The sequence below is a fragment of the Cyclopterus lumpus genome, chromosome 1 (genome assembly GCF_009769545.1).
Source record: "Cyclopterus lumpus isolate fCycLum1 chromosome 1, fCycLum1.pri, whole genome shotgun sequence".
Lineage (NCBI taxonomy): Eukaryota > Metazoa > Chordata > Actinopteri > Perciformes > Cyclopteridae > Cyclopterus > Cyclopterus lumpus.
Window position 1 is genome coordinate 1713742 of NC_046966.1, and position 144179 is coordinate 1857920.

Sequence of the window (144179 nt, forward strand, 5' to 3'; positions counted from 1 at the left end):
ATGAGAATAAACCCACATACTTGTGATCAACACACAAACACACACTCACAAACACATTCTGCATTGTATTGTACTCTGTATCTTCGTTAGGACACTCATTGACATAATACATCCCCTAGCTTCTTAACTAAATGCCTGACCCCAACCTAAACGTAATTCTAACCTGAACGTTAAATCCAAGTCTGAAATCTCAAACAGGCCTTTGAATATCTGTCCCATACAAATCTCCTCACTCTGCAGGCCTAAAACTCAAATTGGTCCTCAAAAATATCGCCACACACATTTGAAATCCTGCCACCACGAAATCACACACGGATTTGAATTGTGACTCACCATGTGTGTGTGCATACATGTGTGTGTGCGTGTGTGCATGTGAGTGTGTGTGTGTTTGTGTGTGTGTGAGTGTGTGAGTTAAAGCTCCTTGGCAGTTGGCAAGTCCACGAAGCTCTTAAACTAAAGGGGCAGTCATGGCATGAAAAAAACAAAGGCTGTTTTTGTGATGACCCATTTCCTATAGGGGGTCGGACAAAGACAAACTGTTTTTCAATGTTTGCCTCCATGTGAAGCAGAATGGTTGAATGTTAAAGGATAGGTCATGTCTATCTTATGGTAATACAATACTCACCTGTTCATATACATGGTAAGAGTATCCAGAGGTCAAAAGGTTCATGAGGAAGCAGCTGAATACCTTCGGAGTACCTTCAATGGTCTTTATTTGAACCAAAGAAAGACAAATACATCTCACTCCACATAGAAGGGGACTGACAGACATCTTTTAAATTGATGGTTCAATTTGCATCTGAAATGTTCGCACTTGGACAGATGCACTGCACTTAAAACGTTTCTGTCAATTGTGTTAATACTGTCTGTGAATTTCATTTCATTGAGGTGATATGTGAACCATTTCTATGTTGTCTCACCAGTGTGGATCTATGCTCAGCCTTGAAATGTTTCATGAATGTGGCCCTCGATCATTAGATTGGATAAGAAGTCCAGCAGGAGCCTGGTGGAATGCAGCGGCAGGAGCCTAGCTCCAATCTCCTCAGCCTCCAGGTAATATCAGATCAAATCAACTTTTATTATCACACATGTACACAGTCTAGCACATACAGTGAGCCTCAGCACGTAACCCATCCTAAAAACCCTGTTACCTGGTGTAGGAGTCATGTTTTCTAATGTATATGTTCAGTTAGCGACTAGAACATTTTGACCACTAGATGGCAGTATGTACATAATCTATGACTGATTTGCTCATGCTTGTCAGGCGTTTTCAGGTTACAGGTGAACAGGAATAAATCTATATGTGTACAGATGAACAGCGTTACAGAGTTACATAAACACATTCAATGAATATTACAGAAATTATGAATAACTAGTAGTAGGCTTGGACCACGATCCAGAGTTCCACAATCCATGAAACAGAAGGAGGTAGAGAGAAAGGGGTGGGGGGGGGGGCATCAGCAGGGCCATGGCAGGAGGCATCGCGAAAGAGGCCAGACCAATGAGGTTGGCCTTTGAGGCAGGAGGCACAAAGAAGGAGGCCTTTTCCAGGCCAGGGGCTGGATGCAGGAATCAGGGGACAGTAGACAGGACCCAGGACCAGCTTCAGACACAGCCAGGTCCAAAGAACCCTATGAGACGTGAAGGCACAAAGACTCCGGAGAGGAAGTAGAGTTAGTAATTATATCCACCGCTACAAAATTCTATTATTGTTACAGCTGTTGTGCTGTTGCTGTTGCTGGGTCTCAACCCAACAGGTTAAAACAGATCTGGCTGCCCTCCCAGAGCCCGGTTCTGGTTCCTACCCGTTAAAGGGGAGTTTTTCTCTTGCCCCAGTCCACCCAGTGCTTGCTCATGGGGGAGTGTTGGGTCTCTGTAAAACATAGAATACAGACTAGCACTTTATGAAAAGAGTCTCAAGATAACAATTTATGAATAAATTGATGGAAATTGATTTACACTGTAATAACATCAGACATCATGTGCTGACAAAAAGCTGGGTTATCATCCATAGTGATATTGCTTAAGTCTAGTGTGAAGGGGTTCTCTGTGCTTTAGTGTTGCCTGTAATGTTCTGGGACACACCGGCAGGGGTGTTTGTAGGTTTCCAAGAAAGGGGGGGCTAAGCCCCAAGGGGAGTGTCACCCTTGTGAAATTTTTCTTGGCGCCCCTGATTTTCATTGTTTCCGACAGTTTATAGATTGGTTTAATCAGAAAGAGTGTGCTTTTGCTCTGTAGTTTTGCTTGCATTCAGTATATGATAACACAAGAGAGAGAATTTCAGGGTCATATTGATATTTTATGCTCATTTGGACACTATCACTGAGATAAAGATGAACTAGTTCAGTGTCAAATATACCATTCAATGGAAAAACATATAATAATAATCTATATTAATGCAAAGAATAGAGAGATGTCGATAGTTATTTCTTGTATTTCGAATTTGCTCGTACACACTCACGCTCAATGGAGGCAGTTTCTAACTTCCTTTTCGTTTGCCTCAAGTAAACCTGAATGTAAGCAGGTAACACTCGTTAACATCTACCAATAGCCACATTCTGTAACTACCTGGATTTACAGGTAAACCTGAATGTAAGCAGGTAACACTCGTTAACAACTACCGACAGCCACATTCTGTAACTACCTGGATTTACAGGTTCACTCTGTGCATCATTTACTTTGAGGTACCACATTGGCTGTAATCCTGGATGTCATTGATGAGAGACGTTACTTGGCAGAGTGAGAGTCAGCGCAGCAGCCTCCCCAAGGTCCTAGTGCCCAGGGATTATATCCTTAAGTATGATAATGGGCTATTGGATTATAATTTGAAGGGGGAGAAAACACACAAACCAGAACGCACGCACATATGTAGCATGTTAGAGTCCATGATAAAAGCCAATAATGCCAAATTAAAGCTAAAGCCCTCCCTAAAATAGGCCTAACGACGCCCCTGCACACCAGTCATTCCTTTCCCCACCTGTAAGAGATAGTTTGGTGTACTCAATATTAGTGGAATTACTGTGGCAGGTTAGTTGCAACTGCTTCTAGCTGCCTCTGGTATAAAAAATGTTTTTGTACAGAAATTACATGTCAAACATATTCATCCACACAGAAAACAGCAAAGTCGCTCAAAAAGAAGGACTCTTCACGTCCTCTTTTTGCTCTTTACAGCCTGCTTACTTTTGAACGCGATGGGTGTATCCCAACAGAGACATGGATCAGGTCGGACACGGTGGTTGCTGTCTATTTTGTGAGGTCATTGTCTCTGCATCCTGTGCTGAGCACCGCTCAAGATGATTGGGATTGGTTTAAAGAAATACAAACAAGCCAGCGTGTTTTATTCTCCTCATAGCAGAATGATAGTGAAGATACCTGAGACGAGGTGCATATACACTTTTTATTTTACACTAATATAGATTTACACACACACACATAAGTAACACATACATTAGGAATAGCGTGGTCTCCATCACAATTGTGGCTTCATCCAGCTTGATATCATCCAAGACAAAATGGCTGCTTATAACAAACCAAACCACAATGCAGCTCCATTACCCAGAGTACATCAGAGAAAGGAACCACAAGAGAATTAATAAAGAAGACCAAGCGAGTGAATTAATTCATGCCAGCGGTCTTTATTCCTGTTTTATTTTCACAAAGCCCTTCATATGGTAGGTGTGGTGCATTACAGTAATTCCAATGCAAGTTGCAAACTAAGCAAAGAATGCCCAAATCTGAAATCTTTCTCAGTTTAAATTCCTTTTTTAAAGGTGCAACATACGACATTCGGAACATTTCGATTGCCTCTCAACGGCCCTCAAAATGGTGACGCCTTAGTTGATGGCGTGGAGCTAACAATACAAAGTACGCCAACAGTGCGGACGGAGCTAACAGTGTTTACCTGAGGGTGAATGCTAAGCTTCCATATTAAACGCTGTCGGTTGGGCCGGCATTATCAACTGTGTTGTATGAGATCAGTGCAGAGCGGCGGATGTGGGCTAATCAGTGGGGCACGCGCACATGCACTCACATGCACTCACATGCACACACATGCACGCACGGTACCGGCTATGAGAAAAAGCAATGTGAAGCTCTGACAACAACACACACATTACATGTCATTTAGCTGAAGCTTTTATCCAAAGCGACTTACAATAAGTGCATTAAACCATGAGTCCAAACTCAAAACAACAAGAATCAAGAAAGTACAATTTCTTCACTAAAGTTAAACTACAAAGTGCTATCAGTAAGAGACATTTAAGTGCTACCAAAGTGCTACTACGGCGCTACATTCCCTATTCAAGGTATAGTCGAAAAAGATGTGTTTTTAGTTTGCGACGGAAGATGTAGAGACATTCTGCTGTCCTGATGTCAATGGGGAGCTCGTTCCACCAATGAGGAGCCAGCACAGCAAACAGTCGTGACTTTGTTGAGTGTTTAGCTCGTAGTGACGGAGCTACAAGCCGATTGGCAGAAGCCGAGCGAAGGGAACGAGCTGAGTGGTACGGTTTGGGAGAGAGACTTCCTTCTCTGCTCAAAAGCTTTAGAGACTTCTTTCTATGCTCATGTAGACACCACTCCTCAATAGCTTTACATATACATAGTTGTCTGATGAATGTTATATCAGGCTCCTTGAAACACAAACTGCTTTTTATCCTGCTCAGAAAATCCTGAGCCAATGGCACATGCCAAAAGTGTCACCATGCAAAGACACTTTTGTTTTTAAGTGAATTGAAACATTTAAGAATAACTTTGCAACAATGAAAGGTTCTTCACATATTTTTTGATGTTGACAATGTAAAGGTTTTTTGAATGTATAAAAATGTATGAAGTTTAAAAACATTAACATTTTGAGAGAAACCAACTCTATGTCTGTCTTTCTCAGTCCACTGCTCCCTGCTCCTGTCCATTTAGCTGTAATGTTCAATAGAAAATGCTCCGGAGTCACTGGACCGCATGATGGTCTCGCTATGTCTGAGTGATAGCTGGGAGTGGTACAACCCATTGCTTTGGTAATCCAGTGGGCTGTCCGACACCTACAGTATATGAGAGAGAGAGAGACATGTTGCTCTTTAGTTTGTCACCACACATATTGCCATATGTTCACATTGTTATATGCAAATGATCCAACCAGATTTGTGTCCAGACATAAAGAAACCTGAATGGGTTTCTGCGGTAACAACGTAGGTTTCAATAACTATGTCGCTAAACTGGTAAAAAGGCTTTCTGATGAGAAAGCATTGGCCATCTAAACAATGCGTCGTCAAATTGCTGGTGTGCATTGGTACAGGCTTATTCCAGCTTCTGTCCATGTACTGTGTTGTTCTCCTCAGTTGTCCTCCATAGCTATCTGCTTCTAGCAACATGGATTCTGCTCAGCACTTTCAAATCCGAGTTCAATTCAGTTTATTTTATATAGCCCAATATCACAAATTACAAATTTGCCTCAGAGGGCTTTACAATCTGTACACATATGATATCCCTGTCCCAGGAAACTCACATCGGATCAGGAAAAACTCCCAAATAATAGAAAAAACCCTTTCAGGGGGAAAAAAGGGAAGAAACCTTCAGGAGAGCAACAGAGGAGGATCCCTCTCCCCGGATGGACAGAAGCAATAGATGTCATGTGTACAGATGAACAGAGTTGAGCAGCCAGAACGGCCGGACTAAGACGCATCTGCAGTCCAACCACTTTTAAACGTCACATTTCATTTTTTTTTTTTAGGTCCAGACTTTCAAAAGTCAATCTGGATACAATGTAGAAATGCCCAAAACTGATTTGAGCTGGCCATCTGAACAAGGCTGTTTTAACGGTTCCAGCCTTGTCTCGGCCTCAGACAATGAGGACTCAGGATTTTATTTAAACAAAAATATCTAGTTTGCTAAATTAACGAATGTATCAAAACTGAATCTAAATAAAGATGATTCTTCTTTTTACTTGTTGTGTGTGCCCTCTCTTTCACACTAGGTCAAATAATATGCTGTCATTTCCTCTATTTTCACAAGTTTGGTGGTCCCTCCCTGTGAAAAAGCTCTGAAAGTCTTCTGTACACTTCCTGCTCAGCACCAAACTGCAGATGGACACAGTTGGAGACTATCTGGTGCTCATAGTGGAGCCCAAAACAGAAGTAGAAGAGGAGTGAATATTGGACTTATGTAACAACTTTAAAGATCGAGATTTCAGCTTGTTGCACTGCCTCTAAATAAATAAATAATGCAGCTTTAATAAAATATGCTTCACATATTTGTGATAACCAACACTAATAAAAAAGAGCAGGTATTTTACCTCTTCAAATTTCTTGGCCTTGTACTGCTCCGCTCCTTTCAGGAAGTTCAGCAGTATGATATCACACAACACGGTGCCCTAAATGAAAATGATAAGAATAATCACCTTAATTTATAAAGCATTCAACAAAGCAAGAGTAGAGATGAGATTCAACCCATGTAATATGGGTTGAATCAACTTGTCATGAGATAATACTCAAAAACATAGGTAAAAGAAGAATGTTTGTCTCCATATCAATTCTGAGTGAAAACACAAAGCTCTGAAATTAATGAGCTGTTTTACGTACAACTCACCACTCCCACTGACGTGAAGGCTGCCACCATGTTGATGAGTGTAGGGATCATGTTGAACTTCCCGGCCTACAGAGTAAGAATAGTAGTTAATCTCAGCAGGCTTCAATCCCTTGATGACTAGAACGTTATCCTTGTAGTACAAAGAAATAACTTCTGTTCATCTCCTAAGTCCCTAAATTTACCTTGTGATTAATGACAAGTGTAAATGGACTGTACTTGAATATCTCTTTTCTAGTCTTCCACTCAAAGCACTTTAATTCTACATGTCATCATCATTCATCCATTCATACCCTGATCACAGGGGATGACTAATGACCTGACCATCAGGACTAATTTATCATTCATACAGTATGCGGGAGCAACTTGGGTTTAGGTGTCTTGCCAAGGACATCGACATGGCGTATCGACGCAGCCGGGGATCAAACAGCCGGGGATCAAACAGCCGATCATCTCTTTGAAGGACGACCCTGCTCATCCACTGAGCCACAGTTGCTCTATGTAATGGACCATGTGGAGACTTTCCAAACCAAAGACCGCAGGCCCTATTATTGAAAGGTTGACGACTTCTGATAATTTCATTTCATTGAACATAGCTACTTTATGACTTGAGATTATGATGGAGATATGGGCCTTATCTAAACGATCTATAGTGTATGGTCTAAAAGTGACACTGCAGTGCATTTAGAGCGTGTCCAAGTCCACTTATGATACTTAAATGATCTCGGCCAGAGCAAAGAGCAAGTGGCAAAGGGCTTGTATTGTTTTACCCATACTCCTTCAGTCCCACCCGCCCTGAACTATTGCAAGTGTGTTACATGCTCAATGAGGGTCAAACGCCAAGGGGCACAAACCAAGCAGCGTTATTGGGAGTGAGGACGGGTTGCATGTCCCGTGTCCAATTATTCTGCTATTCTGTAATGCTAAATAAGATATTTGTAACAGGCCTTCCCAAGAGGTTTAAAAGGATGTGGAAGTATTGTGCACGAAAAAACCAAAGCAACTGGTGCCAGAAGATGTATTTGTGTGCATTACAAAGAGGAAAAGGCCATGTTGAAATGTTAAAACAACTACATTCATATCCATATCTCTTTATTCATTATTAATTAAATAAATTATACACACGTTGTTACACATTAATATATACTCACATTTCCATTGACCAGAACATCAAACCTAATAGCATAGGCTTTGACCAAAGTGCGGTAGTCCGTCCCATTCTCCATCTTATAGTATTTGGCAAACCTGTCCAGACAGACAAATCCCACAAGTCTAATATTAAAGAAAAAAATATTTAAGCCTATGGATCAGTGTGCAACTGAAACACATTTTTTTAGGTGTAGAAATAAAGTAAATGATTATTTGTATGTCACATTTGAAATCATAGTAGCACTTTTCAAAGGGTCAAAAGAGCAAATAACCACCATGGTGAAAGTTCTAACAGCCTGATACAACATGTAAACAAATAGTGAACAAATTCAATAAATGAAGCTGTTGAACATAAGGGTGATAGTCGCCTCTGTAACTGAATGGTTTAGTAGTTTCCCAGCGGAGTCAAAGACACGTATGAAAAACTAGAAGATGTTGCTGATGTTGGATTACAGATGCAAAGGTCTCATATTGTCCTTACATCAAAGCTCAGATCTGGAATAGCCATTCTTGCCATAATCTTTGCAGATATGGCCGCGTGTTGATCTCATCTTGTCGATACAGTTATTTTAACACGGGAGGAAAGCTCAAAGACTGTCCAACATGGTCAGGGTTCCTCCAGTGCAGAATAATCTGACAGCAGAAAACAGACACTGGTGGTAGTCATCCATAATTAACCCCAGCTGTGTATATTAATTGGGAAATTGCCAGACAGGGGTGTTGCCTGAAATGTCCACATGGCAATATTACAAGGTTGCAGGTTCATTTATTGTCATTGTTGCACAACGAAACGCAGTATGTATTCCCATTTTGCAACATAAGAAAAGCACATATGAGAACATAATGAAACTCTATGATTTGTGGAAGGTACGGGGTGAGTTTACAAGTCTCACAGTCTGAGGAAGGAAGCTATGAAGTCTGGTGGTACAGAAGCTGATATTTATGTGTCTCTTGCCAGACAGCAGCAGGGTAAACAGGCTGTGTATGGTGGGGTATTGTCTTGTAATATGGGCTTTTGTAGGCACAAATATACTGAGCAAATATAACAAAACAAGGTTTCTAATATACATTACTGTGTAGCTAAATACCTGAAATTGTATCCCGGTGAGACAGCGTTCTTCTGTGACATGGCATCCAGTCGGGTGAATGAGTACGAGGGGTTACACTGGTCATCTGACTTGTCCAGATCACATATCCAGCCGATCTTTATTCCAATCACTCCCCCCTGACAGAAGTTTCAAAACACGAGAGCTGCTACTATTATTGGTTTTATGCAGCTAATATATGGTAATTTTGTGTAAAACAATATATAAATGAGGTTGTCAACTGCCAGAACGCCAGGGGTTACTGACCAGTAACTCAGTGTGTTGTCTGATGTATTAATAACTCAGTTGTTTATACTTGATAATTGACTTTAGACTTAAGAGACCCGACTTTTGACTTTGACTTGCCACTCAAAGTCTCAGATTTGACTCTCTGATGTCCTCAATGCCCCAGAACAATAACAAATAAGGCCGCGTCATGCAGAGCAGTATATACCCAGACTGTTTCTGTAGTTATTAGGCCCATGTGCAGGATTTATACTCGATTTCAACGATATAAAAAACATTGTTGACACAGCTTTGAAGGATAACTGCTGTGTCATTGTAGTGATCAGGACTTAGAGACCAGAGAACCATCGGCCTGGACTCAGACTCCTGACTCTACCTTGTCTGCCAGCTTGGTGAAGTTCTGCTGTGCGTAGCGGACCACGTCTCCCACTCTGAAGATGGGGCAGTAGGTGTTGTTGACCATGTCAAAGTTACAATGCTTTATGTAATCGTTAGTGATGGTAGTCAGGAAGTTCCCTCTGCACACATACAGACATACCATAAAATCAACATGTCAGACTTTAGTGTCTTCGTCATTACCATCATCGCATTTACAATCATCGCATTTACAATCATAGTTGTCATACTTAGTGTAGTTGAAGGTTGGAAAGCGGATGCTATTCTTAATAAAAATTGTAAAATTCTGCACCTCCATCATTGGCTTACTGAAAGAGAGACAAATGGAGGAACATAGAAGAAGAGAAAAGACAGATAGACATTGTGCAAACAATTTTTTCTTTGATTATCAACGTATTCAGGCTCAGTTACTACCAATGGACACTTTTCAAAGGGCTCTCTATCACGTGCACAGCATGGTCTTACGTCTTGATGGTGTCGATCTCGGCAGGACACCATCCTTGTATCTCACACATCTTGATGGTGGTGTTGAACGGAACACATTTCCCTGTCATGATTCCTGAGCAGGAAAAGAAAAGCTTTGTTGCTAACTGCATAAACACTGATTACATACTGATTCTAATGTAGTAATTCAACACATATGCATATACGTAATAATAACAACAATATCTATCAAATTGCTGTCATCAATTATGTTCAAAAGCTTGATCAAATATGATGAGAAAAGAAACAGAAAGAAGTACTCACCATAACTACCTGGCTTCCTTTTGCATTGACTGTCCTGCGTACAATTATACTTATTCTCACTCTGGATGCACACACACACACAAAGACACACACATACACACACATACATTATAGCTGAATCATTAATTATTTGGCATTAACAGTGGATTAAATGACTGTGTAATGTGAGAGCCGTCGCTAGTAACCTTTGCCTGTCATCCATTTCACCAATGGTGGTAGAAGTATTAATATTTGTGATGAACGAATACTAGTTATTAATAGTATTGCAGTAACAGTGGTGACAGTAACTGACCTCAGGACAGTAACCTTGGACTTGGTTCTCTGTGGTTATGATTTTGGTGATGATGCAGAAGACTGAAGCTCCCTGTGGAAAACACATATAGCACTACTGTCAATCATCTGTCCATCCATCCATCCATCCCCCATCCATCCATCCATCCTCATCCATCCGTCCATCCCCTATTCATCCATCCCCCATCCATCCATCCATCCATGACATCCATCCATCCACCCATCCGTCCATCATACCTGTGTAGGAATGACATAGTCTGCAACATCCATGACCTTGTTATTGTAGATTCCAAAACCTTTGACCTTGGTCATCACTGAGGATTCAATAGCTGTGTCTCTCACCTGGTAGGCCTTCTCATTGACAAACACCCACCTGAAGCATGCACACAAAAATAAAACAAAATGTGATATTGAGCTAAAACTGAAAAGATATGCGTGTTTAGTAAATGGCAAGATGGCTCCCAAAAGGATGTGTCCTCATCGGGGGGGTGTACACCTACATACTGTAGGACAGCGGTCCCCAATCTTTTTTGAGCCACGGACCGGTTTCGTGTCAGACGATATTTTCACGGACCGGCCTTCACAGTGTGGGCGATAAATATGACGTAATAAATATGACGTAATAAATATGACGTAATAAATATGACGTAATAAATATGACGTAATAAAATGATGCGACCGGCATAAAGTGCATAAAAATACAACTCACCATGACACCGAATTAGTGGGAGCCCTGAGCTTGTTTATCTGTAACGATCCGGTGCCATCTCGGGGTGACGGGAGACAACGACCCCCGAAGTGTTTGTTATGTCCAGTCTGCTCCGTAACTCAGTTTTCGTCGCTGTCATTGCAGAAAACCGCTTTACAAAGAAGCTCTCCAAAGACGTCTGTTTTTTTTAACTAATTTTCTCTCGCTTTTGGGTTTGCTATAGCTCGCTAGCTTTTCTCGAGAGGTTAAGTATTAGTAATACGTGACCTCTTGAGATGTGTGACGTATATCGTGACCTCGTGAGAGGCTCAGATGGACAAGCTTGACAATTACATGCCAAGTTTAGGCAGCCAGGAAAAATGACAGGTTGTTTTTTACACTGTCGAAGTGCTTCAAACCCACATTTTCAGGAAGAGCGCAACTGTTAGCAAATGAACGGCCTTCTCCAAGGAGAGTTTCCTCTGCCATGAGGTCTGTCAACAAAATTGAGCCGAATTGAAAAATTTCCCATAATTCTAATTGATACATTTAAACATTACATACAGTGTAATTCATTTGATATCACATAATCCATACAGAGTTATTTATTTGTCTTAACCTTCCAACTTGTAAACTCATTGTAATACATAACCGCAATCGCTAGGAGTGCCATTAAACCTAGTGTTCTCACACAACCAGCTAAAACACCGTCACTGGACCTTCACAAACAGGCACATGGTAGCCAGCAGCAACGCAGATGCTTCAGGTTTGGATCTCACAAGAACTTAGCTAATAATGAAACACTGTCCAGCTGCAACAACATTACTGTGGGAAAAAGGGACATTTCGTCAAGGAATGCAAATCAGCAGTGAGTGAAATGGGAGAAATTGTGTTCCCAGAGCTAGTTCTGCTCTGTGTCGATGATGTCAAGCATGTGGCTGCAGCTTCTGATTCAAAAATAAACAAAAAAATGTCAACACTGAAGCGCCAAAAGGAAATTCCCAGGTACTTGAGCTAATATACTGGAGCTTCTGCATCTAGCCTGCCAGAGAACATTTACAGGCAACATATTGCACATTGCCAACTCACAGAACCTAAAAGGAAACTAGTCACTTGTCCTAGCCATGACTTGTGTGTCGTTAGCTGGCGACCAGCAGCAGCTGCTGTATCAGATCAAGCCAACACAGCTACACCCTCCTTCCTTATAGTTCAAGATGGATCCCCTCTGCTGATGAAAGCGCTCAATATCAGCATCATTGATGGCAACATGATCTAGAGCAATAAATAATGGCAACTCAAAAATCCAGGTGTAACCCTTTGGTTCTGCTCCAGCTCACTGCCTTGGACGTGTGAAAGGCTTCATGGTGCAAGTGACCACAGCAAGCTGTGTGCCAAAAGCTGAGACGCCTACCACTGATGCCCTGGACTGCTTTGCTTCTATTTCAGCGTCCATGTTATCGTGTCAGAACAGCCACAGCCTGAGTTTTCTGTGTGCGGTTCGTGGCATAAACAGTGAAAATCTGATCTGATGAAGGTCGTAATGACTTCATACCAGCAACAATACACCTTTCACTTCAGTTTCAATGTCTATATCCATAGAATATTTTACAGGCATGAAGAAAATATTAATATCAATTTAAAGCTCAACTATTTCTGTGTCCTTTTCAAATTAAAAGCCCTTGAGTGTTTCTGTTAAAAGAACCCATTAATTTATAACTTTGTGGGAAAATGTAAAAAGTACAGTAAGAGCAGATTTGTCTGTGGCAAGTTTGTTACACTTTTACATATCTATAAAATAGGATCATTTTAATGCATATATGCCAAACTGAACTTCAATTTAGTCAAATGAATGCTTACTAGTGATTATTATTTTTGATTAAAAAATCCCACTTTGGGTTACATTTACGCTACATAAAAACAAATAATATGCGTCTAGCGCTTCTAAACTGTAAACTTGTAGAATGTGTCCTCCTCAGTCAGTAACAGGACAGCTGAATCTTTTTGTTAGTGATTAAAGAACAAGTTAAATATTAACATTTTGAATTGATATACTGTATACAGTATTGGAATAGTTCACAGTGATGTAATAATACTCATGATGAGTGATATGACAATTCATGGCTACTCCATTGCAATGCATATGAATGTGTTATAAATATAGATTTCTGTAAGTGACAGCTAGTCTTGTGTGATCCAACCAAGCCAAATGAAATACTGCATGAACCTAAAATACACCAGAATGAAGTGAAATACTTACCCGATGAAGTAAGTGATGATGAGGAGTTGGACGGCACGGTTGATGATGCCGATGGTCCAGCTCTTCACTACCACTGACTTTGTGGTTTCATAGGTGAAGAAGTCTTTTATACAAGACCACATCTTAGCCGTATGTGTGTGAGTATACACAAAATAAGCTTGTGTGTGTGTATTTTCTGTATGTGGTATGGTTAAAGAAATATAAAGCAATTTACAGAAATATGAAGAAAATGCCGCTGTGTATGGATTATGGATGTAAAGCCTGAAACTGAACTCCAATTGAAGCGGCTGTTGGTGTGTGTGCTGTACAGCAATTACAGATGTCGGTCTCCAAACATGGCTGACGTCTTCATTCTTCTTTTGTGTTGGAAAAAGAAAGTACATTCATATTTCAGGTCCAACACTGAGAGCTGTATCCAGATATCCACAAGCTGTACCTCTTCTTCTGTTAGTGCTCTCTTCCTGTGACTTCATGTATGATGTTGACTAACTGGTCAACAAGTAAACAGCTTTCTCTCTCTGTCCGCTTCTGTCTTCCGTCATCTCTCTCTCTCCCTCTCTTGTTTAGCTCTGACCCCCCCCCCCCCCCCCCCCCCCCCCCCCCCCCCCCACCCACACCCCCACCCACACACACACAGTCAGAGCTAAACCACTCCTCAAAGTCCCCCTCCCTCCTCCCTCAGCTCAGCGCACCTTGGATGTCCACGGTTAAGGTTTTTGGTGCACAGCATTCAGAGTTTTTAGATTAAAGGAAAGACAAGAGCTGTGTGATAAGTCTAAAATCATCTTTCAGAGGTATTAAAAAGAGATTTCTTTGTGATATGTTTAGGCTGCCAACTAGAGCACTTATCTTTCAAATAAAGAGAAGAGAAAGTCAAAAAGGGACCCAAGGAGGCATATTCCCTACCCTGGCCCTATTGGACTGAATCATTTAGACCCACTACACAATTCTGTGGTCTGTCAGTTTTTCTCAGAACGTCAGGATAATAATATTCATGGTGAATTTAGCTGCATGGCTCAAACTGTTAACTGGATGTTTCCCACGTCGCTAACTTACCTAACTTTGAAACAAAATGACGATATCATTTAAGAACAACCACTTTAGTGTAGCAGATCAATCCTCAGAATGCATTTTATCGCTCATGTTCAAGGTTGAGCAACGTGAGAGGAGCAGAACTCCTTTTGTGTAAAAGGCTGATATCGGTCCCATCCATCAGTCTCTATATCCCAATACACACCACAAATCATATCCAGGAGATAACATTACACTCCAATTCAATCACAGCTGTCTTCAGTCTATTCTACCACTCTCTGAATACCTCCATTAAACGGCAGTCACATGATAAGTCGATAATGGACTGCCATTGGATGAGAACCAGGAAGTGGTCAAATATCAGTTTAAGTTGGTTGCAAACTGCAACCTTATTGCTCGATGCCACCAAATCCTTCACACTGCACCTTTAAGAGAGGTTTTGTTCTACCATATGAAATACATAAATGCCCCTCTGTTGAATTTAGAAGCTTTTATGTGTCTTAAAAAGGGCGCTAACTGATGAGAGTTTAAATGAAGCAACTAAACGTCCTCACTACACTAGTCCTCCTTTATCTTAGTGGTAGAGTCCTGAAGCCATGTGACCGTGCTGTATAGTCCTCTATAGCTTTCTCTGGATATCGGTGTCGAGACAAAGAGAAAGTGGTATTTCTCTTAACACACAACACACACACATACCTTCGATTAGATTATACAGTAAGTGGATCTATGTGGATGGAGAGATAAGGGAGACGTAGAGAGGGAAATGCAGAGGAAGACGGCTGTAGAACTCGTCAAAAAGATTTGTATTGATTTTTATATTGATGACCTGAGAGAAGGGCTACTTTTGTCCTCTGCCTTCCTGTCACCCATAACCATCATTATCAACATAATTCTCATTGTAAGGATTACGTCTGTTGAGACACAAAGATCATGGCAGTACACTTGTATTTGGACCCTGCGACCACTTTGTAGAAGCTAAAAGGAAACCAAATTAAGACTAAAGTAGACTAAATGTCTTCCTGTGGTGTGTTCAGCCATCTCCATGGATAGATTAAGAAAAATACATATTTTTACAATTAAACACAACTGCTATTATTGTGCTTATACATTTTTCCAGCCTTCAGAAAGTTTGTAAAGACTTCCTGTGAAGCTTTAATAGCACAACATAATATGCCATTACTATCTCCACCAGAAGATTAACTGTATGTGCAATTCAGGCATCTGCTGTCAATGACGGTATAGAGAAATCAATCAAATTGGTCTTTCAAACTGGGTGAATCACCGCAACCACAAGAGGTCCTTCAGCATACAGTAATAAATGAGCACAAACAATTGTATTTTTAATATGTATTTTTCTTAATTTATCCATGGAGATGGCTGAACTCTTTTCCACACCACAGGAAGACATTTAGTCTACTTTAGTCTTAATTTGGTTTCCTTTTAGCTTCTACAAAGTGGTCGCAGGGCCCAAATACAAGTATACTGGCATGATCTTTGTGTCTCAACAGACGTAATCCTTACAATGAGAATTATGTTGATAATGATGGTTATGATGATGGGTGACAGGAAGGCAGAGGACAAAAGTAGCCCTTCTCTCAGGTCATCAATATAAAAATCAATACAAATCTTTTTGATGAGTTCTACAGCTGTCTTCCTCTGCATTTCCCTTTCTACGTCTCCCTTATCCCTCCATCCACATAGATCCACCTACTGTATAATCTAATTGAAGGTGTGTGTGTGTGTGTGTGTGTGTGTGTGTGTGTGTGTTAAGAGAAATACCACTTTCTCTTTGTCTCGACACCGATATCCAGAGAAAGCTATAGAGGACTATACAGCACGGTCACATGACTTCAGGACTCTACCACTAAGATAAAGGAGGACTAGTGTAGTGAGGACGTTTAGTTGCTTCATTTAGACTCTCATTAGTTAGCACCCTTATTAAGACACATAAAAGCTTCTAAATTCAACAGAGGGGCATTTATGTATTTCATATGGTAGAACAAAACTGTGGTGGCTGGGGCGTGGTTAGGCTCAGCTGCGGAGAGGTGTAGGGGAGTGGTTCAGGGAACAGGTGTCGGGAATTGGCCTCAGCTGCGGGGAATCAAGGCCTGAGTGGCTCTGCCCTATATGTAGGGCATACAGTTGGAGGCACGAGAGAGGGGAGAGCAGAGGGACAGTCTCCAACTAAATAAAGGATATTGCAAAATATACCCTAAGTGTGCTCATTCCTTGGTGCTGGGGGGGGGGAAACCTGCATGTGACAGCCACGAGCTTGTTACAAAAACCTCTCTTAAAGGTGCAGTGTGAAGGATTTGGTCGCATCGAGCAATAAGGTTGCAATTTGCAACCAACTTAAACTGATATTTGACCACTTCCTGGTTCTCATCCAATGGCAGTCCATTATCGACTTATCATGTGATTGCCGTTTAATGGAGGTATTCAGAGAGTGGTAGAATAGACAGCTGTGATTGAATTGGAGTGTAATGTTACCTCCTGGATATGATTTGTGGTGTGTATTGGGATATAGAGACTGATGGATGGGACTGATAGCAGCCTTTTACACAAGAGGAGTTCTGCTCCTCTCACTGTGTCATTGATCTGCTACACTAAAGTGGTTGTTCTTAAATTATATCGTCATTTTCTTTCAAAGTTAGGTAACTTAGCGACGTGGGAAACATCCAGTTAACAGTTTGAGCCATGCAGCTAAATTCACCATGAATATTATTATCCTGACGTTCTGAGAAAAACTGACAGACCACAGAAGTGTCTAGTGGGCCTAAATGATTCAGTCCAATAGGGCCAGGGTAGGGAATATGCCTCCTTGAGCTGAGGGAGGAGGGATGGGGACTTTGAGGAGTGGTTTAGCTCTGACTGTGTGTGTGTGGGTGGGTGGGGGGGTAGTCAGAGCTAAACAAGAGAGGGAGAGAGAGAGATGACGGAAGACAGAAGCGGACAGAGAGAGAAAGCTGTTTACTTGTTGACCAGTTAGTCAACATCATACATGAAGTCACAGGAAGAGAGCACTAACAGAAGAAGAGGTACAGCTTGTGGATATCTGGATACAGCTCTCAGTGTTGGACCTGAAATATGAATGCATTTTCTTTTTCCAACACAAAAGAAGAATGAAGACGTCAGCCATGTTTGGAGACCGACATCTGTAATTGCTGTACAGCACACACACCAACAGCCGCTTCAATTGGAGTTCAGTTTCAGGCTTTACATCCATAATCCATACACAGCGGCATTTTCTTCATATTTTTGTAAATTGCTTTATTTTTCTTTAACCATACCACATACAGAAAATACACACACACAAGCTTATTTTGTGTATACTCACACACATACGGCTAAGATGTGGTCTTGTATAAAAGACTTCTTCACCTATGAAACCACAAAGTCAGTGGTAGTGAAGAGCTGGACCATCGGCATCATCAACCGTGCCGTCCAACTCCTCATCATCACTTACTTCATCGGGTAAGTATTTCACTTCATTCTGGTGTATTTTAGGTTCATGCAGTATTTCATTTGGCTTGGTTGGATCACACAAGACTAGCTGTCACTTACAGAAATCTATATTTATAACACATTCATATGCATTGCAATGGAGTAGCCATGAATTGTCATATCACTCATCATGAGTATTATTACATCACTGTGAACTATTCCAATACTGTATACAGTATATCAATTCAAAATGTTAATATTTAAATATGTATATTGTTCTTTAATCACTAACAAAAAGATTCAGCTGTCCTGTTACTGACTGAGGAGGACACATTCTACAAGTTTACAGTTTAGAAGCGCTAGACGCATATTATTTGTTTTTATGTAGCGTAAATGTAACCCAAAGTGGGATTTTTTAATCAAAAATAATAATCACTAGTAAGCATTCATTTGACTAAATTGAAGTTCAGTTTGACATATATGCATTAAAATGATCCTATTTTATAGATATGTAAAAGTGTAACAAACTTGCCACAGACAAATGCTCTTACTTTACTTTTTACATTTTTCAACAAAGTTATAAATTAATGGATTCTTTTAACAGAAACACTCAAGGGCTTTTAATTTGAAAAGGACACAGAAATAGTTGAGCTTTAAATTGATATTAATATTTTCTTCATGCCTGTAAAATATTCTATGGATATAGACATTGAAACTGAAGTGAAAGGTGTATTGTTGCTGGTATGAAGTCATTACGACCTTCATCAGATCAGATTTTCACTGTTTATGCCACGAACCGCACACAGAAAACTCAGGCTGTGGCTGTTCTGACACGATAACATGGAGGCTGAAATAGAAGCAAAGCGGTCCAGGGCATCAGTGGTAGGCGGCTGTGGTCACTTGCACTTTTCACACGTCCAAGGCAGTGAGCTGGAGCAGAACCAAAGGGTTACACCTGGATTCTTGAGTTGATGATTAATGGAGATTGGGCCCTCAACTCCTTAACGGTAAGACACATGCAAATTAGCCACTGCGTAATAATTGGCTTGACACAGTCAGGAATTAAGTTAAAAAGACAAAATTGGGATAAACCTGGATCCAGGTAATTTGAATAAATAAATAAATAAATAAAACAGTGATAAGGGACAGAGTAAAGAGAGAGAGATACGATTAAAGGAAAGGATCATATGACTGAGCAGCAGAATCTGGATAAATAAACGCGGGCTGTAAAACCTGGACCAACACCGTATGGTCAGTTTAATACCTGGAGATTGTAGAAGAAAAGGTCTATTGACTGTTCCCACTCTGACATTTGTTGACGAACATTGTCTGATGCAGCATCTCATCGACTAATTACATCTCAGAAGGTAGCATAAATTTGATGAGAATAAGAAAGAAAGAAAAGGGAGCGGCAAAAAGCATGCTATATGAATGAGTGGTATAAATGAGTTGTTTCTTTTTGGGAACAAAAGTACGAAGTGCTGTTTTTGTTTTTTGAGTTTTGTGAAAATGTGTGTGCGCTGGTTGCCCTGGGTGTGTGTGTGAAGCGCGATCACTGATGTGTTCCAGCTGTGTGTGACAAACTGCAGGAAGAGCTATTGAATAGAGGTTGTGGTTGAGAACAGAACATTTAATAACTTGTAAGGACAGATATTTTGTTCTATTTTGAGAGGACGTAATACAACAAATGAGTTATTAAATATACAATGAGCTTCTTTTGAGAGGACGTAATATAATAAATGAGTTATTAAATAAACAATGAGATTCTTTTGAGAGGACGTAATATAACAAATAAGTTACTAAATACACAATGAGCTTCTTTTAAAAAGACTAATAAAACATGAGCCCTTCTTTTTTCTTTTATAAGGGACGTAATGACACTATGAGTCTCCTATTGGAGAACTAAGACCCCTTCCTCAAACTGTCTCTGTTTATGTTCAGTACATTTTAACTTGCTTTCATTTATAAGCTTATAAGAATATTGATCTGTTTACATACACATGAAAGACTACATACTGTAGTTAGTTAAAATAAAAATAAATAAATGAATAGAGGGCTTGGCAACTGACTGACCAGTTAATGCATTTAATTCATTGATGGCATATGATTGTTTGGTCTAAACTCTGCTGACAATTGCGGATGTCAGCTTTATTGTTTGTGCGTGATTTAGTCTGATTTGTGCTGTGTTGGAAATTCAATATTGTGACTGATTGACGATTTGAGCGGAATATTGGGTGTTAATCAGGCGATTGTCTTACAGTGATTAAGACCACATTTTGTGAGTCAGTCACTTGTGGGAGTGCGTGATCTTTTTGTCAAATATTATAAGCAGACTTTGGGTTGTGCTATTGCATTAATGAGCTCTTGATCCTTTTGGCGTTGACAAATCAATTTCATTTTTGACTAGGGTGAATTTGTGGTTTTAATACATGAATGACTGAATGAATTGATTAATTTGTTGGTTGGTTGAGTGATTGAGTGTTTGTTGATTTGTTAAGTGGCTGATTGATTGATTGTTTGATTTGTTGGTTTGCTAATTGGTTAATTGGTTAATTGATTAAAATAAATAAAAAAACGGGAAAGAAGTAATCTAAATAGCTTTAAGTAGTTTTAATCTTAGCAATTACTTCTTAATTTACAATAACGGAACATAAGGAAGCCGTTATTATGGGGGAAAAGGACACTAAAAATCCAAAAGTAATCACTCCTGTTTATGTAGTACAGAAGAATAATCCTTTAGTTAGAGACATCGCAAACATTGCAAAGATATCGAAAAAATGGCATAAACGCTGGCCTGAAATTGACCAACCATGGCCAGCGGAGGGGACTCTTGTATCCACATACAAGGCGGCGCAAAAGAAGGGAAAAAGGGGGAAAAACACAAAGAAAAGAGGCAAGTGGAGCTTGGCATTCTCCAGTTGTTTGGAGATGAGGGACAGAAACAAATCAAAGCTGCAAACGCTAAGAGAGATAAAGACGCAGAAGAAATGTGGGGCGACTATGGGTCAGTGGTTAGCATGCCCGTCTTTCAATCAAGGGGTTGGCAGTTCAAGCCCCGCTCTAGTTGATGTGTCCTTGAGCCAGACACTTAACCCTGCATTGCTACGTTGTATAATGTAGTGTCTTTGAGTATCTTGAAAAGCACTATATACATTTTTATTATTAAATGAGACAGAATACAAAACAAACAGAAAAACTGTTGGCAGACACCAATTCATTTTTCTCACATATGAACCCAGTGAAGAGACCGCCACCTTATGAGATAGGGACGAAGTCTAAGGAAATCTATCCTCAGCTCCCAATGATCAGTCAGGAGGGTAACTATCATATCACAGACAAGGAGGACAAAATAATAGAAACAGGACTAGCGGAAACAACTATAACGATGTATTCAATTTCCAAAAGTTGTAAGGAAGCAAGTTTGGGAACTAGGATGCAAGGGGTGGATTATAGAGACGATAGTGACCAAAGTGATCTGGAAGGGGCCATGGGAGGATATGACCCTGAAGTCAGTTGGATGCTGGCCAGAGCAGAAACGAGAGGAGATGATACCACAAATGACAGTGAGAATGGAGACAGCATCGAAGAGGACTCACGGAGGACTTTAAGAAAGGTTGAAATAACCATAGACCAATGCCTCTGTGACTAGAGTAAATCTGGTAGTCCAGAAAAACAAAGATCACTAGAGAACCAGTTAGAGGAGTTGCAGATACGGAAGGAGGAGCTACAGAAAGAAGGCTCCAATCTATCGGGTATGAAAAATAAATTGCGCTCTAAAATACAGTCGACACCCAAGAGCATGTATCCAGTGGTCATCCAAGGACAGAGTTTGGAGTATAAGCCTTGGCAGAGTACAGATATGTCAAACATACTTGAAAAGTTACCTACTCTTCAAGATGGAGCACATCCTTGGATTTCGAAGTTGGAAGAGATTATGGTGGGAGAACAACCGGCCATTGGAAATATTAAGAGACTCTTGGCTAATCTCATTGGAGTTCATGCTATGGGAGAGATTCTACAGAAAGCTGGACTTAATCGATATGTGGGAACTGCTGTGAATGATTCAGAGCTGTTTTCTGCAAGTAGAGGTTGAGTGTGCAGAGCGCTGAAAGATACATTTCCAACAAATGTACATCCTGACAATATTTTTATTGAACCACTAGGACAGGAAGAAAACCCGAGAGCCTATGTGTCGAGAGCTCATCAAGTGTGGAGAAATGTCACAGGAAATGACCCGGAGTTTAATCAAATGGAGCAGTCAATTTTGCGAGCCAGAGTACAGAAGGGGTTGCCCCTACCAGTGAGGAGCAAACTGGCAGAGGTGGTTGGTCTTGGAAGCATGGCAAAGGGTGTTTATAGGGATCATATAGCCCACCAAGTGGAGCTACATAGGAAAAAGGAACATGATCAGAAAGAACAGGACCAAGAGACCCTCAGGAAACTTAATCAAATACAACTGGTGGATAATAAGAGGATGGAGAAGAAGCAGGCTCTGGTTATACATGATCAGGCTCCACTAAATCGACTATACCAGAAACACTATATGTCAAAGTTCTGCACTATCATGGCTGTTGTATCAGCAGCAGTCAGCAAGAGATGCAATAATGGCTTGGGCAGTACATCTGTTTAGGCCTAGATTTACTTGTTCTTGGTTGAAGGGATTATCATATGTAAATTTACTTGATCAGCATGAAAATATCAGAACGGCGGTCCCTGATATAATGGAAGTGACATCAGTGGGAGCTAACAGCTGTTTTTGTTCAAATACAACTTATGATGGGCCGGGAATGTTTATGGGGATATCAGATTATGATAAATATATGATGGACTTGGGTAAACATGAACATAAGACTAGTAATGATTTGTATGAAGTAACTTTTTATGTACCACATCACAAAAAGAATAAAACTTTAAGGGTGCAGAACTAAAGTTTGCCTGGGAATGTGACTATAGGGAATTTCAAGGTTATTTGGTGGGTTTGTGACGATAAGGCATACATATTTCTACCGTATGGGTGGACAGGATGCTGTTATATGGCAACGTTGAAACTTACATATGAGGTTCTTACTATCCAGAAGGGAAAAGGGCCAGATGGGGTCCAATCTAATGTCGCTTCAAGAAGTAGGAAGAAACGTGAGATGGCACAGTTTAACAATTTGGAATCTTACCATTGGAGACTAAGTATAGCAGAGAAGTGGGTAATAGGATTATTTCCATGGTATGTGGTGACATTCTTGGCAGATCACATTGATAACATTACCTACACTTTACAGGGTTTTGCGAACGAAACCATAAGAGGTTTTGAAATTTTGTCAAACACTCAGAAGCCTCAGACTGACGTTGCTAAAACATGACATGGCTCTTGACTATATTTTGGCCAAACAAGGTGGCCTTTGTGTGACTTTGAATTTAACTGGGAAGGCTTGCTATACTTTGATTCCGGATAGTTCTGATAATATGACTAGTGTCGTAGATGCATTGATATGGGGTCAGATCAGTCTCAATAATTGCAAATGCACACAGAAAAACTTACAAATGCAAACACAAAGATTTACAAATACGCACAAAACAATTTACAAATATGTTTGATTTACAAATGCACACAGAAGGATTTACAAATAAATTAGACTCACACAAATGCATGCAGAACGACGTGTCTGTGTTTATTTATTTGTCCATCGCACTGCATTTGTTTGTGGATTCTTCACATGTATGTGTGGATTTATGAGACTCCCCTGCCGTGGCTAGATCCTTTTTCAACATAGACCTATCTGTAGCCAATCAGATGTCGCCCTCATTTTCAGCCAATCACATGAGCGCATCTCCCCCTCCCCACGGGGAGCAGTTGCGCAATTTGCAGAGGGATACACAATTAATGTACACCCCCACCCCCATTGTTGTAAGTCATTGAAAGTTCAGTATAATCTTGTAAATCTTGGTGCGGCACGAATGACGCGAATAGAGCGAAGCGAAAAGTTCGCCCGCAGTCATTTAGACGTTGTCGGTGAAAGTCACCGAGCTGTGATGATATATAGATATATATATATATATATATATATATATATATATATATATATATATATTGTAGTGTCACGGGTTGTCGCTAGGACAGGCTAGCCTGGGGCGGTGCAAAGAGAGAGATGAACACAGGCACGTCCAAGGGTATTTAACAAAAAGTCCAGGTTTATTTCCCATCCCACCAGCAAGGTAACATCCAAAAACAACAAAGTATCAAAAAAAAGGTCTAGTTAGGTAACACAAAACATCCCGGAGGAGAAAGTGGTTAATTAACCAAACAAAAACTCAATCCTGGTGAATCCAGGCTACGAGGTCCTCGCCCTTGTTGTCCTCTTCCAGGTGCTCGTGGGTTCACCTTCCGCTCTCCTTTCTCCTTCCCAGGTGCTCTCCCTTAAGTCTCCCAGCCCTGCCTCAATCAGGTGCCTTAAGCAGCTGCAGCTGGGTGAGCGGTGAGGCAGGCTGGGAGATGTAGTTTTTGCACTGGTGGCAAAAGGGGCGCTACAGAGTGCTGTAGCGTCCCTCCACTACCTGTCCCCTTGTGATGCCACATATCCCTCTCCCCGGGCCTGACGTCCTCGGCAGGGTGAATGAGCACCAGAAGGCATCACGGCGGGACAGGGCATCTGCGTTGCCATGGCGTCGCCCTGGCCTGTGAATGACAGAGAAGTTAAACGGCTGGAGGCTTAAAAACCACCTAGTTACCCTGCTGTTTGTTTCCTTATTTTTTGCCATCCATTGCAAAGGTGAATGATCTGTTACCAGAGTGAACCTCCTTCCAAGCAGGTAATATTTGAGGGTTTCCAGGGCCCATTTCAACGCTAGGCACTCTTTCTCCACTGTGGCATAGTTCTTCTCCCTTGGCAGCAACTTCCGGCTCAAATACAGAACGGGGTGTTCCTCACCTTCCTTCATCTGGGCTAAGACAGCACCCAGGCCCATCTCAGAAGCATCTGCCTGGACCACGAACTCCTTGCTAAAGTCGGGGGCCATCAGGACTGGTTTCGAACACAAGGCCCTCTTCAGGTCGTTAAAGGCCTCTTCTGCGGCCGGGCACCATGTGGGAATGTTTCTTGGTCGTCAGTTCGGTGAGAGGGGCCGCTATCACAGAGAAATCCGGGATAAAACGTCTGTAATAATTGGCCAGGCCCAAGAAGGAGTTTCGCATCCTGGGGTTTCACAAGGCCCCGCCCGATGGTGTACCCCAAGTAGTTGGTCTCCCCAAACGGCAGCCTACACTTTTTGGGGTTGGCGGTCAAGCCTGCCTGTCGGAGGGAGTCGAGGACCTTCTGAACCCGTGGTAGGTGGCTCTCCCAGTCTGGGCTCTGAATTACCACATCATCCAGATAGGCCGCTGCATATTCTCGATGGGGTTTCAGTACTTGGTCCATCAGGTGCTGGAAGGTGGCGGGGGCTCCAAACAGGCCAAAAGGCATCATCCGGTACTGCCAGAGGCCTCCCGGGGTGGCAAAGGCTGTCTTCTCCTTCGACCCTGGAGACAATGGAACCTGCCAATAACCTTTGGTGAGATCCAGGGTGGTTAGGAAACGTGCCTGGCCCAGGCTTTCAATTAGCTCATCGACACGAGGCATGGGATATGCATCAAATTCAGAAATGTCATTTACTTTTCTGAAATCATTACAGAACCGGGCTGTTCCGTCCGGTTTGTCAGCCAGGACGATGGGGCTTGACCAGGCACTCTTGGATTCCTCAATCACGTTCAACGCCAGCATCTTCCTTACCTCCTCGTTAATCAGCTTCTTGCGGGCCTCCGGCACCCGATATGGCTTTTGGTTCACCGTTTTTCGCGGCTGGGTGCGTACCTCATGTTCCACCAGGTGGGTGTAGCCTGGGAGGGATGAAAATACTTCCTGATTTCCTTCTACCAGCTCCTTTGCCTGCTGCCGCTGGTGCGGAGAGAGGTCCGGGCCTAACTGCACCTCGTCCCGGGCGGGTTCTCTCGACTCTCTGGGGGAAAGGCCATTGAACAACACCTCTCGCTCATGCCATTTCTTTAGGAGGTTAATATGGTAGATTTGCTCACCTTTCCTCTTCCCTGTTTGTCGTACTTTGTAATTGACTTCCCCAACCTTTTCAATTACTTCAAAGGGCCCCTGCCAAGTAGCCAAGAACTTACATTCCACAGTGGGGACAAGAATTCAAGGTTGAATTCCCTGGGTTGTGCTGCTCGGTTATAGGCGGCCCTTTGATCCCTCTGAGCCTTCTCCATGTGTTCCTTCACAATGGGGAACACAGCTGCCATCCGGTCCCGCATCGCCCCCACGTGTTCAATCATGGTACGATGGGGACAGGGTTGCTCCTCCCACGTCTCCTTGGCGATGTCCAGAAGGCCCCTGGGTTTGTGAGAATACAACAGGTCAAAGGGTGAGAAGCCAGTGGAAGCCTGAGGCACCTCTCTTACCGCAAACAGAAGGTAGGGTAATAGCTGGTCCCAGTTTCTTCCGTCTTTGTCGATGGCCTTCCTCAGCATGGCTTTCAGGGTCTTGTTGAACCTCTCCACTAGCCCATCTGTCTGGGGGTGGTAGACCGAGGTTCTCACCTGTTTCACGTGTAACAGCGCACACAACTCCTTGGTGACCCTCGACACAAAGGGGGTCCCCTGGTCGGTAAGAATCTCCTTTGGAATCCCCACGCGGCTGCTGAAGAGGAACAGTTCTTTTGCTATTTGTTTAGCATTGGCCTTTCTTAAAGGGACGGCTTCCGGATAACGGGTGGCGTAGTCCACTATGACCAAGATGTCCTGGTGCCCTCGGACACTTTTGGGCAGGGGACCCACAATATCCATGCCTACTCGTTCAAAGGGGGTTTCTATAATAGGCAAAGGGATAAGGGGGTTCCGGTACGTCGGTTTCGGAGCGGTGACCTGACAATCTGGGCAGCTGCGGCAGTAGTTCTCTATCTCCTTGTGGACTCCGGGCCAAAAAAACCTCTGTAACACCCTCTCTTTAGTCTTCTCTACGCCCAAGTGCGCTCCCAGCAAGTGAGTGTGGGCCAACTGCAGAACTGTGGAGCGGTGAGGCCGGGGCACAAGTAGTTGCTCAACGATTTGGTCCTTACTTCTTGTTACCTGATACAAGAGGCCATTTTTCACTGAAAAATGAGGGTAGGAAGGGGTCAACCGGGTTCCCACCAACGTTCCCTCTAGGACCTGGACGTTTCTTAAGGCATTACCCAGAGTCAGGTCCTGCAACTGTGCAGTTCCATACTGACCTTTAAGGGGCAGTGTTTCTCGAGGGCCATCAGTGTCCTCCTCACTTGGCCCAGGTTGGGGCTCAGCGTCATCAGACTCAGCTCCACTAGAAGCTTCTGCCAAGGCTTGGACTGACACTAGAGGGGACAAGCATGGTTTGGCAACGTTAATCCAGGTTTCACTCAATTGTGGAGGGTTCGACTTACGTTTGCGGGGCTCTCGACTAAGCTTCTTTAGGGCTTCCCTCCACAGCATCCGAAAAGCTGGGAAGTCACGCCCGATCAGGACTGGGACCGGGAGGTCCCGGATTACTCCCACCTCGACATTAAACGTGCCCTTAGTTGTGGTCAGTTTCACTACGGTGGTCGGATACTCTCGGGTATCTCCGTGGACACAAACCACCGGGACGGGATCGCCTTGAGCCGGGGACGTTGCCTCCAAAACTGCCTCCTGGACTAGGGTCCGAGCACTTCCTGAATCGAGCAAGGCTTCTAGGTCCCGTCGATTCACCTTTACGGGGCACGTTGGTCGCCGGTCCCTACTTTCGCCCAGGAGGGCAGCAAAGTGGACATGGGGGCCGCTGGCGGATTCCGCTGTGGGCATGGGCTCGTCTAGCCTTTCACACTGCCAGGAGATGTGGCCGAATTTGCCACAGCGATAGCACTGGCGGGGCTCTGGGTTCCGGAACGCTCGTGGCTGTCCAGGTGAACTACCGCCTCTGCTGGGTGGGTCCGAGTGAGGGTTGGCCAGGGCCGGACCTCTTTGGCGACGCACACTTGGCCGGGCCGGGACAGAAGCCACCGGCGCTTCACAGGGTGATTGGAGCATGTCCGAGGCCGCCTGGAACTGTTCTACGGCTTCTACCAACCCTGTGGCCGTTGTTAACTTTTGGTGGCCAATTATTTTTTTTGCCTCGTACGGTAGACCCCGTAGATACTTGTCCATAACCAGGGTTTCTATCATGTCCGCCGGGCTGTGTTTGTCCAGTTCCAACCACCTTTTCGCCACTCGTATCAACTCGTGCATTTGGGACCGGGGCGTCTCTCCGCTTAGGAAAGTCCAGTTATGAAACCGTTGGGCCATGCTAAATTTGGTGAGCCCCTGGCGACTCAAAATCTCCCCCTTTAACTGGTCGTAGTCGTGGGCAATATCAGCCTCTACATCTCGAAATGCTTTAAGGGCCTCACCGGATAGGAACGGCGCCAGAAGTCCAACCCACTGTCTCTTTGGCCACCCTTCTCGAGTCGCCGTAGCTTCAAAGGCATGAAGGTAAGCTTCCACATCGTCGGTCACGCCAAGTTTAGGGATGTAATCAGCAGCCCTGGGCTTCGACTCTGGCCTCTGCCTGAGCTCCTGCTCCTTCAGTTCATTAGCCCTGATTTGCTGTGCCAACAGGGCACCGCTGATTTCCTGCTGCGCCCTCTGGCTCTCCAACAGCATCTGCATCAGTGGCTCCATTTTGGATTGGTGGCCTGGGGTTTGAAGTTCTGAAAAAAAGTTGGGACAAGTCGTCAATATCTCCTCTCTCAATCATCCGCACTTTGGCCCCAGTGCCCACATTCTCCACCACCTGTAGTGTCACGGGCTGTCGCTAGGACAGGCTAGCCTGGGGCGGTGCAAAGAGAGAGATGAACACAGGCACGTCCAAGGGTATTTAACAAAAAGTCCAGGTTTATTTCCCATCCCACCAGCAAGGTAACATCCAAAAACAACAAAGTATCAAAAAAAAGGTCCAGTTAGGTAACACAAAACATCCCGGAGGAGAAAGTGGTTAATTAACCAAACAAAAACTCAATCCTGGTGAATCCAGGCTACGAGGTCCTCGCCCTTGTTGTCCTCTTCCAGGTGCTCATGGGTTCACCTTCCGCTCTCCTTTCTCCTTCCCAGGTGCTCTCCCTTAAGTCTCCCAGCCCTGCCTCAATCAGGTGCCTTAAGCAGCTGCAGCTGGGTGAGCGGTGAGGCAGGCTGGGAGATGTAGTTTTTGCACTGGTGGCCACTCTGTAGCGTCCCTCCACTACCTGTCCCCTTGTGATGCCACAATATATATATATATATATATGATATTAATTTTATGAACCCAAACACGAGGGCGTTAGATGTTCCGACATTTATGGGATGTCCACAACAAGTATAAAGCAGAAATAGTGGATGACGGGAGTTATAACTGTTTCCACGGAGTAAAGCCACGGAGATAAGCCACGCCCCTCTAAGGTGCAAATAAAGCGAATGACGCTCATGTGATTGGTTGAAAATGAGGGCTACAGATAGGTCTGTTTAAAAAAAAAAATATTTGCGAATCTAGCCACGGCAGGCGAGTCTCATAAATCACAAACAAATGCAGTGCGATTGACAAATAAATAAACACAGACACGTCGTTCTGCGTGCATTTGTGAGTTTAATTTATTTGTAAATCCTTCTGTGTGCATTTGTAAATCAAACATATTTGTAAATTGTTCTGTGCGCATTTGTAAATCTTTGTGTTTGCATTTGTAAGTCTCTCTGTGTGCATTTGCAATTATTGAGACTGATCTGGCCCCATACATTGAAGCTTATAAGAGATGCGTTTGGCCCGTCGGAAAACGCTGGATGGTCTGCAAATGCTTGGTTGCAGGATAAATTAGGGCCATTAAGAGCAGTATTAGTACAGATTTTGGCAGCGCTCGTTCTGTCATTGTGTGTGATGTTTTGTTTTTGTACGCTGTTGTTGACCTTTGCAAAGGTTATGATAATGAGATTCAAGACGTCGTTGATGCTACGACTGAGAGTCAAGGCTGCTGAGAAACTGCAGTGTTATACATTCTTATGTCTTATCTTATACGTTACATTAGTAATATTAAAAATGAATTTTCTTCTTCATGTGTTAATTGTTTGGGAAATGATGTTTTCTGTTATTGGGTAAATATAATGGGACCTCGGATGAAAAGGTCTATTGGAAGGTGCGATGGGTCGACCAGCCTGACTTTGGACATGTTTTGTTTTGATTTGCTGAGAGTTCCATATGTATTTGCTTAAGTAATTTCCTTACCCCAGGCAACCCCAGGGTTCTCTTTAGCACTGTAGCCAGGCTGACAGAGAGTCACAGCTCTGTGGAGCCGTGTATTCCTATAGACCTCAGTAGTAATGACTTCATGAACTTCTTCAATGAAAAGATTTTAACTATTAGAGGCAAGATTGATGCTCTCTTGCCCTTAACTACTACCGATCTGTCATCAAGAGGAGTGGCCTTGGAAACGGCTGTATGCCCTGGTGTATATTTGGATAGCTTTTCTTCCATTAACCTAGACCAATTGTCCTCAATGGTTTCTACTTCTAAACCGTCTACCTGTCTCTTAGACCCCATCCCAACGAGGCTGCTTAAAGACGTGTTGCCTTTAATTGGCACCTCTCTGCTGGATATTGTTAATGTGTCTTTGCTAACAGGCCATGTAACACATTCCTTCAAAGTAGCTGTAATTAAACCTCTCCTGAAAAAGCCCACTCTTAATCCAGAGGTGTTGGCTAACTACAGACCAATCTCTAACCTTCCCTTCCTCTCTAAGATCCTTGAGAAAGTAGTCGCAAATCAGTTGTGCGACTTCCTACATCAGAATAGTTTATTTGAGGAGTTTCAGTCAGGATTTAGAAAACACCACAGCACAGAGACAGCACTGGTGAAAATTACAAATGACCTCCTAATTGCATCAGATAAAGGACTCATCTCCGTACTGGTATTATTAGACCTTAGTGCTGCGTTCGACACCATTGATCATGACATCCTATTACAGAGACTGGATCAGTCGATTGGCATTTCAGGTACCGCACTAAGTTGGTTTAAATCCTATTTATCAGATCGATCTCAATTTGTATTTGTAAACGATGAAGCCTCAATGACCACCAACGTTAATCACGGAGTTCCACAAGGGTCTGTGCTTGGACCAATTTTATTTACCTTATATATGCTTCCTTTGGGCAATATTATCAGGAAACACTGCATAAACTTTCATTGCTATGCAGACGATACTCAATTATATCTATCGATCAAACCAGAGGAGACCAACCAGCTCGCTAAAATTCAAGAATGTCTTAAAGACATAAAAACATGGATGACCTGCAACTTCCTGATGTTAAACTCAGACAAAACTGAAGTTATTTTACTGGGCCCTGAACACCTCAGAGATCAATTATCTGGTGATGTGGTTTCTGTAGATGGCATTTCCCTCGCATCCAACACCACTGTAAAGAATCTCGGCGTTATCTTTGACCGAGACTTGTCCTTTAACTCCCACGTTAAGCAAATCTCAAGGATTGCATTTTTTCATCTACGTAACATTTCAAAAATCAGGCACATCTTGTCTCAAAAAGATGCAGAAAAGCTGGTTCACGCGTTTGTTACTTCCAGACTAGATTACTGCAACTCCTTATTATCAGGCTGCCCTAATAAGTCTCTTAAATCCCTCCAGTTGATCCAGAATGCTGCAGCTTGTGTACTTACAAAAACTAAGAAAAGAGATCACATTACTCCTGTATTAGCTGCGCTGCACTGGCTCCCTGTAAAATCAAGAATCACATTTAAAATTCTTCTCCTCACCTACAAAGCCTTGATTGGTGATGCACCATCATATCTTAAGGAACTTGTAGTACCATATTGCCCCACTAGAGAGCTGCTCTAACTAAATGCGGGGCTACTTGTGGTTCCTAGAGTCCTAAAAAGTAGGATGGGAGCAAGAGCCTTCAGTTATCAAGCTCCTCTTTTATGGAACCAGCTTCCACTTTCAGTCCGGGAGGCAGACACAGTCACCTCATTCAAGAATAGACTTAAGACGTTCCTGTTTGATAGTGCTTATAGTTAGGGCTGAATCAGGTTTTCCCTGGTCGAGCCCCTTGATATGCTGCTATAGGCTTATAGGCTGCTGGGGGATGTTTTAGGATACACTGAGCACCTCTCTCCTCTTCTCTCTCTCCTTATGGATACATTTACATCTCTCCATTGCACCTTATTAACTCTGCTTCCTCCCCGGAGTCGTTGTGACTTCACGTCTCATAGGGTCCATTAGACCTGGAGGTGTCTGATGCCTGGTGAGCCGGCCTCCCACCTTGGCCCTGCTGATGCCCCGCCCCCTCCTCTCTACTTCCTTCTGTTTCATGGATTGGAGTTCCATTCATACATTGTCATATTCATGTAATGTGTTTATGTAACTTTGTAAATGCTGTTCATTCTGTACACATGACATCTATTGCTTCTGTCCATCCGGGGAGAGGGATCCTCCTCTGTTGCTCTCCTGAAGGTTTCTTCCCTTTTTTCCCTGTGAAAGGTTATTTTTGGGGAGTTTTTCCTGATTCGATGTGAGGTCCTGGGACAGGGATGTCGTATGTGTACAGATTGTAAAGCCCTCTGAGGCAAATTTGTAATTTGTGATATTGGGCTATACAAAATAAACTGAATTGAATTGAATTGAACTTAAACAATTTGCTAAAATTCCACATTTCAGTGGTAATTTTCCTGTCTACATTGTTTAATGGATATTTCAAGAAAGATAGCTGCCTGACAGGTTTTTCACTTTCACTTTTATACTCCATACAATTGTTTTATTGTTAAAATTATGCTGTAGGACGGGTTGTTATTTTTGTCATGATTACATGCAGTGGCGGATTTAGCAAATTGGGGGCCCAAGGTGAAGGTATGTATGGGGCCCCCCCATACATACTTTAAAAGAGAACGCAAAAAAATTTGTACAGACTGAATGGTGGATAGGCAGGTAAAGATAATCTACAGGGAAGTAAAGGTTGGAGAGGAAACCCTGCATACACTTCTTTACTCCAAAATGAAGATGGAAAGCAGAGAACACACAAAGTGTACCACTACACAAAGTCACGATGGAACCGAACAGAACTCCTCCTATGAATCGCCACCTTAACATGGTGGAGGAGTTTGAGTGGCTCAGTGATTCTGGGAGCTATGTTGTCCGGGGCATCAGCCCCTGGTAGGGTCTCCCAAGGCAAACAGGTCTCGAGGGAGAGCCCAGACTAAGAGCGGTTCAATAAACCCTGATGAATAGCAGCCCACGGACTGAAGCTACCTTGCCCGGACAAGGGAAACCGGGGCACCCTCCCGGAGCCAGACCCAGGAGGGGAGCTCGTCGGCGAGCGTCTGGTGGCCGGGCTTTCGCCCATGGAGCCCGGTCGCGCTCAGCCCGAAAAAACACCATGGAGCAGCAGTCACCCTGTGGACCCACCATTATCGGGGTCGGGTGCTATGTAGACCGGGCGGCGGGCCAGGCGGGAGACCTGGCCGGGCCGATCGCCGACGGGATAGACTAGCTCTAGGGATGTGGAACGTCACCTCACTAGCGGGGAAAGAGCCGGAGCTGGTGCAGGAGGTGGAGCGGTACCAGCTAGATATAGTTGGGCTCACTTCCACGCACAGCATGGGCTCTGGAACCAAGCTCCTGGAGAAGGGTTGGACTTTGTCCTTTTCTGGAGTTGCCCAGGGTGAGAGGTGCCGGGCGGGAGTGGGGATACTCACGAGCCCCCGGCTGAGCGCCGCTGTGTTGGAGTTTTCCCCGGGGAACGAGAGGGTCGCCTCCCTGCGCCAGTTTGTCCATAACGAACACCATGTTCGAACATATGGTAGCTCATAAGTGTACCTGGTACCAGAACACCTTAGGCCGGAGATCAATGATCGACTTTGTAATCGTATCATCTGATCTGCAGCCGTATGTCTTGGACACTCGGGTGAAGAGAGGAGCAGAGCTGTCAACTGATCACCACCTGGTGGTGAGTTGGATCAGATGGCGGGGGAGTCGGCTGGAAAGACCTGGCAAGCCCAAACGTGTAGTGAGGGTGAACTGGGAACGTCTGGCAGAGGATCCTGTCCGGGAGGTCTTCAACTCTCACCTCCGGAAAAGAACTTCTCACAAATCCCGAGGGAGGCTGGGGACATAGAATCCGAGTGGACCTTGTTCAAAGCCTCTATTGTGGACGCGGCTGCTCGGGGCTGTGGCCGGAAGGTCATCGGTGCCTGTCGTGGCGGCAACCCGAGAACCCGGTGGTGGACACCGGGGGTGAGGGAAGCCGTCAAACTGAAGAAGGAGGCCTTTCGGGCCTGGCTGGCCCAGGGGTCTCCTGAAGCAGCTGACGGGTACCGGCGGGCCAGAAGGGCTGCAGCTGCGATGGTCGCGGAGGCTAAAACTAGGGCATGGGAGGAGTTCGGGGAGGCCATGGAGAAGGACTTTCGGTTGGCCTCAAGGAAGTTCTGGCAAACCATCCGACAGCTCAGGAAGGGAAAGAAGGGTCTACCCCAGGCTGTTCTCAGCAGGGGGGGGAAACTGCTGACCCGGACTGGGGACATTGTCGGGCGGTGGAAAGAGCACGTTGAGGAACTCCTAAACCCGGCCAACATGTCCCCCGGAGAGGGGGCAGCGCCGGAAGACTTTGGGGTGGTTTCACCCATATCCCTGGCAGAGGTCGCTAAGGTAGTCAAAAAGCTCCATGGTGGCAAGGCGCCAGGGGTGGATGAGATCCGCCCTGAGAGGCTGAAAGCGCTGGACATTGTTGGGCTGTCTTGGTTGACACGCCTTTTCAGTGTCGCATGGGGGTCGGGAACAGTGCCCATGGACTGGCAGACCGGGGTGGTGGTTCCCATCTTCAAGAAGGGGGACCGGAGAGTGTGCTTGAACTATCGTGGTATCACACTGCTCAGCCTCCCGGGAAAAGCTTATGCCAGGGTGCTGGAGAGGAGGCTCCGACCGATTGTCGAACCTCGAATTCAAGACGAACAGTGCGGATTCCGTCCCGGTCGTGAAACAGTGGACCAGCTCTTTACCCTCGCAAGATTACTGGAGGGGTCCTGGGAGTTTGCCCAACCAGTTTACATGTGCTTTGTAGACCTGGAGGCTTTCGACCGGGTCCCTCAGGGTTTTTTTGTGGGGGGTGCTGCGGGAGTATGGGGGCCAGGGGGCGGAGAGGATCCGGTTCGGGAGTCTCGGGATCGCCTCTCTGCTGTTTGCGGATGATGTGGTCCTGTTTGCCTCCTCGGACCGTGACCTCCAGCATTCACTGGGGCGTTTTGCAGCCGAGTGCGAAGCGGCAGGGATGAGAGTTATCACCTCCAAATCTGAGGCCATGGTGCTCTGCCGGAAACCGGCGGATTGCTCCCTCCAGGTGGGGGCAAACTGCCTACCCCAAGCGAAGGAGTTCAAGTATCTCGGGGTATCCCCGGATAAGCGAGTGATAATGGATAAATGGATGGATGGAACCGAACAGAGAATAAAGTTTCAGATAACACCTGTCTTTGCCAAAATGCCAGGAAAACCAGCACTGTTTAATGTGTGTGTGTGTGTGTGTGTGTGTGTGAGAGAGTGAGAGAGTGAGTGAGTGAGTGAGTGAGTGAGTGAGTGAGAGAGAGAGAGAGATTGTTCTCCACATCACACGCTTCTGACACAGAGTCCATTTTCTTACAGGTCCTCACACCAACATGATGCGCAGATGTAGGAGCTGTACCTGTAAAATAATAATGATAGTAATAATAAAAAACATTGTCACCAACTAACAATATGGTCTATGAACAAAATTAGCTTCTTTCTTCTATTGTGAACTGAGAGGATAACAAAAAACAACAGCAGTCCATTATTGGGATTAAGAAATGTGATTTTTTGTATTGTTAAATGATTACCTTCTCTCTTTTGTGTCTGTCTCTTCCTTTCTCTCCCTCATGTTTCTCTTCCTCCGTATGCCTGTTTTTACTCTCTCTCCCTTGTCTTTCTTTCTCTTCCTCTCCTCCTTTTTCTGCTTTTCTCCTGTTCTTCTGTATGACTATGTTAGAGTGCTGAGTGTTCCATCTGCTTTTGTCTCTGTCCCTTACTCTCGTCCTCCCTCTCTTCCTCCTCATGCATTTGTTTTGTCTTTCTCATCATGTTCACACCAATCTTACTCTAGTTCTGCTAATAGCATGAACTGGACACTTCAACGTTTCAAAGTATTTCTTAAGAATATGAATACAATTGACCATGCTTTTGAAGCGTTCATGATGATAAGGGGCTTTTTCTTTTCTTTTTTTCTTTTTGAGGTTGGTTGGCAGCCGCCTTAAGACCGCCTATGACTACTGCTACTGATAATAGCAGCAGTGGATAGAAAAAAACGTGTCCCTTGCGTAAGCCCCGCCCCCCACTGCTACTCCATCATGCGGTCGGAGATACATTACCATGGTAACACGCTGTCACTAACTGCTGCTGCTTCATGTACATGAAATCTGCTATCTTTTGCCGGGTCATGATTTATGGTAAGAGACATTGCTGTTGAGTTTTTCAAGTTTATATTTTTTATCTCTTTAGTATTTGTTATTTTTGTGAACTGTCCCTTTAATGTCCCACTCACATCACTAGCACTCTCCAGTAAGATTACACGTAGCTAATGCATTGTGGGGCAATTCAATACGTTCCTATACGATTTGAAACAAAGCCGCGAGCCTGTGAATGGATTGGTTTAAAGGCCCTCTAGTGGCTCACCGACGCCCTGTGACTCATGGAGGAGGACCGACAGGCGGCAGCAAAGAGGCCCACCGGTCTGGAGTCTACCGGAGAGACAAAAGAAGACCACGTCGTCTGTTTGGCTGCAGCCTGAATGAAGATCACCACAATTGAGCAGCGAGAGCCGTCTGTAGGAGCCGGTAGTGTTTCAACAACGAGGTAAATGCAGTAGTGTGAGAGAGGAAACCCGTGTACTTATTATTATAGCGTTACAGCATATGCTATAATCATAAACGGCAGATAAGAGGCTCCGATGAAGCGTCTGGTTGTTTCCGGCTGCGTTCAATGTCCATTACTCGACGTTGGACTTCTCTGTTTATATTCCGCTTAGCCGTCTCAAATGTCACCGAGTACCGTTGCTGATGTAATGCTGTAATAACCGGTCGATGCGTTGGACTCTGATTCAGTGGGGGACCCGGACTCTGTTCATGAGGGTCAGTGGGGGACCCGGACTCTGTTCATGAGGGTCAGTGGGGGACCCGGACTCTGTTCACGAGGGTCAGTGGGGGAAACTGACTCTGTTAATGAGCACGACTGCCGACGGGAAGAAGCTGTTTGTGTGGCGTGAGGTCTTGGTCCTGATGGACCTCAGCCTCCTGCCAGATGGAAGGGACACGAACAGTTTGTGTCCAGGGTGAGAGGGGTCGGCTACAATCTTCAATCTGGGGCGACTGTAGAGGTGACCGTTTTCTCATTTCTCATTTAAATAATACGTTATTTATAAGAATATTTAGCTAGGTGCGTACTTTTTATTTTAAAAGTTAAAACTGGATGTACGCAAAGTAAAGCCTTTGCCCGGACATGTTCAACTGAAGTGGCCCACTGAATTTGATCAAACATGAGCTACAGAGTGCACGCCAAATATAACATTACAAGTCGACAAATTACAAAGGGCCAGTAATAAGAAAACCAACATCAAATGTATCCCATAGGGATGAAGTGGTATGAGAGCAGTGCTTGTCCCTCAACCCAACAACTGGCAACAGGGTGCATTGTACACCGCACAAGAAGACCCAGTGCAGTGCAGATAAGAAAAACAGAACAGTAAGACATTATACTAATACAACCACTTCCAGGCCCATAAAGGCATAAGCTACTGGCTTACGGTCTAAAAAAGTAAACATCTGGAACATGGAGTCTCCTGAAGCTGAGAATTCTGTAACTGGCAAAAATGAGTGTGAAAGTGTGAGTGTGAGAGAGAGTGTGTGTGTGTGTGTGTGTGTGTGTGTGTGTGTGTGTGTGTAGATATACCACAGTGTAGCCGGTCGAGTCCCACCTGTCCGCAAGCTTATTTTTACCCCTTTCCTTCCTGTTGGCCATATGCACCCTGTCACCGATCTTGATATTGAATCCCTTTACTCTCTTGTTGTACAGCTGAGCATGTCGATTCTGTAGCATAGACCTGAGCAATAACCATTGCTTCTTTCAGATCGTTGGTGAGACTCGCCACGTACTTCTCATAGTCATGAAGGACAGTACGAAAGAGGACATCAACAGGTAAGCGGGGGATCAGGCCAAACATGAGGTAGAAGGGGAATAAACTCATGGGCCGTGCAGTTGTACATGAAGGCCAGAGTGCAAGCGTCGTGACCAGTCAGCCTTCTTTTCAGGGGGCAGTGCTTAAATCATGCCACCCAGGGTCCGATTGAAGCGTTCCACTCTCCCATTCCCTATTGTGTATAAGCCCTCAAGAGTTAGGTCGGCAGCTTTGTTCTGTCTTATCCAGTAGTCAAGTGGGTTTTCTCTGTGCTTAGGCAAAGTAGCATAGAAGCCTGCGAGAGGGAGACATGAGGGAGCGACACTGAAGTAGTGGAGGAGAACATTGTATATCAGTTCAGGTTTCTGTTTGACATCAAGTGATGGATCACTATGCAAGGCAATCTTCACAACATCTCTGGCCTTGCCACACCTTCTACTGCTTGGTCACACACAGGAATCTCTCGTTTTCTGAGATGTGTTTTAGTCATGGGGTACAATCTGGGTTCTGACAAATCACTGTATACTTTTTAGGCAAAATTCACCAGACTATAAACAGCAAAGTGGAAGAGTAAAGAGTATTTCTGTATGTGTGTTCTAGTTCAGTCACCATGACAACCAAGCGTGGATTGATAACTGATTCCTTCAAGGTGGTGAAGAAAGCGAGGAATGGAGTGAAACGAGAGAAGAGGCCTCCTACTCCTCCGCCGCAGAAAGGTGAACATCAGCACGGTGTTTGTGGTATATTTTGTGTTGTAGCTAATTTCCCCTGAGCGAAACCCAGATCTCAATCACCATCTGTGGATCTTAAAAAAGACAACACAAATAGATTTTTTGCATTTCAGTAGAATATTACTAATGTTAGAGCAGTGTTGTGATACTGTAGCATGGACTTGAATTATCTCTGGATCTTTTCATTGGAGCAGAGCCTGAAAGTGAAATGGCCCACGAGGAGGAGCTGCAGAGACTCAGGCAGTTTGATCTGGATTGGAGATTTGGGCCGTGCACAGGTCGGTAACATCCCTACACATGTACGCTCTGCAGAATACCTGGCATTTGGAAGGAGATAAAGTGTAGAATACGCATTGTAGAATTCAATTCAGTTTATTTTGTATAGCCCAATATCACAAATTACAAATTTGCCTCAGAGGGCTTTACAATCTGTACACATATGACATCCCTGACCTTTGGCCTCACATCGGATCAGAAAAAAAAAGGGAAGAAACCTTCAGGAGAGCAACAGAGGAGGATCCCTCTCCCCGGATGGACAGAAGCAATAGATGTCATGTGTACAGATGAACAGTGTTACAGAGTTACAACACATTCAATAAATATGACAGAAATTTATGAATAATTAGTAGGCATGGACCATGATCCAGACCTCCACAATCCATGAAACAGAAGGAGGTAGAGAAGGGGGGCGGGGGCATCAGCAGGGCAACGGAGGCAGGAAGCATCGCGAAAGAGGCCGGACCAATGAGGCCAGGCCCTTGAGGCAGGATGCACAAAGAAGGAGGTAGGACCATTGGGAAGGAGGCCAGGGGCAGGATACAGGAAGCAGGGGCAAGGAAGCAGGACCCAGGACCAGCTTCAGATACAGCCAGGTCCAATCGACCCTATGAGGCAAGAAGGCACAAAGACTCCTGGGAAGAAGTAGAGTTAGTAATGTGCAATGAAAATATGTAAATTCATCCATAAGGAGAAAATATGTAAATTCATCCATAAGGAGAGAGAGAAGAGGAGTTCAGTGTATCCTAAAACATCCCCCAGCAGCCTATAAGCCTATTGCAGCATATCTAGGGCCTGGATCAGGGCAAACCTGATTGCGCCCTAACTATAAGCACTATTAAAGAGGAAAGTCTTAAGTCTACTCTTAAATGAGGTGACTGTGTCTGCCTCCCGGACTGAAAGTGGAAGCTGGTTCCATAAAAGAGGAACTTGATAACTGAAAGCTCTGACTCCCATCCTACTTTTAAGAACTATAGGAACCACAAGTAGCCATGCATTTGGTGAGCGCAGCTCTCTAGTGGGGTAATATGGTACTACAAGCTCCTTAAGATATGATGGTGCATCACCAATCAAGGCTTTGTAGGTGAGGAGAAGTTTGAGGAGAACTGGTTTGATCGATAGATATAATTGAGTATCATCTGCATAACAGTGTTTTCTGATAATATTTCCCAAAGGAAGCATATATAAGGTAAATAAAATTGGTCCAAGCACAGAACCTTGTGGAACTCCGTGATTAACGCTGGTGGTCATCAAGGCTTCATGGTTTACAAATACAAATTGAGATCGATCTGATGAATAGGATTCAAAACAACTTAGTGCGGTACCTGAAATGCCAATCGACTGATCCAGTCTCTGTAATAGGATGTCATGATCAATGGTGTCGAACGCAGCACTAAGGTCTAATAATACCAGTACAGAGATGAGTCCTTTATCTGATGCAATCAGGAGGTAATTTGTCATTTTCACCAGTGCTGTCTCTGTGCTGTGGTGTTTTCTAAATCCTGACTAAAACTCTTCAAATAAACTATTATGATGTAGGAAGTCACACAACTGATTTGCAACTACTTTCTCAATGATCTTAGAGAGGAAGGGAAGGTTAGAGATTGGTCTGTAGTTAGCCAACACCTCTGGATTAAGAGTGGGCTTCTTCAGGAGAGTTTAATTGAAGAATGTGGTTTGGTGAATCAACTGCACTATCAATGTTCGAATGAACATTGATAGTGCAGTTGATTCACCAAACTTTCAAATGGAAAAGAGGAGGAGCAGTTTTACTCAAAACAAGTGCTGCATAAATAGAATAAAGACAGTAGATTGTCATGATTCACAAAATGATTGAAAAGTGTATATATTGTTTGACGTGTCTGGTTTATTCACTGAAGGACCAGGAGCTGGTTAGCCTTGCTTAGCTCAAAGATGGGAAGCGATGTCCCAATATTTATATTAACGATCATAATGTGTAACCTGAAAGGTGTCGCTCAAAGTGACAAATCCACAGAGAGTGATCACAAACTCTGCAGGTCCCCTCAGTGCAATTTGAGCTCTTTGCTTCTGACTTCCTGCTGCGCTTTAGGCTGCACAGGGGTCACAGACCTGATGTCCATTTTTCACTATAGTCTTTCCTTTACTTCCATCTCAATGCACAAAGCTGTTCTGCTGCTGTCTGTCTGCTTTATTATTGGGAACAGTAAAGATGTAGAAGTTCAAAAGCAGCTTTTAACCTCACAAAAGGTTCATGGTATTTTCTCTCTCTCTCGTACTTTCTCGCTCTCTCTCCAGGTATCAGCAGGCAGCAGAGATGGGAGAGAGCAAAGCGTCATGGTCTGAGCCCACCTGAGGAGGTCAGAGACCTGCTGTTGCAAACACACACTGGTCCCGATTACAACCTGAGGTAACGCACTCATACATGCCAATTGGTGGTATGCCTGGAGTATTTGAAAATACCCCACGGTGCTTAGTTTGTATGAACTCCTATAATCACTATCACTGTCATCAAACTATTAAGTCACAGAGACAGAAGGATCGAGAAGTATCACTTCCCACAGATCAAAAGATGTAGCTGTCATTGACATGACGTATCAAATTGTGTGAGGTTGAGTGTTATGTTTCACATGCATGTTGTCATGGCTTTGATGGGGCAGATACACTAATGTAGTTCCCAACCTTTTTCATAAAGCACCACTTTTCTATCATTGATCAAACTGACTAAGTGACATGTGTATTTCATATCATATTTAATGCACAACAATAGCAGTCTTACAGAACAACTGATACATTCAATTAACCTAAATAGTGAACACAGTAATTAATTCCTGTGAATGATTTAATATCAGACAATCACATTGATATATTGTGTCTTACTGAAACCTGGCTGAGCCATGAAGAATATGTCAGCCTAAATGAATTAACTCCTCCAAGTCATATTAATACTCACATTCCTCGAGGCACCGGCCGAGGAAGTGAAGTAGCAGCCATCTTTGACTCAAGCCTATTAATGAATCCTAAACCTAAACTAAACTACAACTCATTTGAAAGCCTTGTTCTTAGTCTTTCACATCCAACCTGGAAAACATTACAGCCAATTCTATTTGTTGTACTGTACCGGCCACCAGGTCCATATTCAGAATTTATATCTGAATTTTCAGAGTTTCTATCAAGTTTAGTCCTTAAAACTGATATGGTTATTATTGCAGGAGATTTTAATATTCATGTGGATGGAAGAATCACGCTTAGTTTGGCGAGATAGCCTTAAAACATATAAAAAGGCTCTCCGTAATTCCAAATAAGAACAACCCCAGGGTTCTCTTTAGCACTGTAGCCAGGCTGACAGAGAGTCACAGCTCTGTGGAGCCGTGTATTCCAATAGACCTCAGTAGTAATGACTTCATGAACTTCTTCACTGAAAAGATTTTAACTATTAGAGTGGCCTTGGAAACGGCCGTATGCCCTTTTCTCCCATGCCCTTTAATTCTGATTTATTATCATCTTGCCGTGTAATAAATCACAATGTGTTATTACCATGTATAACAATTAGAGTGTGAAATATGTATTATCAATGTGACTGGATATCAATGATGTCATTCATAAGTACATTTGAAAATGTATCATGCTATGAAATGCATCCCACTCTGACTACATCTGCTAGATGAAATAAAAGTCCCCCTCCCTCTCGGCCACGGTGGGGAATCTTCTTATCAAATGAAACCACAATGTGTCCATAAACCAAGACAGAGTATCCAACACTGTCAATACAGAACGTCTTGCTTGGATTCTTATTCTTTAATTATTCTATGAACGTAAATAACTATAATAAATCATAATTACGATTCATTCTTCGAGACACAGATTCCTATACATAATGTTGAAACATGATTGTGTTCTTGCTCTTTCAGCCTGTGGAGTGAATATCCTTTGTGAGGAGGATGTCGTAAGGAAGAAAAAAATAACGCAGATTCCAACAAAAGCCAAGTTAATCATGTTTCACCACAAATGCCAAACAGGTCTCTCAGAGGGATTTATATCCTTAAGAGGTGAAACCTTAAGACAAGCAGCAGAGGAGGGGTCAGATCAACGACAGAACATCCAGTCTCTTCTTGCACTTCTACAAGGTTTTCTTCTCCATGCAACGGTTGTAATTACATCTTTTTATTAAAAAAAACTACTGTCTCCTTCTATCTTGTGACGTATAATGGGTTTCCTCAGTGTCTTTCATGTCTCTTTCACCCTTTACTTTCCACAAAGTTCAGATCCTTTGCAGCCCTCTGGTATCTCCCATGTGGTCTACACACTGACATACATTTGTCTTTTTATAACTGACCTAACTCAGCCTCTCTCAACTCCAGCGCACACAGCAGGGAGAGAACGAGTGAGTGAATGAATGTGTTCTACAATGCTACCAAGAGAGGGAAAGTTCATCATTCATGATTAAAGTGATGGTAAGACAGGGGGATATGGTTATTGGAACATGTTCCAAATGATAATGCACATACAATGCTATGACTTCTTGTAATATAAAGGTCTCTCTTCATGGAGTCTATCCATTGAGAATGCAGCAACAACAGAGAACGTATTTTTCAAGTTTAAGGGGAGGCCCCATGAAACTTTCTTGTATGCCGGTTTTCTGAAAATGTATGTTTAAATATTCAAATCAGGTATTGTCTTATCAAATATGTGCTCTGACTGATATATGCACTAACCCCTGTAAACGCCTTCATAGTATAGATACGATGAAACTGAGTGTATGTATAATTCTAAAATGTGTTTTTTGAAAAACGGCCTTTAAGGATGTGATTTGTAAAATGAAGACACTAGAGGTGAATAGGATAAACAAAATAATCTAATAGAAAAATCAGCCGCTGTGTTGTATAAATGTGCTCATTTCGGACATTGTGCAGTGTTCTGCAGTGTTGCCAAACACGCAAAGCTGATTGGTTCGCATGTCGATCATTTGCGCGACCGCAGACTCACCGCCCGCTGATTGATCTAGAGCTGGGTGACTGGGATCAGAGGCGGGCGCTTCTGGAGTAAAGATCCGAGTGGGCGGGATTTGAGAGGATCCTACACGCGTTCATGGTTTGCGTCAGTCGGATTCCCGGGTCTCATTGGTTTATGCGTAACTCCGTTGGTTTTATGCGGTTAATCACGGTCATTAGGGGGCAGCAGCGTCAAGGTAGACAGTCACCCGCGAAAGGATGAGAAGTCAGACAATCTTATTCAAAATAAAAGTCCAACACCTGTTTGCGTTGGAAGGAGTACAGCTGTAAGTTATCCTTTGGTCGAGAATACTCTGAAACAAGCATTGTCCTGCAATGCGATGATACACTACTTCACAGCAAGTAGTATTTCCGAAGCAGAAACATTTACTTTGAAGGTTAGGCCCGGAAGTTGTATTTTGTGATTGGGTAGCTTGATTTCTATTGGCTGCTGTTGCCTGTAGGCTGAGTATTAGTGACCCACAGACACTCCTGCAGCCAGGATAAAGAGTAATAATACGACGCGGAGCGTAATGAATAGTCTTGAACCACATTTGGAGAATAATTTGCCTTAAATAAGTCTTAATGTTTTTTAACAGACAATATTTTACCGCTCGGGAATTAACGTTCGATAACGTTATTGTTTCAATAGAAATATGAGCGGCTGTCACGGCGAAACTCAGCTAACGTTAGATAGCTTGTTGTAAAACATATTTTTTTTGTAGGTACTGCTTTTTTCATCGCCGTGGGGAGTTGAGTCCAAAACGCATGGTGCAGTGATATACCGAGTCTTACTAAAAGCGTAGTGCCGGTGGACGGACGTGACACTGGTAAGCAACCTGTTCCATCTCGGGAGGATTACCGTTAGAACTAGCTAGCTAACTGTTAACGTTATGTGACTAGCTAGCTACCAGGCCAGCTAGACACCTACAGCTAGCTCAAAAGCTATCCACTAGCTCGTGGCTCGGGGGCTTCAGCCCAGTTATGTTTATTTATTTTCACCTGTCATTTGACATATGGCTTATGGTTGAAGCGTACTACCAGCTCGTTATGCAGCCATTTAAAATGGCTGGCGAGCCTTTGCATATTTTACCGTTATGTCATCCATGTTACACAGAATCCAGGAGAGGCATATCAACCCAAAAGTATGTCACGGTAACCCTTAAGGATTTGACGTCTAACGTTAAGCAAATGATCGATAGTGCCGTCCTTATTGTGGTGTCGTTGATAACCAGCTATTAGCATGATGTCCGCCACCTGTGCGGGATGCAGGGTCGGTGCTCGATACTGTTCTTTGCGGATACACATATATTGTCGATAAATGCCGTTGGGGAGATCCTCTTGAGTTAATAATAATAATGTTTTTACAGTTGATACTCTCACGGTCCACGTCGTTAAATGATGATCAACGTTTTTGAATTAACCCTAGCTGCCCACACGGCCACCGTCGGGGATGGAGATCATGAGGATACTTGTTTCTTCCCGTTGATCATCGCTAAATGGGTAAAAACTGTCCCACTGGCTGCGTTAGATGTCAACCATTTACTGTGTCGAACTGGTACTGGTGTCAATGGGCTAGAGTGTGATATTGTGGAGCAACATAATACGTCTAAGACCAAGTAGCCTTTCAGAGAAGTACATCCTAAAACCACAGACATACATATTGTGTCATTTGCTGTGCACTGGGAGGTGTTGTTTTTTTCAGAGCCGGCTCCAACCCCATGGATATTGATTCATGTCTCCTGGGCCTGTTTGTCTCTGCGGGTTCCACATTGTGCAGTTGCTTGGCTATAAAGTACATTTGGTTCCCCAGCCAAGTTGTGCTGTAACAGTGTGCCATTTTTACACATTCAGTACCTTTGATGAGTGAAAAACACTGAAATAACACCATGTTATTGGAAACCAGATTAGTTCCAGTTCGTGGGCTTTATATCTGATATAAAAGGGCACTAATAAGAACATATGTCTGAGGAAATCACTGAATTTTCTATAATCTTTCATATAATGACGATAATAATGAACTAAATGTATCTCGCATTTTTCTTACCACGTTTACAAAGTGCTTTCCAGAAAAAAACAGCAGATTAAAAAACAGAAACAGCAGTACAATAACAATGGAATTAAACACAAACAACAGAGGCATCTTAAAATACAAAAATGCCAAAGGATAAAATAAAGTTTACAACTATATCAAATAGCCAGGTAGGGACCCAGCAACATATTCATTAGCACTTTCCTATAAAACAAGGTTTTTAGGTGGGATTAAAAAAGATGCTACTTCAGACGAGTTCTAATTTGTTAACTTATCGTGAAAATTATCAAATCTAAAAATGTTTTGAATACAGCAAAATATATTTGCTCTTTACATTTTCAACCTTTGTCGGCCTTATTAAACCCATCATACCTTCCTGGATGATTATAGACACAATCTGCTTTTCTTACAATTTTCTTAAGTTATTAAATAGGGCTTAAAATAAAAGAATTGAAGAAGCTTATCGCTGATGTTGATATTGCCTTGTGTTCTGTCTTTTCCTGCCTCCACAGTGATGGATAATGCTCATACTAAGACGGTGGAGGAGGTTCTGGGCTTCTTCAGTGTGAATGAGTCCACAGGTCTGAGCTGTGAGCAGCTGAAGAAGACCAGGGAAAGATGGGGACCCAACGGTACTTTATTTCTTTTCATCAAACACTTTCTTCAAAAGGAATGCACCATTCACTGTCGTCTCATGAGAGTTAAACTGTTTCATCCATCTTTTCTTTATGAGGATGAAGTGATTACAAGTGTTACTGCCACTAACGCAATGATAAACATAATATTGAAAAACATATTTATACGACATTAGACTACATTCAGGTTAACGGCTTTGTCTTCTCACATGCTACTACTCAAACTAGTAGTCTCAACTAAATTCTGTGAAAATATCTCTGTCTTAACCTCTTGGCACAAAAAACAATATTTAATTATTTCTGGCTGTTTTTTTCCTTAATGAGACAGATTTACATATAACATTGGCATTGTACTCTTTAAGTGGGCCCTCAAGCTATGAACACAAACCAATAATTTACCATTACTTATTTACAGATTTCTACTCGACATTATATATTTTAACTGCGCACCTATTAGTGCACAGTATTAGTGTTGAAACGTATTGGATTCATTTAAATACAATTTTGGAGTAGCAGATACAGAAATACATTTTTTAAATATGTGGGCACACCAGTGAACTACTGTAATGTTAAACGTTAAACATTTCAGTGTAGTTATTATCATTAAAAAAATATTTTGTAAGCCACACAAGGTTTTTCTGGTCCAGAAACACAGATTTTCTTCCAGTGAAATTTGTTGAAAACTACACGTTCACTATTGTTAACTCCCCATATATTTCTGTAAACAGTCCACGAGTAAACATATTTGGCCGCCCCTGCATCATATATTCTGTCTTCAGTAAAAGGGGTCCTGTATTTCTGCATCATGAGCCAGTATCAGCGAGCGCAATATCAATCAAGTCCTGCTTCATATGCTGCAAGTGCTTAAGGAAAGAAAAAACATGGCTCACTACTCCTGTAATGTAATAAACAAAGTACTAGTGTAGATGATGATGTAATTATTTTTCCTTTTCTCCATCCTCCCTCGCTCCTTTCTATCTACCTTTTGAACTCTTTCTTGACTCACAGAATTGCCAGCTGAAGAAGGTGAGCTATCTGTCTTATTGTGTTCTATTCTGTTCCTCTTGTGTCTTTTTGTATCTCCCGTTGTCGTCAGTAGCTCATCTAGATTAAACCTTGTCTTTGTGTCTACCTTTCTTCCACTGCTCATTGGGCTCCTTGGTGTCCTCATGCAGGGAAGTCCCTTTGGGAGCTGGTCCTGGAACAGTTTGAAGATCTGTTGGTTCGAATCCTGCTGCTGGCTGCGTGCATCTCCTTTGTAAGGCAACACAACTGTGTGCACGACCATGAGCAAATGCATTCACACACACACACACACGCACTGGTAATAATTTGTACCGATTGGTATGGACCATGTAGTGTAAATAGATCCATTAGTATAACCCTGCTATAATGAAATTAGTTTCAATAACACAAACTCACATTTCTGTCCATCTTGTCTTCTGTCCCGTAGACCCTGGCTTGGTTTGAAGAAGGGGAGGGGACAATCACAGCCTTTGTTGAGCCCTTCGTCATCCTCCTCATCCTCATCGCTAATGCTATTGTGGGAGTGTGGCAGGTAAACAATATGGTGCAATTGATTGACAATACCTTTTCAAATGCTGTTACGAATGGTTCAGAAAATGTAATCAGATCTTTAGCACGTCCAATATTTTCTCAGTTTCTTTTGTCATGAGTTCTTTCACACAGAACGCAAATATAACATGGTGGGGGGAAAACGTCATTTGTTTTTGGAACAAGTTTGATTTTTGTGAGCTTTCTCCCTGAGAATAAAGGTATACACCAATCACATTGTGAGGAACAGACATATACTAAACTTATTTCGTGTCCCTCAGAGCATTTCCCTAACTGTACACTCAATAAAATACCTGACAGTAGCTATTCAACAGTTACCTCAGACAGACTGACAGATCCTGCTCTGGGTCAAATTATTCTGCTAGTTGGTCCTTTTTTCTTTTTTTTAATTGCTGCAACAAATAGTTGCTGGTATAAATAGTTTTGAGGCGAGTGTTTAGCATTTTCGTATTGTTTAGTTGTGTGTAGAGGCCTCAATACAACAGACCTGTACTAGGTCCTCCCTTCATGACTTCTAATGTCCAGTTTTTGTTTCAACCTTTTCCTGCCTATTGTTTTGTCCATGCCATTTATATCAATTATGGAAAGCTGAATAAAAGAACCACCTCTCAGATAGTTGTGTCAGTACAGAGGACAGAACTCCTCCAATTCCTTTCAGAGATGCTGTCTACATGTTGGACGACAGTGTAGCTCCTCCTGTGTTGTGTTTGTGTCTTTTTTGGTCTGGCATTTCCTGTTGACCTACTTTGGGCTTTTGAAGCCTGTTGGATGGGCATTTAAATACTCACATAAATGGTGAGTCAATCAGAAAGAACTGGTCCGTGCACCTGTGTTTTTATGAACCATTCCCTACTTTTAAATCACTGCTCCAAATGTCCATGTGTCAAACGGAGAACTGTCTCATGTTCTAGAACACCTTCTCCTGTCACAACCATGCATTTATTCCATCAATGGAAAGAAACTCAGAGAACCTTCCTGTGTTGCCTTGTCCCACAGGAACGTAATGCAGAGAATGCCATTGAGGCCCTCAAGGAGTACGAGCCAGAGATGGGCAAGGTGTACCGGCAGGACAAGAAGAGCGTCCAGAGAGTCCGAGCGCGAGACATCGTTCCTGGAGACATTGTGGAGGTCGCTGGTAAGTAGACAATTAACATTACCAGAAGGGACAAATTCTCTTCTACTTGTACCTTCAATGTACTTGAAGTGTGTACTGTGCAGCTGTATTAACCAGTAAAAATAGCAGCATTGTATCAGGTCTCGATATCGGCAGATTATTAAATGATTGGATTGGATCACTGGGTAAATAAACTTGATCAGGACATCGCCAGAAGCCTCTTCAAAAAAAATATATGGTGGCCTGAATAGAAAAAAACATGGCTGAACGGGAGCCAGCAGTAATGGAAAGTTCAAGCCCCAACATGTTCTTTTCCACACACTTGATATGCTGTCCAACAGTGTGTCCGCAGTGCTGCAATGAGCTTGAAAGACAATGCATTTACACTGCGTTGTTGTTTATACATGGTTGAAATAACACAGCGGCATCTTTGTTTAGTCATTCCTGGCAAACATCTTAATCTCTGCCCTCTCCTCTGGCTGTTGTCGTCATGGAAACTCAGAAAGAGGCACACAACGGCGTCATGGAAAATATTTGATTGTAGTTCATTTTAAAGCAGCAATCTGGAAAGGTTTTGTTGTATGGATTCATTGAAGCTGGAATAAATCCTGCTTTAGCAGTACGTTAATGAGATCTGTTTTTGAATGTTAAAGTTAAAAAACTGCAATTATTTGCAGATATTCTTTCTTTCTAAGAACTATAATTGACAACATTCATAACCCATTTGTACATTTAAATTCCATTTTATGTTCCTAATGATCCTAAAACATATTTTCTCCAAAACTGCATTTAGTTGCAGGACCTTCTGGTTGTCAAATCAAATGTATCATACTCATCGGCGGTCACCAGCATTTAACAGCTGAAACAAATCATTTGAGAAATGTTTTGTCTTTGAATCAGCACGTTGAAGTCGTCAGTCCTACTGTGTTGTATGAACCCAGTCAGCTGTAGTAACAGAACGATTTCATCTTGATCCAGTCAGAAGAATCCTCCAGATACCCGTCGCTATTTCAGGCTGCTCAGAAAGTGGAAGTGTGAGAGATTCAGTGTCCTGCTGTCTGTAGTTCCAGAGCATGGGAACTGCTAGTGGTTTGTTTTTAGTAATGTGGGCTGATTTTAAGTACCCATGTCTATCATCCTTACAATGTATGGGACGATTTCTCTTTCTGAAAGATCAAATCTTATGCAAAATAGATTTGACCAAAAATATTAGTTTGGCTACACTATTGATGACGAAAAACAAAAAGAGTGGACACAGGACTAAGACTAAATGAAAAAATAGCTGACAAATTAGGAGAGAAAAAATAATGACTATAGTTGACTAAAATGTCATGACTTCATCGATTACAAGGTTTTGAGTTATTGTTGACTTAATCTAGGCAAATACTATGAAAATATAAACTCTACAAAGGATTAAAATCTGACAAACTATTAAGAAGTTTTGTCTGAAGAGTAAGGCTCACATTAAATGCTCATTGATTGGCATTTCAAGATTTCTCCACTCTGGAGCTCTGTTTTTGGTTGAGAAATATGAATTAGTGTGATGTTTTAATTTGAACCAGCTTGATGTGGACCGACTGAGAATTCAACCCCCTCATAGCTGAGATTGACACCAATCCTACTGTCTGTATAGCAAATGACACCTCCTATTATATGAGACCTGTTAGCTGTACAGGACAACTGCTCATTAACTTACATATACTCTGCTAATGTTATTTCCAGTGGTATTTACATCAAAACGCTTTCCCTCCAACCAATAGTATCACTATTACACAACATTAAACCATTACAAACTCGAAATCCACTAAACTAGCCTAAACATGAAGGACATCTGAAATAATGGATGAGTTGAAAGATCAGAGCTGGATATCTGTCGGAGCGGGCTAATGCTACGATTGGCCTCGAGGGGCGGGACTTAGTGATGGGTCAGTTAATAAAAGAATTGTGGAAATCACAATATGGTCGACTACAATTTTAAAATCTCAGGAGGCGCAATGTTTGTTAAAGGTGCAAGATCTGAGATTGAGAGCTATTCTATTAACTCAACATATCAGGGATGAGCTGGAGGCTCACAACTATTTATTGATGCTAAAAAGTGCTGACAGAGCTAACCGTTAAATTAATTTTGTTTTGTATAGCCCAAAATCCTAAATTTGCCTCAGTGGGCTTTACAATCTGTACACATACGACATCCTCTGTCCCGGGAAACTCACATCGGATCAGGAAAAACTCAAAACCCCCCAAAAAACTTTCACAGGGAGAGAAAGGTAAGAAACCTTTGTGAGAGCAACAGAGGAGTTTCCCGCTCTCAGGATAGACAGAAGTACAATAGATGTCATGTGTAAAGAATGAGGTGACTGTCTGCCCCCCGGACTGAAAGTGGAAGCGACAATGTTTACCTGAGAGAGAACCGCAGGAGGCACCACAATGCTGTCAGTCAGGACGGCATTATTAGATGTAACCCGGTTTGCAAGAAGTACAGCCGGTTCTGAAGCAAAGAGAAGCACTGCTAAAACCAACGCATTTGCTGCTATATTAATGCTTTACATGTTAAATACCACAACATTAAATGTCATGGCCCACACATAATATTCTAGAGACTGAAGAAAACATTTTTGTTTGGTACTGATCCCTGCAACAATCACACCATAATAATTGTTGAATGAAAATGAGAATAATGATGTAAAGTGGTCATCGTGACATCACCCATTCGTTTGTGGACTGCCGTTTTGAACATTTTGGTCTGTTTGATTCTAAATGGACAATAATTGACTAAATGAACATCATGCTGTATTGAAGAAGACTTGAAAATAGAGATTTAAAAAAACATTAGGGTTCTCTTGATTTCTTGTGTTGTCAAACTATTAATTTTGTTTCCCCTAATGTTGCTGGCGCTAAACTCAATTTGTGTTTTCTTTCTTCTTCTAATTCCTTCAGTTTGTTGTACAACTCCTCAAGCATTTTATTCCTCGTTTTCTTTTTATATGAGGATATTGCTATAATTCTTATTGGACAGCCTTTTAAAGTATCCCACAGAATGGGAGGTGTCATTGAATTCTATGTAAAGACTAATCTCTTTCTTAATCTGTTAGATCATTGCGTAAACTTGAGTTCAGTGTCCATGTAGTATTGTTTGTACTCAAGTTAAAATCAAAAGAGGTATATAGGTGCATGGTCACTTAGGTCTATTGTCTCATTATTTTATCCCTATCTTTTCCAAATGTTATGAGATCGTCTATTCTTGTGTATACGGAATGGGGGGCAGAACAATAAGTGGTATCCCGTCTGTTAGAGAAAAGGTCTCTCCATATGTCAATTAACCCAACTTCCTCAAAAAGAGTGTTTACTTTCTTATATATGGACTTCCTTTCATGTGTCGTCTTGCTGCAAGAGGCCTTCTGTTTCTGTTGTCATGATATTGGTGTTTTCTAGTCACCAAGCTCTGATAATGCCATATTGTAAACAACAAATTTGTTTAAATCATCAAAACGTTATGATGTGTCTTGTAAAATGTAGTTTTGGTGAGAAACTTGAATAAATCCAGTTTTTTGATAGAGATGTTTTCACAGTAATATACATTTATTTAAAAGATAATTATGGTCCGTTTAACCTCTCGCCAAAGATTTGTATTAATAAAAATACAATCTTTTATTTCCTAATCATTTTAATTGTTTGTTTGTATTCAAACAACTACTATAGATGACCATAACAAAGTACACAGATATGTTATCTTCGTACTTTGTTATGGTCATCAATTTTAGAAGCTAAAATGTCCAAATCTTTGTTGATTTTATTTATTAAACAATTTTCCATTTTGGACAGGTAAGTAAGATTAATGTAAAGTTGTGGCTTCACTTTTCAGGAGGTCACTATCTTGGTAAACTTTTTTTGATTGAAGATGTCATACAATACCATAATATGTGACGGACACAGTGTGTGGTGAGCAGTAAGGAGGATTTTATAGCTTTTAGTTCCCCAACAACACTGGTCATTACAGCAGATGTAGTTAAGACAGCCATGCTCTTGTTTGTTGGACAACCTGCAGCTTTGACAGGAAGGGGAGAAGTGAAGGGCTTTGCAACATTCATGGGCAGGTTTGAATACAAAGACCACATTTTTCCTTACGTGAACTAAATACAAAAGTGAAATTAAGATTTGTTTTGCTGTTTCTGTTCCCAACACGCTGCAGTTGGTGATAAGGTCCCAGCTGACATCAGGCTGACGTCCATCTGTTCCACCACTCTGAGGGTGGACCAGTCCATTCTGACGGGGGAGTCCGTGTCGGTGATCAAACACACAGACCCTGTACCGGATCCCCGAGCCGTCAACCAGGACAAGAAGAACATGCTCTTCTCAGTGAGTCTCAACAACAATAGCTGTCTTTCCCTGATTCACATACAATCCACACAAAACCAGGAGAAAGACAGACGTGGGACTACTACAAATATATATATATATATATATATATATATATATATATATATATATATATATATATATATATATATATTAAAATTAAAATGATGATGTGTGTGCGTGTCAGCTGAGTCACCAGGTGGTCTGTGGTCAAAGAACAGCAGCCAATGATGTTTTATTTAGCAGCATCACTCTGACAGGCTGCAGATCTGAAGGTTGTCTTTGTTGCTGTGGTTCTCTGAGGGCTGCTAGACTTCCCGTGACTTCACTCACTGATGTGGAGGAAATCTGCTATTATGGGAGGGAAATTAATCATAAATAATACACCTAATTACCACATTTCACTTTGGCAGCATAATATATAGACATAGATGACACTTGCACTGCTGAAGTGCAGAAACCGTGTATTACTATGTCTCAAAGTTTGTTTTGATGGAAACGAGTTGCACGGTAAAGGTCACAACCTTTGTCCAGGGTACCAACATTGCAGCGGGTCGTGCCATCGGTGTTGTCGTGGCAACAGGGGTGCAGACAGAGATTGGAAAAATCCGAGATGAGATGGCCTCCACTGAACCAGAAAGGACCCCTCTTCAACAGAAACTGGACCAGTTTGGAGAACAACTGTCTAAGGTGTGTGTGTGTGTGTGTGTGTGTGTGTGTGTGTGTGTGTGTGTGTGTGTGTGTGTGTGTGTGTGTGTGTGTGTGTGTGTGTGTGTGTGTGTGTGTGTGTGTGTGTGTGTGTGTGTGTGTGTGTGTGTGTGTGTTTTTCTCACTCTGGACTCGTCTGTTTTAACCTGCAGGTCATCAGTGTGATCTGTGTGGCAGTGTGGGCCATTAATGTGGGACACTTCAATGACCCGGTCCATGGAGGCAGCTGGCTAAGAGGAGCTGTTTACTATTTTAAGATCGCTGTTGCGCTGGCTGTAGCTGCCATACCAGAAGGTCAGACATCTTATCCATCTATCATACAGAAGTCACTTCTTGAACGTGTGTAATTATTTAGTTTGCACAGCTAATCAAATAGCATCAATATTTTTTATGAATGGAAAAGCTTTCTCATCACCCCATTGTGTTTCCTCACAGGCCTCCCAGCTGTGATCACGACCTGCCTGGCTCTGGGCACCAGGAGGATGGCCAGGAAGAATGCCATCGTCCGCAGCCTGCCATCAGTGGAGACGCTGGGTTGCACATCTGTTATCTGCTCTGACAAGACAGGAACACTGACCACCAACCAGATGTCAGTCTGCAGGGTAAGATGGAAGAAGGATTGTGATATCACACTGATACAGCTTTGTATCAAACTCACTATGTGGGCCAGTCAGCCTCATTTAGCTCTCATACACTATATCTTATACTAAGATATAGTGTATGAGAGCTGATTACATCATACTGATGATGAGGGGACCATGATGACGACTTGGACATCTATTAAAAAGTAGTTTGCTATTCCAAAAGATCATCTAACGGCTTGTCATGCTAACATTGGATTAACATCCTTTTTAATAAATAGATGTACTGTAAATGATTGTAACAAGCGTCGTGTTACCTTGTGAGTCTCCCCCCCGGCATAAAGATAAGCCGCAGTCACGTAGCGTTCTCGACATGTTCTTTATTAGGTGATATTTTAAATGTTCCTACAGCAGGTGCGCTCTCGGCCGCGCCCCTGAGCGCACCTGCTGCGTCTCGTTCCTCCGTCGGCCAATTGTCGCCTCGTCTGCTGCTTCAGCTGTGTTCTCCTCTGACCGTCTGGCTGCCGGTCACTCCGGTCTCCTCTCTCTCTCTCTCTCTCTCTCTCTCTCTCTCTCTCTCTCTCTCTCTCGTTCGTCCCTACTGCCGCTAGGGAGAGACACAATTCGTTCCAGCTGAGGCCAATTAGGCCTCCTCCCGGCATCGTTCCCTGAGCCACTTCCCTCTGCAGCTGAGCCCAACCACACCCCCGCCACCACAATGATCTTATGAAAGCCAGTATTCCAGTTATGGCAGAGTTCAGCATTAAAATAATGGTGTGTACAGGCTGGGTAAACATAAACATTGAGGAGGAGGATATAACTAAAAGCCTACTGGAAAGTTTCACATTCAAAGCCAACCGATAACCGGATTACTTTTAATGTGAAACATTAGCAGAAAGTGTTGTTTATAAAAAAAACATTTGTGTAAAAAAATAAAGCTGCAGTTGCACCGATGAAGAGGTGACCAACCTCCTTCAATGTTCTTTACTCTGTCTTTATTTGCTCGTTAATTGAAAACAGGCTTCCGTTTAAGAATTGGTCACTATTAAAGAAATCTTTCTTCACATCAGTGGTGAAAAGTAGCATTGGTGTGAAACAATAAGATACACAGGGTTTCTGTGGGTCTTAACACGTCTTGAACTCAACTTTTTTAAGTCTAAAGACCTGTGTCCTTTTTCTGACCGCCAGTGTCTTTTTGCAATTGTTCCCAATGCGGACGCCCATCGACTTGGGCTAGTGGAGCCGGGGCTTGAACAGCCGATCCTCTGATTGAAGGACGACCCTGCTCTACTGCTGAGCCACAGTCCCCTCCGAATGAATGCTCTACTGTTGTGCTAAAAATAATTTTAGTAATAGTCTCATTTTCCTTCATGCTTCTGCAAGTATGGCCAGTTGGAATGTCGACCTAACCTCAGATGTGATCTTCTAATATGATGTGTGTGTGTGTGTGTAGATGTTTGTAGTAGACAGTGTGTCAGGGGAGCAATGCAGCCTGAGCGAGTTCACAGTGACTGGATCTACTTACGCCCCTGAAGGGGAAGTGTGAGTGTCTTTAACCTTTAACTCTTAACCTCTGACAGTTTATGGATTATGAGGGCCCACAATTCATCTCTCCTCACTTTTTCTTAGAAACTGTATACATTGCCTCCACTTTTCTTTATTCCTGTGTCCTTTTGTCTTTGCAGTTATAAGGACGGCTCAGTGGTGAAGCCCAGTCGGTATGAAGGCCTGGTGGAGATGGCCTCCATCTGTGCACTGTGCAATGACTCATCACTGGACTACAATGAGGTAAGACATGACTGCTCCCTAGATTACCATATTAGGTGCCAGAAGATTCACAACTGATGGTGTGTTAAAACAAATACCGTCAGCAGCATACTTTAACCTCTTGTGTGTTTGTGTTTGCCAGGCCAAGGGTGTGTTTGAGAAGGTTGGAGAGGCAACAGAGACTGCTCTCTGCTGTCTGGTGGAGAAAATGAACGTGTTCGACACTGACCTGATTGGACTGAGCCCCGTCGAGAGAGCTACAGCGTGCTGCTCCGTAAGTGTGTGAGCGAGGCTTCTGGTGCTAATGGCTCATTGATCCTTCCATCTGACCTCTGCATCCTTTGAGCTGCAACCTTTTCCACTATCTTCTCTCTCATGTCCGGCTACCTAAGAGGCCGAGCAATTGTACTGATGGTCATTCTGTCTGTTCTTTGGGAGCAGTGTTTCAAAGTGGCTACAGCAACAGGTGTTTTTCTTTCTGTACGTTCTGACAAAAAAAGCTCACTAAATTGTGCTGATTTTGTTCTTGTTCTCAGGTGATTAAGCAGCTGATGAGGAAGGAGTTGACATTGGAGTTTTCCAGAGACAGGAAGTCCATGTCTGTCTTCTGTTCATCCAATAAACTCACACGGTCTGCCTCTGGAGCCAAGATGTTTGTCAAGGTGTGTTCCACACTACTAGTTATCCAGTGACTGCCTTCTATATCGAGTCCCTTTTTAGTCGTTTTTATATTGTTTTAGTCAACCACAACTTAAATGGTTTATCCCTGTGTGAGATATCCTTTTTCATTCGATTTATATTGAATATTTCCCATCAGTGGCATTGTTCCCTTTAAAACCAAGCTGGTCCTTTACGTTTACGGGGGAGTAAAGAGATGCATCTTCTTCCTCCCCCACCTCTCAGGGAGCTCCAGAGAGCGTGTTGGAACGTTGCAATTATATCCGGGTCAGCGGTGCTTCTCGTGTGCCTTTGAGCCCGGCGGTTCGAGAGCAGCTCCTGTCCAATGTGAGGGAGTGGGCATCGGGCCGAGACATGCTGCGTTGCCTCGCCATGGCAACCAGGGACACGCCCCCTGACATCCACTGCCTCAACCTGGAGAACTCCGCTGTCTTTGGGGACTATGAGGTGATGATGATGATTGAATGTTCTTAAAAAAAAAAAAAAAACACTGTATCCATATCACAAGATATATATATATATATATATATATATATATATATATACATACATACATACATACATACAGGACTGTCTCAGAAAATTAGAATATTGTGATAAAGTTCTTTATTTTCTGTAATGCAATTAAAAAAACAAATGTCATGCATTCTGGATTCATTACAAATCAACTGAAATATTGCAAGCCTTTTATTCTTTTAATATTGCTGATTATGGCTTACAGCTTAAGAAAACTCAAATATCCTATCTCTAAATATTAGAATATTTCCTCAGACCAAGTAAAAAAAAAAGATTTATTACAGCAAAACAAAATCAAACATTTGAAAATGTCCATTAATGCACTCAGTACTTGGTTGGGAATCCTTTTGCACGGATTACTGCATCAATGCGGCGGCATGGAGGCAATCAGCCTGTGGCATTGCTGAGGTGTTATGGATGCCCAGGATGCTTCAATAGCGGCCTTTAGCTCATTTGCATTGTTAGGTCTGGTGTCTTTCAGCTTCCTCTTCACAATACCCTACAAATTCTCTATGGGGTTCAGGTCAGGGGAATTGGCAGGCCAATCGAGGACAGTAATGCCATGTTCAGTACACCAGTTACTGGTGGTTCTGGCACTGTGGGCAGGTGCCAGATCATGCTGGAAAATGAAATCCTCATCTCCATAGAGCTTTTCAGCAGACGGAAGCATGTAGTGCTCTAAAATCTCTTGGTACACAGCTGCATTCACTCTGGACTTGATGAAACACAGTGGACCAACACCAGCAGCTGACATGGCTCCCCAAACCATCACTGACTGTGGGAACTTCACACTGGATTTCAAGCAACTTGGATTTTCCTCCTCTCCAGCCTTTCTCCAGACTCTGGCGCCTTGACTTCCAAATGAAATACAACACTTGCTTTCGTCTGAAAAGAGGACTTTGGACCACTCTGCAACTGTCCGGTGCTTCTTTTCCATAGCCCAAGTCAGACGCTTCTTCCGTTGTCTTGAGTTCAGAAGTGGCTTGACCATGGGAATATGGCTATTGTAGCCCATTTCCCGGACACGTCTGTGAACAGTGGCTTTTGATACCTGGACTCCAGCTTCAGTCCACTGTCTTTGAAGCTCCCCCAAATTCTGGAAGCGACTCTTCTTCACAATGCTGTTAAGGCTGCGGTCATCTCTCTTGGTTGTGCAGTGTTTCCTGCCACATTTCCCCCTTCCAACAGACTTTTTGTGGATGTGCTTTGACACTGCACTCTGTGAACAGCTTGCTCTTTGAGAAATTTCTTTTTGTGTCTTACCCTCCTGATGGAGGGTGTCAATGATGGTCCTCTGGACAGCAGTCAGATCAGCAGTCTTCCCCATACTTGTGATTTTGTTTACTGAACCAAGCTGAGTGTTTTTCAAGGCTCAGGAAACCCTTGCAGGTGTTTCGAGTAAATTAGACGATTCAAGTGATTAGTTGAATACCCTACTATATACTACTACTATACTTTTTCATGATATTCTAATATTTAGAGATAGGATATTTGAGTTTTCTTAAGCTTTAATCAGCAATATTAAAAGAATAAAAAGCTTGCAATATTTCAGTTGATTTGTAATGAATCCAGAATGCATGACATTTTTGTTTTTTTAATTGCATTACAGAAAATAAAGAACTTTATCACAATATTCTAATTTTCTGAGACAGTCCTGTGTGTGTATATATATATATATATATATATATATATATATATATATATATATATATATATATATATATATATATATATATATATATATATATATATATATATATATATATATATAACCTTTGTCTGCTGAATGGGAGCAGGAGACTGTCCTCACCAGCGGCTCTCACTAAATGAGTGAACTGTTGTCCGCCATGTTTCCTTTCCCCAGTCCGACCTGACCTTTGTGGGCTGTGTGGGCATGTTGGACCCCCCCAGGAAAGAGGTGCTTAGCGCAGTCCGAATGTGTCGGCAGGCTGGCATCAGAGTCATCATGATCACAGGTATCACCACACATCTACATGTTTGTGTGTGCAAAACCACAGCTTTTTACTGCTTGTGTTGTCATTTCTTTGAGTATCCATAAAATCTGTACACTCTAAGCTAAAAGGTTACGAAAGTCAATCGAACCATAGTAATAGATAAAAGTTAGTGCTGGGCAAAGATGAACACAATTTTTCAAAACAAAAACAATATGATTTTTCTGTGATTAACAGCAATTAATTGCATTATGCGCAAAATTCAATAGTGAATTAAAAACTACTGTATTACACACTTGTATTTTAAAGTAATGTTATCAGAACAATATAACAGGCACTCTCGGAGCAACAGCAAGTTAACATCCATCCATCCATTTTCAATACCGCTTATCCTCATTAGGGTCGCGGGGGCGCTGGAGCCTATCCCAGCTGACATAGGGCGAAGGCAGCAAGTTAACATACAGTATATAAATCTGTTTTCTTTTTTTTCTGAACAGGTACCAGAAGAAACATTAGTCTTTTATCAGGGAACAGCATTAACAGTGCATGTTCAGTAGTTAGGTGTCCCTGTTAGAGGGAGGTTAGGTGGTCTAGGACAAAAGAAAGTACATAGCTGGAATTTACTGTACAGGGGACCTTTTAGTCTGTAACGCCTGTGGATTTCCTTTGAGAATCTCAGTCAAAGAAAGATAAATGCAGGTTGAGCAGTTTGTGGCCCACAACCTTTCTACATTTGGTCAGGACTTTGTCAAACACACTACAATCATATTTCTTTCACTACTAAGTGTGCTTACTTTATTGTAAATGGTCCACTGCTGTGCAACATGTATAAAATGTTCCCCGCACGTTTCTGCAACATGTCTGTCTTCTGTTGTCATGACAGTCAAAGCACGTGAATGCAGCACCCAGGTCATCAATATAATGAACTGTAACTTTGAGATTACTGTGTTACCCAGCGAAGTCCAGTAGTCGCCAGTGAGAGCAACAGTTGGTGCACCGCCATCTTTGTAGTCCGCTGCGTTTCATACAAATCGACGGTGCGTCTTGAGGCTTGTACGCGCCATCTTTCGTTGTGATTCTAAGGACGCTCCTCAGACCGACATCTTCCACTACAGGAAGCGACCTGCAGTCCGTTGCTCTCCACTTGGCCATGGCATGTGTTCATTGTTCCTGCGTTGGTGTATCCACAGTTCTCCCGCTCGCCGCATCCAAAGTAGTCTGCCGAGGTTTCGCTCTACTGGTTGTTTGGGTAGCTCTTGGCATCAATGCTGTGTAACGCCTATAAGATGTACTTCATGCTCGTAGTACTCCGGTGATGAGATAACTCCAGTTTGGGTGGTTACAAATAACTTTGCTTTTATCAACTACGCCATCTGGTAGAGATTTAAAATGAAAATGTCCATTTAAAAGTGCCTTTCTCCATGTTCTCGGTCAATGTGTGCAGCAGTGTTAAGACCCTCCCAGTGCAAAAAAAAAATGCTGTTAACGCATGAAAAAATCATTGGATTGCTGCGTTAACGTATTTATAACGCATTAATGTGCCCAACCCTATTAAAAGTAGACATTTTGTGTCATGAATAAAAAAAAATCTAAATTGAAAAAGGAAAATATTTCTCAACACATATTATTTGAGCGATGTACATTTTTAAGAAACTGTCGTTACTTCACATGCACATGTAAAATTAGAGTGTACATCACAATAAAGCAAAAGACATACATCTTACTTTTCTGCTGCAAAAAGAATGATTGATTGTTATCAGCTGTTATTAGTTAGAAATAGTTTGATTGGTGGTCTTCACAGAAGCCAATAAGAAGAGCCGATCAGATGACACATTGTTTCTGAATTTAAATGTTTTCTATACTCATTTGTCTGCTTTCTCACCGCTCTTTAGTTCGCTTCAAGAGTGACACAGCTGGACAGACACACACACACAAACACAAACATACCGGGCCCGGTGCCGCGGAGTGTTCAGTCTGAACAGTTCAATGGTTAGCAGACTTCCTTCTGGCAGCAGGAAATGACCTACAGACTGACCTGCGTAAACATGTTCTCGGTATCGATGCTTAACTGTTGCTATCAATAGCCATGATACACAATAAACACCCTGACCATGCAGATTAATCATGTTATGCACATTATAGACAAAATGTAGCTAACCAGGGCAGAGCACACCCATTTAAATTGACTGACAGGACATTATAGATTTGATGTGTTTCCTTTATCATTCATTGTAAATGCTGATCTGTTTTTATGACACTCCAAACTTTGTTGCTTCTATCTTTCATAGTCATAGTCATTCACAGTTATAAGAATGATCTATTATCGCTCATCCAACTTCCTGTTGCTTTTGTGAACTCAGAGAACTTAGTTGGTAAACTTTGTTAGACATCACACCTGATAAATCAAACACTTTTTGCTTTTCTCTCCAGGTGACAACAAAGGGACAGCGCTGTCTATTTGTCGGAGGGTGGGCATCATCACGGAGCAGGAAGAGGAGCAGGGGGGGGTTATCGGGGGCCTGACCGGGCGCGAGTTTGACGAGCTGCCGCCTCACTTGCAGCGCGAGGCCTGTAGGACGGCAAGGTGCTTCGCCCGGGTGGAACCGGCTCACAAGAGCCGTATTGTGGAGTACCTGCAGAGCCTCGACGACATCACTGCTATGGTTGGAGCACCTTCTCGTACTTGATGCAGTATCATAGATGCAGTATCAGTATAACAGCCCTTCTTCATCTCCCGCCCCTCTCTCATGACGTAGACAGGTGACGGGGTGAACGACGCGCCTGCATTGAAGAAGGCGGAGATCGGCATCGCTATGGGCAGCGGCACAGCAGTGGCTAAGTCGGCCTCCGAGATGATCCTGGCTGACGACAACTTCTCCACCATTGTTGCTGCAGTGGAGGAGGGCAGAGCCATTTACAACAACATGAAACAGTTCATCAGATATCTGATCTCATCCAACATAGGAGAGGTGGTCTGGTTAGTAAAGGAGCAGATATAAGTGGATGCAGAAGACGTGGTGTACCAACATTCAGGTTATGGATCATCTGGGCCTCTCACTGTTACCTTCTCTTCCATCTGTCTTTGCCTTCTACTCAGTATTTTCATGACGGCCGCACTGGGCATGCCTGAAGCACTGATCCCAGTCCAGCTGCTATGGGTCAACCTCGTCACTGACGGTTTCCCTGCAACAGCTCTGGGCTTCAACCCTCCAGATCTGGACATCATGTCCCGCCCCCCACGCTCCCCTAAAGAGCCTTTGATCTCCTGCTGGTTATTCTGCCGCTACCTCATCGTTGGATGTGAGTCATGACCATGGAACAGAATGCAGAGACACATAAATCTATCTACAGATGGCGTGTTCATCGTCACAGCATCTTACCTGCAGGTTACCCACTAAACCGCTACTTCCCACCCTTCTGTGCAGGTTATGTGGGAGCTGCCACTGTCGGAGCTGCTGCCTGGTGGTTCATGGCAGCCCACGACGGACCAAAGCTTTCCTTCTATCAACTGGTAAACACACACAGTACCTCCCCATCACTACACCGCTTCATACATACTGTAGTTGAATGGATACACTGTGGTGATGACACAAGAAGGGGGAGCAGGTAAAATCTTCTTGTGACCATAAACATGTTATTACATGTTGATAAAAAAATAACTGTCAACTGTAGGTAGTAGATATACACAATTCAAAATAAGACAAGGAAAGTAAGGTAATAAACAGCTTATATTTGTTATTGATAATATGAACAACCGCTTATTTAGAGTAAGTTAATGGAAAGACATTATAGGTCAGACCTAATGGAGCTGTCTGACCAGAGTTTCAGCTGCTCCGGCTACAATATTTTTTAATTCCAGTGTTGCTACCTGAGGAGTCAGGCAGGAGGAGAATATTGATAAAGTAAAACAACCAGAATACCTTAGACAACCAGAATACCTTTTATATAAGAGTATAACAGACATCAAATGTAAAAGTCTTCCCTCGGCTCTGTGGAGCGCTTTACTGTCTTTTACTGCGCTCTTTGTTTAGCTGTCACCACTCTGATCAGCAGCAGACAGCTCTGATGAGTCCTCTGTACACTACCTGCTCAGCACCACACAGTTACAGAGCAGCTGGTGAACACAGCGTAGCTAAAGAGACAGAGACATTTTTCTCAGATGTTGGTGGAGACCAAAACAGAGCTAAAAGGAGAATGAATACTGGCCTCATTCATCAGGAGGCCAGATGTGTTAATACATAGTTATTTTTTCCAACATCTTCACCAAATCAACTTCACAAGGTATGTCAAGAGGCCGACAAATGCAGGCTTAAAGAAATACTTGATTTTTTTTTTTTACAGTTGAGGTGTGAGAAAAGCTACATTTTATTCACAAATTCAATGTAAAAGGGTGAGTCAGTGATGTACAAATGGTCATTTTGAGGTCAAAGTATTCCATAAACATCGGTCAGACTTTGTTTAGGAGATGTGCACCTGCATGATAATCACTGTACAAAAGGATCCCAGGTAAGTAGGAATGTAATGTCCACGTTTGTTTCCTCCACAGTCCCACTACCTTCAGTGCAGTGAAGGCCACGTTGAGTTTGCTGGTGTGCAGTGTTCAGTCTTTGAGTCTCCTTATCCAATGACTATGGCCCTGTCTGTCCTGGTTACCATAGAGATGTGCAATGCCTTGAACAGGTACAAATAACGCACCCACTAAAGCTCATGTCCTGTGTGAAACTGTGTCATTGGGATATATTCCACATGTATGTTCTGGTTTGGTGATTGAAGGCCATAGATCCAGGGTACAGATTAAGTGGTTGTCTTTCTTGTGTTTTTGTGCTGTCCAGTCTTTCAGAGAACCAGTCTCTGCTGAAAATGCCTCCCTGGTCAAACCCCTGGCTGGTGGGGGCCATCTGCCTGTCCATGGCTCTACACTTCCTCATTCTATATGTCGATCCACTGCCGGTAAGCGTGCATGCACGGGTCATATGTTATATATCGTATATGTTCGTTGACACTTGTTATGGAAAGTGACTTCTCTCCGTCTGCAGGTAGTTTTCCAGATTCGCCCTCTGTCGTGGCCTCAATGGGTGGTGGTGTTGAAGATGTCCCTACCTGTCATCTTGATGGACGAGGCTCTCAAGTTCCTGGCCCGCAACTACATTGAGCCAGGAAGCCAGATCCAGGTCAGATAACATGCCGACAGAGCTTCAGTTAAAGTGGAACTTTAGTAGTCTTCAGCCTGGACCCTATCTTTTTATGTTCCTCTAGCTGACTAAACAGGTTTTGTAACTGGTCCAGTGTGTAACTGAGCTCCTAAAAGAGCTGTGAGGGCAATAAAAGTGCTTGTTTGGCTTCTGACAGGCTCAGATCACTAAGTTACACCGCCACTCCTCTCCATCTCTCACTGATGTCCACTGTGTCTTACCTCTCATGAGATTGTCAGAACAAGACTTCCCGTCTCCTTCTCTGTATGGTCTTTTCTATAATATTGTCAGACACTTGTACTAACAACCTGAGTCTGTCAGTGGCAAAGACAGAGCTTTTAGTAGACGTAATGTTACTTTGACAGTGTAACTGCAGCGCTGTCGCTCAATACTGGACCCTCATCAGTCACTGAGACACTAATATGTTTCAAGTTATACTTTCCAAGTGAACGACACCAGAGTTATCGTGGTATTTGTATCTCAAAGTGGTCTGTGCTTAACCCTTACCTTTGTTGCAATCCACCTCTCAAAAAGACTCTGGAAGAAGAAGAGGAGCAGCGGAGGATGGGGCCTAGCACGGGATTGGTCGGGGCCATGAGGACGAGGCTGCACCAGTCACTGAAGGGCGTGTCCTGGTCGTTCGTCCTGATCTCTGCACCGCTATTGATCTGGATCTTCAGCCTGGACTCTGACATAACCAACATCTTCTGGGAGTGATGGAAGAATGAGAGGACGGGCGGACTGTGGGGGGAGAGAAGAAAGAGACCATCTAAAGAAGGACTGTTGGAATAGGATGCAGAGGTTTGGGTGTGTACGGGTGAGGTGAGAAAGAAACAAGCAGAGAGGATAAATACTCTGCTGGGATACAAGAATATAAGGTGTAAAGAGTGAAATATTAAGCCAACAGACAATCAGATAACACCAAGAAGGAAAGACCACCTCCTCCTCAATACTAAAAGGTGCTACGTGTAGCATTTCATCTGAATCCCATAGCTCACTTAGTCCTGCTATGAGTTCAGAAGGCATAGGCCAAGTTTGTCTGTCCAACACTTGGGCCCAGAGTGAAATATGTCTATTTAGCTGTACTTTAATGCTAACCTTTGCATTCTAAAATACTAAGGTTTACAAGATAAACATTAACATGTTAGCATGCTACAACACGATTTTTGTGTTCGGGACAAACAATGTAATCATCAATGGTTCCCTGCTGCTCCGGCTTGTCACAGGTTGCATCAATTTCTATGGTTTCCAGCTATTTATAAAACCGTCACACATTTTGACTAGCTAGCTCCAACTAGTCCCTCATTCTATCAGAATGCACCAATAACAGTTGTCTACAGCCCCTCTACCAAATCAAAAAATGTCTCTGCAGTAGTCAAAGATATTTATCGGCTCCAGCTCCAACTGGTAGTGATGGAAACACCCGAGTGGACACGCTGATGTACGATCTTTTATTACGGTGCTTTCTTTGTAATCTCATCCACAAATTCTGTCAACTCTGTCCAAGCAGCACTGGAACATTGTTCCAAATGAATAGAAACCAAGTTTGAAGAGAGACTTAGAATAAGTAACAAATATAAAAATTTCCCCTGGTCTCCGGGCTGCTTTCTAATTTGCGTTTGTGTCATTGAGCACTAGAAAACAACAGAAAGGCAACTCGTCTACTAGCAATGGGAAGGAGTCATCTATTTTGTGCTTGTTTTCCTGCGTTTAAAAACTGCAAATATATGCCCTAATTATGGTGGACCTAAGTTTGTTGTGGTGAAACCAATTTCTTACCATTTCTGCCTGTTCTGTTTGTTAAATCTTAATATTAGACTTACAGATTTAAATTTGCATCATAAGTGGACACAAAAGCCATGCACTGTGTTAGAGGTTAAAAGTATTTAATTAATCGAAGAGCAGCAGATACAGAAACAACTTTTAGTCCTATGTGGACACATCAGTAAGCATTTTGAAGTGTAGAAGTTTAGAAATGATTTTGACAGAAAATAAATTTTCTATGGCACACATTGATGATGTATTGCTGATTAAATGCTACATGTTGCACCTTTTTAGATGTCTGCTTGAAAAACGATTGCATCAGATAGAAGGGGAGCAGTGCTGAGTGGTCTCAAATCACACACACACACACACACACACACACACACACACACACACACACACACACCAGCTTTCCGTCCACACTGTAATTCACCAGTAATAATTTGAGGTCATGAACAGGCAATGAAGCCAGGCGACTAGATGTACAATAGAACCCCCAACCGGCCACTGCAACAGTCTCATTATTGTTGGGCCTTCCCTGTTCATGAGAGTAAAACAAGCATTCAGCTGAGAGGGAAGACTGTTACGAAGACAGGCTGCATGTCAGCGCACGCCACACATGTATAACACGTTTCAAAGCCACAGTCCAAACTGTGACTGTGGGATTCTGCAGGAACTCATCCTTTCCTGCAGAATGTGGGCGTGAGAGGAGACACTACAGGTGAATAGAGTGAAACATTTAACTAAGAAACATTCCCATGAATCTTCCACAGTTGATTACCCACATTCACAGTTATTTGTTGTATGACAAGTTTCCTAAAAAGTCAATGTTTGGATATGCGAATGAGGTGTAATCTTATTACGTGTATGCTAATTTACATACATTTCCAAGACATGAATGTGAACACTGGATTGTGTTCACAAGTATTGTTTCATTTGACATATTAGACTCAAAGGTTTTTACAGTGGAAATATTGGATATCTCTTTGTATCACTCCATGAATCAGAAATAGTGTCAACAGCCATAAAAACATATAATTCCACCATGTTTTTAGTTATAGAATGTTAAATATTTAAATCCAGTTATGAATAATATGAGCGGAACAGTCAGAATATATTTAGGAATGAAACTGTAATATTTGGTGGATGAGCTACTGATGTGGAGATTTCTAAATCCTGAGAAAATAATATATTTTTTTGTAAATGGCCTTTAAAGAGATGTTATGTTAAATGACAAACATGTTCAAGACTACAGGTGAATAGGGTTTTACCATAAAACTTCCCCAGCTGATTACTTAAATTTAGACAATTAATTTTTGTATTACACGTTTTCTCAAATTAGATGTTAAAATATGCAAAGGAGGCTTTATCTAATGGTCACTTTGGTTGAATTTAGGAAATAATGACAGATGCAAATAGACAAAGTAGCAAAATACACACACAAATGTGTATTTTAGAAGAAAATTTGACCACAATTCTCAAACATGAATGTGCATGAAATCCGATGTTAAAGTGGGCCGTAAATGTCCAGCTGGGTGTCTGCAGGTTGTAAAATGGTTCACAAGTCCAACACTGAGGTCACCTCCTCCCAACATTCTGATAGAGCTACAGTTCAGTATCCTTGTTTGTCTTTCTGTTGATTGTTAGTGGCACTGACGAGCGGACAAAGTCTTAAAAGTTCTCTATATTCAAACTGCTACATGTATGTAAACGTATTAATATGGTTATACTTCAGTCCGACTCAGCACTGCGTCAAGGAGCGTAGAGTCTTCTAGAACGTCAGTCTGACGACACTGAGGCGCTGAGGCTGTGCTCCATGTGAAATGTTTTTTCTGTGCAAATCAGCCATTTTCTCCAGGGATTTGCCATTGAAGGGATTTTATTTAAATTATTATTTTTTTGCAGCAAAGTGTTCTTGATTCTTGTTATAACAATAACGTGTGTTGTATATCTCTTTTAGTCACTGTTAGAAAAGCAAAATCTGAAAGCAGTCATTATTTTACAAGAGTAAATAAATTCTAATTCCTTCACATGATGTCATACTTTTATGAGAAACAATATCATGATGTTATGCGAGTAAAGTCACAATACTGTACGTACAACTGCTCGTCTTCTTTCCTCTGAGCGGTGCATGGCTGTTTCAGATTGATCACCACCTACATAAAGAAAGTCAAGACTTAATTATTGTAATACTGTGACCCTTTCAAAATTACAACCTAACTAAATTTGCAATTTTACTCTGGTAATTATTTTACTTTTACTAGTAAAGTTGCCACTTTATTCTTGTAAAAAAAACATTTCAGAATTCTGACTTTACTCAATATTCTGACTTTCTTTGTAATTTTCAGAGGTGTTAGACCAACTCAGAATCTCTTTTTTTTTCTCCTTTGTTGCCCAATGTTCTGCCTGTTTTAGTTTAGCTTGCTTTGGCTCATTTTGGTTTGGGCTCATTTAAGGCGGAAGAAACACATGTAGATGCACTTAACTGGCGAGTATTTACTTTCTATTGTCATTAATTATTCGTATTGTATTTTTCTGCAAAGTTGTATTATACCACGACAAGTCCCCAATGTGTACCAACTTTGTTTACTTCATTTGTTGTTCATTATTATTATTATTATTATTATTATTGTTGTTGTTGGCTCACTCGTGAGTGGAGTAAGGGTTGACATGGTTCCAGACTGTCACAGTAAATTAATAGTTGTTCTTGACTGACCTGTCTAAATAAAGGTTGAATCAATGAACTTCATAATTAAAGAATCACCATTTAGTAGATTTTATTTGTAACTGCTTTTCTTATTCATTCCACTTCTGAAGGGCTTTGTTGTCATGGAAATTATGTTAAAGGATGAAAACAAGAATAAATGTGTGCTGTGCTTGTTTGACAGAATACAACAACTCAAATTTAATTACATTTATCTTGTATAGCCCAAAATCTAAAATGACTAATTTGCCTCAGAGGGCTTTACAATCTGTAGGGCTTATACATACTTACTGGAGCGCTCATCTGTAAGTAGAAACCGTTGAAGACAATTGGTCTAGGTTGATGGGAGAAAAGCCATCCAAATATACAACAGAGACATTTCCAAGGCCACTCCACTTGAGGACAGATCGGCACTGGTTGAGGGCAAGAGGTCATCAATCTTGCCTCTAGAATCTTTTCATTGAAGAAATTGATGAAGTAATTACTATTGAGGTCTATAGGAATACACGGCTCCACAGAGCTGAGACTGTCAGCCTGGCTACAGTGCTAAAGAGAACCCTGGGGTTGTTCTTATTGTTCTCTATTACTGATGAGTAATAGGCTGCTCTGGCATTGCGGAGGGCCTTCATATGTTTTAAGACTCTCGCCAAACTAAGCGTGATTCTTCCAGATTGGTGGAACGCCATATACTTTCGAGCTTTCGTGATGTTTGCTTTTGTTTGCGGGTCTGAGGGTTATACCAGGGAGCAAACCTCCTTTGCCTCACTGTCTTTTTCTTCAGTGGGGCTATCGAGTCTAGTGTCATTCTCAGTGAGCCTGTAGCACTATCGACAAGATGATCAATCTGGGACAGACTAAAGTTAGCACAGGAGTCCTCCGTCACATTGAGACGTGGTATTGAATCAAATGCAGAAGGAATCACTTCTTTAAATTTAGCTACAGCACTGTCAGTTAGACATCTGGTGTAGAAACTTTGGACTAACGGTGTACACTCAAAACTTATGAGGTAATGGTCTGACAGAAGAGGGTTCTGTGGGAAGACCTCCAAATGCTCAATGTCAATGCCACATGCAAGAACAAGGTTGAGGGTGTGGCCAAAGCAGTGAGTGGGTTTCTGTACTCTCTGACAGAAGCCAATCGAGTCCAACAATGAGAATGCAGGACTAAGGCAATCAACATCCACATGAATATGAATATTACAATCTTATTAGTTTTAAGGACTAAACTTGATAGAAACTCTGAAAATTCTGATATAAATTCTGAATATGGACCTGGTGGCCGGTACAGTGTAACAAATACAATTGGCTGTAATGTTTTCCATGTTGGATGTGAAAGACTAAGAACAAGGCTTTCAAATGAGTTGTAGTTTAATTTAGGTTTAGGATTCATTAATAGGCTTGAGTCAAAGATGGCTGCTACTCCACCTCCTCGGCCGGTGCCTCGAGGAATGTGAGTATTAATATGACTTGGAGGAGTTGATTCATTTAGGCTGACATATTCTTCATGACTCTGCCAGGTTTCAGTAAGACACAATAAATCAATGTGATTGTCTGATATTAAATAATTTATTAATACAGCTTTAGATGACAGAGATCTAATATTTAGGAGTCCACATTTAATTATTCTGTTTTGTTGCACTGTTGCAGTAGTGATGTTAACCTTCATGAGGTTATTTTGTATGACTCATCTTCTGGTTACTTTTGATTTAATTAATTGAAGTAAGGTTAAGGGTGGGGAACTGCTCGAATGGAAGTGCAGAGAAGGGTGGAAGACTACAACTCTGCTTCTGATTCCTGATCTGAACTCTGGGTCATGGATTAAGTCCGTTAATCAACTTGGTCATATTTACAGAAATGAGACGCGCTCCATCCCAAGTGGGATAAATGCCATCTCGACTCATCAGATCAGGCTTTCCCCAGAAAGTCTGCCAGTTATCTATGTAGCCCACATTGTTTGCTGGGCACCACCTGGACAACCAGCGGTTGAATGAGGACATGCGGCTATACATGTCATCATTGATCAAATTGGGGAGAGGGCCAGAGAAAACTACGGAGTCCGACATTGTCTTGACATAAGTACACACCGATTCCACATTAATTTGAGTGAACTCCGACCGGCGTAGTCGGGATTCATATCGCTGGTGTGTACTACAATCTTACTGTATTTACGTTTATCTTTAGCCAGCAGTTTTAAACAAGATTCAATGTCGCCCGCTCTGGCCCCCGGGATGCATATGACTGAGGTCCCTGGCTTCGCTATCTTCATTCTTTCTTCCATTGCTGTTTTCCTTTTATTAACGACAACGTTCCTATAATGTTTGTAGCTTATGTCCTCTACATACTGAATTACAGCTGTAGTCTTAAGATCTTTGACCATTCTTTCATTACAGGGATTTAAACGCTAGCAGTAGAATTCCCAGCTTGGCTGTCGGTGATGTGATGCTACGAACAGCAGAGGATGGGATGACATTACAGACAAGTGAAAGGCTCCATATTAGGCCTATTCAATTTCCCCTGCATTCACTTCCCATGGGGTTTATTTTCAGAAGATACAGTATCTCCTACCATTGTTATGGTGACAACGCTAAAATGACTAGCCTCAGCTCTCTGTAGAATTGCATGGAAGATATCAAATCCTGGATGGCAAAAAGCTTCATTCAGCGAGACCAGAATAAACCGGAGGTCCTATCTTTGGCCCAGCAGACCACTGCTGCAACCACAATCACTGCCCCAGGCCTCTGTCATCCACGCAAAAAACACTGTGCAGTCTTTGGTTCTGTCAGCTATCCACCATCTCGGATCACCTGCTAAAATTAAATATTTTTAGTTCACACTTTTATTTATTTAATGTTTTTTCTTTTTTTACTGCAGTTCCCTCTCTATAGTCAGAATGAGTCAGTCAGCCTCACCTTGTCTGGCTCCTGGTAGGCTGCCTCACCAGGACTAGCAGGACAGACCGTACTTCCCTGGACTGGCCTCTCTGCTACCAGTTAAGTACAGAATTGGTTTTGGACTGAACTGCTCAGCCCCTCTTCCTCCTCCCTAAATATTATAATCAGTGTGCAACCAATGCTTCGAGACATACTGCAGCTGACCACATGATGGGGCCAGGGAGGAGGCGGACGGTGTATCTCTGTCACGGGTGTCAGCTGAGAAACTTTCAGGAACCAAAGTGTTGTAATCTTTTAATGTACATCCTTCACTTCAGTATTAAAAAGCAGTAGAGATATCAAACTATGGATCTCTCCAGACTGTAAGACACATTCGGTGTGGACAAACTTAGCAAAAGCCTCTGTACTGGTCCCTTAAAGTCAAAATGTTTGTGTGTGCCTGTGTTAAGGTCAGTGGGCGGGCGAGTCTTGAGCTCCATTTATAGACATACTGTACTTAGAGAGAGAGAGGGAGTTAATGTAAGTGCACATGTGCCGGTGAATACAGCTGCCACTCAGCGGGAGGGATAGCTCACTTGAGATCTACCAGAGACAGAAAGAAAGTTTAAACTGCAAAACAAAATCCAATTCTCTCCTGTCAGAAACAGAAGCTACCGTGTGGACTCTTCACCATTTAAACAGAGATCCTCGACTCACCTCATCAAGTAAGTGACTTTCAACACGTTGCATAGTTTGGATTGGAGACGAAGGGGACCGGCGTCCCCTCATAACATTACCAACACTGAGGACTTCATGACTGGAGTTCTGCTGCTGTATGGCAATGTGCATGTTGTCACAACTGCACTGGGATCAGTTAGTCCCCTCTGCTGTCAACCACCACCCTTGTGTCTTTATTATTGTTTGACTCGGCTGAGTCTTATTGTCTAACATGTTTAACATGAAAGGGAGCTCATGATAATGGAGATGGCTCAAATAGCTTTTGTATAATTCAACTTGTGGCAACACACATGTGTTGATGTTTGAGTGTCATTTAAAAGTGTGTGAGTAAAGGTATGAATGTAGCCTGTTTATGGGGGCAGAGAAAGTCAGAAGGACATGACCATGACGTCTGTGTGTTTACTGTGTTCATTAGAAGAGTCCATTCCAACTCAAGTGGTATTCATGACCTTGTTAGGGGACATTGACTTTGGTCTCTGAAAATAAGCATGACTAATATTTGTAGAAAGTACTTTTTGAAGTAATATTGATGGGCATTGACACAGACTTTGAGACATTTACAGCCATTCTGTACGTGTTACATGATGGACTGGGATTCATTTTTGTAAAGACCCTTTTACAGTTTGTATACAATGATGACGTACATAACTGTGCACACTAACTTTGGCAAAGTGCAGGAGCTCGTCAAGCTATTCAAGGACATTAACATTAGAAATGGGGATCGGCCGCATCTGGCTGGAAGTCACCAGTGAACACGCTAACGTGTTAAACTGCAAATCCTGTTGCTCTGAAACTCTGATTCTGTAGAACTTCATTCTGATGTTGGAATATTAATTCGGACTAATCCAACATGCAACAAGCAGACATTTCGATGTAATTCAATGTTTAAAGGTCTCTAAATCGCCTGGATGGCTGAGGGATAATGCTACTTCAGTCACCAACATGCACACGCATATTTTTGATAAAAGGGTCTATAGCTCTTTATAATAATGGGCCTTTGGACACTGTGTGGTTTTCCATCAGGGCCGACATGCGCTCCTATGTATTCAGTAACATTACAAGGGTTCATGATTTTCGTCCGTTTCTATGTAACTTTAGCTGAACAGCAGCCATTATGTGACAAGTACAGCATAATGATAAATGATAAAGTAGAGAAGAGTCAGACAACAGAAAACAGACTCACTAGCAGGAGCTACTGGTCTTTATTAATCAATTCCACTTTCATTGGAAGGAGGAAGAGTATTATGTGTGTTATTGGCTTTTTAAAAAGTCACTTTAATTTGGGAATAATAGGCGACAACATAGGCTACAAGTGTATTATTGGTGGTGTATAAGCACTTTTCACTATTCTTTTCACATGCTAGCTCATGAGTTAATGGTCACAGTGTTTAAACAAAGAAAACAGGAACCTGTCTGGAATTTCCAGCTGCTGCTACAAACAGTGTGTGTGTCATTTGCACATATCCAGCCTATCGAAAATCACAAAGCCGTTACGGTTAGTGTTACCATGGTGACCATTAGCCAGTCGCTCCCACACACTTTGATACATCTATGGCAGAAATACACTCATCAACATGGCAAAAGGAAGCAAGATGATTTAATATCTTTACAGATAATTCTGGAAAGAAAATACAATCACAGTCTACTCTACTCATTAGCATTTCCCCATCAATTCCTGATATTAGTCTGTGTGTGTGCCAAGTATGTAATACACATACTTATTTTGCGTGACAAACATAGACCACCATCTTTTCCTAAACCTAACCAAGTAGTTGTGACCAAGTAAACCTAAAGGCTAAGTAAACTCATGTTTTGAAAATTGACACTGGATGTAACAAGAGGGAACTGACAGGTCATAAACCGGCACTAAAGGGAGACCTGGAGTGTCACAGTTTAGTGTAAGGCCACTGACCAATTGTTTATATTTGATAAATTGGGAGTGAGAATGTGTGTATGTATGTGTGATTGGGAGAGGTAGGGGGGCCGCTATTCTGTTGTCTGCTGGACTTCCGGTGTGCAAACATGTGCCTTACACAGGTTGAGTCACTGCTTTCTTCACATCGACACGCACACACGCGCTCACCAGAGTCAGTCCATCAAATATTTGCACACTCATAGCTGGGAAGAACACCGGGTCCTCTCATTTCTAGTTCAACAGGAATATCTGTGTGTGTGGGCTTTGGTGTGTGCACATGTATTAGTGGCCATGGATCAGTGCAGGACACTTGATAGCTCCAGCTCGTAGTCTGTATATGCTCCAGCTACCGTAGAAGGTCACTTAGGGTCAAACTCCTCCCTGTTTGGTCTCATCTTCCCCCTCCCCATGCTTCTTCTCAGGTTCATGACCGCTCACGGCTGATACCAGGTGCCAGCTCCACAGAGTGTTTCTGATGCAACAGTGATGATTCAATATAATGGTAACATATTGAAGGGCTCTGTAGGGTTCAAGTTTCCATTCAGTGTTTCTCACCAAAACAAATTGTGTGTGTGAGATCTGGGAATGTGGCGGTATATATACAAATTACAAGCAACAGTGGTCAGAAAACCCCAAGGCAAAACATATTTGGAAGAAACAAAAAGGAAACAGTGACATAATTGCACCAACATCCTTCACAGTTCACAGACCAACCACCACTTACTGCTGGAAATCACGCACGATATTTGTGTGCAATGACAGATTATTAGCAACAATATAAGCTTTGGTTTAAGGGGTAGCTATTTTAGCCATACTGGAGACCTGCTTACAATCAGTATGATCATGCGACTGACAACGAGTGCAATTTTGCTCTGTTTTTAGCAATCTATTTGTTATCTTCAGTAAGAAAACCTATACCTAAATTGTAAAAATATGATAAGTAATAGGAGTGAGGAGTCAGCAGTCGATGAAGTTAGAAAACAGTAAACTAAAAAAGGCTGAAAAAACAAAAATAACAATAAAATTGTTTTCAAAAATTGTGAATCACTGCAACCACGAGACGTTTTTGAGCATACAGTCATACATGTGCACAAAATATTAGACTGATGGGTCCAGTAGTATGAGAGATTAGCGGTGGACAGATACACACACACACAACCAATTGCATTATCCCCACAGCCATCATAAAACATTGTTGTTTTTTAGCACTGTGGATCCTACAATCTACACATTTGCATTATTGCCCTCTTCCCTCTGCAGAAATATGGCACCACCCGCATGCCCGTGTTAGTAGAACACGAGAGAGAGAGAAAACAAGAGGCCAGAAACACCACAGAAAAGGTTCAGTTGAAGAGAAAGGCCCTCTGATGTAAGGTGACTGTTGAGTTTGGCAAGACAAGTTGAGCGAAAGCTCAAAGAAAGCCTTCCTGGAAAAAGAGGAAGAGAGTTTGCCGCCTTGCTAAGGGACACTTTGCTAGGACCGAACATGTAAGCTGAAATACAGAAGGATATATTCAAATGAAAAGAGCATTTAATGGTATGTGTCACTGACGCAGAAGATTTTTCATGTCAGATGTGTTCTCACCTACTGGAAATACTCACTTTGGTTTAAGAGATGGGTGATGCCTGGGCAGAGCATGCAGGACTGCCACATAGCCAGTGTGTGTATTGGTCATAAACAACAGAGTTTCTAGAAAAAAAGACCTTTTCGTTTCCGTCTTCATGTACATGACAACTTCTTCTTCACCCTAGATGTTTGTATTCTTCTGGTTTAACGGCAGCTGCATGACACAAACATCATGCACACACCCACTCGCTTGCCATGAATTCTCTGGACAATGAGCAGTTCTATTCACACATTGGACATTACAGCTGTCAGGGTAAAGTCTGTTTCATGTCAACTGATTCGGACATTTGCCTTCTCAGACACAACTTGGCTGTTTGGTGGACTAATGTGATTTCTTGTGTGTCTACAGCTGCCATGGCTCCCAGCTTGGCCCAAGCATACAGGAGGAGGTGGTGGATGGCCATCACAGCCATCATAGAGAACCTGCTCTTCTCTGCCGTTCTGCTGGGCTGGGGCTCACTGCTCATCATGCTGAAGAACGAAGGCTTCTATTCCTACCTTTGTATCGGTAAGACCACCCTCCACGCAGCTCTTCTGGTTGCAGTGGTCGTCCACAGTCCGTTATATAAATTCAATTAAATTCAGTTTATTTTGTATAGCCCAATATCACAAATTACAAATTGGCCTCAGAGGGCTTTGCAATCTGTACACATATGACATCCCTGTCCCAGGACCTCACATCGGATCAGGATAAACTCCCCAAAAAAAGGGAAGAAACAGAAAGCTGCAGTTTCACTCACATACAGATGTTTACATTACACTGCATTCTGGTGATACAGTAAATGTGCCACAGACAGGATGCTTGAACATTGTGGTGCCGATGACTTGGTGAAGAAACGCTCTGACCATGTTATGAGTGGTGTTTCAGCTTCCTTGAGGACACTATGGGTGCTGGATTTGTGAAGTCTTTATTCAAGGACACCATCTGATTCCTCATATTGCTTGTGTTAGATCTGGCTGCAATGGACAAAATAACAAGAAGAAGCCAAGTGTTTGTGTTCCATATTTTGTATCCAGCATTGTCCATAAACGTTTGCTATTAACTTGTGCGTTCATCTATTTTATTCACATTGAAGCTTCATCCAGGACAAGAAGGATGGTGTTGTCATGATGTTTTTGTCCGCTGGTACAGACATGACAGAGGATGTTTCTGTTAGTACATTTTAAATGGACACTCAAATAACAAAGAAAGTCTTTACCCATGGTACATTAAAAGGTGCATCTGTCATGTTAAATGTGATATACATTAGGATGCTAATTTTGGCTAGGGAAAAGCTGAACAATGCAGTGGTAGTGACCTGTCAATCACAAGGTAGCCACGCTCTAAGCATACCCTGCTTTGTGGTCTATCTGACTTGAAATAGACCATAACTTACTAAATGAACATCATGTTGTTTGTTTGTTCCATAAAAGAGGAGCTTGATAACTGAAGGCTCTGGCTCCCATCCTATTTTTTAGGACTCTATAGGAACCACGAGTAGCCCCACATTTAGTGAGCGCAGCTCTCTAGTGGGGCAATATGGTACTACAAGCTCCTTAAGATATGATGGTGCATCACCAATCAAGGCTTTGTAGGTGAGGAGAAGAATTTTAAATGTGATTCTTGATTTTACAGGGAGCCAGTGCAGCGCAGCTAATACAGGAGTAATGTGATCTCTTTTCTTAGTTTTTGTGAGTACACGAGCTGCAGCATTCTGGATTAACTGGAGGGACATAAGAGACTTATTATAACATCCTGATAATAAGGAGTTGCAGTAATCTAGTCTGGAAGTAACAAACGTGTGAACCAGCTTTTCTGCATCTTTTTGAGACAAGATGTGCCTGATTTTTTAAATGTTACATAGATGAAAAAATGCAGTTCTTGAGATTTGCTTAACGTGGGAGTTAAAGGACAAGTCCCGGTCAAAGATAACGCCGAGATTCTTTACAGTGGTGTTGGACGCCAGGGCAATGCCATCTACAGAAACGACATCACCAGATAATTAATCTTAGGTGTTCAGGGCCGAGTAAAATAACTTCAGTTTTGTCTGAGTTTAACATCAGGAAGTTGCAGGTCATCCATGTTTTTATGTCTTTAAGACATGCTTGAATTTTAGCGAGCTGGTTGGTCTCCTCTGGTTTTATCGGTAGATATAATTGAGTAACATCTGCATAACATTGAAAGTTTATTAAGTGTTTCCTGATAATGTTGCCCAAAGGAAGCATATATAAGGTAAATAAAATTGGTCCAAGCACAGAACCTTGTGGAACTCCGTGATTAACGTTGGTGGTCATTGAGGCTTCATCGTTTACAAATACAAATTGAGATCGATCTGATAAATAGGATTTAAACCAACTTAGTACTGATCCAGTCTCTGTAATAGGATGTCATGATCAATGGTGTCGAACGCAGCACTAAGGTCTAACAAACCAATAATATAATTGGTCTAAGCACTGAACCTTGTGGGACTTCTTTACTAACTTTAAGGTTCATGGAGGTTTCATTGTTTACATACACAAATTGAGATCAATCAGATACTTGAAACTAGAGATTGAGACCATAAACTGTTTACAATGTTTAATGAGGGAATAAATCAAGAGAGAAGTAGAGCTATTTTCTCATAGACTTCAATACAACCAGAGGAGTGGCCACTGATGATGAAGAGGTTTAATGCACACGCATTGACTTTATTTTTCAGACCCGGAGGTGGCCCCTTGCCGTTGACCTCTAACACTGACTAAGTCGTCAGTGCCTATCCTGTTAGTAGTGGTGTTTTGTGTTTATTTTGATCCATTCATTCATGTCTAGTCTTGTGTTCGGTTCTCGACTTTCAACAGTTTACCCTCTCCTGACTTGTTCTCTCAACGGCCCAACTTAGAAAATGTGAGTGTCAACGCCAACGTGACTGCTCTGGAGGACAGTGTCTGGCGGAGTTGTGTGGAGCAGGAGGAGGTACTGAACCTTGGCTTCACCATTGGCTCCTTCCTCTTGAGTGCAGCCACTTTACCCCTGGGGATCTTGATGGACAGATATGGACCTCGCCCACTGAGGCTCATTGGCAGGTGAGACAGACAGGTCATTTGTTGTATGCTTTACATCTGAAGAGGAGAGTTTAAAAATTAAAATTAAAAATGTCATTAAAACCACACCCCTGTGGACATTTCAGTTCATGTTTTGCAGCCTCCTGTGCTATGATAGCTGTTGCTGCATATGACCCCGAAGGTAAGACACTTCAACCACAACATGTCAAACCTTGAGTCGTCATTCGCTTGCTTCCATTCCGTCTTGCTAATGCAACAGCACCATTAATCCCACAGATGTACAGCACTTAAAGTAAAGATCTGTAGTTTTGCAATCATCCGGTATAGTAACACTTTCCTCTGCAGCTTCACTGTGAGGTTTGGAGACACTGCAGCATCTTTACAACAGACTCCAACAGGACAAGCAGTCACCCGAAGACACAGGCTATAAACAGTTTAACTTGGAAAAGAAAGAACCACCAATACCAAAACTGTGTGTTGTAAACGGAAATTACATTTTGTCACCTGCCTTCCTGATACCTGACTTTACCTGTTTACCATTTGATACACAATCAGTGATAATAACTGATGTGTTAAGTGGACTCCCTTTCAATGGGGATGATGGACAGAGGTACAACCATTGACACCCACATTGTACATGAAGCTGAATGTACTAATAACGTTTTTAACCTTCATTTCCATGTGTCCCCTTAGTGCTTTCTGGCCTCATCTTCCTCGCTGTCTCCTTCAACGGCTTCGGAGGAATTTGCCTGACCTTCACTTCACTCACAGTATGATTCCCACTCACAAAAAACTGGACTGAGTGGACCACAGTGCACTGAATCTGAACGATGAAATATTGTGCTAACCCAATTCTGTTATGATGTCATATTGGTCTAAGACATGATAGAAACACAAATACCAACAGCAAGTCACTGATCACTGAATGCTGCATAGTGTGAACGGTGTTTGTAGTGACAACCCCAGAGACAACCCTCAGCTCTACAAAGCAGCTTTTTGTAGCTCATTGTTTTGGTTTTGTAACCTAAAGAGGTTCCATCTCATGAACTTAATTCCCACTGATTTCAGTTCATCCACTCTACACTACCTGCCGAACACCAAACAGCAGCAATGTTAGCGGCTACCTGGTGATCATAGCGGAGCATTCAGCATCTAAAGAGACAGATATATATTTGTCTTAGTAGTGGAGACACAACTGAGCTAAAAGAGAGTGAATAATAGACTTTATTTCATCTGGTGGACACCAACTCAACTCCAGTTGAATGTTGATGTTGCTGTTGCTGTGATGTTGCTGTGTAGATAGACAACTGTTTGCTGACATGCTCACCATAACAACTTTATTAGGTGGAAAAATATAAGTAAAAGAACGGAGCATTAACAATGTGTACTGCTTCTTTGAGTTTTCCTATTTTGGAATTGATGATGACTGCCTACATTACCTTTATAATTGAGGCTGAGGAAATTAAAGATAATTAGCATCTCATTTTCAAACTAATGAGGCCATCTGATGTGATGTGTAGTCTGTGTACAGTGTCAGTGCAGCAGAAGCAATCCAGTGTGGAAGTCATGAAGTAGAAAGTCCAGTACATATATCTACAAGCATAAAGTCCAATAGTCATTTTCTAAAGAGCGCACATGTAGTTTGGACTGCTTTGTGCGTACCTGGGTTATAAACACATGTTCATCTGTGTGTGTGTGTGCGTGACTGTGTGCGTGCATTTGCCAAGCAGCACATGCTGTTCCACTTTCACAAATTCTGATGCGGCCTCTCAGCCAATCCAAAGCATGGGCGAAACAAACACACCCTCCGATTGCCAACTCCCCCTTTCAACTCTCTCTCTTTCTCCCCCTCTCTGACCTTGACCATGTCCTGGACTTGACATGGTCATTCTGGCGTCACTGCTGCCATTTCTGGTCTAGTGTGTGTTTGTGTCTGTATTATCTTGATGATAAGCTCTACTTGAGCATGCCCAGCTAACCTAACTAGCTGCAAACACATTCCCTGTGAACTTTGCGAGGCAGTTTTTACTATAATGAACTGACTGACCAGAGCCAGCAGTGTCATTAAAAAGTGTCCTTTAACTTCTCATTGTAAGGTAAATATTAATTGTAAAATGTAATGGCTCTTCCACCATGTTGCAGTCTCCCAGGAAAATGAAGACCAGAGCCGCTAACGCTGCAAAGTGTATATAACGCAAACACAGAGGTGTTCCACACCGCTTTCATCGTGGCACTGACATCGAGGTTTCTAGGTGGTGACTGTGGCTCGGTGGTGTGCAGGGTCGTCCTTCAATCAGAGAATCAATCCCCGGCTCCGCTAGCCCATGTCGATGTGTCCTTGGGCAACACACTTCACCTCAAATGTCTCCAGTAGCTGTTCTACTGTGTATGAATGTGTGTGAATGTTAGTTACTCCTGATGGGAAGGTGGAATCTTAGCTCCTCCCATAAGTGTATGAATGGGTGTGAATGGGTGAATGATGTCATGTAGTGTTAAAGCACTTTGAGTGGTCGGAAGACTAGAAAAGCGCTTTACAAGTACAGGTCCATTCACTTTCCTGTAGACATTGTCCATGAACATTGACTATGTTTGAACACCAGGGAGCTGTGGCTTAGTGGTAGAGCAGGATCGTCCTTCAATCAGAGGATCGGTGGTTTGATCTGCGGCTCTGTGTCGTGCCGAGCCGATGTGTCGTTAGGCAAGACACCAAATTGTTCCTGTAGCTCCGCCTACGGTGTGTGAATGGTGTATGAATTTATGAATGTTAGTTAGTCCTGAGGGTCAGGTGGAACTTTGCATGGTAGCTCCTCCCATTAGTGTATACATATGTGTTAATGGGTGAATGATGTCATGTAGTGTTAAAGAGCTTTGAGTGGATGGAAGACTAGAAAAGATGTATACAAGTACAGTCAATTTACCATTTACCTGTGCTCCATATGTCTGGTGATACTTGATCTGGGATGCCTCAATGGAGCCAGGTCTCTGTTGGCACAACAGTCACCGACCTTCTGTTGCTGGATTTGCCTGCATGTTCCTGCAACTGGACATCAGCCAGGAGTAGACTGGGTAGAGGAATAGCCTTAGGTCCTAGCTGGGTTAGTTTAACTTCCATTGCACCTCTACTTCCTGGGTCACTTACATGTCTGGCTGTGTGCTGTCAAAGCCATCGCTACCTGCTGCTGTCCAGTAAAACATGGATATGGCCCATCAGTGTGATCCACCTCTGGAATTAACAATGGGTATTGGGGAACAGAGCACTGAGAGCTTCATGGTGATACATGTTTCACATACTATTACGTGTGCATTACAGCAGTGCACAGTAATGAAAGAGAAAAGAGGGAATTGTTGGCAAGAGCAGATGGAAAAGTGAATGGAAAGACAGGGGGAGAATGGAAAAGGGGGAGGGCAACAACATGGAAACATTACTGAGCAGAGAGTTATGACTGTAGTTGAGCTTAAGGACTGTAGACAGACGGAGAGACAAGCAGGTGATATTTGGCCAGCGACATCTACATACAACATCAATTCTATTGATACTACTTTTATTACCACCACTAAAACTGTTTCCAAAGTTTTTAAAATGTTATAGCAATTGCTATACGTCCCCAACAGGTGACTTTGCCCATTGTCTTTTGACAATGTGATTAATTGCAAACTCCTTAAGGCATTTGCACGACTAAAGCAAAACATTAAATAATGTGGGTCTGGCATTGTTCTACATTGTTGAAGTTGTGTTTATTAGAGAGGCAAGCCATGTAATTTCTGTTTATTGTGCTTGCATACTTCCTAGATAAAGTTAAAGAGCTCTGGACTTGATGGAAACCACTTGAAGGCAAAAGAGTACATGCTGTTACTAATACTCCTATAAAAGCACTAATTCAATTCAATTTAGTTTATTTTGTATAGCCCAATATCACAAATTATGAATTTGCCTCAGTGTACAATCTGTACACATACAGAAATCACTGTATGTATGATGTGAGGTCCTGTCCCAGGACCTCACATCATAGTCATCGGATCATAGTCATCGGATCAGGAAAAACTCCCACATAATAGAAAAAACCCTCATCAGGAAATCAATTCCACAATGACTATGTGACAATCAATCAGCCTGCATTACTGACAGGATAGATCAGATATGTTATTTCTAATATGAGCTAATGAAATAGGTAGACCGACAGACTGGGCAGCAACACACTAATAGGAAAGGAAGAAAGCCAGCTGACCAGAGTTCATCTGTTGCCTTACGAGTGGAGAAGAATCACATAAATACATCTGCACCATCAGCTGAAAGTACATGATCCTCAGATAATACAAATCATGGCTCATTGTTAAGTTTCTTATTTCCTTATTAAAGCAGGATTCTTTTGAACAATCGGTTAGCAGCTAGGACCAGTACTGTCAAAATCACACTTATGCCAATGTTATACAGATGTATTAGAGCAATTTGTGTTCAAAGATTTCATTTAGTAATATGTGCCCATACACCAAACCACTTTGTGTTCCTGTAATAAAAAAACAGATTCAAAACAAATCGTGAAAAGTCAGTAAGCTTGTATTCAATGAATGTAGAATAAGTTAGATTAGAGAGTTTGAGATAACACAGAGGGCAACAACACACGAGCAGAGTATACAATTAACCGTGATCTGACCATGTTTTAGTTTTGCCTGCAGCCCACAGAATGATATCAGTCCAGTGTTTACAGAGGTGGAACAGCCCTGTGTTTGGGCCCAGTGCCCCGCATTGCAATGAAGCAGCAGAATGAATATCAGAGAATGTGTTTGTGTTTTTGACATGACCTCAGTTGTCTACTGGTACACCTAGAGGAGGTTATGCTGGATTCCCATCAACATATTGCCACAAGGGAAATAAATACTCTGGATTAATGCCAAGTACGCCATAAAGTCATGCAGGGATGACGTCATTCTGTGGGCCAATAGGAAGTAATCGTCGCCCTAATTCCCTCCACAAGAAGCCAATGGGGCTTTTCAATGAATAACACCTGAATTGAGCAATACGTTTTAACGAAACATGAAGGCCTAAAGTGTGAACAGCTGTGTGATTGGTGGCACTCCAGTGTGTCTATAGTTAGAGTGAAAGTCTGTAGACACACACACACACACACACTCAAACTTACCATCTGCATGGCCAGAGAATTTTCACATGCACACACACAAACACGCCAGGTTTTGTGACAAAAGGATGAGTGTGTATGGGGGGCATATCCAAAATCATGCACACCAGTTCCTCGAAAGCCTAACTAGCACCTGACGAGACCTCCGCCATCTCACCGACCGCTGACATTACACCTTCACCATCGACTAAATGTGGCGTTGCCAATGTCGCCACACCTGACCTAGAACATGCATAGTTACATGTAGAGGCAGGTGTGTGTGTGTGTGTGTGTGTGTGTGTGTGTGTGTGTGCGCGTGTGTCTGTTTGCACGGTTTTCACAGGGACTCTCTGCTGCTATCGTAGGTTTCATATCAAATAGTGACTATATACATCATTAATGATATTCCATTGGTTGTGTGTGGGGGGAGGGTTATTGGCAGTAAGAGCATATACTTTTAGAGTTTGAGCTGTAAATTCTGACTGCACATGTTGCTGATTTGCCATGTTGGTTCTGTGTGTGCGTGTGCGTGTGTGCGTGTGCGTGCGTGTGCATGCGTGTGTGTGTTACAGCTCAATGTCCCCCCTTCATGAAAAGCTTGTGTAGGAATACAGTAGCCCCACCTAGTGGGTTTTCTTTGCACTTGAATGTACAGTAGTTTACTCATAACGGTGATTTATGTTCATTTACTTTAGTCGATTTTACATTGTATTTTGAGTTTAAATGTCTGAAAGAGGTCAAAGGTCATACAGTAGATGATTAATAGATTTAGCAGCAGCTTATTTGATCACATTTAGTGCTGAGTGGTAAGGATGTCTCCTTTCTCTTCATTTCTCTCCCTGTCACCTAGCTGCCTAACATGTTTGGGAATGTACGATCAACCATCCTCTCCCTGATGATCGGCTCCTATGCTTCTTCAGCCGTCACCTTCCCTGGTGTCAAGGTACACACACACACACACACACGCACACACAAACACACACTCACACACACACACACACACATCCTTTTTATCCAACATAATCATTCCAAAAAAATACTTATTTAGAATTGTTGTTGTGAACTTGCTCGTCCAGTTTTCCAAACAATATTCAGTCGCCAACCGAGCCTTTTACATTGTTCTACAGTGAATCATATGAAGAGTACAAGAAGAGTTACAAGAAGAAAAGCAGAACCAAGAGAGAGACAAAAGATGGGGAAAGAGAGAGGATGGAAGGAAGAATGAAAAAGACGAGATCCAGCAAATGAGGAATAGATTAGAAAGAAAAACATGCACACGAGGAGATAGAAGAGAGAAGAAGGGATCACAGTGTGATTCCATCATTCATCATTTTATCTGGACTGTACTCATTCCCCAGTGATGTATTTAAGCTCAGTACAATTACACAAGGATTTTTATCAAATCCTTGTATTTGATTTGAGCGCCCCCTTTGAAGATCAAATCAAATACAATGTAGAATGTCGCGTGATACAGAGCTACAGAGGACACGACCTTTGACACTAAACGTTACAGATTGATGGATGGATGTTATGTGATTGGTTGAAATTGGTTGGTACTAGCTTACATACGCACTCGACTTTTTTCTTTTGCAGGAAGAAAGGATCTAAAATACGGAGGAATTTTGGAAATTTGTTGAGCACATATTGTTGCTCTGCATGCACAATATGAACGGGGATGTGATCTAAACAGGTTAAAAACATCCTTTTTTATTTCATCTTGACTTTAACATATGTTCCTTGTTTCTCCTTCCTCTTCTTTCTGTCTCTCTCTTTACCTGTCTTCCTCTCAAACCCTCCTCTTACCGCTGCAGCTGATTTACGACCTTGGCGTGTCGTTCCGCGTCATCATGTGGGTTTGGTCCGGCATGGCCTGCACAGTCTTCATCAACTGCTTCCTCAACTGGCCTGCTGAATCCTTCCCGGCACCTGAAGACATCAGATACACGTCAGTGCACCCTGTCGTAACATTATTGGACTTGTGAAAACACACACGATCACAAATCTTCACCGGAAAATCCAGTAACGACTTTCATCGTGCCGCTCCAAAACTTTTCTGGTTCTTTATGGGAGGACACATTCAATTCCAAGACAAGGGACTCAGATTGAGGACTTCCTGACTAAACAAGCCCCACACTTGCTTGTTGTTGAGTAAGCCTGCCATCCAGCTTAAGTTGAGAGACGCCTGTTTGTAAATTATAAGTCAAAGCCCTATCTCAAAACTGCTTCTGTGCCTAATGAACATTCTGTAAATGTAATGCATGATACATTGGTTTTGATTTTTAACCTGCATTATAATTATTATTTGTGTCCACTTGGGGGAAGCGTAGCAAACAGCTTAATATGTGATCATGTCCATTCCAATCCATTACATTTTCCAAACTGCATATCCTATTTAGTGTCGCGGGTCACTGGAGCCGATCCCAGCTGACATTGGGCGGCAGGGCACATATAGAGACAGACCACCATTCACACTCACATTCACACCTACAGGAAATTTAGAGTCCAATTAACCTGAGCCGATGTCTTTGGACTGGGGGAGGAAGCCGGAGAACCCGGAGGGAACCCACACTGACACGGGGAGAACATGCAAACTCCACACAGAAGGAATGTCCAGACCAGGATCCGAACCCAGGCCCCTCTTGCTGTGAGGCGACCCATTCATATACTATTATACTACTCGATAGATTGCCATGCAAATTGGTATGGCAATCTATTTAGCATCTAATAATCAACACAGGATTATTATTATCTTCACCAGGAGATAGTGAGATCCGTTGTGTGTGCGTGAGTGTGAGCTTCGTCCGTCCACAGATTATCTTGAACACTGCTGCACCAAACTGCATATTACTTGGGGTATCTGGGACCTGTTTTGCCTTTTTGATACTGCCATTGACTGACTGTTGACTCCAAACTCACTTCTCTTAACTGGCCCCTGGTCAGTAGAGGCCACAAGTAATCACACAGCTGACCCCGGTTTTAAACAAAATCATATTATTGTGGATGTAGCCTCAATCTACTTCTCTTTTCTCAACAGTAAAAAGGTGAAGATCAGTGGAGTTGTGACCGAGGACAAGGTGACTGGTGACAGGTATGTCACCCATATGACTATCATGGAAGACATGATGGGACCTAAGCTGCTAGAACCTGAGCAGACAGACTCTCAACGCACAACCCAGGGTATGGAACATTCTCATTGACTATATATATGTAACATGGATATGTGTGAAACAACTTTTAGATCATTGCGGTTTATGACACCAGACTCTCTGTTTTCGTACTCATGCAGTCAGTCAGTCAGTCATTCTGTGGCTTGTCAAAATAAGAGAAAAGACCAAGTGTGGTTGCTTTAATTATGCAAATAGAAAGAAGACTCCAGTGATTTAGTATTGAACTTCTATAGCGTTTGGGGATTCAGATAGACAGATTGTTTAAAAATAATGGTAAAAATGGATGTAACAGAATAGAGAAGATTGGCTTTTTTCATAATTATTCTTCAAGCTTGTTATCGGTGCCACCGGGTCGTATTCTGATGACATCATGCTAGTGAATTCAGTGAATGTGGACACTGATCAACTATCAGCCATCTCATTAACCTCTGAAGTTAAGCATGTTAATAATGTAACTCCAACTTCAGGGTTAGGTATGTAAGTGCCATGAGAATTAAAAGAGGAACAGTGCCTTCTGGGAATTGTCCATGGAACTGAACTCCATTAGTAGTCCTCTATACACGTTATCTCTCTCCTTCTTCAGGCGCAGTGCCACTCTGTCATTCTGTGTGCTCTCCTATCTTCCTGTGGAGTCTCATCACCATGGCAATGACCCAGCTGAGGCTGATCTTCTTCATGGGTGCCATGAACAAGATGCTGGAGTTCCTGGTCACCCACGGCAACCCCAACCGTAAGAATGATAACCTCCATGGACATCTTTTAAGAATACTACTTTGTTATCATTGAACAAAACAATCGCAAGAACATGGATCTCTGGTTCCCTTGTCAACAATTAAGAACATGCTAGGAATCCTTTTACACTGACTTAATCACATCTAACCTCCAACATCTTTATTCCACATCACCTAACTTCTTTAGCGGCAGCCCTCAACGCCCTGGCTCACTATGACATAGATTATATACAAAATACAGTGATTTACAATTCGTAGGTATGAGTATGAACAGTGATTGAGCGCAGCCTGAGTCAAACCAGCTGAGGTGAATGCTGACCAGACGCTGTTGTTGTTTCAGCCTCAGAGGAGCTTCAGAAGGAGATGGAGGAACAAGGTAAGAGTATAGAGGCTCAGTGGAGTGCCTGCAATGTTGGGTCTGATGTTTCTATTCATATTTTGTCTTTACTTGACGTGTTTTTTTTATGTCCAGGTCCCTATTCTCAGAAATGTATAAATATCAGGCCTTTGACAATGCATTATTATTTAAAAACATGGCAATAGTAGTTGTAGGCATTATAATAAAGTGTTACTTATTATTGTTATGATATTGTATTCATCAGGTGGACTATAAGCATCATGCCCTCTGTGTCCTTGGGCCTTATGTTAGACTGATGCCAGTATTTTTTACCCAGAGCTTTTCTACAAGAATCCAGTATTCCTGTTGAAACATCATTTAGACCTTCGTAATGGGAAAATAAATCTTAAAACATTAGTGTGTTACGGCCTCCGCATTTCTAAAATAATACAATACTGAGTGGCGTGGCTTCAATCTGTCTCCTATTTCCTTCTCTCTGGACTTCCCTCTACCTCGACGTGTCCTCCTCAGTTGGTTTCTACTCATCCATCTTCGGTACGATGCAGCTGCTGTGTCTACTGACTTGTCCGTTGATTGGCTACATCATGGACTGGAGGTTGATGGAGTGCGAAGAGGAGAATGCCAACACACAAACAGAGAAGAAGTATGCAGAGGGTCCAGTGGCTTCTCTTTAGGTTTAGACATCCTGTTGCTACATGTATACATTGCTGTACAACAGTCAGCAACACATATGTTTTTTGTTATACATTAGTCTTAGAGGGTTTGTCTCAAATGTTTGCATAATTAAATAGTTTTGATTTGCTGCCCAAACTGGCCCTCAAGTGATCCTTCCCTTGCCCACACTGTAAAAGACCAAAGAAACAGCTTCATACTCTTTTGATGTTTTTCCCCTTCAGCCAATCAGATCCCTCAAAGAGAGACAGAAAGATCCAGAAACTGACCAATGCCATGAGGGCTTTCATCTTCACCAACATCCTATTGGTCACCTTCGGAATAATTTCCATGATTGACAACCTGCCTTTACAGGTTAGAAAAATACTGTTCAGAAATACAACCTATTTGACATATTATACTAATACAGAATCAACGCCTATGAATTTACAAACACAAAGTGACACTTTTGAAGATCATTTATGAATCTGTTCTTTGCCTTTCCTCCTCTATTAGTTGGTGTCGTTTGTTCTGCATACCATAGTGAGAGGATTCATCCATTCCTGCTGTGGAGGACTCTACGCTGCTGTGTGAGTAACACCACTGGCATCTTATATTAAAAATGGCATGATGGAACACAACTTTGGACAAATGCAAACACAATTTGACTTCCTGTCAAACTGCCTAACGTGCTGTCGGTTTGGGCAGCTACTTTTGCCAAATTGTACCCCGTTTTCCTGCTGCTTCCACATGTGGTAGTCCTCTCAGAAAGATGCCAGAGATGTCATATTCCGTGGTTAGTGGGCACCAAGGTTGTTTTTTTTTTTTTTTACAAAAGACAGACTTTCAAATTTATTCTGTAGAAGATAATTCACATTGTTCATGGTGATCACACTTAGTATCTTAGTATCTTATTATCTATCTTAGTACATGAGAAAATTCAAATTGCCCAAATGCCCATTTTGCCTAATTTATCTGTACTAAAACCTCTCTAACTTTGTTCCGCTTTACTTTTTCAAAGTCAAACTTTGCAGAGAGACTGGTCACATATTGGGCTATGATTTCTGATGTGCTTCGCTGTTTCTGTGCATTTTTCAAAGAGATAATCATCCTGAAAGTGCTTCTAGGCGAACCTGGAAATTCAACTTTTACTGTCTTTCATCTTTATTTACTCTTAACCAGTGACATATATACTAATATGTACACATCTGAACAGAAGCCCACGTGTTGCCTTTATTATAACACCAACATTATTCAAATAGCCTTTGTGGTTGCAGAGCTACACCCTTTTTAGTTTGGGTATGATATTTCGAGCACCTAGAAAATAGCTTGGGGCTTTTTTGGGTATGCATCCTGTTGCTTTCCCACACTTTAATTGACATTGCGGCTTCTCGAGTAAACGCTCTCCAGCATTCACACCAACTCTAAATGTAATGGAGTGAAACGTACAGTATTCCCCTCTCCCTGAGGTGGAGTAGAGTAGAAGTTTGACGTAGCAAATTGGAAATACTCAACTAAAGTACAAGTACCTCAACTGTTTGTTTAAATACAGTAGTTGAGTAAATGTACTTAGGTACATTCCACCACTCTGTGGAATTGGTACTTGATCCTCCAGCTTTGCTAGGTGTTAACTGGGAATTAAGACATGTTTCTCTTTGGTTTTAATCTGATGATTGTGAATCATTTCTATCTCCCACCTCACTGTAGGTATCCATCCAACCACTTTGGAACACTGACCGGCATGCAGTCAATGATCAGTGCTGCTTTCGCCTTGCTTCAACAGCCACTGTTCATACTGATGTTGGGACACCTGAGAGGAGATCCTTACTGGGTAGGGAGCACACACACACACACACACACACACAAACAAACAATCAGGTTGTGTACACATACAACAGGTTGTATAACATGCACTGACACATCTTTCCTCACAACAGATAAATTTGTGCCTTCTCATCTTCTCACTGGCTGGCTTCCTGTTGCCGGGCTATCTGTTCTATCACCGTAGAAACCTGATCAGGGCAAAGGCTGAGTGTGATAGGTTGGCTGCCAGTCAACCAGAGAAAGAGAATGCTCCTCTCACCCAATCAGATAGTGGGACTGCTAAAAGCCAAGCCAAAGGGCATGCTAATGGATACTCTCCAAATGGGCCTAGTGTTTAAGATTATTGAAAGCAGTGAAATGATGGATTCATATGACACCGTTCAGTAGTTATCTATTCTGAGGATGTAACCTCTCTCTGGGTTGAAAACTATCAAAATCAATCAACTATCAACTATCAACTATCAAAATCAAATTTTTTGATTTTGCTTTTGATTTTGATTTTGATTCTGAATATGCTGAATATGTCTGCTTTTTTGAACAAAACACAAAGATCATATATAGTACCACATTTGGGCAAAGTTTACGATGGAACAGGAAGTTACATCAGTAACCCTAACGTCAGGCTTCTCATTTACAAAATGCTTTTTCACTCTTCACTAGATGCCACCAGGAGATCATTCACACATGACAAGTAAAGGTGGGTCAGTGGTGCACACTAAGTGTGATTGACCGGGGAATTGCATGCTGGGAAAGTTTCCAGTCCCCTTACCCTTGACCTTAGTATTAAGTGATAAAAGAACATCAGAACATGTGCAAGGAAGACATCCTGTTTCTGCATGTTTTATGCTGTTCACTTCTCATCACACACACTAGCTATGTTAGAGTGTTTCAAGACGTTTTGGATTATTGAACATGCTTGAAACTTGCTTGCGTTAAGGGGGAACTACACCCATTTTCAAAATTCATACATGTTATTTTCTAAGACAGATATTAGCAAACATGAGCAACTCTCTCCCAAATCCAAAAGTGAGTGTGCTAAAACTTAAATGTGTGCATCATTGTTTATAAATATATACCAATTTTCTCCACTTAATTGCCTCTGGAGCAGCATCTTACTTCTCCGGTTTCTGGATTTGAGGGGGAGTAGCTTATTAATAGTGATTGATGGTGGTTGAACTTTCCTAAACCATGGAAATTACTTTTGGAATTCTTTATTTAGGTGGTGTTCCCCTTTAATAAACATTAATAATATAGAAGCAGGCATACGCATACTGTATGTTACAGTTATAAACACTATCTGTCATCTTGACATGATAATTTAGACGTGTTTTTAATGTCTACTTAAAGGATAGCTTCACAATTGATTAAAGTCTGTCTTCACACAACAGTCCTCTGCAGATATGGACACTGAATATGTTTTTGCTTGCTGTGATCAATCTTCATGTTGATACTTTTTCCATGGAAGTTATGGGGCACAACATCCACATTTCTTGCTCTGAACAAAACCGTTTATTTAGTTTTAAGAGGCTTCAGCAGTCTGAGGGAAATCAAGTGGATAATTGCACACTTGTTTTCAAATTCCCAATTTATGTTTTCCTGAACTTTTTCCCTGTTGGGCTGCAGTAGAGGGAGAGTAACACAAATAGGGAATCAATTACTAAACACATTGCAACTTTGGACAATATTCACATGATTTGGACTGTTGAAACATCATGTTAGCTTCAGATACACGGTTCAATACTACAGAGGGCTGTGGACGTGCATTAAAGGGCATTACGGTCCATGGCCAGTATGAACACGAGGAATGAGTACAGCAGTCAGTGTTCATATGGCCAACTCACGATCATGATTTTGAGGCAGACTTGAAAAATGGTGAATCTGCCCTTCAAGATTAATTAGCTGTAAATAACAAAATATTATTTGTAATCCTAAAGAAATTAGACAAATATGGTCACTACAAAAATGTTTTATCTCAAGATAACTAGATGATTAAAATGAGACTATGTAAGAAATACATGAATGGAAAGTTGAATTCATAAATATTGACACATATACACACTTTTGCTCAATTCTATACACTCAGGGATTTTGTTTCTACCACCTTACTTGATCCAGTAAGAACAGTAGCTTAGCCTAGCTGCTGTTGCACACGTTAGCTAGATAGTAACCTACGACCACTAAGCCACTTTGCTGAGACTTCTCCAAGTGACAATCATCCTGTAATTATCACTCCTTAAGTCCCACCCCTTCTCGGTCTGCGCTCCTGTAACAGTTGTAATGAGCGAGCTTTGAATTTGGCAGAACCTCCATCAACTTTCCACTTTCCTGTTATACTTTACTTTACGATCTCTTCTTTGGTTCCACAATCTTCACAGACACATTATTATATTGTACACAGTTACTCCGAGGAATGGACAAAGCGGCCCTTTAGAAAACCTCTCTGGTCAACCTGCATGATTTTGTCTGATTTGGTTTGTTTGTTTGTATTATACTCTGCTGTGTGCCACCCCAAATTTATTTGTTTTGTTATTTATTTTGATATACACAACGTCTTGCATCCCAATGGTAAAAGTCACCTGGGCATAATGTATCATCGTGAACATGGATTTCATTGCATACTGCAGGTCTTGCTCTCGACTTCTTGAAGCTATATTACCAGGTGCCCAGAAATCAAACACACTGCGGCACCCGGTTATACCGAACTAGCATCAAAGAGATGATATTCATAAATAAAAAGCTAATTGTTTCATTGCAACATCAGCGCGCAGCAGCAAAGCTACGCCTCCACCATTTTGGACTGAATATCGAAGAACAGTTAGACATCCTAAAGAGTATTCTTTGTCATATATTTTCTGTATCTATTGAAACAGTCTGTGGTGAAAAGTATAAATATCCTAAATATGCATACTATAACTATTTATATATTTATTCACATTGTGACTTAAAGGAATACTTAAACCCTATTATGACCATCTTCATATTAATAACTTACCTTGGATTCTTGAAGAAACCTTGTTTTCCCTCTCACGGTGAACACAGAATCAAACGACGGAGAAAAGTCTTGATGAATTGAAGTGAATATGAAAAATGACACACAACTGGTGAAGTATAATTAAAGTGTCACGTATCTAGTCACATGCATCATGGCCTGTTTTAAACTGTAAGGTTTTAGTGTAGATGCATGTGGAGGCACACAAGAAAAACTAATTGTCATTTTGGGGGTCATGTATTTCTTTATTGAGTTTGAAAAAAACAACTCATTTAAACATTTTCTTTAAGTTTTAAATCTGAGTATGAAATGACAGACTCATTAAACATTTTTTTATGTTTAATGACAGACCACCACCCCCCTTCTCCTCACCTGTGCAGGCACAGTTATGGAGTTAATGTAAGAAAAGTTAAGTGTCAATATAATTATACTGTTGCATTAAAGAAGCACTTGAATGTTACAAAGCCAGCACGCCGTGAGGAATAAGGACTTGAAACGGTTTTGCTGTGAATGCCATCAGACGGAGAGCGCCACATGGCTGCCAGTACAATCTGTCAATAGAATGCTTGTGCAGCGGTAATACAAGAAAGGTGACAATTGTTTAATGATGAACTATAATGAGTGGTTACATAATGATATGTAAAATAGTTACAGTTTGTATATGTGACATACTGTGCATGCTTTGGAAGATGTGGAAGTGCCTTCTTTTAAAAGAACACACACAAATACAGAAAGCACCTTGCTATGGACAGAATATGCAGCAGGTCCAATCAAATACAGAAACGTTGGCCTTTTATATTATTCTGCAGGGAATTGACATTATAGGCTTTAAGAGGTCCTATTTATTGTATCACAGCACATAGTACAGCTGCTGCTTGGATGATGTTCACCTACTGAGTGATCAACATCAAATGCAGGAAGTAATCAGAATCAGAACCATTTATTGCCAGGTACGTTGGACATACAAGGAATTTGTCTTGGCGGGTGGTGCATAACATTGGACAATAAGGCAAATAAGACAAATGAACACAGTTCAAGTAATAAGTAAAAGATGTGTATCATCTTTCGAACCAAATCACCGGGCAGAATGTAATTAAAAATAATTGTCCAATGTAAATAACCTTTCTCAAAGTATTGTGTTGCATTTTTGGGGGATTTCCGACTTGATTTGCATTGTTGCTTTGTTTTGTTGTAAAGAATTTAAAAAAACGTTTGAAATTCTGTTTGTGTTTCTGTTCTTGCACATTAATACAAAATAGGAATTTTCTAAGAAAGCTCAAATAAATTCCTTGTATTTCCTTTGTTATGATGCAGTGACCATTCAAACAAGCCTGTTAAGAACTGAATGGAGAACTGTTCATACAAACGTCACGTTCAACACTCAGCTTTTTTGGTTCCTCAGCAACACAACTTCCATGACAAAGATGTCTTTCACACCCAAGTCCTCTACTCAGGAACGGCCACCACCTCCTCGGTGACTCTGTGGACAATGTGGTGGACAGTGGATCAAGTCATCCCAATGAATCTGGAGACCACCCTGTACGATGGCCACTTACCAGAACTAAAGCACCAGGGTCTTGATTGTGGCACCCCATCCATGTCTCTGGCCCAGCAGCAGTGCCAGCTCAGCCTCCATGCTCAGCCGAAAGTCGGCCCTTGTGTCCTGCTGTTTGAAAAACCTGATTATCCAATAGGACTGGATTCTGGCCTGGTTACGGGAAAGGAGGAGAAGAAAAACTTCTGAATAAATAATAATATTAAAGAGAGCTTAGATGGAGATGGCTTAATGAATAAACTTACCAGAGCTGAAACATTTCCTCTATCATGATATAAAATGGTGATACAGCTACAATACGTTTGACTTAAATTGGCTAAACACTGAGACCAAACATCTTATCCTACCTTGAGTTCAGACGAGTGGGACGATAAAGAGCTCTTTCTGCTCCACGTAGTTCAGCATCACAGTAATCAGAATGCAAACTAAAAGCCAAATTTAATGTATCAGCCATTACGACACAGCTGTGGATTTGCCTGTTATCTGAAAGGTAATATTTACGAGTGTGTCTCTGGTTCCTGCTGTTCCACTGAGGTCATGACATGGCAATATGACAGGTTGCAGCAGTGCAGGCTGCTGGAAGATGCTCTAGGTGGAGCTGCAGCTGTCTGGAAGAATCTTTATGCTGCAACACTTGTAACGAGCTCAGCTGCTGTCAGTAAAGGCTGCAAAACTGAAATAAGAATGTGCATGATCTTTTATTCAGCAGGATATTAATGCTGCATTGTGTTTAACATGCTGGAGATGTCCATCCAGTCTGTCCTCTGAATCAGCTGGCAGTAGATCTCTGTGCAAAGCGTGACCTTAACCACTTCCTGACCAATCAAATAGATACAAAGCTTCACACAGCTCTCTCCCACTGGCTGTGTGAAGGATTTCATTATCTCATGTTCTATCCCTGACCAGCGGGCTGCCCTAACCCGACTAGTCAATTTAATAATAATAATAATAATACATTTGATTTGTATAGCGCTTTAAAAGGTACTCAAGGCCCTTTACATAGCAAAAATAAACAATAGAAGCAACAACAATATAAACAAGAAAAACGACACACAAAATAAAACTATCATCACGGTTTTTGGTATAAGATTGACGTGGCGTTTAAAAGGAGAGTGTAGCGTCCGAAACTCGTAGCACAGCGTAAATCTGAAGTTGACACGTGTTTCTGGTCCTATTCATAGCTCAGACCGACACCACTCGTAGGTGAAAGTTAAAAGTGTTTTATTAATGACATTTTCTTCCCAAATGTTGGTGAAAACAACTTCCCTTCTTCCTGAAAGTATCACCGTTTGTCTCGACGCACTCAAAGGTCCACCGGTTACTTCACAATTTGTTTCATAATATTATCCACATAAAAATTATCAGCTCCACTCTGCTCCAGATGTCCAAATACTACTAACAGAAAAGTGTGACTAGAGTGACGTCTGTCTGCAACTTACGTGCATTTCTTACAATGACAAATGATAACGACACGTTAGTAGCATACAAGTTAGACGCACGTCTGATGAAATGCATGTAAATGCAACTAAATATTCCACTGCAAATTTAATTTGGCTCTTACAGAAAGGGTTGGATCTAAGATGACACCAAGGTTACAGATGTTGACCTTACAGAGGAGAGAGTTACAGGTGTGTAGAAACAGTAACAGTGGCGCCATCAATGGAGAGGGAGAAGTTATGGTAGGATTTGTTGAGTAATTGGGGCCGGTGAGGAGGATTTAAGATGTGTTGCTGTTGTGAATTTGAGGAAGTTGGCTTGTATCCAATTTGAGGAAGTTGGCTTGTATCCAGGTCTTTATATATATATATATATATATATATATATAGTGGGTGATGGTGGAGATGGATTTGGTGGATATGTAAAGCTGTGTGTCGTCGGCTTAGCAGTGGAAGTGGAGACCGTGGTGGCATATTCAATTCAGTTTATTTTGTATAGCCCAATATCACAAATTACAAATTTGCCTCAAAGGGCTTTACAATCTGTACACATATAACATCCCTGTCCCAGGACCTCACATCGGATCAGGAAAAACTCCCAAATAATAGAAAAAATCCTTTCAGGGGGAAAAAGGGAAGAAACCTTCAGGAGAGCAACAGAGGAGGATCCCTCTCCTCAGCATTACAGAGTTACATAAACACATTGAATGACAGAAGTGTATGAATAATTAGTAGTAGGCATGGACCAGAATCCAGACCTCCACAATCCATGAAACAGAACGAGCTAGAGAAGAGGGGGGGGGGGGGATATATATGCTGCTATAAGCCTATAGCAGCATATCAAGGGGCTGGACCAGGGCAAACCTGATTCAACCCTAACTATAAGCACTATTAAAGAGGAAAGTCTTAAGTCTACTCTTAAATGAGGTGACTGTGTCTGCCTCTTGGACTGAAAGTGGAAGCTGGTCCCATAAAAGAGGAGCTTGATAACTGAACGTATGATGCTGCTAAGGAGGAGCAGGTAGATAATGAAGAGGAGGGGACCGAGTACTGAACCTTGGGGCACACCTCTGGGGCTGTATCAGACTTGGATTTATTGATGATAATGAACTGTTGATCAGGTAGCACCCAGTGTAAATTCTACTGCCTTCAAGCACAGATAACAGGCATCACTCTATACAGGGCGTTGTACTGTTCTCTGGCTATTATTTTGTTGGTTTGGAATTTCTGCACCATTACTGCTCTATGGTCAGTTACGTTGTGTAGCTCTTCTAAACTTTTAGCTGAAGGGAAGACATACATTCATGTCAGGAAAAATGAATGGACAATCAGATCTATGTCATTACTAAAAAAATGTGTCATATGTTTCATTGTTGAACCCCAACAGAATGATGGGTCCACAATCACCTAACCAGAAACCGTGAAAAATATTTACGCCAAGATTAAAATATAATATATTTCCATATGTTTTGCTCTGGCCAGCAGTGGGCAAATCTTGAGTTTTAATATTCAACAGGAGGTATGCTGCAAACCTTCAGCATTTGGTTATACAACAGTATATGGTGCTACTCTTAAAACCCTGTCGAGTAGGCCCAGGAGACAGGTCGTTTTCGGGTGTCCTAGCGAAAACGGTCATAATCTCTTTGGAAAATTTGCAGAATGCACTGTAAAAAAAAAAAGCATGGAGCGAGGCCCGGTCTAAGTCTGACTGTGCACCAAGCTGTTTTTACTCTCAACTCGTCAGACCCGAGTGGATACTTGCAGTGGCCCACAATGTCTGAGACCAACCTACTGAATAAGCGTGTTGCTGGATGGTACATAGAGCATCATAGTTTGAGACGTAGAGCTTCTGACTGAGCGTGTCGGCCACTCTGAGCACTGAAGCCTGCACGTCTTCTTTCATGTGGATTTCATTATGTGCCCAAAACATGCTAAAAGTAAAAAAGATTTCCTTCAAGAAATCGGATGAGAAGACCATAGAGTGCAGAGTTCAGGAGGTCAGCTCAGAGAGAGGAAACCTTGATAAGGAATCATGACAAGAGAGACACGACACGTTTTACTGTAATGAAACAATAATTGAGTTAATGACATGATGATTGGAAATCTTCTCGTGATTGTTTTAGAAGCTTGTTTTTTTATTTCCTCTCTGTCACCATATCTGTGCAGATCATCAGTCATCATAGCTATAAAATGAAAGGATCAAATGTGTTACTGGAAGCTGTGCGCTGTGACACAATAAATATTGTACCTATATTTTCCTCCACACGTTCTGTTATCTCCTTGTCCTTCAGCAGTCTGCCCGGCTTTTCCCAACAGTCCACACCCTTTCACTAACTATCATATATCTGAATCTGAACCAGGAAATAAAATCCTCTGAGCCTGTGTGCCCTCTTAGATCAGCTGGTTGTGGGCTTCTGAACATTACCAGAGCCTGACTGCTGACTAAGGGCTAAAGGGCTTTTGGGGACTCAAACTCTGAAACCATTTACTGGATGAGAAAAAGGTCCGCTAAATCTATCACACATTTTAAATCTCTTCTCAAAACATTCTTTTATAAAAAAACTTGTATTCTGGCTGTGATGGACCATGTAACATCTTTAAGATAGTGTTACACAAATTAAGTTTAATATTATTATTATTCTTATGACAGCGCACCAGTATGCTCTTTTCCACAGCAGGAACAGCAACATTCCCAGCAGATAGCCGTCAGTTAAATGTAAATTATGGCTCTGCCTTTATCACATGAAATGATTCATCTGTGTATTCATAAATGTCTGTAAACTCTTGAGAAACAGACAATAAAACATGGTGTTGTTTCCTTGTCGGCGTCTTGTGTCCTTGATTTAGGCAGTGATGTAAACGTAATGATAATTCACTGGAGACTGACAGGAACGCTAAACACACTTTAGACTTTCTTTATTCCACTATAGTACTTCCGATGTGGACACAGCCACATGTGTAGCTCTTAGTGGGAAGGAAGGACATGGCCTAAAGCGATGACCTTTTATCAAGACCTTAACATTATGAGGAAATGGACTTGTACTTATTTAGCGCTTTTCTGTTTTTTGACAAATGTTTTTTTATTGTCTTTTTCACATTACACAAACAGAAGACAGGACAAGGCACATCAAAAACTACATATATGCACTTGGAGATATTCCAAATAGAGATATCAGTGGCATGATTTGTTGTTGGGCATTACTGACTTTCTCAGCAGAAACTAAAATAAAGGATAACAGTAGAGGGTGACATATGTACATGCACAGATAGATGAATACATATTATACCCCACAAACACTGTAGCAGGGGGGGGATCAGCAGGGCCAACGCGGGAGGCCGGCTCACCAGGCATCTGACACCGCCAGGTCCAATGGACCCTATGAGACGTGAAGGAAGCGGGGAGGAAGCAGAGTTAATAAGGTGCAATGGAGAGATGTAGATTCATCCATAAGTAGAGAGAGAGAAGGGGAGATAGGTGCTCAGTGTATCAATTCAATTCAATTCAGTTTATTTTGTATAGCCCAATATCACAAATTACAAATTTGCCTCAGAGGGCTTTACAATCTGTACACATACGACATCCCTGTCCCAGGACCTCACATCGGATCAGGAAAAACTCCCCAAAAATAACCTTTGACAGGGAAAAAAGGGAAGAAACCTTCAGAAGAGCAACAGAGGAGGATCCCTCTCCCCGGATAGGAAACTATGGTGCATTGAAAGTCAAACAGACCATAAAGCAGGGTATGCTTTAGAGCGGGGCCACTGTGATTGACAGGTTGCTACCAGAGACGTATATGGCATCTCTACGTCACTCCTCCGCTTTCCAAATATAGGAACTTTCGTTCTCTGTTTGCAAAAAGCCAACATGGCGACGGCCGTGATCCAAATACACTGAAGCAAACCTTCAGTGTATTTATTTATAGTGTATTCCAATATAATCTTCATATTGTGTATAATAATGGAGGAATGTCATGCTAATTTGTCTTCAATTTGGAACCTAAAGAACCCTGAAGAACCCTAGCATAGTTGGGTCTCACCTGAATGTGCAGCTAACCTGTAGATACTCTTGTTCTACTTCGACAGAGAGGGAGAGGTCTCTGAGTAACAACTCTAGATTTGATAGAAATAAAATAATGCTCAACAAGCTCCATCGCCAAGGCAAATAAAGTCTAACGTAAGAAAATCTAACTATTCATCCTTTATGGCCTTTTCACTAAGACATCTCATGGGATATGATGGTTGGTTTGCTGTGTTCTTGATGACAAAAGTGACATTTTTGAGTAAAAAGGCACATACACTCTTAAGCAGGACTAAGCACATAATAACAATAATATTCAATAACTGAATAAAAAAATATATAATCGAGGATGATAAATTCCTGTCAATGATCAGTTTTTAGATATCGTTATAGCTCCGTACAGACCACTTAATACAACAATATTGAGATGTGGAGAGTACAAAGCACATTTCTCTCCTGAAAGACATTTATAGTGCTGCACTTTGTTATGAAATAGTCCTGTGAAGAAGGAATGAAGGTCAAACCTTGTCATATCCCCAAAGCTGACCAATCACTGCAGAGAAGTGGACATGAACATCTGATGAGAAATTACAAGTTAAAGTTACTAAATGGTTGAACACAGAATCCTCATCCAAAGGCAGAAAGGTGTGAACACTGTTGTGAAGAAGCACATTTCTTAGTTACTTAGGCAGCGATTAAGATTAAGATGTCCGTCATCTTGACGGTGACTCGTCACCTCGTCCCAGAGCTGCTGTGAGATGGAGCACAGCTTCAGGCCCATTCACATGCAGGGACCAACACTTTGTTTTCTAATCACCCACTTAGTGGTTTTATGGTGGCATACTGGTGGCATGGTTTTATGGTGCCAAACAATTATTACTTTTGGATTGACATAGTACAATTATTTATAATCCTATTAGTAATGTACTATATTTCTTCATTACTGCTAAAAGTAATATACACTGTAACCCAAATAAGTAAAGAGCATACAAGTATACAACAACCACCTCCACCACCACTACTGTTACCACTGATAATAATGATAATAATATGAACATGCATTTTATTTAAGCCTGTATTTTGAATAAAGACAATATTTATTTTTTATTTTTTTATTTTTCAAGAACAGATACAGTTTATTACACTCTTTAGGCCAAGAGTGAAATAGCAATAATACAAACAACAATCACAACCTCCAAATAGATATACAGTATGTATATCTATTTGAATGATGAGGTTTCTTGTGCGCTGAGATGAACAGTGCATAATTTCCACCATGTAAAACAAGCAGCAGCATTGGGTATCATGTGTCAGTCGTCACTGGGAAGTCAAGCAGTTGGGCTTCACCTGACAGATGAATGGGAAGCTCATGCTGCAGCCATGATTGGACCAGCCTTTGGACTCTACAGAAACATCAGCAAAAGGACAAGAATCAAGTAAGATGGTAGAAGCAGGCCTGATGCTCCTGTCTCTGTGCCGTATTGTAAGATCAAAGGTCATCTACTCTTACCTTGAGAGTTGAGCTGGAGACACTGGTAAATGTCCGTGGAACTCACAGATTCCCAGTTGTGATAGTTTAACACTGAGCCATCTTCCCATCTCCAGTCTCCCTGTAGGAAAGTTTGTGTTCAGTGTCTCTACATGTACACGTTTAGTTTCAAACATGTTTGTGACGGTATCATTTCAGTCCAGGCTGCATAGATTTCCACTTTTCAGCGAACAAAACGTGGAAACTAATCTTAATCTAAAACCCTCCTCATGGAAGAATCTGATCTGATTAGCTATTAGCGTTTACAGAACTCCGTAGGGGAGTCTGCCGGCGACTGACCTTTATATACTTCTGTTTCTTACCAAAATAACGACATTTTGAGAACGTCCTCATCCAAAATGTCAGCAATCTCCATTTTCTAACTAAAACACACATTTGTGCCCGGTTGTAAAGCTACTTGGTATCATAGTTGATAAGAGTTTGTGAGTGAACAGTGAACTTGGAGAGTGTAGTTTGGAAGAGTTGGAGAGCATGAAAGTTTATTGAAGCCAGGAACCAAAGTACCAATGGTGAGAAGTTCTCGTCAAGCTGTTGCACACCTCTAGCAAGGTGCTAATATATGGCTAGCCATGCTAACACCCTGGACCAAGTATAACTTAGCTAAATCAATGTTCCACAAATGTATCATTGTGACCCCTAATACTGTTAGTAAGGAAAGAAAGAACAGTGTAGTGATTGTTAGCTACTATAAAGCTGAAGTCATGAAGGAGAAATGATGAGGTCACCATTGAAAAAAGCTTGGTAGCCTATAGACATCTAAACCAAATGAAGTAAGGGAAATATATTGTTCAAATAAGTCAGACTATATAAGGAAGTTATGCTGTGGGTGGGACGAGGCTGACTGATGAGGAAACAGTTATGAGATCAACTTCATAACTGAGACTTCCTTCTGAAAAGTAAGTTCCCAGGACCGTTGATATAGAAGACCATGCAGGAAGTGCAGTTATGTAAAGGTTTATGGAGGGAGATTATTGCATAAGACTCTGTTACTTCTTCTGAGTCACACCTTAATTATTCCAAGTATCTGTTCAATACATGCTTTAAGTGTTTCACATCACCGTTGTTTTCTCTAAAGGAGATCGATAAGGGACACACAGCAGAATGTTGTTTAGTAATAAATGTACATTTGACAAAAATAATACGCTCTGACAGCTGCGGTGTTATTAGGAAACTTCACAACACGTTCACGGACGACTTTTGCTTTTGTTTCGTTCTGTTGAAATCTCCGCGGACTGGTCGGAGAATGATATAGGGAGTCCAAGAAAGAGATATACTTCAAACTAAAGTGATCTATTAGACTGAAACGGTTCCATTCTGCAACAACCTCAGGGTTCACAGCTGGAAGGCATTACGTCTTTACGTCATACATAAACATAAAGATCTCTGCTTTTAGCTCCATACCCTGGTTTTTGGGGACAGCGTATGACAGTGCAGTGCAGCTTGGGATAAAGGAGAATCCTCCGGATTGGTTGTTCTGACAAAAAAAGATGGAAAAGCTCTCCACCGATTGGTCGGTAAAAGAGGGAACATTTTGGAAAAAGGGCAAAGTAACTAGATGTGAATCCTGGAGAGCGATGCAGAATTGTAGTTGGGCCGCAGTCTCATTCAACAACGATAGAAAACAAAAAAACAACCTCCTTCGAGCCGGATTTGAACCAGCGACCTAAGGATCTCAGCATTTAGCACCTACAGTCCTCCGCTCTACCAACTGAGCTATCGAAGGGCACATGTGGCCAATGTGGAACTACTCTATTCAATGAAAGAAGACGAGCCTGTTTTTTTTCTTCATTTACCGTGAAGATGATTTCCCTTCATGCAACTCTTTCTATGACAACTAATAATCAGAACAAACACAACAAGTACGTTTAATTGTTTTCTTTATTTTGTTCTAGTATTAATTTTCCGTACAGCAATTACTTCGCACTATGTACACGTTGCTGTTGCTGCTGATGCTCTCTCCATGTCAACAGCGATGATCACCTCAGGTTGGAGACAATGTCGCAGAAAGCGCTCGACCAAAGAAACCGTTAGGGGGCGCTATTGTCCTCAGAAGGGACGAGAACTGGTGATGGGGAACTGAAATAGTGAGGTACTCCTCTCTAGCTGTTTGCTACATTGACAACATCAGTGTTTCCCCCCAAGCCGGTGTGCAGTGTTTGGACCAACAGAGCAAGAAAACTGCAATGATTTGTGATTTTATTACTGAACAATGTTTACAATAATCATTTGCATCATTCCACTTGCACCTGAGCCGTTCAGCTGCTGAAAGAGGGACGGGCATGTCGGTAAGACAAAGGTCGACATGTCCGTCGAAGCGTCTGCTGCGGAACCTTTCAGGGTCACAGATGGTGAACAGCAGCAGGACACATGATATGTGGAACATACACATATTCTTAACCTCAGAAGAGCAAGCGTACAGTATACGGGGTTGGACTTGATTTTACAATTCGTTACACTCAAATATTAGTCTACTGTCAAACTCCTTTTCCAGAGAAATGATGACACAAATCAACTGTCTGTACACAATGAGGAAGAAAAAGACATAATATTTAACAATTCTGTCTTTGTAAACCAATCTGAACAAGGGAATAATTAATACATCAACATATAAAATAAAAAAGGCAGTTTACTAACAAAACATATCATAATAATAAAGAAGGTGGGAGTATTATCATCAATCATCATCAGAGCTAAAGGATGATGTGATTCACCCATGGAGTACTGAAATAATACCCTTAAACTGGGAGCATGTTGGTAGTATACACAGTACAGTCCCTGTGTCACACACGCACACACAAACACACACACACACACACACACACACACACACACACACACACACACACACACCCTTGTAACACTGTGATAAGTGATAAGGGGTCATCTACTGAACCAAATTAAAAACTGGGCAGTGCGTTATCAGGAGGGCTCCAGAAAAGAGGGGTCGAGTTGCTGCTACTGATCTCCTCCTGAGGTCAGTGGCTCACATATGGTGTATGCTTTACAACTATGCTCTTCACGCAAATGTCTCTTGTTCAGTTGCAAAATGATGCCAAGAACCACTATTGAAAGTTAATCAGGAGCAGGTCCACTAGTGATGTGTTTTGGGGACATTTCAAGTCAAAATGAGGAAAAAGACCTCCAAAGGAGGGGACTTCAATATGTACAATATGTACTTAAAACAAGACTTCAATATGTGACCTTTAATAGAGGCCTGTTTAATAGTGTTTCTCTACTGGGAGCTGTATGCCGTAGTACTCATTACTAACATCCAAGTGTCTTTGACAGGTTTACATTTATGTAAATATAAACCGTGTCTCTAAAGACAAGCTCTGCTTCAGTACCAACTCTTGGCATCTCCATCCTCCCCAGCCCTCCAACCCTATGCCCAATCTGAGGGGGCTTTCTGGCACTGAGACTGGCCCTCCGGTTCATTCGGCGACACTCATCGTCCTCAGGTCTCAATTCCCATCCTCACCAGGCTGCCACGGCATTTACAGCAACTGGACCACGCGAACCGCCGAAAAGGAACAAAAATAAAGATATAGAAGTAAATAGCGGTACCTGTGTATCTACGATTAACTTGTACCACAGTGGCTCAATAGTAGGCCCAAATGACCTGGCCTTCAGTTTGGTCTTTTGTCATTTCATACACCATCATAAACATACAGAGTCCAAGTCATATAAAAACTCATCCAGTCAAGAGCAGAAGGTAAAGTATGGAATGATGTTAAATGAAGACTATAGTAACAATGATAAAAAAAAGTAACACAGGTGGATAACTCAAAGGGTGTAGTTCATCAGTACCACCACAGGGGAGACACAGCACCAAGCGTCCACCAGAAACCAGCAGGGGGTTTGAACTAACCAAGCACATGTCCCTCATCTTTCCCTCCACCACTCATGGTTCCATTGTGTTGTTACTACACACACCTGTAAAGTACCACACAAGTTAGTTTGACTCCTATACTACGTACACCATCTTTATGTCTTCCTGCTCCATTCCCTCCTCCTGTCCCCTCCCCCACCGCTCCTCCGCCTGTCTCTCTTTGTCCTTTCACACCCAGTTTTCATTGAACTGCTCCGACGTCTGATATCCTTCTCCTGGTTCCTCCCCCCCTCAGTAAAGTTAACTTGTTTTTGTCCTGAATATTAGTACCGATTCACCCTCACATTTAGTACCTCGCTGTCTAGTAGCTAAAACCATGAGTGCCATATATATATATATATATATATATATATATATATATATATATATATATATATATATATATATATATATATATATATTGTTTTTGCTGCTTCCTCACACTTCTGCTCATGTGCTTGCTTGAAAAAGGTTTGGACGGACCTGCACTGACAGGCGAACCCAGCAGTGACTCAGTCCACATCCACAACAAAATCAATGTGTTCTGTATGCCGAAGCGTCCCCCTTAAGTGCTGGCAGAGAGAGTCTGTTCCAGTCCAGGACCTCCTCTCCTCCTCCTCCTGTTATTTTTATGGTCTCTCCTCCTCCTCCTGGTTGCTTGTCCTGTCACTTCTCCATCAGTCCGTCCTCCTCTGTGATGCCCTGAGCTCGGAGCTCTTCCAGGACGTTGTCCAGGTGTCCGGGGTCGGGGAAGCCGTGGCCCGTCAGGTTGGAGCCAAACTCTGTCTTGTGGTGGACCTTGAAGAGAGGGGAAGAAAATGTTTCCTTTTGATTCATTGACGACAAACCTGCCGTGCATTGATCCCAAACTACAGCCTGTCAGTGTAATGCAGTGGTTCTCATGGCCAGCTTTGGAGGAAGAAACACGTTGATGCCCCCCACCAACCCAACAAAGTTGTAACATAAAGGTCCATGTTGAATTTTTACTTTTTGTGACTCCTCCATATTTGCTTTTTCAAATAATAGAATAAAGAAAATTGCAATCACTTTCAAGTAAACCAGATTACCTCCTTATATCTGTGCAAATAAGAACTAACATTGGGCAAAAAGAAGTGCACTGAATATCTTTTCAACATATTAACAATAACGTGCGACCTGTAAAAAAAACAAAACAAGTTCAAATATTTGGCAATAAAGAGTTTTACTGCATATCTTTTCAAAACAACAATAACGTGCAACCTATGCAAAACCAAACAAAATGTGAGCCATCACATTTTATGAGTATTAGTGGCTGCAATGAGCCGGCTCTCCACTACAAATCTTTTAAAAAATGGGTTGCTGACTTGATACGGCCACTCTCAATTCATGCTCAATGTTGAGCTTTTGTTTTGATGGGCAACAATGGAAAAGCTGATCTCACGGAGGTAGGATGTGGCGAGTTGCCAAGAATCTTGGCCGTTGCGCATGTGCAAGCGTAACCTCTTAACGGCATAACATTACGCGAAAGTACAGGAATTTCGCCATGTATTTATTAATGACTTAGTTGATTATGCATTTCCCCCTGCGCCCCACTTGAGAAACTGTTGGAGAAATACTGCGGTAAGGTTATTGTGTGTGTACCTCGTTCCAGATGACGGTGTCAGACTCTCCAGTCGTGCTCGAAGTCCCGACTGAGAAGATCAACCTGCGGTCCCACGCTATCAGGAGCAGTCTCAGTACCTGACGACAGGTAGGGTAAGGTTATAGCGTTAGAATGGGTCTGAACTAATGATGGGTGTACTCCGGCTGATGGGTGTCCGTGACAGGACGCCGGACTGTGTTTACCTTGCGCCCTTTCTCGCTGTCCGGGAGGTAGCAGTGTCGGGGGAAGCCTCGGGCTGTGAAGGGCTTCCCTGGGTTTGGATGCTCTGGGCCCTGGAAGCAGAGTGTTGATCTTAGTAGGCAACGCTAGTTACTACAAAACCAAACACAGCATGTCCAGCTGTTTTCATGGTCATGAAGATGAAGATTCCACTACAGCCAGAGCTCTGCTTACTTTTCCGACTTTACTGCTCCAGCTCCTTTTCTATGTTGCTCTGTCACTGCAGATAGTGACTGCACGGTGGGAACTCCACCTTTTAGTGTTAGCTCATTAGCTTGGAACCTCAACAGAGCCCAAGTTTAGCCAAAGTACCAGGTCTTAGATACTATCCATGACTTTTGTAAACAGAGACACACAAATAGCCTTTCTAATCTGCAACAAACTGAAGTAGGCTGTTTGGCATCGGCTTAAAGGGAGAGTTTTTTAATATTCATGTTTACATTCTCCAATTCATGTAAATGGACCTGCACTTTTCTAGTCTTCCGGCCATTCCTTTCACACTACTTGTCATCATTCACCCATTCACACCCATTCATACACTGATGGGAGGGGCTAAGGTTCCACCTGCACACCAAGAATAGCTAATATTCTCACACACACATTCACACACAGTAGTCACAGCTACGGGAGAAATTTGGGGTTAAGTGTCTTTCCCAAGGACACAACGACATGGGCTAGCGGAGCCGGGGATCGAACCGCCGATCCTCTGATTGAAGGATGACCCTGCTCACCACTGAACCAGTTGCCCGTAAACTGCCTCCATGACGTACGTCAGAACAAGGCCTCATCTCGAACATCCAAACGGAGTATGCTGTGTGCCCATATGTTATTCACACTGTACTCTAACTGGGAACAGCAAAGGTACCTCCGTGTGCACGTAGCTGGTGTTGAGTACCTGAAGGCCTGGCGGTATGTTGTAGATGATGCGTATGGTTTTGCAGTCGGGGTGCCCCGGTAGAGAGTGGGGGATGACGTGGTACTCCATCTTCCCTGCCGGTTGGTTGCCTGTCTTCACACCGTAGATGGTTTTACAGGTGGGACACTGAAGACTGCGAAGAGGGGGGAAAAGTGATGAGCTCAAGACAGCGGAGACACAATGAAGAGCGGCGGTCTCCGTCCCTGACCCACCTGCCGTCCTTGTTGCCATTGTTATACATGGCCACCAGACATTGGAAATGGTACTGGTGTCCACACTGTGCTAGTCGCCCAACTGACTCTGCCCGAGACATAGGCCCCACCCCCGGACCCTTGTATCCAGATGGACCCCCCAGTGGCTCCATACAGATGGTACAGTCCTGGGAAAGAAGAGGAAACCTCTCATTCTGGATTATGCCTCATGGGAGTTTGCCCCATAAGAAATACATATAAATACTGTTCATACCTCCTCTGGTGGACTTTTTACTTTCTGCAGGTACTTCTTTACCACCTCCTCTGGAGTTTTACCTGCAGACCGAAAGAAGAGGGAACAGAGGGAAAGTCCAGGTTGTTAACGCCACAGACCACATTTTAAAATAGAGGCAGAAACCATCAAACAAAAAGCATTTGTGGAGGTATAAATATGTTGTTGTTTTTGGTCTCTATTTGAGTGCCTACCCTTGCAAGCCTGTTTCTTTGTGGTCTTCTTGCAACAGTGGCCAAAGCCTGGCACGGGCTTGACGTCGCTCTTGCTGACAGGCGGAGGGTGCAGCACAAGTTTTGGCGGTCTGGTCAGACACACTGGCAGAGCTGCGGCGCTCATCAGGATACCTGTGATCCCTGAAAAATGAGTGTGGTTAGTCGAGAAGAAAATAAGCTTGCTCTCTGCCGTCACCAGCAGCGGCCCATGGCTGGTGAGAGAGGGACTCACCGGCCAGTGCGGGGTGGACAGGACTGGATCCGTTGAGGTTCTTCACTGGGACCGTGGGCACACTGCAAGAGAAGACACAAACGGTTCTGTACTGAGTATTTCCTCCAGCGATGACGGCACACGTAAGCACCGGCACTTACTTTGAAAAACTGATGACCGTCATTTTTACACAAAGAGGTCACAACTGCGTAGAAATAAAAAAGCAGCCAATGAAATCAGCTTATAAATGTCCTTTCCAGAGTGAACACTGAGGAGAGACTGAAAGAGTCCTCTCCTCTCTGGTTTCCCAGGGGGCTGCTCCCAACAGCTGCTGCGTGTTTATGAGAGCTAATCCACAAAGAGAGGGACGTCATGCGGCTGCTTGCTGGGGATTACCTGCCACGTCACAAAGCCCATCCTCCTCATCATCATCTCCGGGTGAATAACACACGTACCACACACAGACACATCGGCAGTGTTGATAGAATTGTACAGTACATTTGAAGGAGTCTGAGGTCGGTTGATAATAAACTACTCAGCTGACGTTCAGCTGGGGTCAGATGCAGGTTAGTCCAGTATAGACTACACTTCTAGGCCTGGAGGCTCCTGAGGACACAGAACAAAACCGGTAGGCAGGAGGGCGGGGGCTCTATGGGCCCATGGATGCAGAAGATTTCTGCAAGATACGGGTCATTTTGTACTCAGCAGTCAAGCCATTTCAGCTTCATGCGCCGCTGAGCAACTTCCATTAAGGAGAAATGCCTCCCATGCTGGACCAGGGTCTGATATCACGTGTCGGCTCATTGAGGAACAATAACACTCGCTACCTGATCCGAACATCCTGCCCGATCAGTGCTACACACATGTGGTTCAAACGCTCTCATGCACTCCATTTCCCCTCACGATGCTCAATCCGTCCAGCTGGAGGAGCGCTCGTTAATATTAGCCGTTAGTAGCACTGTCCTACTAAAATGATTTTATCAATAAAAATACAAATAATGTATTCCCTAATTATTTGAATTGTGTGTTTTCATCGGAGTGGTATGTTATTGATACTTGGCCAATATGAATGTTGAGTTATCGGAATTGGTATCAGAAAAGGTGTCTGATGCCTGGTGAGCCGGCCTCCCGCGTTGGCCCTGCTGATCGCCCCGCCCCCTCCTCTCTACCTCCTTCTGTTTCATGGATTGGAGTTCCATTCATACATTGTCATATTCATGTAATGTGTTTATGTAACTTTGTAAATGCTGTTCGTTCTGTACACATGACATCTATTGCATCTGTCCATCCGGGGAGAGGGATCCTCCTCTGTTGCTCTCCTGAAGGTTTCTTCCCTTTTTTCCCTGTCAAAGGTTATTTTTTGGGGAGTTTTTCCTGATTCGATGTGAGGTCCTGGGACAGGGATGTTGTATGTGTACAGATTGTAAAGCCCACTGAGGCAAATTTGTAATTTGTGATATTGGGCTATACAAAATAAACTGAATTGAAAATTGAATTGAATTAGAAAGAATGGTATGGGAACATTTGTACTATATAACCACACCACTACAGTCATGGAAAAGGTAACAACCACTTCCCCTTCAGTGAAACTGGAGCACTCACACTAGCGGAGGGACGGAGTGTGATGATGATCTGTTGTTTCCTGTTGTTGGTTTAGCTTTAACAGGCGCTCTGTCAGTGCACTAAGCTGCTTTCACTTAACCCCACTCAGTGACACATGACGACAGGCGAGGGAATGACTCACTAGGAGGTGTGTGTGTGTGTGTGGAAGTCTGCACTGATGTGGATGAGGGAAGGAGTGTTCAACCAGCTTCGGGGAGAAAGAAAGCCCTTCCAAGCCGGCCTTGAGCTGCCAAGTGGATTCCCCCAGGGCAGACTGCGCAGGAGCAAACGTGTTGGGAAGTTTAAAAGTACTGGTTCTTCTGTGGCTCGACTTTCCCTCTGCCATTGAAGAGGTCGACGATACATCTGACCACCTCCTGAGCCACAGGGGGTGACTGTTGCTCAGTGGTGAGCAGGGTCGTACTTCAATCAGAGGATCGGCGGTTAACAAGACACTCAACCCCCCAAAAAAAGTCTCCTGTAGCTGTGCCTACGATGTGTGAATGTTAGTTACTCCTGATGTGCAGGTGGAACCTTAGCCCCTCCCATCAGTGTATGAATGGGTGTGAATGGGTGAATGATGTCATGTAGAAAAGTACAGGTCCATTTACCATCTCACGGACAAACATCTCACAACAAAGTGCCCTCCGGACTTCAACCCTACTGAGCAGGAGTAGCTCTTGTGAAACCAGACCACTACCCCACCAACAGCCAAGCAGTGAGGATGCTCAGCTGAATGTGGCTACCATCGCATCTTAATCACATTTCCGTTTACGCTGATCAGATTAGTCTGAGTCTCGCTCTAAAAACGAGCGCTCTGCTGTCGTAGGCAGTGAGAGCAGTTTAAGATCTTAAATCTGTCATGGGGATTATTTCTGACAACACAAGACTTACAGACTCCTCTGTTCTAACCCGGCTTCCTGCTGACGACGGATGGGAAACACCTTGATTACATCGAGTCAATGAGTGACGATGACAGTGAATACACATACCAACCACGTGTTGCCAGTCACCAGCTCTATTCATATTTAATAGACTGCTGCGTTAGCAGGGAAGGATTTATAGTACGAGGTGGGGAAGAGAGAGAGAGAGGGAGTCTGATCCTGGATAAACTGCATGTAGCTCATTGACACACTTCCCAGATGTCCCACTGATATGCAGATGACACACACACACACATCATATATATCACATGTTTAGGAGCTGTGTGTGTATATATATATATACATGCACACACAGACACACACACACATTATATGGAGCTATAAGCGCAAGTTCAGACAGGAAGACCATACCCCTCAGCCTGCAATTTATTCCTCATATATCTGCTAATCATTTCTCACACATGCTCACTCATTGTTTACTTGCTATCATCGTTCTGCGCCGTCAATCATGACACCAGCTGCGCAGATCAGCTGATTCCCTCTATCCAATAAGCACACGGTAACGACGACATGATTAGCCAATCATCTTGCTGCTGTCTCATTTAAATATGACTGTCTCTCTACCTTCAGTTCATTCATGCTGCTGTCACGCACCCCTCCACCTCCCCATCTCCGCCCAGTCTTCACGGATCCATCAACTTCATCAACTCATCATTCTATCAGCTCTTCACCACCAGGTCTGGACTCCACGGGGGGATCTATCTCGTTGCCGATCGGGGCATCGGCCCTCAATTGCAAATCTCCCCGTAGAGTCCAAGTGCCAAAGACTCTGAGACTTCATCATTTCATATCATCTGTTAACAATAAACATGCATCCTTTCTTTATCTAACTGGTCTCTCCCTGATTGAAATATATATGACATGTTTAGGAGCTGTGTGTGTGTATATATATATATACATACATACATACACACACATTATATATATATATATATATATATATATATATATATATATATATATATATATATATATATATATCACATGTTTAGGAGCTGTGTGTGTGTGTATATACAGTATATATACACATACATACACGCACACACACATATGACGTTTATGAGCTGTGTATATACTGTGTATATATACACAGTATATACATACATACAAACATACAAACATACATACATACATACTGTATACATACACAGCTCTTAAACGTGTCAGTTATCACATTTGATTGGTTAAAGAAATTATTGGTTCGGATAGCTATTTTTCTAAAGTTGGTGCACAGTTAGAAGAACACTGTGGAGCATTCTGGGGGATCTATTTGCACAAATGGAATATACTATTAGTATGAAACTAATAATCGTTGTTATTCCTTCATATCTACACAGGGAGCAGGTCCTCTTCCTGTTGCTCTGCCATATTTTTACAGAAGCCGAGAGCGGATAAACTAAACACTGGATATAGAGAGCACCATTTATGTTTTCCTCACTGGCTGTATGGACGGGCATCGTGATCAAATACCTCTCTTAACCAACACATGTGGAGAGTAATAACTACATAATAAATGAACTCTGTTACTGAAAATAAATAAACTTACTGAATGTGTGAAGTTTGAGTTATAGAAACAAGATGTACACATAAGCAACATGTGTGCTGTACAATAATACATTTCTACAATGCTATTTTATTATTTCACTACAATTACATGTCCGGTGTTTGTGTTGTTGTTTCATTGAGTCGGTAGGTTACACTGTAATATATTTGTGGTAACAACATATTTTGGTCCTCTGCATCCCCTAATCTCTTTGGGTCAGACCAAACACGGGCTCGAGAGGGACTTTGCTCCCTTAAATGACCTAAAGGCCGCTGTAGTCCTCTGACATGATTGTGAGGGGAGGTTGGTTGTAATGTGCAACTCCACCACTAGATGCCACTGATTCCCACAGTGCTCCTTTCAAAGAGGCAGCATGTGACCATTCATTTAAACATTCGGTTGCATGCACCCTAACAGCAAGTGGAAGCTGAAGAAGTTGTAGAAACGTGATCGTTTGATGAGAATTTGAGTATCTGTCCTCAAAAGGAACACTGTTAAATGTGAACTTCCAGGGAAAACACTTTAGAAACCATCTACTTCACAAGTATTCAAAAGAGTTTCATTATCTAAAAATGCACAGGGTCCTCTGTGAAACATTCCCCAATGAAATCAGAAGAAGAAGACGCAGAAGAAGAAGGAAGATCCCTCCGCCTGAATGGGACTCTGGTCTCTTGACCCCCTTCAACCTCAGTCCCGCCCTCCTCCCCTCCGCCTGCTTCCCACGAGATCACACACTCGCTCCGCTTTGTCTCACACTCCCCCGTCCCCCTGCTCCCCCTATTCTACCAGGCCCAGATGGACATTGACTGGACTGATTTTGACGCTAGACAATAACACATTCCCACACATTCTCACATTCTCACATGACAAGAATGCGTTGATGTGTATCAACGCATTCTTAACACACACTTGCTAAGGATGTTTCAAGGAAACTTCCTGTGCTTAATTGAAAGTGAAAAATACGCTGATGTGACAGAAAGTGGTAGACGTGTGTGGCGTTTCCTTGGATCATGCTACGTTTGAAATTAGGTTGATCTTGTCAATTAACAGGGAAGGACACGCATTAGTTGAATAAACCCGACAAATATAATGTTCCAAAACATTGCATGACTCTAAAGTGGCTGTGGATGTTCAGGAATGTGATTGAACCAACAGAACTGACCCGAGGGAAAGCTTTTTCAGAAGATACTGAGGGGAAGAAACGATGCTGGACGTAAACTCACGATGCGGATACAAGTCTGATCCCATACTTATATGGAATACAAAGAACTTTGAATTCTTAAGAACATTGAGGTCATATATTAAATGATAGGTAGTTTCCATGGGTATTAATGCGACAGCTCGAATAAAACATCTAATTTTGAATGATCCAGAAATTGAAGGCCCTGATTCCAAACTATAAAATTGGTATGTTGACATTATTGGTATGATCTTGAGTTGAAGGGGGGGGCGGCGGCACCCCTGTGTGATCAATCTTTGAGAGTTTGCTGACACGTTTCTTTGTTTTGCCCCCCCCCCCCCCCCCCTTCTTCCATAAGCCTCTGTCTTGGGCACTGTCTGAGTCTGGGACTCACACACACACACACGCACACACGCACACACGCACACGCACACACACACACCCCTCCCCTCTGCTGTGATTGTCTGGGGGTACACAATGCTGACTGGTCCGGTATGTCTACACCCCCACCTAAAAGATATTGCCATTAGGAATATGCTGCCAGCCCTGGCATATTTGTGATGGGTAAACATCCCACATACACCCAGAGTGATTCCACCTGCTTTGAGGCTGGTGTTGAGCCCTCGTCCATGAACGGGAGAAACGTGTTTAAAACAGGAAGCAGACGGAGAAAACAGGGACAACTCGTGAGAAGAGAAGCAAATGAGTGGAAAAGTTAGGAACATAGAGAGGGGGGAAGAGAAGTAGCAGAGGCTCCACATTGTGCTGCTAATGCAGCCCAGGCTTGTCTAATCCAACAAAGGTTACTGTGGAGACCAACAATGAGGCTCTGAGGGGCCCGGGCCGCTGAGACGCGATGGGAGAGGAGCCATGGAAGGGGGGAGGGGGAGGGGGGGACATAATCAAATCTACATCTCAAAACCATCTGACCTTGTTTTCCGTTTGACACAGATCTTTAGCCAGAGTCCTCTGTGTTGGTCTCTGGTGCTAAACTACAGTTGAAAAGCATCACTTGCTGCACAGAGGCACGCTTTTCTCACCTGTTGTCTCAAGACATTCATGGCAACGCTCTGGGGGAAACCAGCTTTAATCATGTGGCATCATGGGAAGTGACTTTTTATTTCCCCCCAAGTTGCAGGTGCTGAAGAAATCCGTTTGCACAAGAGTTAAGTCATTGGCTGGAAGCTGATTAAAACCCAGCTGATTAACCCCCCCTGGAGTGACAGTGAAGCATGGGGAAGATGGAAACAACAGCAAGGGCACATTCTAAAGACTGAGAGTCTGCACTCATGAGCTCCATCCAGACGCTAGCATGGAAACATCACTACACTTATCATGTGCAATATGTGACATATTATTACTATCTGAACTGTATCCAAAACTGTACATATTAGCACCTTTCTTGTTCTTATACATATTACCACCTTTCTGTACACACTACCACCTTCTTCTTCTAGTGTTTTCTTTTATATTTTGTATTTTTTCTTTCTTATTATAGTGTTATTTCTAAACTCTTGACTTGGAGAGCCCTGCACAAGATTTCCAATGTGTCTGGACTGTTGGTCTAGGCACAAATGGCAAACAAAGCCTTGAAACTTGTATGTCTACCATGCTCACCATCTAGTTTAGCGTGTTAGCATGCCGAGCAAACATTAGCACATTTGCACTAACTGGGGACATCCCACTAGTTTTGTTGTTATTTTGGTCAGAAAGGTGTTTTGTAATGTTGTCGCTCATGTAAGCACACGTCATGCTTTGTTTTACAGGAAGAAAAAAGGGTTGGAATTGAAAATAAAATGCGAGAAATCCATTTTTAGTAATTGATTGTGCATAATATTATTGCATTAGTAAACACTAATGAGCGGGATGACTTTATGGGCTGCTGGAGGTCCAGAGAGCGTGTTCAGGCCAAGAGGAGAGCCGCGTTGGAGGAAAACAGGTAAGGCTGGCAGTTTTGTTGTGTTTGCCACTCATAGTCAAGCTTGTGATAATTTCATACACACACCCCACACACACTTCACTGTCATCTGTGTTCACCTGATTCCTGAGGTCTCTCTGCTCAGACCTTTGCACCGGCCCCCCCTTCTATGCATACAATAGCTGCTGACCCATGGCCTTCACAGTCGCTTGTCTCTTACACAATGCCCCCCCCCCCTTTTCTACAGATGCCCCTTCCCAGATGGACAACACGCAGAAGGCTCGGCTGACTTTTGACACACACGCACACACACACACACACACACACAGTATTCCAAGTAAATAGTTTTACGGTCAAACATCCATTTAACTTTCTTTTCTTATCAACATGCTTTAAATGTTCATGAATCTAGGACCTTCCATCGTGACGATAATGACATTAATTCAGGCACCTCTGTGGTTTGATCAACCTGAATGACTTTTTCTCAAAGAATAGAACAATTATTTTCTTTAGCCCTATAATGGTCTTCATAGAACTTAATACGTCGTATAACAGGGATTTAATTATTTCAAATGACACATCACAGCAGGCTGCTGAATCTCATTTGTCTCAGTATTTAAAATTATTCTGCCTGTTATTCCGTAGCCTCCATGAGAATGATCACGATGTCAACGCTAAACAGGTGTGAAACTCCAAATTACAACAAACACAAACAGACGTTTCCAACTGGAGTGAGAATGTCACACCTCTGAAATCTCTTCTCTCACGGGCGACTCATGACAACGCCTTCAGATGGGAGTGACATGGTTTGTATGCACGTGTTGACATATCTAGCGTACTTTTGCGTATCTGAACATGAATTTCTCACTGCATGTTTGTGCAGACTTAATACATGTTTGTGGAACTGCAGGGTATGGGCAAATATCCTGTGGCAGATTCGTTTTGGAAGTTGCTATGATGGTACTATGAAGTGCAAATTTCAGCCTGCCCAGTTTTGCATGCTGCAACTTAATTCCCTGAAAATGTCATTAAATCTGTTGAAAATGTATGACCTAATAACAATAATAATAAAACTCAATCCAGTGTACTGTTATTTGCATCGTGTTCTGATGCGACAGGGAGCTGAAGCCGTGACATCGCTCTCCTCAAGGAAACCAGACTCCACAGAACACGAGTTAAGGGTATTTGTTTGTTTGTGTTCTTGTGTGGGACTTTTGGATCCAAACAAGCACGCTGTCCGCAGTGCCTCTACCAACTGTAGGTAGGTAGGTACGAGGGTCTAGGAACGACCACTGGGAAGCGACAGAATTATATAAACACTTTAATGAAGCTACTGGTGTTGTGTGTATGTTTGATGTACTCACCCTGATGCTATGAGCGCTCTGGACTGAGCCATCGCTATTCTCTGTAACGCTGGTCTGCTCAGCCCGGCTAAGCTTGATCTCTGTGGCAACGGGGCATGGCACACTGACGACGGTGTGCGCTGAGGCTTCATCACCATTGGCGACGGAGATGGCACGGGAGAGGGGGGCGTGGTCACGCTGTTTGCAGGGGAAACCAATGTGGCGGTTGGCACCGATTCGCTGGCTGAAGACGAGGAATGCTTGGCGGGAATGGACGGAGGGTTCGGGATCGGTTTGGATGATGGCGGCTGAGGAGGTGGGAGGGACGGCAGAGGCGGCCGATTGGAAGACAAGGAGATACCCAGAGAGGAGGTGCCTGCGGTGAGCGCAGCCAGTGACTGTGCAAAGAGCTGGGCGTTCCTTCTCGGGGAGGCAATGTTCCTGGAGATGGCGAGACCGTGCGGCAGCGTCTGATAGTAGCTGGTGTTGGAGTTCTGCTGCTGTCCTCGCCCCAGAGTGGCGGACTTAGACGGACTCAGTAGTTTAGAGGAGACCAGTACTGAGTTCTTGGGCCGCTGTATGGTTAGTGAGCGTCGACCTAGAGTCGGTATCCCTGCTCCTCCTACCCCTGCTCCTGCTGTATTGGTCTTCACACTAAAGACCAGCATGCACTGCTGGCAGGAACAAGGCTGGCCAAGTACAGTAGTTGGCAATCCCCCATTGGGGGAGACAGAGCTTCCAATCCCCATACTAACCCCTGACACCCCAACACCAAGCAGGGCTCCTGTTAGGCCTCCACCTCCTCCGACACCGCCTCCTTTGGGTATTGGAAGGGGACCGGACACTAGAGGGTAGGACATGTCAGCACGTCTCTGGAGCCTCCGAAATGTCTGGCTCTGTCTGTTCACCTGCAGCAGGACACAACAAAACATTAACTTTAGAACCTTATTGATTACTAGTTAAAAGGGTACATGGATCCGATTTTGTTATATTTTTGTGTCTAACTAGGGACAAGTACTGAACCAGAGGGCGGCAGCTGGCAGACTGCTAAAGGAGCTGCAGTGTAATCCTGTTGGGGCTATTTGGCACCATGAATTTACGCCCATTCTAAGTTCCTGTTCCCTTTCGCTGACTAGTTCTGATTGTTATTGGAAGTGTCTGGCAACATTATGAAAAGAGTCTCACTTAAGGAGAAGCCCGCTCCCTAAACGGTGGAAACGTGAGCGCCGGTTGGGCAGTTTGTTGTGCTGGAGTCCAGAAAGCGTAGCTTAGAGTCACTTTAGAGGCTGAATATTCAGATGCTTTCAACAATGTGGACCAGGTCTTTGAATTCGAAGGTCTCTGGCTCTATCAATTAGAGCCAGGGTATACGGATGAAGAGCTCCTACAAACTGAACAGTGAACGAGGAGAGAGAGAGAGAGAGAGACAGATGAGGGTGGAGCAGCTGCTGAAAGGACGTAGAGCTCAGGAGACAGGTGGGGCTGACCCTCCGACCACAGAGACCTGGTGCTGCCCCATTTTCAAGGTTCATAACCAGACTTCTACCTGAGCGAGACTTGGGCACGATACCAAACAGAAATGTTGTGTTTCTCTGTGGGGTCTTTTCCATAATGTTGTCAGACTCTTATATTAATTAACTGTCAGCAGCAACAACAAGCCATTTTAGTGGACGTACCGCTTACAATACTCAAGCAATTATGAAAAACGTTAGTCAGTGAGACACAAAAACATGAGGAAATAGGGTTCAGGTTGAATACTACCAAAGGTACCCTCCAGACCTTATTATGGGCTCATCATAGTATGAGTGGGCTGCCACTTGAAAGCTAAATATCGCTCATGTATTCAAAGAAGAAACGGTTAGAAAGGAAGGTCAACTTGACTTTCTCCTTGATGTCCATGTGAAGAATTCAAACACACCTGTGTCATGGTCTGATAATCAATGAGGTAGCAGAAGCCGAGGGGCGTCAGGTCGAGGCAGGGCTGCTGCCGGTTGTGGGCGTTCTCGATGGCGATGGCCACCTCCATGTCGTAGGCCGTCCACGTACCCGCATCGTTCTCCCACTCCCACTGCCAGCCCTGACCCGGGGCCGAGGCTGGGTCGTAAAAACTCCTCCGCACCGGACGGATGGTTCCTGAAAGAACAAGCGAGGAAGAATTTGTGATAGGTAATTAGCATGTCCCAATAAGAGGTTTTAGAATAGAACAGGTGTTTTGCAGATAGCTCGGTAAGACCTTCAAAATTGAAACATGGCGAACGCAACAATTACAATTTCATAATATCGAACTGGGAAAAAAACTGATAATTTAAGAAAATAAAGCCAAGAGACAGAGAGCGAGAACTAAAGGTAACACTAATATAATATAAATGAAATGAATAGTCCTTGGTCCAGATGAGATGACCACAAGGACAGTGTTGGGCATCATAAAGGGTTAAGAGCTACATCGTGAATATACGCCAGGAGCTTTAGACAAACAAGCAACACAAGTTGTGTTTCCATTCGACACATTTTGCAATGTTGTATTCTGGTGCGCTGTGACGGTAGAGATTTGGAAACAGCCTTTCCTATTGTCATGTGATCTCTGGATTATTGTCATGTGATCTCGGGATTATCTCTCAATCTCCTGTTGGGCTGCAGCGGATCAGACGGGTCAATGCTGGGATGCCTGCAGAAAAACAGCCAATACCTGGAGTGTTGGAGGCAAAGACTAACGGCACAGTGGAGAATAGGCCAATGCACCAATTTCAGCTTTTGATTTTAAAACCAAAGGAACGCACAGAAAAACCTTCTGTCGGCTTTCTCTCCGTTTTGTGAGTCATGTAGGAAACGTAACAGATTTTCACATTTAAAGTGTGGACCTTGAGAACAGAGCTGGTGCTGATGCCTTCTATGTTTCTAGTTTGGTTGTCCTGTTCAGTAACTTGCGAAATAGTCTTAAAAACCGACCGCATCGGGGAGAGGGTGGGAGGAGGGTCCCGAAACCAACCAACCAGAAACCACCTACATCTCCCTGCGTATCAGGCTATTCAGTTCATGCCAGGACAAGGAAGACATATATGTGAGTGTGTGTGTGTTTGAGAGTGAGTGATAGAGAGACAAGTACAAAGAGGTGATATTGGCAGAGTGGCATCAAAAGGCCCAGGATTGAATGGAGGGAGGCTGCATTTGTTTGGTGGGACAGACAGACAGAGAATAATCAACTGTCTAGTTTATGTCTGCAGTTCCCTCAACGAAGACACCAGAGGTTGTGCAGAGGGCCAACATAGCCAGTAGTCAGTGAACAAGTGTCAGTGTAAACAGTAAGCAAGTAAGTTGGGGGCTGTGCAAAAGGCTAACATAGCCAGTAAACATTGTTCCTAGTGAACTGTCTGTGAACTGAGGCCGCCCTGACATCACTGTCAGCACTATGGGGGAGGGGCTACAAGCTGGCTCCTGTTTGCAAGCTAGTTGGCTTTATTAAGATACATTATTAGTCCTGCTCCCAAACTTTGTTGGTTGTTTAATCAGTCATTCTACAAGAAACAGGCATATTAATGAAAGGGGACATGTCCTTCAGGCTCACACTTGGGTTGGACACCAGAGAGACGAGGACCTGAAGTGGTCCGCAGTGTGAAACCTTCCTGTTGGCGAAAGCAGAGTAACGTCCTAAGTGACACTCCTCCGTTCGACCAATGTAGGCAAGCGTTATATACTGTATGTTAGATACATATAATATGCCCGCTAGCAATCCCCATGCCCTAGCTTGACCTCCGTCAGTGCATTACCTAAGATCGTGTACAACACACACACACACACACACTCCAAGTAAATAGTTTTAGCTGCATTGGAAAGAAGATTTCAGCGCATGCAGACGTGTCCCGTGAGACTCGTCAGCACACCTTAGTTGTCCTCACGGTTATGAACCGTGATTTATATAACCGCGGTTACGGCAGAACCGGTTTGTCCCGACAGCCCTAGGTGTGCCCCACGTCTACAAAGTCACTAGGACTCTGCAGCTGTGTGTTAGTGGCTCTGGCAGTTACAGCTGAGGGGCTGCACAAATACTCTGTACATATCTGTCCATGTGTTGCACACAGCAGTAGAGCAGACATATCAATAGTGCTGCTCTCCCAAGAGCACCGCACCCGGATCAACACAAGGCCTGCTTCTGCTTTCACACGTCGGTCAAGCGCAGCCCATCTGGATGTGGCCCCACCGTGCTGCTGTGTGTGGTGAAGATATATGGGCTATATGCGTTTGTGAAGTGAGTCATTCAATTGAGTGAAATGTATGAGAGAGAGAGAGAGAGAGAAAGAGAGAGAGAGAGAGAGAGAGAGAGAAAGAGAGAGGACAAAGAGGCCTGAGGCAGGTGGAGAAAGAGACCGGCCATCTGGTCCTCATTGTTCTCTTTACCACCGACCCCTCCCTGCACAAGCACACATGATACACATGATACACACACATACACACACACACACACTGCCGAGTGACCAGCAGAGAGACCAGCAGGCGAGTCGGGTCATGCTTTATGCAGGAGGGTGTTTGTGCTCCTCTCACTCATGAAACCCTCAGCCTCTGTGAGAAAATTCAGCCTCCGCGATAAGCCAGCACTTCCACTTCCTCTTCCTCTCTGTCTGTCGGCCCCATTCTTGACACACAAGTGGTGCAGGGATGCCATTAACGCAGGTGTTTTGGACACAACTATTTGGAAGGGCTGCATGTGTCTACAAAGCACCAGCAAGTCTCACTCTTTACATCACAGACCTGCATGTGTCCGCCACAGAACATGCAACATCGTGGCCGTTAACTCAGCCATCCAGCCTAAATCTTATCCAATATCAGATCATATATCATATGGACTCATTTAACACAACAAGTGTCACTCGCTGACCTATCCGTACGTCCTGCTAACGGCTAAAGTTACCTCGCATTTGAAGAAGCGTCCTTGAGTTACATTGTGAAACGGTCAAGCTCCATTCCGTAAAGACGAGCAACAGAACGATGAGGGCTGAGGGAAGGCTGAACTCACGTGATGTATGTGAGGCTTTGTCAAGGTTAAAAGTGTCACAATAAAAATGAAAGGGACATAAAACACAGACAACTGAAAGATGAGAACTGATTCTCACACCAAAGGCGGAGGAAGCAGAGTCAAAGCCGTGGGAGGGTTCTGTTAAAGGGAGGATGGGAGTGAGGAACAAGAGGAAGAGAGTGAGAAAGGACAGGAGTGAAGAGGAAGAGAGAGGACAGGACTGAGGAGGAAGAGGAAGAGAAAGGAGAGGAGTGAGGAACAAGAGAGAGGACAGGAGTGAGGAGGAAGAGAGAGGACAGGAGTGAGGAGGAAGAAAGAGGACGGGATTGAGGAGGAAGAGAGGATGGGAGTGAGGAGGAAGAGAGAGGACGAGAGTGAGGAGGAAGAAAGAGGACGGGAGTGAAGAGGAAGAGAGAGGACAGGAGTGAGGAGGAAGAAAGAGGACGGGAGTGAGGAGGAAGAGAGAGGACGAGAGTGAGGAGGAAGAAAGAGGACGGGAGTGAAGAGGAAGAGAGAGGACAAGAGTGAGGAGGAAGAAAGAGGAAGGGATTGAGAAGGAAGAGAGAGGATGGGAGTGAGGAGGAAGAGAGAGGACGAGAGTGAGGAGGAAGAGAGGATGGGAGTGAGGAGGAAGAAAGAGGACGGGAGTGAGGAGGAAGAAAGAGGACGGGAGTGAGGAGGAAGAAAGAGGACGGGATTGAGGAGGAAGAGAGGATGGGAGTGAGGAGGAAGAGAGAGGACGAGAGTGAGGAGGAAGAAAGAGGACGGGAGTGAAGAGGAAGAGAGAGGACAGGAGTGAGGAGGAAGAAAGAGAGGAGGAAGAGAGAGGACGAGAGTGAGGAGGAAGAAAGAGGACGGGAGTGAAGAGGAAGAGAGAGGACGGGAGTGAGGAGGAAGAAAGAGGACGGGATTGAGAAGGAAGAGAGAGGATGGGAGTGAGGAGGAAGAGAGAGGACAAGAGTGAGGAGGAAGAGAGAGGATGGGAGTGAGGAGGAAGAGAGAGGATGGGAGTGAGGAGGAAGAAAGAGGACGGGAGTGAGGAGGAAGAAAGAGGACGGGAGTGAAGAGGAAGAGAGAGGACGGGAGTGAGGAGGAAGAGAGAGGACGAGAGTGAGGAGGAAGAAAGACGATGGGAGTGAAGAGGAAGAGAGAGGACGGGAGTGAGGAGGAAGAAAGAGGATGGGAGTGAGGAGGAAGAGAGAGAGGGTGGGAGTAAATGGTAAATGGACCTGTACATGTATAGTCTGGTCCACTCAAAGCGCTTTAACACTACTTGTCATTCTGATGCCGGGGCTAAGGTGCACCTGCCCATCAGGAGTTCTCACCCTCTTTTTCCCTCCTTCTGCGTTCTCTTCCTAACACTTGTACGTATATACTGATGAGGTGTTCCTTTCTGTCTGACATGAATAGAAAGCCCTCTTCTTCACGGCTACATGTCAGGACAGTTGGAGGTCTTCCCACAGAACCCTCTTCTGTCAGACCATTACCTCATAACTTTTGAGTTTATACTCCCGGAGTATACACCGTTAGTCAAAAGTTTCTACACCAGATGTCTAACTGACAGTGCTGTAGCTAAATTTAAAGAAAAAATTCCTTCTGCATTTGATTCAATACCACGTCTCAATGTGACGGAGGACTCCTGTGCTAACTTTAGTCCGTCCCAGATTGATCATATTGTCGATAGGGCTACAGGCTCACTGAGAATGACACTAGACTCGATAGCCCCACTGAAGAAAAAGACAGTGAGGCAAAGGAGGTTTGCTCCCTGGTATAACCCTCAGACCCGCGACCTAAAGCAAACTTCACGAAAGCTCGAAAGTATATGGCGTTCCACCAATCTGGAAGAATCACGCTTAGTTTGGCGAGATAGTCTTAAAACATATAAAAAGGCTCTCCGTAATGCCAGAGCAGCCTATTACTCATCAGTAATAGAGAAAAATAAGAACAACCCCAGGGTTCTCTTTAGCACTGTAGCCAGGCTGACAGAGAGTCACAGCTCTGTGGAGCCGTGTATTCCTATAGACCTCAGTAGTAATGACTTCATGAACTTCTTCAATGAAAAGATTTTAACTATTAGAGGCAAGATTGATGCTCTCTTGCCCTTAACTACTGCCGATCTGTCATCAAGAGGAGTGGCCTTGGAAACGGCTCTATGCCCTGGTGTATATTTGGATAGCTTTTCTCCCATTAACCTAGACCAATTGTCCTCAATGGTTTCTACTTCTAAACCGTCTACCTGTCTCTTAGACCCCATCCCAACGAGTCTGCTTAAAGACGTGTTGCCTTTAATTGGCACCTCTCTGCTGGATATTGTTAATGTGTCTTTGCTAACAGGCCATGTACCACATTCCTTCAAAGTAGCTGTAATTAAACCTCTCCTGAAAAAGCCCACTCTTAATCCAGTGGTGTTGGCTAACTACAGACCAATCTCTAACCTTCCCTTCCTCTCTAAGATCCTTGAGAAAGTAGTCGCAAATCAGTTGTGCGACTTCCTACATCAGAATAGTTTATTTGAGGAGTTTCAGTCAGGATTTAGAAAACACCACAGCACAGAGACAGCACTGGTGAAAATTACAAATGACCTCCTAATTGCATCAGATAAAGGACTCTGTACTGGTATTATTAGACCTTAGTGCTGCGTTCGACACCATTGATCATGACATCCTATTACAGAGACTGGATCAGTCGATTGGCATTTCAGGTACCGCACTAAGTTGGTTTAAATCCTATTTATCAGATCGATCTCAATTTGTATTTGTAAACCATGAAGCCTCAATGACCACCAACGTTAATCACGGAGTTCCACAAGGTTCTGTGCTTGGACCAATTTCATTTACCTTATATATGCTTCCTTTGGGCAATATTATCAGGAAACACTGCATAAACTTTCATTGCTATGCAGACGATACTCAATTATATCTATCGATCAAACCAGAGGAGACCAACTAGCTCGCTAAAATTCAAGAATGTCTTAAAGACATAAAAACATGGATGACCTGCAACTTCCTGATGTTAAACTCAGACAAAACTGAAGTTATTTTACTGGGCCCTGAACACCTCAGAGATCAATTATCTGGTGATGTGGTTTCTGTAGATGGCATTTCCCTGGCATCCAACACCACTGTAAAGAATCTCGGCGTTATCTTTGACCGAGACTTGTCCTTTAACTCCCACGTTAAGCAAATCTCAAGGATTGCATTTTTTCATCTACGTAACATTTCAAAAATCAGGCACATCTTGTCTCAAAAAGATGCAGAAAAGCTGGTTCACGCGTTTGTTACTTCCAGACTAGATTACTGCAACTCCTTATTATCAGGCTGCTCTAATAAGTCTCTTAAATCCCTCCAGTTGATCGAGAATGCTGCAGCTTGTGTACTCATAAAAACTAAGAAAAGAGATCACATTACTCCTGTATTAGCTGCGCTGCACTGGCTCCCTGTAAAATCAAGAATCACATTTAAAATTCTTCTCCTCACCTACAAAGCCTTGATTGGTGATGCCCCATCATATCTTAAAGAGCTTGTAGTACCATATTGCCCCACTAGAGAGCTGCGCTCACTAAATGCGGGGCTACTTGTGGTTCCTAGAGTCCTAAAAAGTAGGATGGGAGCAAGAGCCTTCAGTTATCAAGCTCCTCTTTTATGGAACCAGCTTCCACTTTCAGTCCGGGAGGCAGACACAGTCACCTCATTCAAGAATAGACTTAAGACTTTCCTGTTTGATAGTGCTTATAGTTAGGGCTGAATCAGGTTTGCCCTGGTCGAGCCCCTTGATATGCTGCTATAGGCTTATAGGCTGCTGGGGGATGTTTTAGGATACACTGAGCACCTATCTCATCTTCTCTCTCTCCTTATGGATGAATTTACATCTCTCCATTGCACCTTATTAACTCTGCTTCCTCCCCGGAGTCGTTGTGACTTCACGTCTCAGAGGGTCCATTGGACCTGGAGGTGTCTGATGCCTGGTGAGCCGGCCTCCCGCGTTGGCCCTGCTGATGCCCCGCCCCCTCCTCTCTACCTCCTTCTGTTTCATGGATTGGAGTTCCATTAATACATTGTCATATTCATGTAATGTGTTTATGTAACTTTGTAAATGCTGTTCATTCTGTACACATGACATCTATTGCTTCTGTCCATCCGAGGAGAGGGATCCTCCTCTGTTGCTCTCCTGAAGGTTTCTTCCCTTTTTTCCCTGTCAAAGGTTATTTTTGGGGAGTTTTTCCTGATTCGATGTGAGATCCTGGGACAGGGATGTCGTATGTGTACAGATTGTAAAGCCCTCTGAGGCAAATTTGTAATTTGTGATATTGGGCTATACAAAATAAACTGAATTGAATTGAATTGAATGTGTCATCAGCAAGGAATTAATGATTCTGAGTCTGTCAAAAGCTGATGACTTAGTCCACGACATCTCCTCCTCCTCCTGGTCTGGCTCCAGCCCTGTGAATCATCGATCCTCTCTCAGAAACATGTACCTATAATGTTCTGTTGGTTGGACACACAGATCAGAGCTGCATCCATTCTAAGTAGTGGCAGTAAAAAAAAAAATATGCTTAGATGAAACAGCTATTCAGGTGTTTGTAAATCCACAAAAGTTTTTTTTAAAGTGTTCATCCTTGCACTTTAAATAAAGTTGGGGAATTTACGACATTTGAATTACATTATTTATATAAAAGAATTATTTGGCATTACTTCTGTCTTTCTTTTGTTCCATCTTATCTCTTCGCCTCCCTGTGAGCCCCTCTAAACCTCTTCACATGAGAGTCATCAGACACTGTGTGTGTGTGTGTGTGTGCGCCTGATCAGTGTTTTCCAGATGTAAGAATGTGCCTGGTGTGGTTTCCGTGTTTAAAGGGACTCTGAGGTGATGTGTTGTCATCCATAACCACAGTGGGCTGGATGATGACACAACAATACGTAACAGTGAGATATGTGTCCACTCACTGTGTATTGCAGAGCAGGCAGTGAGTGACCCCCCCCCCCCCCGACACGCAACATACAAGATACACAACACCTCCTCCACTTCTTCCCCTTCCCTCCTCTGGTTTCCTTCCCTCTATCTTCCTGTGATTTATGTATCTGAGCCCAGTCCGCTAGCCATTCATGACGTGAAAGATGATAACTCATATTTTAGTTACAGCTGTATGGAAAAGTAGGTTACTACTTTTTTAACAATGCAACAACCCGTCCTTCTGCCCTTTCACTTTCATCTGGTTCTCACAGTCACTTTAATCTTCCTCCTGACCTCAGCTCCCTATTTCATGTAGATTGTTTTTAGCTGTCTCATCCTCTCTACATCGTCCGCGCTCTCCTCCTCCCTTCAGCTCTCGCTCCGTCTTTGTCTCTACTTTATCTCACCTTGAAAGAGTCCAATCCCCCGAGTTCTGGGCTCAGAGTCAATTTTCAGCTTCACAGAGTGTGAGGGAGACGAGCAGAGAGGAGGGTGGCAGACGTAAGAAAGAGACAGATCAGGTGGGGACAAGAAGCGGAGGCGTCGCAACAAAAGAAGAAGAGACCCTAACCGTTACAGTCAGAATGCATCCAAAAGTCTCTCAATCATTAATGTAAATGATGTAATGGTACATGTGATAACTAAAGTAACATCATTTCTCTATGACGAACTGATAAAACATCTACATGATCTCACTGTCTCTTTGGAGTCATACAAGTGGTCAGATAGATCAGCAGGCATCGCCTGCTCTGTGAGATGAGTTCACGGCACCACGTAAAAGAGAAACAGACTCCATGATCAAGGTTCACACCCCTACATGCCACCTGATGAAAGTACTACATGTCCTTCTCCAGTTTGAATATACTCTGTGAATCTGCCATATGACTCCATTCAATAGTGTAAAACTGCCAGCATTTGAATTGAATGCTGTATTAATAGATATTCAGTCTTACAGCTCTTATTATGGCCGCCATACACCCAGTGGGAGCTACCTGCAGACCGACAAATGTGGTTTTCCTGTCATGACCTGACTCCTCCCCATGTAAATGTCGTCGATGTTAATGTCCCTCCAGCTCTGTTGTCAACACAATTACCCCCCCCCCCCATCCAACCCATGTCACTTCTCCCCTCCTCCACAATGACCCTAACGCCCCAGGGCATTTTGGGGGTCTGGGAATGTGTCTCCTTCAGCAGGAGCAGCTGGAACGAGAGGAGCAACATGCTGCAGGAGCAGTGAAAAAAGATGCCTCAAAGAAACTGACGACACAGCCGCTTTTAAAAGTGACATGAAATAAGAGAGAGGTACTCTGCTCACAGTGTCCAACATCATTTCAAGTGAAGCCCCTCCTTCCATTGTCTGAAGCCCCCTCCCAACTCCTGGTTAATGAAAAACTAATGTAAAAACGCCCATGTTATAGTAGGGGGTTATATAAACATCTAACATATACTGTTAGAATTATGAGCCACATTGCTGACATCTTAACATGAACTTTGTGTTATTTCATAGTTATTTGCGGTGGGGACGTTATTAATTAACGGTTTAACCATTATTTTGATCTCAGAGAAGCGGCTTGTCACTAAAAGGAGAAAAGCTGGTCCACCTTAAGTGTGCCTGGGCCAGAGCTTAAGGTGGACCCTTTCACCTTACTCATCAGCCTGCTGACGAGCACGAGACGGGAACTTAGGACTTGAGGAGTTGTAGCATATATTCATTGACTGATAAAGTGTACACACACATACACACTGCTACGTTCACAGCTGTAAAGTTACTGATAACTTGATACTCATCATCACAAACACTAGCGGTGTCATCTAGCGCTACAGTGACCAGTGACTTAGTGGGAAAGCAATGCACACACCACCACAGCTCTCTCTGGTGGCTGGACTCGAGGACCGGTGCCTCAGCTGATGAGAGGTTGCCGTTGCTGTGGTATCGGGTGCGGTAGTATAGGGGTAGTTTTATGAGTTCTTGAGCACAGTGTGTGACCAGAGAAACGCTACTGCTATTGGTACTGGCATCGGTGCATCCCTCAGATCAGTTAAGCCAAGGTGGCTTTTACAAAAAGTAACCCCTACACACACACACACACACACATAACAGACTACAGGTTACAGTACAGACTAGAGACAGAAAAAGAGAGAGAGAGAGAGAGAGAGAGAGACCAGGTAAAGTTAAAGTTGCCCTGAAGTTAACTACATTTTAATAACATGTTAACTACTTGTTTACAGCGAGGCTTTGAGTGAGCTCGATGTTGAGTGGTGGAACCAGTCAGTGCACACTGAGGCTTATGTGATTCCTTACTGCAACAGAATAAAGATCAGTAAGATTCATATAATTTCTTCATATACCAATGATCAAAATAGGCGTGTTATTCTGCTCTGTTGTGCTGTTCTCTCACTATATTTGGGGTTATTATTTGATATCAGGGTTTCAAAATTCCGGGAATATTCAATAATAAACTGGAAATGTTGGGGTAATTTAACTGTATTTACCTTGTCATAAGCAGACATGCATGCAAATATTTATAATACAACTTTTAAAAATGACATTTTTGACATTTTGTGAGTAGAACTTTATTCTTTCATGGAACAACAAAAACATAAATAAATAAAAAAGGTGTATTCCCTATAATCACCACCCCCCAACCCAATTTTTTTTGTGGGTGTTTTTCCCTGAATCCTTTCAGGTCTAAATGCTTTCTTACTGGACCTCATCAACGTCCTCCTCACTGCTGTAAAAAGTTAGTCTACTGTATACAAATAAACTTGGTATAAAAATTAACATGGCTTCAGTTTACCAAGTAATCAATATGCTAGGTAATGACAAACAGTGTTGGGAAAGTTCACTTTCTACATGAACTAGTTCAGTTCATAGTTCACATATTTTAAAATGAACTAGTTCAGTTCATAGTTCATAATTCAAAATTTTGAACTAAGTTCACAGCTCCAAAAAATGAACTAGTTCAGTTATTTTTTTCGTCAGGGCGCTCGGACTCCTTCACGGCCCCGTTGCATCCACGGAGCCTCCCGCGGAGGGTTTGTTTGCTCCTGGCCTCATCGCTCCACGCTTTCCATCCCCTCCCTCTGGTCGGCTGAGCGCATCGCTGCAGCTCGTCATCACAACAACAGTCCCCAAGAGCGAGCTGGTGGCAACGAAATTAGGACCTGTTACAGCTCCCCCACCACCCTCTACTCTTCCTGCTGACTCCACTCCCCAAAACCGGACTGGTACACTCCAAGATGTCGTCCTTTTATGCAGTTCTTTGGTTTCCCTATTTTAGTTTGTCTGTTCTGTTTTATTTTGTATTTGTAATTTTCTATTCCTCTATTGTGTTCATTGCCTATATGGTATTGTCTCCTTTGCCTCATGTATTTTCTGAAATGTTTACTTGTATTGATGTTATGTTTTGCCTTGCTTCTATGTAGAGCACTTTGTAAACCCTGTTTTTAAAGGTGCTATATAAATAAATGTATTATCATTGTCCTGCCGTTGTTGAATCAGAAAAAAATGGAGGACACTCTCATCGTAGCGGTTTGCGGACACCCCGAGCTCTTTAATACAACTACAGGTTAGCCTGAAGTAGCGCTGGAAGCGGCAGTCATCCAGACGCAGTTCCTGGAGAAGACGGTGAAATTCACAGAGCTGTGTGCGGCGACGGATGATGTTATGAACCCAAATACGAGGGCGTCTGATGTTCCGACGTTTGTGGTATTTCCAGAACAAGTATAGAGTAGAAATAGTGGTTATTTATTTCATGGTGGATGGCGGAAGTTATAATTGTTTTTACGGAGACAAGCCACAGAGATAAGCCACGCCCCCTTTTCGCGTCTGTGCATTGCCTTTGCATGGGATCCACTCGCGCATTTGGTGTGAACACAGCACGCGAATGAACACAACTTGTCGGGCGACTAAACTCACGCGAGTAAAGCGTTGCGAATATTCGCGACGCGTTTGGTGTGAACGCAGCATGAGAAAGATCCGAGAGCCCCCTGAGAAGTTGAGCTCTGATATGACATGACCTGTGCAGCCGTGTGACCCACTCACTACTGAACCGCTTCTCTGACACGGCAACACGTCCTCCTCCAACACGAGGAGCTGAACGCATTTGTGTCAGGTGCATAAAAGGTCACAGGGATATTTTAGAATGGAAGCCTATGTGATGAACCAGATTTTACTCGAGAAGTCTCGTCGCTATGTCGTTGCTCTTTTTTGTACAGTGCACCTCTTCGGTCAGAATAACAGATGGGATAAGGGAGTGGAAATGGTCATCAGAGCCCACTGCTGACTGCTCTCTTCTCTGTCTGTTTGTCTGTCTTCCTCCCCTCCATCTCCCCCTTCACTGAACTTGTAGCAACGACCCTCCCCCCACTGCCTCTGAGGTCTGCTCTGCTTCTGTGTCGCACAGCCACGATGGAGAACTCACATCTGTTCGACAAAATCTGAACAATGGTGGAAGAGCGAAAGAAGGAGAGAGGGGGAGCGAGAGAGAATACAGACTCCCCCCAATTATCTCACTCCTTCTGCAACCACCACTCCCACTATGTGTCCATCCCCCTACCGCACAAACACACACTCCAATCTTTCTATCTCTCCCATTTCCAGGCCAAAACCTAAAGGCCCTTGGGACTTTTGCCTATTGACGAAACTAAATACTTGTACAAGAGAGAAGGAGAGGAAGGGGGAGTGAGAGTGACAGACCCCACAGAGATGGGGGAGGGAGAGAGAGAAGGAGAGAAGAGGGGGGGTACAGAGGGAGAACAACCCAAGTGAACTCTCTGCTCATCGGGCCTTGAAATATTCCATTCTTTCCACTGAATCAAGGTCTCTCTCTGTTTCTTCGTGTCAGTAGTGTGCAGCTGCTGTGTGAGTGTGTGTGTGGATAAGAGCTAAAGAATGCAGCTAACCCAGTGGTGTGATGGTCTTTGGCAGCTGCTCCACACCATCATATTGTTGAATTTTAACCCAACACAGCCACCAAATACATGCATGCACACTTGCACACTCACATTCTCTCTGTTTCTGACCGACCGAAGTCCCACTCTTGACTTTCAAAAGGAGCTGAATCTGTACAAGAGTTTACAGAGCAAATCAATAGACAGGTTTATCGGGGGTAGACACTAAATAACAGCATCACAGATTAATATTTATCTAGAAGATCTGCAATAATATTGGTGGATGTGGGTAAAAAAAAATTCCATATCAAATCAGGCACTTCCTAAACCACCAAGATGTTTTGGGGGGCTGTGATGCCAGCAGCAGCCTGTGAAAAGCCTGAAGGTTGCTACTGCAGTCCAGAGTGGAAGAGTAATAAAGTGCGTATTACTTGTTCAGCGGAAATGCAACGATTTGTCAATCTTTGTTCATCTAAATGTGAAAAGGCAATGTCGACCCTACAATCAAATAATGCCTGTGATAAACAATCATCAAAGGGATCAACATCACCCTTCTGGCTAGCATCGTGAGGCGCCCACCTGTTGTTGTGCTACTGTTTTCTCATACTGCCACACCAACATGGCCCTGCATGCAACTAGGCTTGTGATCACAGACCCCATTTTCAATTGACCTTATCTGCACACAAGGAACGTATTACAAGACACACTGACCTGGATGCATTGTATCTTTTTCCTGCCCAGAGAAAACTATCAAACCACCGTGCTGCTAGTTTCTGCTTAGTACGGAGGAGAAAACTCTTTTTCTCCGCAACATATCTGCATGAGTCTATTGCGGGGACTTGTCACTCCAATGTTACTTGAAGGCTCAAAGATGGGCTCCAAAGGTGAGCATAAAAAGGGGCCCCCACATCTCTAACAATCAAACACCATAGCAATGTGTTCTGGTCAGAACTGGGCTTTGTTTCCATAAGTGCTGACTGTTGGCACACCAGGAAACCATGCTGATACACTGTAGATCAGACAAAAACATATTTCTCTCTCAAACCTGACACTTGTTTGTTTAAACGATCACCACCTTCTCATGCCACTGAGCCGTTTTAGAGACCTGTCCTAGTAACTTAAAGCGAGTGCTACCTCTTTGACAACAAAGTTGTGCCTTTAGAAATGAGAGTTGTCCCCAGCAAGGTCGCCTTGGCTGCATCTCATTTCCTGTGAGGGGTCCACGCGGAACGGATTAGCCTTCGCGTTGTAAGGAGCCACACAGCGGAAGTATTTACGCGGTGGTGTGGTTTGGGGTCAACGATGACCCGAGGCATGCAGGTTGGTCACAAGCCGAGCAACCACAATGGGTAGCAAACAAGGATGTCAAAGAAGGACGGTTTGCATGGAGGTGCCACGGTCCCACGTAAAGCCTCGCACCCTGGTACTAGTTGTATGGCCCTGAACACTCAATAAAAACGCGCACACGTGCGCATCTCCCCCATCAATCCCAGCACCCTCCCCTGTCTTACCCGTGTCCTGTCGGAACTGGTGCATGGACTGAAGATCAATGATGTACGGCGAGAGACGGCTGTCCACCTGGCCGAGGACCACGCTCCCTCCGCGAGGGTCGCTGCTCCGTATGGCCGCCTCTATCTGGTGGGAGACAGCGGGGCTGTAGGGCCGCCACCGACCGTGTTCGTTCAGCCATTCCCACACCACAACGACGGAGGCCAGGAGCATGTTGTTACTGTTGGCCCTGTGGAGGGAACATGAAGGAGGGGTGGAACAGCAGGGTATTTGTTAGCTGGAAGCGTTGCTGAGCCCCTCGGAGACGAGAGGCGGATTTGTTAGCCCGAATAAAGCACGCCTGCACGGAGCAGAGGCCAAAAAGCATGCATATATGCACGCAGCGCTGTCTTTTGCCCCATGCCGACATGAGTTTTGAACCGACCTCTTTCTGGAAGCCCTGCTTTAAAAAAAATACAAACCGACTGCTCGACCCAAAAGCTCAAACAAAGCCATGGTGTTTCTTACATGGAGCCGTAGCGAAGCTAACGCCAGGAGATGGCGAAACATTCTTCTGCGTACGGCCGAGCTCCTCGCGGGGCCAAGCGGAGAGGAAATCCCGGCCCTTGCTCGGCTGCCGTTGTTATTACACGGTGGTACGGGGTTACACCCGCAGCAGAGCACCCCGCCGGGGGACGCGGCCCGTGTATTGTCGCTGAACGAGCTCGTCCTCGCTCCGCACACACGCCAACAGTTTTTCCGGCGAGCAGTGTTGTTCCAGCGGCGGCCCTTTTGATGTTTTGTGGGATTCCTGCTTCGGTGGGAGGAAATCCTCCACGGTGTGGAGTAAAATAAATACGTAAAAAAAACAATATCTATCGTCGTTTATTGTGGAGCGGCGGCACGGAGTAGACTGCACAGCTTGCTCTTCTCGGTAGTTTGAGGCGTAGTGTTGAGAAAGTAGCGACTTCCCACGGCGCAACCTCAGTAGGAACCCGGGTAACATCAAAACCGGGTCCCTATGCACCGGGCGTTTACACTACAGGGTGACGTGTATACGACGTGTTATAATTAGGAATCACGTTGTAATAGTTGAAGTTATGCTGCTGCAGCCTATACACACACACACACACACACACACACACACGCGCGCGCGCGCGCGTTTGTTTATCTGTCCGACAAAGCATAGTCTCCTCCATCTCTGCACAGGAAAGCTAAACACTCACCTGTTGATATGAACTTCTGGGTCCACTCTCCGAGTCCAGGACACTTCGTGATCGCCGGAGACCTCTTCATGAAGTACATCCACCCTCTCGGCCTCTCGGGTCCACCATGGCTCTTTCCCTCTCGCCCTCCACAAAGCCCAAAAAATGCCCTTTATGTAATCAAACGGGAGGAAGTGGACTCCCTCTAATGGGTCGGCGCGCAAGGGAAATAGTGCGTCCATGATGCGCGGAAATAATGAACTCTGCCATGTTTATCCCGACGTTATCCTTGCGCGTTTATCTTTGCCTTACTGTGGGGAAACTTGGTATGAAGCTCAAAAAGCAGAGTAGGAGGGGGCGCAGCAGCCGGCTCCTGCCCCTCACCGAGCCTGGTAAACCCTCGTGGTGATTGGATGGCCGACAGACCAATAGAACCACAGTCAACAAAGACCTTCTGCTCACCACCGTCGCCTCGTATGCGTTGGTTTGACCTGATGGACATCATTTAGTTCGTCGTGTGTACATGTACTGCACTGTAATCGATAGCTGCCATCACTGTACATCTGAAAACCGGAATATGATTAAAGTCACGCTCTAATTAGTACTTTTTCTTATTTATTTTCCTTGAGCCACTGAAATACCCTGACAGACAGCTGGCAGAGTGACGTCAGGTCTGAGGCTCTTGTATTTGTGGTGACGTGCTGCCACCTGGTGAATTAATGGAATACCCCACAAACGTTGTGCAAGCAGGTCACAGTCGATAAACATGAAATAGGCTCTACATATTTTCCTCTTTACCGGCTTGTTTCTGTTCAGAGAAATGTCCGCTTATTGGGAACTACGTGTAGCAAAATATATCCATTCTTTCATTTGTAGTTACAGGTATTTAAGTAAAGAGGACGTCGTCCGTGTTTAACATTGGCTCCATAGCTCAGGGGTTAGAGCACTGGTCTTGTAAACCAGGGGTCGCGAGTTCAAATCTCGCTGGGGCCTGCACATCTTTTTTGTTTTATGCTGTGGATACCGCGGCATACGTTGTGGTAGAAGGTTTCAGTTTTAAAACAATAATTTATAACATCAAATCTCGAAGGAACATTATACAGAACAGTTAGCCCAACATGAGAACTATAAAATAATACAACATAACGCCATGAATATGAAACACATTTTAATGCATGGTAACTTGGTATTACCTAATCATATTGGTGTGCTAATGCACATTTGTGAGATTGTCCTTCTTTAGCCGATGCTGCCTACACGCGGTGAACGCAGGTTGCTGTCTTATCGTCGCATTGAATGAACAGTTCTGCCACACTAACACAGCTTGTTTCACTATCCAACTTCAATAATGGATATTGAGTCAAGGAAGTCAAGAGTCGTAAAGAGAGACAGCTCGCCTTCAAAGTAAAAGTTGTGCGTTTTCAAGCGTGTTGGCTCCAGCGATCAATTTTAGCTAAATATAATAATGATAATTATGTATAACTCTTATATTATTATTATTAATAATATATATTATTATATTAAATTAGAGAAAAAACTAAATGTTGAGATTGTTGACATCATTTAGTTATTACATTTGCAATCTACTGTGAGACCATCCATGTGTCCTTTCCTAATAAGTATGTCTACTTTAAAGATTTTTTAAGTCACCCATCAGAATGCCAGAGACGATGCTTGATAAATGAAAACCCTTACATTATTATACATATACAGACAGGTATAATCTAAGCAAGTCAGCAGTGTATGCAGTACTTCACTCATTATGTAAGGAGCAACAGTACACCCAGATGACAAAATCGAGTCGGCGGGGACGAAACGTTTTTTGAAGATATCATGTATTTAATAAAATGATGGTCCCTTGGATTTTCAGTTTCCAGGCACACTAGCGTGATTGTACTCATAGACTTTATATTGGGAGCTAAGTTATATTCTGGTTAAGTACTGAAGTAACGTAAATGTACACAGAGGCTGCCCAGAAGAAGTACTGTGTGCCCGGATAGCTCAGTCGGTAGAGCATCAGACTTTTAATCTGAGGGTCCAGGGTTCAAGTCCCTGTTCGGGCGCTACTGGTCTTTTTGACGTTCCTCCTATAGTTGCAAATCAAACCTTTGAATATGAGTCTTGGTACAGTCAGAGAATCACCCCCTGATGAAATGACAGGCAACGTCTCGTACAGTGAGCATTTAGTGAGAAATATTCATTGGAAAAAACAGAGACTTTCTCCACTCCGTTGGATCAGATTATTATTGGAAAGCATAGGTTTGATATAAATCATTAAGCATGCAGCTGTTTTAGAGCCTTTATAAATGATATTAGCGACAGCTGAGCAATTCCTGCTCGAACATGTTCAAATGTCACCTGTGAAAAAGGTCTAGTATGTTAGCTGCGATTGGTGTTGTTGTCTTTTCAGGTGCTGTCAGCAGTTGAGGTCTCCTTGCTCCTGCTCTCGTTCGGCTTTGCTTTGCAGTGGGTGATGCAAACAGCCAGCACCATAATCAGCAGCGCAGAACCAACAACCACACAGTACCATTCAGGAAAGAGAAACCAAGAGGAACCTGGAGATGAAATTGAGAAAATGCATAGAGCGAAAATTAAGCAAAATTACAAATACTAGATGTTTTTGAGAGCCGATTGTCCATTAAATGAAAACCCAGCGTCACGTGTACTCACATAATCACACTTTTCCAGAAAGCAGCGGCTCTTTATCTCCTATGGGTATATTATGCTGCATGTTATGATACGTCTTGTGTTGTAGACTTGGCTGAGATTGAAGGCTGTGCTCTGACACTATACATCTCCTATTTGCATTATTATTGTTACATTTCTGTGTTTCATATATTGAGGGGAGATCCCCTGGCCCCCTTGTGGTGAGTCGAGCCAAGCCAAGCCAATCCCCTTTTTTGTTGATTTAGACTGTGCAGCAATTTCGGAACTTGATCAATACATTTCAATCTGAAGTTCCCACATAGAAGATGTGCAGGCCAAAGCCTTTATCCTGGGAGATAAAGAGCTCAGCTGCCTGCTGCGGCCATGTGTGAGAAACAGCATAGAGGAAGGCCATTGTAATCCCTACAAGAAGGCCTGCATCTAGGCCTGTGTAGTTAGTTACCACAATGCAAAAGTACACTCTCTTACCTTGAAGCACGGTTCCTCTCCCAACTGTTAAACGTGAGTCCACATTGGCAACACAGTAGTACAGCCCCAGGTCTCTCTCCTCAACACTAGTGATCCTCAACGCCAGAGATCGGTTCATCAACCCCACTGAGAAACGAGGGCTGAGCTGAAACTCTGAGGAAAAAAGTTGTAGTCTGTTGAGAGCATTTCAAATAATACTACATTTTCTGTAATTAGAACTCGCAAAATTGTCCATCCTTCCAAACTCAACCGTTCACAATATGCCTGTGTGTCTCCTGAGGACTGCAGCAATGAAGAGTCAGGTTATATGCTCCTATTTATCCAAGGCTCCCCCTCAAAACTCCAAGTTGTGTTCTTAGTTGTAGGGGTTGCTACCCCCAGTTTCATACCAGATTTGCCAATAGTGTTATGTACTGTGGCTCAGTGGTAGAGTACGGTCTTGTCAATGTGTCCTTCCACAAGATATTTAACCCTGATTTATTCCTGCAGTGTGTGAATGGTTAGGTAGTCCGGATGGACAGGTGGCACTTTGCATGGTAGCCCCTGCCATCAGTGTGTGAATGGGTGAATGATGATGTGTAGTGTGAAAGTGCTTTGAGTGGTCAGAAGACTAGAAAAGAGATCTACAAGTACACTCCATTCTGAGTATGCACTCTCCAGCCTCAACTCAGTTGTGTTTAGAGCTCAGTTTTTCATGGTTCCATATTTGTTCAAAGCAGCATTTAGATCATGTACTACCTTTAACTGGCTGTCCGTCTCTGAGACTGGCGCAGAGGACAACAGTCGGGGTGAGATCAAGGTTGTGCCTAAGCCACGTTGTGTCGTAAAGGTAGGAGATGTTACAGCCAAGAGTGACTGTTGAACCGTACTGGACATGTTGGACCTCAGCAGCAGGCACCAACAGCATCCAAAAAGCAGCCATGGTAATAAACCCTACAGTGGAGCAAAGAAAACATCAACTTTACCAAAGAATGTTAAGTTTAATCTCTTGTTGGTTTGCAAAAAGCAACATAAACACTTGATGCTTGACTATACTTCCCAATAATTAAAAAACTGAATTGAATGTTGTTGGACAGCAAGCCTCACTTGAACACTCGCGCTGCTTCCAGTGGAGATGGGGATGAGAGCTTACCGAGCCCCACATTGGACGGGCAAGCAGATGAAGCTGAAGTTATTCCTTCCATCTTTTGTGAAATACCAGTGAGACCAAGAGATTGTGTTTGTGGCATCAATCTGGCCCCATCAGGATGTACGCCAATCCTGATTGGCTTGCTGTCTGCTGCCCAGCTGAGGGCTTGCCATCGCTTTGGAGGGACGGAATCTTTTCAGCTATGTTTTTAGTAGAGATGTCGGAACAAGTTAGAGTACTTTCTTTGGCCCTTGCTCTGGATGAAGCATGTATAGAGAGGGAATCTCATGAGCAATGGAATATTGTGGGTGAAGAAACATCTCTGTAATTACCAAAGTTTTGTTTAGAATTGCATCAACTTCATTATCCAGCACTCCAAACATGTGTTTGGTTCAGTGGTAATGGGATGGATCGGACTGTTGTGTTTTCAGTGTGGCCCTAGGGGAGACCACCACCGCACCACCTAGATCTGAATATGTGGTGTTGGGGTCACAGGTTTTCCAGCTGTACTAGAGTCTATTAAACATGATAGAAACTTGAAGTTAACAGGTCTCGTCTGCACAACAAAATGCTGATTATCCTACTATTTTGCTACGTAAGAAAAAAAAACACAATCAGGAGGTTCATCCAGGATCAAGCTGCACTTGACAGGCGGACTTCAGGACAGAGAACAGGACTCCGGTGGGACAAGAGGAGGTGGACTCAAAGTTGATGGACCATGTTACCCTGATGTCCAATGTTTTTATGTTAAGATGTCGGGGATATTATCTGCCCAGAGAACTGTTTTTGTTGCTGCCGTTTACATTCCTCCTGAAGCGAATGCTACTTTAGTTTTGTCTTTAATGTGTAGCGAATGTGCTACAACTGCAATTCGTTGAGTGACCCTGTGTTACAGGGTCACTCAACGTGCTCAAATCTAAATGCCACTCACTTCAAGAGGAAGTTCTCTTTCTCGGTGAAGGGATCCAAACCGACGTGATCGCCTTCTCTAATATAAATGGCTGCATGTTCTATATTCACAAGGGCAGTTTCAAAATGGAAGATTCCTTGTCGCGTGAAGGGATTTCTACTCACGCACATCCGGATGAAGAACAATAGATACCTGAGATATGTAACTCATTCCAGTGTGTCCCAAGTTAACCAGTGAAACATGTTCAGTAACATGTTTTAAATCTCTTTCTTTTCTTCACTCTTTGACCTATATTTCACCATATGAGTTCCAGCTGACTGGCTTTCAGCTGTTTAGAGCGGATCGGGACACGATGCTATCTGGCAAAGCGAAGGGAGGAGGAATCTGTTTCTATTTCAACTGTGGCTGGTACAACGATGTCACAGTGATCCTCCAGAAGTGGACCAGTGCAGCTCTGGATGATCTTCGGGCGTGCTTGGACTGCACTGACTGGAATGTTTTCAGAACTGCTTCCAACGACCTGGATGAGTACACAGAGGCTGTAACCTCATATATCAGCTTCTGTGAAGACAGCTGTGTACCAACCAGCACCAGGGTGAGTTACAATAACGACAAACCCTGGTTTACGGCAGAGCTCAGGCAGCTCCGACTGCATAAGGACGGAGCATTCAGGAGTAGGGACAAGGTCTTGTATAAAGAGTCCAAGGACAGGCTTAGCAAGGCGGTGAGAGATGCTAAACGCCTGCACTCTGAGAAGCTACGAAAACAGCTCTCAGCACGTGACTCGGCTTCTGTTTGGAAGGGTCTCAAACAGATGACCAATTACAAGTCAAACCCCTCCACTCCATGAATGAATGATATCAGTCTGGCAGACGAGCTGAACAACTTCTATTGTAGGTTTTGAAAGACAATGGTTCAGTCCTGACTCCAGCCCCATCAGCCAGCCACAGACCATCAGCCCCCCCCTTATGCCCTTGTTCCACCATTCTCAGCTCCCCCCCCCCCCCCCCCCCCCCCCCCCCCCCCCCCCCCCCCCCCCCCCCCCCCCCCCCCCCCCCCCCCCCCCCCCCCCCCCCCCCCCCCCCCCCCCCCCCCCCCCCCCCCCCCCCCCCCCTCTCCCTCCTTATTCTGGACAGGGACATTAACAGGCTCTTTAAAAAACAGAACCCCCCGCAAAGGAGCCGGTCCGGACGCTGTCTGCCCTTCTACCTTGAGGCATTGTGTGCTGACCAGCTGTCTCCGGTGTTCACGGACATCTTCAACACCTCCCTGGAGACATGCCACGTCCAGCCTGCTTCAAGGCCTCCACCATCATCCCCGTCCCCAAAAAAACCCAGGATCACGGGACTAAATGACTACAGGCCCGTCGCTCTGACCTCTGTGGTCATGAAGTCCTTTGAACGTCTGGTCCTGGCACTCCTCAAAACCCTCACCGATCCAATACTGGACCCCCTGCAGTTCGCCTACACAGACTTGACTGTCTCTTCCATCCCCTGGTCTATTTACCACTCCTGGACTATCTATTTACTACCCCTGGACTCTTTCCTCCCTTGGTCTATTTTCCACCGGTCACTCCTCTGCACATACCAGGACACTTAAATAATACACATGTCACTTACTAAAACTGTAACATTACTTACACTTTACAATTGCACTTCATCATACACTGTACATACACTTTACAATTGCACTGATCTTACACTGTACATTTTATTCTATGTCTCGTCTGCACTTTGTTGATTGTTTATTTGTTGTCTACTGTTGTTGCTTTTTGTTGTTTGTTATGTTTAACGTCCTATGTTGCACCACCCACCACGCTAAGTTCCTTGTAGGTGTAAACCTACTTGGCTAATGAAAAAGTTTCTGATTCTGATTCTGATATAATTTGTCTTCCCCGTGTTTTTTTATATTGTATTCCACTTTTGTCGATATAATGAAACAATGACTATTATTAAATGATCCTCACTTTGCTCCCATTTAACATTTGAAATGACCAAAGAAGCAAATAAAACAGCACCGTGGGTCTGCTACCCTGCAGACTGTGGCCAGGTGCCACAGTCATTGTAATCATTCATGTGTCTGACTTCATCTAGTGGAACGAGAATTTTCCTCACCTATGAGGACTTTCTATCCAAAATGATGACTTT

The 144179-nt window shown here is 43.0% G+C and overlaps 5 protein-coding genes and 3 non-coding genes across 20 annotated transcripts; 5 read left to right on the forward strand and 3 right to left on the reverse strand.

Annotated features, from left to right (window-relative positions):
• Positions 1-4665: 4665 nt before the first annotated feature.
• Positions 4666-13908, reverse strand: LOC117738630 (P2X purinoceptor 3-like). Its single transcript, XM_034544603.1, has 13 exons — positions 13872-13908; positions 13436-13610; positions 10728-10863; positions 10492-10563; positions 10200-10260; positions 9918-10011; positions 9683-9760; positions 9433-9574; positions 8814-8950; positions 7728-7821; positions 6580-6645; positions 6287-6364; positions 4666-5036 (listed from the first exon to the last, which is right to left on the reverse strand). The coding sequence occupies exons 1-13, from the start codon at positions 13906-13908 to the stop codon at positions 4911-4913; spliced, it is 1296 nt and encodes a 431-aa protein (XP_034400494.1). The 3' UTR covers positions 4666-4910.
• Positions 13909-36654: 22746 nt separating this feature from the next.
• Positions 36655-43296, forward strand: pold4 (DNA polymerase delta 4, accessory subunit). 3 transcript variants are annotated; one of them, XM_034544381.1, is made up of 6 exons: positions 36687-36799; positions 38070-38137; positions 38718-38833; positions 39043-39126; positions 41402-41513; positions 43015-43296. In XM_034544381.1, the coding sequence occupies exons 2-6, from the start codon at positions 38106-38108 to the stop codon at positions 43037-43039; spliced, it is 369 nt and encodes a 122-aa protein (XP_034400272.1). In that variant the 5' UTR covers positions 36687-36799; positions 38070-38105; the 3' UTR covers positions 43040-43296. The 3 variants fall into 3 exon arrangements, with proteins under 3 accessions (XP_034400271.1, XP_034400272.1, XP_034400273.1); XM_034544382.1 differs by lacking the exon at positions 36687-36799 and adding an exon at positions 36809-37319; XM_034544380.1 differs by lacking the exon at positions 38070-38137 and having other exon boundaries at positions 36655-36799.
• A 138-nt stretch (positions 43297-43434) lies between these two features.
• Positions 43435-69739, forward strand: si:dkey-28b4.8 (sarcoplasmic/endoplasmic reticulum calcium ATPase 2). 6 transcript variants are annotated; one of them, XM_034544376.1, is made up of 26 exons: positions 44364-44381; positions 44820-44924; positions 45524-45597; positions 46639-46758; positions 47770-47787; positions 47937-48019; positions 48215-48319; positions 49333-49471; positions 53640-53806; positions 54341-54496; positions 54667-54808; positions 54950-55116; positions 56549-56637; positions 56781-56883; positions 57005-57136; positions 57399-57524; positions 57766-57987; positions 59921-60032; positions 62439-62671; positions 62765-62985; positions 63106-63308; positions 63434-63519; positions 64555-64688; positions 64841-64958; positions 65045-65179; positions 65735-69739. In XM_034544376.1, exons 3-26 carry the CDS (start codon positions 45594-45596, stop codon positions 65915-65917), a joined length of 3198 nt encoding a protein of 1065 aa, XP_034400267.1. In that variant the 5' UTR covers positions 44364-44381; positions 44820-44924; positions 45524-45593; the 3' UTR covers positions 65918-69739. The 6 variants fall into 6 exon arrangements, with proteins under 6 accessions (XP_034400270.1, XP_034400267.1, XP_034400265.1 ...); XM_034544374.1 differs by lacking the exon at positions 44364-44381 and adding an exon at positions 44455-44604; XM_034544373.1 differs by lacking the exon at positions 44364-44381 and having other exon boundaries at positions 44455-44924.
• Positions 69740-72866: 3127 nt separating this feature from the next.
• Positions 72867-95895, forward strand: slc43a1b (solute carrier family 43 member 1b). 5 transcript variants are annotated; one of them, XM_034546154.1, is made up of 16 exons: positions 72867-73007; positions 73200-73262; positions 77167-77325; positions 79676-79859; positions 79964-80019; positions 80532-80608; positions 85803-85895; positions 86764-86897; positions 87987-88129; positions 88703-88849; positions 89191-89226; positions 89719-89851; positions 90105-90234; positions 90376-90449; positions 91567-91690; positions 91797-93073. In XM_034546154.1, exons 3-16 carry the CDS (start codon positions 77172-77174, stop codon positions 92019-92021), a joined length of 1710 nt encoding a protein of 569 aa, XP_034402045.1. In that variant the 5' UTR covers positions 72867-73007; positions 73200-73262; positions 77167-77171; the 3' UTR covers positions 92022-93073. The 5 variants fall into 5 exon arrangements, with proteins under 5 accessions (XP_034402045.1, XP_034401901.1, XP_034402035.1 ...); XM_034546010.1 differs by lacking the exon at positions 72867-73007 and adding an exon at positions 76943-77070 and having other exon boundaries at positions 73030-73262; XM_034546096.1 differs by lacking the exons at positions 72867-73007; positions 73200-73262 and adding exons at positions 76625-76727; positions 76943-77070 and having other exon boundaries at positions 91797-95895.
• An 8970-nt stretch (positions 95896-104865) lies between these two features.
• Positions 104866-104953, reverse strand: trnay-gua. Its single transcript is given in 2 exon segments — positions 104866-104901; positions 104917-104953. It is a non-coding gene; the product is annotated as a tRNA-Tyr (tRNA).
• Positions 104954-105138: 185 nt separating this feature from the next.
• Positions 105139-137516, reverse strand: LOC117734284 (E3 ubiquitin-protein ligase DTX1-like). 2 transcript variants are annotated; one of them, XM_034538425.1, is made up of 12 exons: positions 136880-137516; positions 135677-135903; positions 121233-121447; positions 119336-120222; positions 110806-110867; positions 110553-110714; positions 110341-110402; positions 110088-110254; positions 109855-110008; positions 108923-109012; positions 108719-108817; positions 105139-107896 (listed from the first exon to the last, which is right to left on the reverse strand). In XM_034538425.1, exons 1-12 carry the CDS (start codon positions 137098-137100, stop codon positions 107765-107767), a joined length of 2478 nt encoding a protein of 825 aa, XP_034394316.1. In that variant the 5' UTR covers positions 137101-137516; the 3' UTR covers positions 105139-107764. The 2 variants fall into 2 exon arrangements, with proteins under 2 accessions (XP_034394316.1, XP_034394317.1); XM_034538426.1 differs by lacking the exon at positions 136880-137516 and adding an exon at positions 136182-136714.
• Positions 137517-137778: 262 nt separating this feature from the next.
• trnat-ugu lies at positions 137779-137851 on the forward strand. Its single transcript has one exon. It is a non-coding gene; the product is annotated as a tRNA-Thr (tRNA).
• A 997-nt stretch (positions 137852-138848) lies between these two features.
• On the forward strand, positions 138849-138921 carry trnak-uuu. Its single transcript has one exon. It is a non-coding gene; the product is annotated as a tRNA-Lys (tRNA).
• Positions 138922-144179: the final 5258 nt, after the last annotated feature.

Bases quoted from the DNA above. Each gene is read 5' to 3' on its own strand.
- pold4 (XM_034544380.1), top strand. From the start codon at position 36,735: ATGAAGATCACCACAATTGAGCAGCGAGAGCCGTCTGTAGGAGCCGGT. The intron at 36,800-38,717 runs GTAAATGCAGTA...TGTGTGTTCTAG, and splicing joins GGTAGTGTTTCAACAACGAG to TTCAGTCACCATGACAACCA. The intron at 41,514-43,014 runs GTAACGCACTCA...TTGCTCTTTCAG, and splicing joins GGTCCCGATTACAACCTGAG to CCTGTGGAGTGAATATCCTT.
- si:dkey-28b4.8 (XM_034544376.1), top strand. The intron at 57,988-59,920 runs GTGATGATGATG...TCCTTTCCCCAG, and splicing joins CTGTCTTTGGGGACTATGAG to TCCGACCTGACCTTTGTGGG. The intron at 62,986-63,105 runs GTTAGTAAAGGA...CCTTCTACTCAG, and splicing joins AACATAGGAGAGGTGGTCTG to TATTTTCATGACGGCCGCAC.
- LOC117734284 (XM_034538425.1), bottom strand. From the start codon at position 137,100: ATGGACGCACTATTTCCCTTGCGCGCCGACCCATTAGAGGGAGTCCAC. The intron at 120,223-121,232 runs GTGTGTTTGAAT...GTCCTGCTGCAG, and splicing joins ATTATCAGACCATGACACAG to GTGAACAGACAGAGCCAGAC. The intron at 108,818-108,922 runs GTAAACACAGTC...ACCTGTCGTCAG, and splicing joins ACAGCGAGAAAGGGCGCAAG to GTACTGAGACTGCTCCTGAT.
- LOC117738630 (XM_034544603.1), bottom strand. From the start codon at position 13,908: ATGAAGTCACAGGAAGAGAGCACTAACAGAAGAAGAG. The intron at 9,761-9,917 runs GTAAGACCATGC...TCTCTCTTTCAG, and splicing joins GAGATCGACACCATCAAGAC to TAAGCCAATGATGGAGGTGC. The intron at 6,365-6,579 runs GTGAGTTGTACG...ATTTTCATTTAG, and splicing joins CCTTCACGTCAGTGGGAGTG to GGCACCGTGTTGTGTGATAT.
- slc43a1b (XM_034546010.1), top strand. From the start codon at position 77,013: ATGAATTCTCTGGACAATGAGCAGTTCTATTCACACATTGGACATTAC. The intron at 86,898-87,986 runs GTCAGTGCACCC...TTTTCTCAACAG, and splicing joins CCTGAAGACATCAGATACAC to TAAAAAGGTGAAGATCAGTG. The intron at 90,450-91,566 runs GTGAGTAACACC...ACCTCACTGTAG, and splicing joins GGAGGACTCTACGCTGCTGT to GTATCCATCCAACCACTTTG.